The sequence below is a fragment of the Cupressus sempervirens genome, chromosome 1 (assembly GCF_028749045.1).
Source record: "Cupressus sempervirens isolate cs-2001-9-10 chromosome 1, ASM2874904v1, whole genome shotgun sequence".
NCBI lineage: Eukaryota > Viridiplantae > Streptophyta > Pinopsida > Cupressales > Cupressaceae > Cupressus > Cupressus sempervirens.
In genome coordinates this window covers 393,397,660-393,541,838 of record NC_143118.1, presented here as the reverse complement: position 1 = coordinate 393,541,838, position 144,179 = coordinate 393,397,660, and positions in this window count along the sequence as shown.

Genomic DNA, 144,179 nt, shown 5'->3' with positions numbered 1-144,179 from the left:
ATAATCATGGATAGAAAACACACTTGAGAAGAAAAGGAATAGGATAGAGGAAGGATCACCTTCAAAGGAACAAATTTCCCCAACTATGAAGAAGTCATCTTCTATCAAGAAGGCTAAAAAAGCTCCTACCCTACTAGTCTTGGGTAGAGACACTAACACATGCAACCTTCTTATGGAGATTTCCTAGGCACAAATTAATGGGAACCTGGTGGACCTCACCCCAATAGATTTCAACATCCAACAATTTTCTATGGGGCCTCTGAGACATGACACTAGGGTTGGAATATGGAAGTCCAACAATAAAGAGGTGGAGGAGGAGCTAGATGAGTTGAAGATATCTAAGGCCTACCTCAAAGCCTCAAATAAAGAATTATTAGAGTGCCTTAGGAAATCACTCACCCCTCTCACTAGTCTTGTTGGAGAATCTTCTAATTGAAAATATTTTGACCCATCTATAGAAGAGAATAAGGATCTACTTGCCAATCTTTAGGAGCAAAGGCATTTTTGGCAAATCAGGAGGACTTGGGTTGAAGACATGAAGTTCAAAGGACTTCCTATCATTGAGAAGCTTGGAAATCTATGTAAGGAGGTAGTAAGGTTGGAAGAACTCATATTTACCAACCTCAAATAGTTGAAGGCGGATGCAAGAAAATATAAGGATGTTATGTTACTTTTTCAAGAGATAGTGGCCTTGGAGACTATGACTACTATCAGTATAGGGATTTCAAAAACAAGGGATGAGCCTTTGATGCATTGGATGTAGTCCCTCAAATTAAAGAGAGAATTTGTAAAAGTAGTAAAGAATTTGAAGAAGGTGTATGAGGCTACTAAAAAGGAGAAAGAAACCATTTTCAAATACTTCACAACCCTCCACATAGAGTCTCATTCTGGTGGAGGTGGAGAAGTCATAAACATTGAACACATGAAGACTTTTTATCATAAGTTCATAGAAGAAGTGGTGAACCCCTCTATTTTCATGATCTCCAAATTACATAAGCTCACTTACATGGATGGCATGTTGGAGAAGGCTTCAAAAAAGATGTAGTTGTGAGTCAACTCCATGGAGAAGATATCTAAAGACCAAAACTACTAGATGATATGCGCCTACAACATACAAAATCTAAATTTAGAAGATCTTGTTTCCATTCTAGCCATGCTAAGAGCTCACAAGGAAAATTTGGAAAGTGCCAAAAAGAAAATTGAATACGGCCAAGACATTTCCACTTCTTGAATTCTCTCTCCTTTCTGAAATGTAATGCAACAAGTATCACTTTCTCTTTTGTGTCTTCTCATCTTCTCGAATGTTTAGTTTCTATAATGGGCAAGAAATGGGGCCTATATGTAACATTTTGATAGTTAATAGAAAGGATTTGACACATTTTGGTGTCCAATTCTTCCCCTATAGCTGAGACAACTTAGTGAGTCTCAAGAATTTTTACCATTGTTTGTTATTCAAATAGTTAGTAATATTTAATTTATGCATATGGTGAATGAATATGAATTGAATTTAATGATTTAGAATTTGAACTAAATTTGAGAGTCAATTTTAAATAGAATTCAAAGTTTTGTTGTGTTTTGGTTTAAATCCCTTTCACTACTTGTTTGCATCCATAGAAAATAATCAATGACATTAGTCAAAATATTGATGTGGAATACTCATAGTTGCATGAGTAGTTAGAAGAATATCTTACAAGGAACTATATCTAGCAAGAGAAGTTTTTGTTAGATACTTTTTGGTACACACTTATATTATTTAGTGAGAATAGTACTGAAGCTATTTGGATAGTGGATCCATCTATCTTCCTTTCAATTCCTAATAGGGATTCATATTCTCCTAATAGGGACTCATATGTACTAATTGTATTTCATTGGCTCCTAAAAAGGTCCATCCTTTCACAAAGAACTTTTATATTAGTACATCATCTTGTGAGTACCTTCCCCATCGGGCTTTTCCCTCTAATCAAGGGTTTTCCTAGTTAATATATCTGGTGTTACTATGTATGGTTATCTTTTTATCATTGTTGCATCCACTATTTACATGTTTTATAATTAAATAATATATTGAGATTTTTTTTAATTACATAGATGATTCACCACCCCCACCCCCCTCTTAATTATCTTAGCAGACTTTGTTTTCTAACAATCAATATAGGTCCTCGAAGGAAAAGCTTAATAACTTAAGAAGAGCTATGGTGTACTTTAGGAAAGAATGTCCAAATTTTAATGGAGTTAACTATGATAGTTGGAAAGAAAATATGATGACACATCCACTATGCATGGGTCTAGGTTATTTATTGATTACTCCAAGAAAAAAAGATGTAATTGAAGAAGACAAACTTGAAGTTTGTAATGAAATAGAGAAACACGCATTTATGTACAACATTCTTGCTAGACAAGCACTATTTTTAGCTCTTCCTAAAACTAAATTTTATCTGGTAAAACCTTTAAGAATTTCTCATGAAGTTTAGAAAAAAAGGTACATTTCAAGGTGATAAATATGCTCAGAAGGTTAGATTATAGAATTGGATATGCTTAATTCAAGACACTAAAATGATGGAATATGAATCTACAAAAAGTTATTTTGGTATAATAATAGAGATTTTTATAGCAATCAATACTTGTGGTGGAAAGAAATCAAAAGATGAAGTTATATGGAAAATATTGAATACTTTAACACCTACATACAGATAGATAGCACAAATGATTGAACAAATTATTCCCTACACACATAATTTGACAAGAGAGACTCTTCTTGATAGATCATAGTTAGCTAAGATGTGGATGAGATAGAGTGGATAATTGTGTAGAGTTGAAACTAATTTCAGTACACTAAGTGTCAAACCTATGTTGACAAGGAGTACTAGTACAAGTAAAGATTATGCTAGTATAAGCTGAACAAAAGTAGATAAAGACAAAAAGATTGAGTAAGTACTTTCCCTACTTATGAAGAGAGAATCTAAAGGTACAAAAATATTTAAGTTTTGGACTTGTAATGAATATGGTCATTATTCTTCTAAATATCCTAAGAGAGTATGGAAATCTAGAAAACCCTATAAATCAAGAATTTCTATATAAAAAAAAAATTCTTATGAGGAAGAATTTGGGTCTAAATTAGAAGAATTCTTGAGTGAAAGTGAAGATGAAACCAGATTTTTTTCTATCAAAAAAAAAACATGTAAAAGAAGATACAGAAGAAAAAGCCTTAGTATCACAAGTTGAAAAGAAGAAATCAAATTGGAAAATAGATAGTGGTTGGTCCCATCACATGATTGGAGATATGAATAAGTTTTCTAAATTCAATAGGTCTAATGGAGGAGTAGTTAGATTTGGCAATAATGAAACCTATCATATAAAGGAAAATGATCTATTATACTTGATCAAAAGACTAACACTAATGATGTTTATTTTATGTATAGTTTGAAACATAATATTTTGAGTGTTGGGAAACTAGTCGACAAGGGATATCATTCATAATTCACAAAGAAGACTTGCATTATCAAAGACAAAAATGACACACTAATTGGTACTAGTACAAGGACAAGTGTTAATGTAATTTAGTTGAATCATACTGAGATACCATGTTTAGTTGCGATGGTGGATGATAGTTGGTTATGGCATAAGAGATTTTGTTATATCAACTTTGTTAATATTGTGATTTGCAATTAGAGATTTTCCTAAGATAGTGAAACATATGAACATGGTATGTAAGGAGTGTGTAATGACAAAATAGAAGAAAATTTCATTTCGAAGAAAGAAATTTAGCACTTCAACAAAGTCGGAGATTGTGCACACAGATTTGAGTGGTCCTACAAAGACAAGATAATTCTATGATGAAAGATATTTTATGATTCTTGGTGATGATTTCAGTAGAATGGTGTGCATAGCATTTCTTAGAGAAAAATATGAAGCTTTTAAAAAATTAAAGATATTTAAGAGTAGAGTTAAGAATGAATCTAATTTGATGGTTGTTTGATATCTAATAGAGGAGGAAAATTTACTTCAAATGAGTTTAACAATTTTGGTGAAGATAATGGATAAAGATACAAATTTCAACCCCTAAGATATTAGAACAAAATGGGATAGTAGAAAGAAGAAACACAATAACAACAAAGGCAACAAGAGCAATGATGCTTGAAAATAATGTATATATGATATTTTGGAAAGTACTATGAATATAGTAGAAATTAGAAAAGGCACTATAAGACACCTTATGAATCTTGATTTGGACATACACCTTTTGTGAATTATTTTGGAATCTTTGGAAGAAAAAGTTACAGTAAAAAAGATGATGATGTTGGAAATTTTAATTCAAGAAGTGATGAAGGTGTGTCTAAAGCATATTCATTGAAACAAAGGCATATAGATGTTTTAATTAAAGAACTAAGAGTATTTTTGAGAGCACTAATGTGAGAGTTGATAAAAATATTAGAATTCATGAAAGGATACTTGATTATAATTAGATGATGAACAGATTAATCCAAGGCTTAACACTAATTTGCAAACTGAAATTTAGAGAGAAGTCTAGAAAGAATAACCTATATTTGAACCTAGAATAAAAATTAGAGTTGAAGCAATGGCACCTAACCAAATTTTGATAAAGAATCACCTTGCTAAACAAATCATTGGAAGCAAAGAGAGAAGAGTGATGACAAGAAATAAGGTACAAGAAGAACTATGTTAGTTTCTTAAGTTGAACCTAAGAATGTCGATGAATCTTGTAAGGATGATTATTAGATTGAAGCAATGAAAGAAGAACTAGAGAAGATTGAGAAGAAAAAAATATGGGAATTGGTTCCTAGACCTGAAGCTAAGAATGTTATTGGAACTAAATGGGTATTCAGAAATAAGATGATTGAACAAGGTGAAGTTGTCAGAAACAAAGCAAGATTGGTATGTAAAGCTTACTTGCAACAAGAAGCAATAGACTTGGAAGAAAATTTTGCACCTGTTGCTAAATTAGAAGTAGTGAGAATGTTTTTGGCATATGCAACTAATAAGAATTTTATAGTTTATCAAATGGAAGTCAAACTAGTTTTTCTAATTGGAGAACTTGAAGAAGAGGTATATATTGAGCACCCTAATGGTTTTCCTTTGATAGATGAATATGATATGGTTTGCAAATTAAATAAGACATTGTATGGACTTAAAAAAGCATCTAGAGCCTAGTATGCCAAATTGAACAAACATTTGACCAAATTTGGGATTTGCGAAAGATAATGTTGATAGTAATTTGTACCTAAGAAAAGATGATAAAGGATTACTAATTTTTGTAGTATTTTTGGATGACATTATTTTTGGAGGAAATGATGAAGTGAGTAAGGTATTTTTAGAAGAAATGAAGAAAGAATTTTAAATCAGTATGATTGGTGAAATGAAGTACTTCTTGGGATTATAGATTGTACATAACAAAGATGATATTTTCATATCATAAGCTAAGTATCTAAAAGAATTATCAAAGAGATTTGGTTTGAAAAGTTGTAAACCTATGGTAATTAGATGTAAATTATCTAGCAAAGATGAATCCCCTACTATTGAACAAAAAAATACATACCTATGATTGGTGGATTAGAATATTTGACACATAATAGACCTGATATAGCTAATGTAGTTGGAATTGTGGCAAGATTCTAGGAATATCCTAAGGAGACACATTATGCAGTAGTAAAAAGAATCATCAAATGTTTGAAGGGTGCACCTAATTATGGATTATGGTATGAAAAATCAAATGATTTTACTTTATGTGCATACAGTGATATAGGAATGAAGTGTAAATGATAGAAAGAGTTCTAGTGGTGGAGCATTTTTGTTAGGAGGAAGATTGGTTTATTGGTTAAGAAAGAAAGATGACTATATTTCATAGAGTATGGTAGAAGCATAGTAATTAGCAGCATAAAATAATTGTAATCAGATTATTTGGATGAAAAAAATGTTGAAAGACATTGGGATTGAGATTACAAAACTTCTTATCATACATTGCGATAACACAAGAAAAGTGGGTATATTAAAGAATCCAGTATTAAATGCAAAGATAAAGCATCTATCTATTAAGCATCACTTTTTGAGAGAGAAATTTGATTAGAAAGAGATCATATCAAAGTATGTTAGCTCAAAGGAACACATATTAGACATATTTATAAAACCTTTGGTGAAAGACATATTTGAGTACTTAAGAGGTATGCTTGGGGTCATGTCCCAGCTTACTTTTGAGTAGTTGATGCAGAAATTGCATTAGTCTAGTGATAGAAGAGTGGTATTTTTTTATCTAGATTTAATTCTTGATGCTTCCTCTGTGGTTGAGTATCTTGGTAACTGGTATTTAATAGTATCTTTGAACTTTTGAGCTTATTGCAAATAATGCCTAGAGAATTGACATAGTAATACCTTTTTTATTGATGTCAACGCGGGAGATAATACATGAAAAAATCCTTTAATATGAATTTTTAGAGACACCTTATGGGAAATATTAGAACTTGAACTTATGGGGGAGAGTAGCACATAAAAACCATTCCAGGAGAGATATGCTTAAGGGAGAGATTCATGTTGATTGATGAAGATGATTTGAAAAGATATTGATGTATGTGAGAGATTAAAATCTTACTTGTGCATGTTGGTTACCAATCAAGTGACATTCATGGATAGCATGAATGGGAGAGAAGATGCAATAGAGACACATTTGGTATTAATGTAACTTAAATATTTATCATCTATGTTGCCATCAATGCCAAAGGGGGAGATTGTTAGCATGAATGTTGATGGTGTTCCTATGGGGGAGTATTCTAGCAGCGTTGGAGATAGAATTTAGTGGTTATATGTTGCATTCATGACATAATTTTTCATTAGTATCAACATATTGGATATTCTATGAATATTAGTAGAGCAGTAGATAGAGCTTGGCTTTACGTAGTTCAAGGATTGAAGATAATCTTATGTGCATGTGAGATCATGTCCTATAGTATGTTTAGATGCTGCAATTAAGAATGTGTATAGAAATATGTAGAATGGATAGAGTTATGAATGATTTGATGAAGGAAGCTTTTTTGAAAAGTGGGTACTGATGTTTGGATTTCATCTCCTAATAGAGATGGGATCTGGTTAAGAAAGCTTAGATAGAGGTTGAAGACATGTTGAATATCATTTGGTTAATCATGGATAATCATATAATCATCAAATGGAAATTTATGATTATTGTGAGCCGACAAATTGCTTGTAATTGTGAAAAGATGTAATATTGTAATGTAACATGTAATGTAATATCTTAAGTTGGTCCTATATTATTATTATTGTAATTTGGGAAAGCCTCAAGGATGACTCAAAAAAAAAAAAAATCAGACTTGGTATAAAGGAAATGTCATTTCCTTTTGGATAAGTATCTAGTGTGAATAATGTGATATGTATTGTATTCTGTGAGCTTACATGTAAAAATCTTTTGGATCAGAGAAGAGATTGGTGTAGTTGAGGGATAGTGAGCTTACAAGGAACTATATTTGCAAAGAGAATTTGTTTTTGGATTTTTTTTGTATACACTTGTATTATCTAGTGAGGATAGTACTAAAGATATTTAGACAATGGGTACATTTTTCAATTGCTAACAAGGTTGACATAGCTCCTAACAGGGTTGGAATTTCTTAACAGGGATTCAAAGTCTCCTAATATGTACTAACCATATTTCATTGGCTCCTAATAGGGTCCATCCTTTCATAAGAGATTTTTATATTACTACATCATTTTTTGGGCAGCATCCCCACTAGGGTTTTCCCTTTGATCAAGGGTTAAATCCCTAGTTAATGTCTTTGGTGTTATTTTGTATGATTATCTTTCTATGGTTGTTGCATCTATTGTTTACATGTTTCAGAATTAAAGAATATATTGAGATTTGTTCCCCCCCCAAAGTTATCTTGGTGGACTTTACTTTCTAATAGGTCCTAGTTTTTATCATCAAGTCATATTAGGGACATTCAGAGATCATACAATCATCACTAGTGTTAATTATGAGAATATGAATATGATCTATATCAAATAGGAGCGTGGAAACCCAACATATGCATTAAAGATATAAAAATTGAGAGGATAGTGCAGTTAGATTCCCTAGGTTTAACGTAGCAAGATAATGCTTGCATCGAGAAATAAAATGTAAAGATGGCCCTAAGTAAGGTCTCGCAAGAGAACACATAATGAACAAACAAGGATGTGCCTTTGAAGGCCTTAAGTGTCGAGGGGGTCAAAGAAATATGCTCAAGACACATAAGATCCACAAAGAGGGGAACACTCAAGAAGAAATCAGCATAGCCAACATACAAAGAAAATAAGTCAAGAAATTCTCAATCATTTTCAATTGAAGTATTTGTGTGAAAGTCAAGTTGTTGCCTTCCCAACGCTCATGTCTACAAGTGAGAAATATTACACCATCCTAGACTATAGAAAAAGTGTTGACTTAAGGTAAGATATCCAATAATTTTTGAGAAGCACTCGATGTCAAGCAAAAGCATTGAAAAAAATTATTAGAGAGATGTAATAGAAACACCAATACAACCAAGAGACCTAGTAAGTTATAAAATTTGTGCTTCTTGGATGTAAAAAATGATCAATTCAAAACTAGGGAAAGGCAAAGAGATATAAGATGGATTTAGTTCAAAGCACAAAGTTGCATGCTGATAGACATAAAAACAAGAATCAAGGAGCATCTTTTTCTAGGTTTTCACCACTTGGCATGATTTTTTTTCGAGACTTTTTATGATTTTTGGTATTTTTGAAATATTTGATTTTTTTAGTGATAGATTGAAGTTCCCATTGCTAGTTTTTCACTGAGATGGTCATTTTTCAGGACATTTTGTAGTTTTTAGGATTCTTTGAGGATCATAAAGTTTTTAGGATTCTTTGAGGATCATAAAGTTTTTAGCCTCAACTACTATTGTAATTGATCATGCTAAGAATGTATGTAAAAGAGTCATATTGGTTGTTATATTGTCATTGATGTCAAAGTCTTAATTGGCTAGACATTATCCCAACTCAAGAAAGTACCATATCATATGATTCATGAAGAGGATTTGACTGATGAAGAGGATTTGAAGAAAGTGTGATGAAGATAGAGTTGATATGTAAGGTATTCAATGGGTACTTGAATGAGCTAGACAATGATTATGTAATATTGGTTTATTTTTTTTACAAGCATGTATTGTTGCAATATGTTGAAGATCACAATCTTAACCGAGTCACAAGGTTAATGAAGGGAGATTGTATTCATTGAGTGCCTACAATATTGCCCAAGTGATTGCAAAGAAGATGAAGAACACAATGTTCCCCAAGCAAGTTAGTGCTAACCGAGTTATATCTTGCTTGAGTAAATGTAATTTTGACTGAGTGATAGTTAGATGAACAAGTTTGAGAAATTAGAATCTAAGGTCAACTTTTGATGGAAATTTGGTAAGTTCAAGAAGGTCTATGGGAAAGTCAATTTTTTTTGCCAAATCAATGAAGGAGAAAAATCAAGAAGGATCTGATGAAGGAAACTGAACAAAGATAAGGATTGACACAAAGTTCTATGTAAAGTTATATTTTTTATGTGTCTAAATTCATTATATGAAGGAATTCAGTTACAAACCAAAGATGGATGATTTTGATTAAGAAAAAAAATATTGAAGGATCTGGAAGAGAAATCTATTTGAGGAGAAAATGAAAGCTTTAGGTTGCTAGTTCAAAGTGGGTGATGATCTTAGATTGATGATGTTTGAGAGTTGATGAAGGTGAAAGATATATGATTGAATGTATCTATTAAATGTGAAGTTGTTGAAGGATAAAAGAGAAAAGTGATTCAAGATAAATAGAGAAGAGAAAGGAGTTTGTGGTAGTCAAAGTTAGCCAAGAGATAAAAGACGAAGATAGAGAAAGAACATAGATATGATCAAGCAAAGGTAGTTGATATTTTTATAGATAATTTTATATTGTTTATAGTTTAACCATTGTAGTAGAAAATCTTAGAAGTATCAAGTGGACTTAACAAGTATGTGAAATCTTATATGGTAACATTGATTAGTGGTATTTGTAATTCCTTTAAATCAAGCCACTCTTTTTGGTCCTAGACATGTAGTGATAAGGTATAGATGATTTTTTGGTGAAATACTCTAACAAGATCACTTTAAAAAGTGTATATAACCTTTGAAAAGGTAGTATCCTAACAAATATCACTTAAAAAGAGAGAAATTTTTGGGTTGTTGGTCCTAAGTGGTTTTTCCTATAATAGGGTTTCCACATTACATATTGTTGTCAAAATTGTGTGAATGTTATTTGTGTTGAAAGTTGATTTACATGTTTTTATAGTTTAGAACAACTCGGTAATAACTAAGTTATCACTAGGTAATAACTATAAATTTACTGACATTTGGAAATGCAAGGAACAGTTTGATAACTGTTTGAGAAGAATTTAAGTTATGAGTTAAGTTTTATATTGGATATGTCTATCAAGTGATTGGATGTATTGAAAATTTTGTTGTTAATTTTTATGTTGCTTTAATGGTGATGAATTGTTGAAGGGACTATGAGATAACTAGACATAATTGATTCATCCCCCCCCCCCCCCCCCTTTCCATTTGTCTAACAATTTGGTACCTAATCGTTCATGGCTTGAAGGAATAAGTTTAAAGGTACTTCAGAAAAAGATCAAGATGCATAAGAGAGAGCCACCAAAGCTGAACAAGGAGAATTTTTCTTCATGGAAAGACATAATGAAGCTACACTTTTTAGGTATTGGAGATAGTGTTACACATTGGTTAGAAAATTAATATGTTACACATGTCAGTCCTTTGACTATGGATCAAATGAATAAAAAGATGAATCATAATAGTATGATGATTTATATTACATCTTCCCTCACTAATGTTGAATTTGATGATGTTAAAAATTGTATCACTGCAAAGAAAATGTGGGATAAACTAGAGCTATTCTATGGAGGATATGACAACACTAGAAGAGATCAAGTTGATACCTTGAGAGGTAATATGATGAAATTAGAATGAAAGAAAGTGAAAATTTTAAATAATATGTGAACCAAATGAAAGATGGTGTGAGTGTAATAAGAGCTATTAGAGGATAAATCTTGGAGTCTGAAATTGTAAGTAAAATCTTGAGAACTCTTTTACTTGTTTATGCTATCAAATTTTATTGTATTCAAGAACTAAGAGCTATGCCTAGTAATGATCTGACACTTGATGGTCTAGTTGGTTAGTTAACTGCATTTGTGTTGAGCAATTATGATTATAGTATGGTTACAATTGGAAATTCTTTCAAGTCTTCACTAACCATTAGCAATCCAAAGAAAGAGAAGAAATCCAAAGAAGAAAGTGAATATGAAATTGAAGATGATCTAGATAAGATTAAAGCATTGCTTACAAGTAAGTTATCAAGAGGTAAAGGTAAATACAAAGGTAAACTACTCTTGATCTATTTCAAATGTAATGAGGGTTGTCACTTTGCTACTAAATGTCCTAACCAAGGAAAGTCTAATAAAAATGATAGAAATTATAAGAAATATTACAAGTATAGGAAGAAAAAAGATTACAAAGAAAAAGACAAGAAGTCATGCTACATTTATGAGAAAAGAACATACCAAGACAAGTTTTAATGATGACAGGGAAGTTCTTGAAATGGTCTATGTTGCAATCAAGGAAGAGCAAAAAGGTGAAAGGTTTGAGAACAAAAAGTATTTTGTTTCACATCTTACAAAGAATTATTATTGGATTATTGGTAGTGGTTTTTCATATCATATGACCAATGATCTAAGTGATCTAAAGTTTGAAAATTTTGAAGAAATTGATGATGGTGAAACTGATAAGTAGGAGATGATTTCTATAGCTAGTCAAATTGTGATGTGAATATAAGGATTTAATTATGTGATTTTGAGTCAAACTCAATGACCCATGTTTCATGAGTAGTGATTCAACATGAATCCATCTCTCATGAGAATAAATGGAACACTTAGCACTCATTGGATATAGGTGATGCTCACAGGAGTGAAGCACCGAGACTTCCCGGGAGGTCACCCATCCTAGTACTACTCCAGCCTGAGCGCGCTTAACTACAGATTTTCCTCCACAGTTAAACCCAAAGCTTGCAACCCCATTTGCAAAACCTTCACCAAGTGTTGTGCCTTATGAACCATTCATTAGAAAGCCCCTTAAGCTCATCAATTGATGGTGAAACTATTAAGTTTTCTAGTGATGTTCCATACTCAGTGAAAGATAAAGTATCACTAATGTTAAATGATAAGATTAGATGTGATCATGCATATTGGGTTGAAGGACTCAAATATAATCTATTAAGTGTTTTAGAGTTGAATGACTCCGGTCACAAGATTGAATTTGACAAAAGAAAGATCAAAATATTTGATGATGAAGGTAATCTAATTGGAATAAGAGTGAAAACCAAAGGTAGTTCTTCTACCTTGATCCTTTGATTGTTACATGATTATTTTATAGAATTGAGGATATGTGGCTATGGTATAAAAGGTTGTGTCATGTAAACTTTGAAAATATGATGAAAATTAGTAGAAATGAAAGAGTAAGAGGCTTACTAAATCTGCAAAAACCTTACAATTCTATGTACAATGAATGTCACCTTGGTAAGATGACAAAGTCTAGCTTTTCTAGAAATTCACACAATTCCAATGATATTCTAGAATTAGTTCATTATTATTTATGTGGTCCAATTGGAGTTGATGTTTATTATGGTGATAGATACTTTATATTGTTTGTGGATGATTATTCAAGGATGATGACTCTAATGTTCATGAAAGTAAAAGCACATGCTTTTGATATGTTTAAATGGTACATAGCAAGAGTTGAAAAGGAATTAGAAAAACTATGAAATGTTTAAGATCTAATCGAGGTGGTGAATTTATTTCTATTGAATTCACTAAATTTACTATTGCAAATGGTATCAAAAGACAATTATCTACATTAAGGACTCCACAATAGAATGGTATTGCTAAAAGGAGAAATAGATCTATCATGGATTGTATAAGGACACTGATGATTAAGAAGGAAATATCTCATGTATTCTAGAGAGAAGAAGTCAATATTGTTGTTTACACACTCAGCCAAGTTTAATTGAAGAAAGGAACAAACAAGACACCTAATGAGCTATGGTATGGTCATACAATAAACGTAAGTTATTTTGGAATATTTGGAAGTAGATGTTATATTCACAAGGATGCTAGGAATGGTAAACTTGATGTTAAAGGAGATAAAGGTATATTCCTAGGATATTCATCTAAGAGAAAGGTCTACAAATGTTTGAACAAGACTACTAACAAGATGATTGAAAGTAAAAATGTGAGATTTGATGACTTTGAAGAGAAGAATGCTTTGGAGAGAAAGAAGGAACCTAAATATTACAACACATTTGTCTATGTCTATGATGATGCATCAGATTCTCTACTTGACTTACAACACAGGCCTACCAAGCATCATATAGTAGCACCTGAGTCATAGACAATTATACCCCAACATTAGATAGCTAGACCCACTAGTGCATTTAACCCTAAATTTAAACCAAAAATTTTGATCAACTCTTTTAAATGGGTTGGTTGGTCAATTTATAAAGAAAACTTTTGTTTTTTTTTTATAACATGCCCGTGTTGGTCGCAATTGTGACCAATTATTTTGGTCTCAATTGCGATGCACATGGCAGCATAAGACAAAAAAAAAGGGGGGCAAAAATCACATTTCATTTGAGCAAGTTGGTGTCGAGGGTTCCAAAGCATTCCATCATTTTGCATGAGGTCACATGTCTTCAAGGGGGGTTCCTGAAGAGAGGACTCATGTCAGGCACATATGTTGATATAGCCTTCACCAAGGATGACTACCTTCACTAAAAATTGAGATGACATTGTGTAGGGCCAAACTGGGCTAGTGAAAATTAATCTCCATGTTAACATTCACGCTGAAGAGTTGGACAATATAAATGTAGGTGTTTGGCCAAAATCAAAAAGCTTCAATGATGTTGGTTTGCCACTAGGACCAAGTTGCTTTAAAGGAACATGTCAAACAAGACCTAACTTTGATGCCAACCATTTTAATATGTAAAATTTTAGTCTGTATCAATTGGGTTTTCAGCCAACTGCTGATAATTTTCTTGGATATTACAAAATAGTGGAGATTTTATACAGTATGCGGTGCTATTTGTTGTATGTTTTAGAGATACCGTATAGTCTTTCTCTAGTAGGAGTTTGCCCTACAATGTGAATATGATTGGGGTCTAGCAACCCATGTAGCTAACTTCATCCTTCACTTTTCCTTCTCAAGCCGATAAAATTGGAAGAGGATTTTATGGCAGATTGAGGGCATCAAATTATGATGGTTTGAAATCTTTACTTTTTGTGGGTTCTTCATCTACCCTACCTGCTCTTTCATATACAGTATAGTTTTGGTGAAAGAGAATTCAAAAGTAGCTAGAGGTCTAAAATCAGTGCTTGGCTATAAGAAATTGAATGATAGAATTTTAAAAATTACTTCAATAAGTCTAGGAATATTAAATGTGTATCCACTACTCAAGTCTCTATCTTGGCATTTGACTCATCCTCTATTTCTTTCAACTTTGGAATTTTCTTATCCAATTCAACCAAGGTATCATCTTGAACTGACATTTTTTTTCTAATTGTAGCTAGATCATCCTTGGCATTGCTCTTAGACATAATCTTTTCAATGAGTGTCAAAATATTATATATCCTTTTGGCATCATTTTCTTCCCTATAATTCATTTATTTTATTTTCCAACTCATCATACTTTACACTATTTGTTCCTAATCTTCTATTCACTAACCTATATTTTGTGTTCATTTTATTGGTGTTCCACTACTATATTTTTCATTTTAAATGTTTTCCTTGTGTTGCAGAAGCACTTGAGAGATAAAGGAACATTATGGGATCACCTAATGTTCCAATAGAAAATATAGTTTAATATGACCTATAAGGTCATTCTATAATGTAATTATAGTGATCAATGCCATATGAATGTAATTTGAGTCAAAATATGTCTAACAAAAGCTAATAGAGGGTTGATGGGGTAAACTAAGAAATAGTCAGCAAAATGTGTTCCTTATATTGTGAAATAATCATTTGGATATAATTTGCCAGTATTCATATGTAAGGGAAATTTAATTTGTTATCAACTTGACATCATAAACATAATGTAATAGACTAAAAAAATAAGCAGTTTATGGTCAGTTCAGGGGTAGTTACAATTGGTTGTTGATTTTAGGAGTTATTATAAGTTTATAAAATTTTCAATGATCGATGACATGAGGAGAATGAATGTAAACCTATTTTGAACAAATAAAGTATTGAATTTCTTGCATAGTTCCTATATATTGACATTTTTGACAATCTAATTATTTTTTCATAGTTTTGTATTGTGTTCCTAAAGATCCATTAGTATAGATGGTGGAGTATTGAATATCCATTTCTTTGGCATTTGTAAGGATTAAGACCCTGTGATATTTGCAGAGATCAAATCATTTTCCTAGGAATTGTCAAAACCTTAATATAGGTTAAGTAAGAACATTATGAAATGTATTTTAACATTATCTTACATGCAATAAGACCTAACATTTGGGAAATAATATGGGGAAAGGTATATAATATCTATCCACGAGGATGCGGGATGTCATGCACAAAGAAACATGTGCAAAAGGTGCAAGAAGGGTCTAAGAAAATCATCTTACTACTAAGAGGAAGGAGACAAGAGTGCGTAGATGTGGATTTGTCCATTAAAGACAATAGGGAAGCATTGTGAGGGGTACGAAAAGAAGAATGTAGAGTCTAGAAGATGTTCAAATATATGTGTATATTCAAATAATGTTTGGTTCAAAGACTATTTGGAGGATTAATCAACTACTTGTTTTGATAATAAAGAACATTCAAAATTGTTCTTGGGTGAGATATTTGTGACAAGGTAGGTTAATAAATATTGAGGTTAGTGTGGAAAATTTCTTGAAGTTGCAAGGGTTGAGTTCCCAAGGGAAAGGGGAAGAATACTATCTATGAGGATTAAAGGGCATAAGATCGCAATTATTCAATATATCAACACTTGATGCATTATCTAAAGAATTTTCTTTTGTTTGATCTTGTTTAGGATGATGATAAATATTTCTTTAAAGTGTAAATCTATTCTTTGTTTAGTTAAGCCTATGCTAGATTACTCATATGTAACTCTACTTGTCTAGTTCTTTTGACTAAGATTTCAAAATCCAATACATGGCAATTGGCCATGGAAAAAATGGGAGCTTCAGAAGCTTAAGCCTATGCCAAGTCAATTAGATGCAACATCACGTGTTCTAGTTTCTTGACTAAGATTTCAAAATTCAATAGTGCAAACAAATTGACCATGGCCAAAGTGGGAGCTTTAGATGATTTATCCAAGTATCCATCCTTAGGTCCTCAGGATGTAGTACAAGAGGCTGTGATAACGTTTAGGGTTTAGGGTACTATGATTAAAGAAATAAGTGCTATTGTCAAGTTTAGAAGGCATAATCACCTGTACAAAATTAATATGGTCAATGATCAATTGGAAGGCATAATCTCCATTTTCTCATTGGAATCTAGATACATGTTAACTATAGAACTTAGAAGGCATTAAGCTAGTATCTAAATTTCAAATTCATATAGGCATCAAATTTAATGAACTTTGACTACAAACCATCTTTGGGAAGGATCTCCACTAAATTTATCTTAGATAATTAGTACTGTAGTGTAATGTCCCAAGGTGATGTATTAGCTTATTTTGCTAAATTTTTAGAAATAGAATACAAATGATAACACATTTTTTTTGTTTTGATCATTGAGATCCCAACATGAGAAAGTTGAGAATATACAGTAGCTGGGATGTGAATAGTAAATAATTTATTTCACTTTCCCAGTTTGAACAAGTTAAGAGTGCATGGTAGTTGGGGTGTAAACAAGAAGCAATTTATTTTGCTTATTGGTGTTAAGTTGCATAGTAAATAGGCTAATCCAGAGAGTCAGAGACAATTGGTGGTGCACTAAAAATGTTGAAGTTATGATAATGCAAGAAACAAACTGGAGTTGTCTCTCTCTCATTTTTTAGAAAAATTTTATCCACACATGCTTAGAAGAGAAATAGTTCATTAATTAGTGTGTAGTTTATAGGTAATCAACATAGATATATTGGTGGGAAAAGGCAAAAAATGAGATAAATAAGAATGTTAAATAATTATTGGAGATCATAATGATGTAGTAAACAAAATGCAATGACCTTTCACAATTTATACACTTAGTGTATTTATATATCTTTATGTACAAATATAGACTCAGAACCTGATGCTCTCATGGAACTAGGCTATGGAAAGTAGGGGTCTCCCCTACAATAACAAAGAGCAAGCTATCACACACACACACACACACACACAAAGTTAGTTAGTTACTTAGTTTCCAACATCACGATGGATATATCTAGTTTCTTTCATCAAACAATGGATGTTTAATATAGCCATCAACAATATACAAGTATGAATTAGTATAATAAAAGTGATGAATAAATATTGGAGAATATTATGATGCATAAAACAATTGTAGTCACCTCTCATCAAACAATTTTACTTGTCTAAGTGTGCAGGCATGCACACTACACACACATGATGACACAATTTTGTGAGAAATGACTGTAGTTTGTTTTATGCATCATCGTGATCTTTAATGTTCAATCAAATTTGTATTGTATTCACAAATGTCTTAATGCTTATTTATTGTTGATAACTACATTCTTATAACCAACCATTGTTTGGTAAACTACTACATTTTCAAAAACATATTTAGGCAATAGGCATAGACTATCTTGATAGAAGACTTTTCACATTACAACGTTCTCATGTATTGATGAAACTTTCTTTCCTTAGGCACATGTTGTAGGTTACATTGGTTATTATTTTTATGTATTATACATATTTATGCATAATTTTTGGTAGTTTATATTATATATTTCATAATAAGTTATTAATTGTTGATAGTCTACACATCTTATAAACCACTCATTGTTTCAGCCATTTCTCTTGTTGAAGCATTCTAAGGAAATAATGACAGACTTTCTTGAGGCAAGACTTTACATATTATAAAATTTTATTTCAATCTTTTAAATTTGAGCCTAAGGATTGATGACTTTTCTCTTCTTAGGTACATCAGGCAAGTTTTATTGACTATTCTATTTGTATGCACTTTTAAGGTGGTTTTGTTATACATTTTTTTAATGTATAATCATTGATAGTCTAAACATGTATGTGTAGACTATTGTATGTATAGACTATCAAATTTGGAAGCACCATGCAAAATAGATCACATAAATTTTCTAAAAATGTGCATATAAAGATGTATGAGACAATCAATTATTGATCAAATAGAAGTAAGATGTCAAGAAAATTGTTATTTTAAGGACAACATTTTTAGGTAAACTTCAACAACATAATAGGCATCTATAAAAGAAAAGTGAGGTTTTCAAGTCATTGATAAGAGAGATTCATGAAATTGACTGCAATATCAAGAAGTATTGGTGGCATCATTCTTAGAGTGACAACTAACACTAAAATAGAAAAGTGTATTTGAACCCTAATTGAATCTGAAGACAAAAAAATTCAAAAAAAAATATAAGAAGCCTAGGGCTACAGTAGGGTTTGGTATCATCTCTTGAAGTTTTTACTGCTGATTGTCGAAGGGTTTTATATTGTTGAATATTATTTCTATATTGTATCAATCAAATATAGAACTTTAAATCATTCTAAAAGTAATATGCTCATCACTGTTTCTGATGTTCATCAATTTTGTGTATGTGATGATCCACTTTTTTATCCAAATGATGCCTTGATATAATGGCCAGACTGAAGTTTTTTATCATTGTTTCTAATATTTAATCTTATTTCTTATGTGGTTTTCTTATTAAGATCATCCTCTCTAATTGAGGCTATATGCACATGCAATCTTTATTTCTTACCAATGGTGGATTACTTCCACCCTCATTGGTTGTTGTAAGGTTCTTGGAGTCCTTAGTATGCTACTAAAATAATGTTTGATAACTAAGTCCAAATATTCATGTTACTTTGGGTTTCAATTTAAATGTTTCAAAAAATTCCAAGAATTAATGAAAGTTTCTAAAGCCAATTTGTTTATGGTCATTTAAACTCATTCTATTTTATGTTAATATTAGGATTAAATCAAATTTATAGAAGCAAAAAGTACCATCTAACTTTGTGTTTCTTTGTTTTTTTTGAAGTGTAACTTGCATTTCTTGGAAGTGTTCCACAACATAGATCTCCTTCAACAAAATTATCTGGGCTGGGCAATTGGTAACTTCTTTTCTTTCTATGGAAGATTGTAATTGAAAAAATTTAAGACCTTTATAAATACTATAATGAAGATTTTAATGATATGATTTCTCAATGGATAAGTGGATTATTGAAACAAAAAGACCAAAATATTGTGTGTTTTCATTTGGGTGGCTTTGAAGATTAAATGTTATTTTAAAAATAATAACCTTATTTCTTGACAAGAGTATGTATATAACCATTAAAAATAACTAGAACTATATCTTGGATTAGAACTAAAATTAACATTCACATCTTCTTCTATTTCAAAATTTTGAACTATAATATATGATTTTGATATCCTTCACAATCAATGAATACCATAAATTTTTCTTCAACTCAATCTGGACTATTACTATACTTTCGTTCTACTTCTTTTTACATAAACTTATCATGGAAATTATTATCAAATATTGATGGTATTATTTTTATATAAATTGGATAAGTGGCACTAGTGGAAGTTAAATAATCAACAACTCTTTTCTTTTCAAAATAGAGTCCAAGCTTCATTGCATCAAAGTCTACTTAAATAATAGGAGCTGAGAAACTGAAGATAGTACCTATGCCTTTTGAAGTCAAGTTGCACTATAAAATTTGACATATAATACCAAATTGAGCATATTGATATTTTGACAAGTCACTATAATTCTTTGTATTAAAATGTGTCATAGAGCTAGTAAGCATTCTATTTCTTTTAGAAAGAGAAATTCTCTTACCATATGCAACAAGACATCACCTTTGAATTGATTTCTCTAATGAATGGTCTTTAGAACCTTCTTGTTAAATTCAACCAAATCTAAGTTAAGTTTTTTGGGTATTCTACTATCTTCATTACTTTTCAAGAGAAAATATTAGTTTTGTTCAAGGTTAAGTGAGCTTTATTTGTCTCCAAGTTTGTAAAATTATCATCCATGTGAAGTATGTGAAAAGTACTTTGTTTGTGATGGATGCTTCCCTATAATGTTTGGATTTTTTAGTTCTCTAAGCCATATCAAAGTGGTTGTTTGATGTTACAAGTGATTTTAGATGCCATATATTACTTAAAGCTCTAACTATTCCATACACTCCTTTGGTTCTAACTATTCCAACATAGTGACCTTCAAAATGACTTAAAAACCATGAGCTTACAAAGAAACTACACTCTATTTGTATCCTTATCACTCCAAATCATCAACAGAGTCATGATCAATCTCATCTATGAAGCGTATTAAAAGTTAAGGATTTGGAGTGACTCTGTCATTTCATTTTCTTCCATATCTTGTTCAAACCATATAATGCAATCTCATCTATGAAGCATATTTAAAGCTAAGGATTTGGAGTGACTCGTATACAATTCATTTTTTGTCATTCATTATATGGTTTGAACAAGTGTGGAAAAAAATCAGATTTTTATTATGAATTTTTTGTTCACCAATCTATGTTAAACTAATTAGCAAAGATTTGGTCCTCTAAGTTATGGAAGGTCAACTAAGTATTTGTTTCTTTTCATTTTTTATATTTCTTTATCTCTTTATCAATCTATCTCTCTATCTATACCTCTTTCTATCTGTCTCACTTTAGTATTCATTTCTATATGTGTCTTCCTCTTACTACTCCTTCTGCAAATTGCAAACAAATCATCCTTCTTCCACCAACAAGTCATTCCATTCAAGAAAGACCATGTCTGACGATATCAACACACACAAAAATAGGGAGACAATTGCTAGACTGTGGTCTAACTTAAAAAGAAAAGGTGATGGAAAATTTTATTTTCCTTGCAAAAATTTTAAGGGCTTAAAAACTCAAAGATGTCTAATCACAATAGCTGAGCAACATTATAGGCAACATGGTCACATTGAAGGGGGAAATGAATATTATCCATTGGTATGTATTTTAATAGTTTATGAATTACATAAGACATGTTTTGATGATGACATCATGGTCATGGTTAATATGAGGTCATCATTTTCATATAGGTCAACATCCTTGAGTTTCATGTTATGGACCATGATAATTCAAAGAATGCAAATTTCCAAATGAGGGAACATGGAGATGTGAATATTGAAGTAGAAGGTAATGATACCATGGAAGAAGACCGTGATGATGAAGATCACGATGATCAAGATGATGATGATGATGATGATGTTGATGCAGAGCTTGATGTACCTATAATTGAGAAGGCACACAAGTCCCTATATGAAGGCTCCAAAACAACTCTTCTTGCCATTATATTGTTTTTGGTGAACTTGAAGGTTATGAATGGTTTATCCAACATAGCAATGACACATATGTTAAAGTATGCCATCTTCTTTTTACTCGTAGTTCCCTTACAATTAATATTGGGTTCATGTGCAATTAATATTCTTTAAATTAACAAATTATATTTTTGGTCATAGGTTGATAGGTGAGTGTTTGTTACCACCATCAAACATTCTACCTTGCTCGTATCGAGAATTATCTGCCATCATGAAAGATATTGGAATGGAGTATCAAACAATACATGCATGTCTGAATGATCATATTATATATCATTAACAACATGAATTTGCAACACAATGCCCTATTTGTCATATTAGTAGATATCAATTAGATCAATTAACAAAAAAGGTGTCTCGCAAGGTTCTTTAGCATATTCCCATTATTCCACGTCTACAACGATTATTTAGGTGTAATAGCTTGGCATAATTTACAGATTACCATACACACAATAGAAGTCAAGATGACATTATGTGAATGCCTGCAGATGGCTTAGCATTTAAGGAAATAGAGGAAAAATGGCCACACTTTAAAGAAGAACCTCATAATCTCAAGCTTTCATTGGTAGTATACAGTTTCAATCCTTTTGGAGAGATGAGATCTACTTACTCGATGTGGCCTATTTTTGTTATCAACACTAACATACCTCCTTGGTTGTCCATAAAGAGAGAGCACATAATGTTGACATTGATTGTTCTAGGTATTTTTTGATTTAGTGGTCATCTAAATTAATTTATTATTACTAATCCATCAAAATGGTCATAATAATTATGTAATGTTTTTGTTCATTCAACTAGGTAAGTACCAAGTTAAAGATATCAATGTATATATTGAACCCCTTATCGACGAGTTGATGGTGTTATAGAATGAGGTTACTATGTATGACATCTGTAGATCAATAGGACAAAGACAATTTCAATTTCATGCAATTCTTGTATGACAATACACGATGCCCCTAGGCTAACACATTTTTGCGGTATGTTCTCTTCTTAACACCTCTTTTTTGATATGTCAAAGTTAACACATTTAATCCAATTATACACGATCTTGTAGGTCTTCAAACAAAGGGAAAATTTGCATGTCTAGTTTGTGGTCCAAAGATGAAATTTTGTCATTTAAAAAGTTTAAGAAAGCAAGTGTTCGATGAGAATAGACAGTTTTTGCACAGAAATCATAAGTACCAAATTACTTTAAAACATTTTTTCAATGGGAAAGAAGAGACTACGTCAAAGCCATAGAGAATGACACCTCGCCTATGGAAGTTGGCATAAAATAAAATAAATCATCAAGGTAATGTCATTCCATCTGATGGTTTTTGTTTCAAATTTATATTTTGATATTGTGTTTTGTTTACTGATGATGTGATTGATGCTTGTGAAGGTCATCAAGGCATCAATGACCAACTTCCAAAAGGACTAAAAATTTATCCTACACAATTTACTAAGTTTTCGTACTATGAGAAACTCTCAATTGTGCATTTGTTTGATCCTATGCATATTGGAAAGAATGTAACAGAGACATTATGGAAAATCTTGGATGGAAGGCATGACAAAGACCAAATTGTCAAAACTTGTAGAGACATTGAAGAATCCAACCATGCAATGAAAAATGGCATTTGATCAAATAAAAATGAAGACGAGATTGATACAAGTGCCCTTAGTTGGTTATTGTCAGAGCAGCAAAGCAATGCTATAAAAGAAGTCATTAAAAAATATGATTTTGCATAGGATTTGTTGCGAACATAAACAATCTCATATCAAAGAAAAATGAATTTGGACTAGGGTTGAAAACACATGATTGGCATACATTTATTAATGTAATTCATGTTATTTTTTATTCACTATATATTTATGTACTACATGTAGTTTTAATTGCATTCTTTTATAAAATATTGACAAGATCATTTTACAAATATTGCAATATGTTCTACCTCTATTTCTCCCACACCACTTCGCCAACAATGTCAAACAGGTTATATATGATCTTGGAAAATAAATGAGGTGGTTGTCATCTAAAGAAATCAATAAAGAAGATATAAAATATTAAAAGAGAAAAATTCCTCTTCTAATGTATGAAATGCAAAAGTTTCTACCTCCAAGTTTTTTCAATGCACAAGAACACTACCTCATACATCAAGTTGAGGAGATTGAATTGTGTGAACCTGTACCAACCAGGTCAATGTGGATGGTTGAGAGGCACTTGATATTTTTGAAAGGCTTGGTTTGATAGAGAGCACATCTTGAGGGTTTTGTGATGGAGGGATATATAGTATACCAGACCATGGTGTACATTAGTGAATATCTTCCTAATTTTTCAGCAAAGATCCATGTAGATCTTATTTGGGATCCCAACTCAATTAACGAATTCGAAGGGGAGTACTTGATGGGAAAATGTATATCAAGGAAAGTGAGAGGTAAATTTAAGATGTTATTATAGTTAATTAATTCTTATAAATCTTCAATATAAGTTATTTATAATTAGTGTATTTTTTTTTAAATAGGTGGTCAAGAGTGGGATGCAATACATTTATATATTGTGAACAATCTTGATTGGATGATGGAATGGATTGAACAATGTCAACAAAATGGTTGCTCATTAATATGGGAAGGTGTTGCTTCATTGGTTACAAAAGCTCATCGTAATGGAGATTCCAATGTTATGTTGATGGTAATTGATCTAGTAAAGGGTTTAAGATGTGAAGAGGTACGTAGAAATTTATTAATGATCATAACTCAATGTATGTTTCATATCAACTCATGATGAAAATAATTTACACACACTTCAAAAATTGCAGGTCAAGCACCACAAAGCTATGTGCTATCATGACCACAAATTTTGCATAAAAAAGTTGGATGACACAAAGAAAACTTGTGATTTTGGGATAACTACAGTTTTCAAGGTCATAAATATATCATCTAGAAATGACATACATCCTCAACAATCTCAAAATCAATACTATGGCATCTTGGATGATATAATTGAGTGTGAATTTAACACCTTAAAAGTAGTTCTATTCGTCATCAAATGGTATAGGTTACGACTAAATCAAAATGATCCAGATAGAACGATTATTCAACATGATAATGGATTTACAATGATTAATACAAGGTCATTTCAGCTAGTTGGAGATGGGCCCTATGTTCTTCCAAGCCATTGTGAGAAATTTTTTTACTCAGAGGTTCTACATAAATAGGGTTGGTCATTTGTTTTTAGACATGATCCAAGAGGAAGGCCGATAAAGTATAATGTTATGGAAGAAGAAGATATTGAAGATGATGAAGAAGCAGATGATGGTGATAATGATGATGGTGATGATGATGATGGTGATGGTGATGATGATGATGATGATGATGGTGATGATGATGATGATGATGATGGTGATGGTGATGATGGAGATGATGATGGTCATGATGGCGATGATGATGGCGATGATGATGGCAATGATGGCAATGATGATGGTGATGATGATGATGACGATGATGATGATGAAGAAGAAGAAGATAATCAATGACTACAAATGGCGTCACCCCTTTTGTTGACGATCTTCCATTCCATATATAAGGTAAATTTGTTCATGTTTAAGATGTTGCATATTTTTCATGTTGTCATCTAAGTTATTTGTAGCATACACATATCATGTAATTTTTAGCTAACTTAATATAAATGATTAACATATGCAGGAAATTTGATTACATATTTATGGTGTTCATTTCTAATGATTACAACATATGTTATTTATAATTACCAATGTTTATGTTGTGTCTGATTATCACCTTTTTTTTGCAAACAGTCAATTGACTACAGGTACATCGTCACCCCTTCTATTGATGATCTTGCATTCCATATATAAGGGAAATTTGTTCATGTTTATGATGTTTCCTATTGTTCATGTTGTCTTCTAAGTTATTTGTATCAAACATGTATCATGTAATTTTTAGCTAACTTAAGGTAAATGATTAACATATGCAAGAAATTTGATTACATATTTATTGTGTTCATTTCTAATGATTACAACATATATTATTTATAATTACCAATGTTTATATTGTGTTTGATTATCACCTTTTTTGCAAATAGTCAATTGACTATAGGTACATTGTCACCCCTTCTGTTGACGATCTTGCATTCCATATATAAGGTAAATTTGTTCATGTTTACATGTATCATGTAATTTTTAGCTAACTTAAGATAAATGATTAACATATGTATAGGGAATTTGACCCCTTTGGCATGGATCATGCACAGTGACATGGATCAACAGATATAAGTCAATAAATAGACATAATTTTCTTATATTCTTCTTGTTTATCATTGAGCACGTATGTTATAAATAGAAATATTATATAATCATATAATGTATATATAGACACAGAAGGTCCGTATAGAAATATAATTGTATAATCACTTTCAACTTACGACATTTTATATTTGTAACTTTCACTTTCCATTTGATGGATTGCAAGACCCACCAAAAAGGTACTTGTTAGATCTATCTACATCGAATGAAGGAAATGAGGAAATGGTAGATGAAAGCTCTACATGTAGGATGGCTAAAATAGGGAGATCAACTAGAGGTCAAAAGATTAGAAAAAAAATTGATAAATGCATGCAATTTTTCCTTGCTAATGGGGGTCATGTTCTTATGATGATGAGACCAAAGGCAACATCAAGGTGCCCTTTTGGTACAGACACATTGAGAAAGAATGGGCACCCAATGAGCTACCTCCAATTAACATAGATTTTTGTGTTAATGAGAGGATATATCGCATTGATCCATCGTCATTACATGGTTGGGGCCTATTTTCCATGGATGGGATAAAGGTATGTTACAAAAAAGTTGTCAAATTGTTCAAGTATGTCAGTCCATGTTACAATTACAATGATTGGATGTGGATTGTTTGATATAAAAAAAGTATGCATAGGTATGCACTATCAGCTAATTATATACAATAGAAAGAAAATGATCAAAGTAAAAGATTTTCTATGTACATTGATGGGAGACCAAAAGCAAAAAGTAATATTGTAGGTTTTATAAATAGTACGCGACCTTCCTCAACTAGTAAGCAACCCAATTGCATATTTGAGTTGTGTGAGGGGAATGAAGTTTTTGTTTGTGCAATAAAATCAATAAGTGCAGGGGAAGAACTACTAATAGATTACCATTTAAATCGCATAGATACAAACAAAGTTACTATCATGAGGGTTGTAAGTACTATATACCATTTTGTTAATAAGTTTTTTTTTTGTTGTCTAGTGCTTTCAGTTAGCTGAAATTTTTATGTTTAATCTTTGTGACAAGATGATATGGATTTGACAGATGATAGAGGCCACTAGGATGCTACTCTCACTCCTTCTTTAGCGAGGGTAAACATTATTGAAATTTTACAAATTAGATAGTTGAAAAATGTTATACTATTACATTATTTTTTTAATTATTTTTTGAGTTTTTATGATAGTTTTACTAATATTCCTCTCACAATTTGATGTTCAGGATAAGGGTAAAGCACCAACAATAAGTACTGAGCCACTAGCTATGCCTTCTGATGAGGATATTGCTGAAACTCCCAATGTAACAATAATGTTGTAGAAAAAAATTTAAAAAATTAAGTTAGAAATAATGAAAATTTTGGATGAGGCAAATATGAAATTCGAGGAGATGATGAAGAAGCTATTAGATTTGAGAGTGCAAGTGTGAGGCCTTGCCTTGACCCTTCATAGCCTTAGTTGTTACATTACTATTATTTTGATACTCATGACTCGAGATGTTGAGACATTATCTGATGGTTTGAACATATTATATTATTTCATGCCATGTGATGTTACTTCTAGATATTTGATGTTCATCATTTAATGTTTTATGTATATGTATGTTGATGAATTAAGTAGAATGTAGGATTAACACATTTATTTTGGAATCTTTATGATTAAGGATATAAGTAGGATGAAAGAAACCCTGATTGATGTATGTTTCAATTTATGTGAATTTTTGATTCATATATACATATGTACATGTGATTTTACAGGGCTACTAATGTGTGCAATGAGTGTGCAGGATATTTAGCTGAGAAACCTGACGGAGGAACAGAATTGATCCCTATGTGCTAATTGTGGAAACCTTGTTGTTCGTAATCAAATTTATTGTGAGATGTATGTATGTATCTTTCTGTGATCAGTAACTATGTTCTTTTAGTGTCACTTGACACTGATGAATTGTTTATGTTCTTTAGCATGCTAATTAGGGTTAGCTGTGTAACCTTCGGACCTAAGTCGGATTAAGTTAGTGTCTTTTTGCTAAGTTGGTTCTTAATCGAGTTTAGTCACCCTTAATCCAAATTAGTGCTTAATCTACATTTTTAGAGTTTTTAGATGATCCTAATTATTTCCTAGCTTTTGTTTGGTTCAAAACCTATTCCTAAGGCTTTAAAACATGAAATATTTATACCCAAAGGGTATAGGTATGGGTTGGGGGTCTTTCCCAACCCCTAAGCCCCTTTTATTGACTTTTGAGATCACTCAAAAAGTCTCTTTTTTCCTTTGTGCGAAAATTGACTATGGCTACCATGAGTTGCATCACCTCAACTCCACTTAAAGGTTAACCATAGTATGGGTTGAGTTAGGAACATCTAGATTAGTAGGTGGGTGGGAGAAATTATTGCTCTTTTTAGTGGTTGAGTTGAGGCTTATTTAGAGGCCCTTCATGGAGTAGTTTAGGTTGTTACCCAATCTCTACTTTTAGAGAGGAGTCTTGGAAGAGTGAAGGAAGGAAGGGAAAAGCTCTACTCAAATTGTTCATTTTCCATTACCTCTTTGTGAAGGTAGGAATTTTCATCTCCCTTGTTCAGATTTTCATGCTTGTTTCATGCTTATGCTATGGTGTTGTTATTTGGATGCGTGTATGTATGTTGGGTATGTGGGGAAGGATTGCAACCATGTTCTTGAATGTTTTCCTTTCATGTTTATGTTGAATTTTGAAGTTTTCTTGTATGGGTGTTTTGGTACTACTCACCCTTGGATAGGGCAGAAGTGACCAATTTTGGGAAAGGTCTTTTTAGTTGGACTCCAACCACTGTAGAGTCTCTTCTTAGGATGAGAAGAAGGAGAGAGGGTAGGGTGTTATGGGCCCCTACCTGTCAGCACAAACCTCGTATGAGTTTGGTATATTAAGATGGAAGAACGAAAGTTCTTGGTTTATAGCCTCGATTGGGCATCTATTTTAGGGTTGTGCCTGACTTCTCCTATTGGAAGAATCCACCTTTCCCTAGTTTTGATTCATTGTGAATCCTATTGTGAAAACCTTGTATGAATATGAATGTTTGATTTGTTTCTTGGTCATGCTTGTTGTCACCTAATCAGATTCTATTCTCTCCACAGTTCTTAGAAATGTGTTGCAGAAATTGATATGGAACCCTTGATGCGGGTCATGAAGGAAATTCAATTACATTGTTGTAAATTTTGGGATTGGAATCCTATGTATTTTGTATTTCAAAACCTTGCTGTAATGGCAGCGATGCCAGGTTTTCTTCCTAGTTCTTTCTCGGCTGAGCCTTTGAATCAGGTTTGCCAATAAAAATGGTGATTAAGTATTATTGCTTATCATGTGATTTAATCATAATTTTTAGTTAGATGAATGCAAATAAAAAATAGGATGAAATGATGATGGTTTAATTAGGCAAATTTCAAGTTTTCTTATATGTTGGAAACAAAAAATTTATTATGAATGAAAGATTAGTTTTTGTGATTATTGGAATTAAATCAATTCTTGCATTGTGGTTTAAATGATTATCTAAATCTCTTGGCTTATCTATTTGCAAGTAGATCTATTCAATGTACTTTAAAAAAAAAAATTCCCCCTTGGTTATTAAATCAACTAAAAATTTTATACTTAGAAAAATATAAGACATAAAAAAAAAAAGTGTGCCAAGAGAGCAAAAACTCTCTAGTTTTTGTATGGGGAGTAATTTAAATTCTCCCCTTGAGACAGAGAATCTAAGAGATTCTTTTATTATCCTCTTTGCTTTATTGAATATTGTATTTAAAATTAAAAATAGTAATTAAATAAACAAAGAAAATATAAACTAAATATCCTAATGTGTTTTCTTACCTATAAAACTTTATGGGTTTAATGTATACCCATCTCCCCACTAGTGGACGTCAGATCTGAAAATGCATTTTAGAAAGGATTTGATTTAAAAAGTTTTTGTTTAAAGTAAAGTCAATATGGATTATGAGGGTAACGTCACCATGTCCCCTCACTCTGACCTTGTCCAGTGGTTAGATCTTCTTGGTTTGCGCTGGCCTTGACTTGCTTGTGTTTGGGGATGTATTAAAGTTTTTTTTGTTTAAAACTTCCTTCCCACCCTCCATTTTTGGGTCGCCTCTTTCCCTTTCTGGTCTGCACTTGCATGGGGCAGAGCGCTATCCCAAGGACAGCGCTTGGGAAGAACTCCTTGGGAAGTGTTTCCCATGGAGTAGGGGGGGTGTAGGGTGGGAAAGTTAGTAGGAAGGTTAGTGTAGACAGGTTAGTATAGGTTAGATGTTAGGTTTAGTTAATATGTTAGTTTAGTTTATGAAATTTATTTTGTTTTGTTTATTGTTAATAATATTAGTTTATAAGTTGTTTTTTATTAGGAAAACAGGTTTTGAGAGGACCTAAAACCCCATACAGATGGATTTTGGTGAGGATTCAGAACCCACAAGACGGGACGCTTCCTAAGCTAGGGATAGATTCCCAAATCCAGAAGAAAAGAATAGTAGCCAAGAGAAGAAGAACATCCATAGAACAGACTGCAAATAGAGGTAATAAAGGAGCCAAAAACCTCAAACTATTACCAGATCAGCATAGAGAAACAACCACTAACAACCTGCTCACCTAGGCAGCATCCAAGGCCAACAAATAAGCTAACCACTGAAACTACTGCACAAATATAGGAAGATAAAGCTAGAGCAGCATGTAGGGCCAGGAGGAAAGAAACCCCCCTTTCACACTGATACAACTTGCTAGACAATGGATGAGAAAGTTAGAGATCACTGGCATACACACAACTCTCCAGATATGGACAAGCCCAAAAGGGTTTTGAAAGGCTCCCCCAACCTTTAATGAAGAGGATGGAGAGAGGAACACTCCCCTCACCACCTGTTCACAGCTAGCCTGACAAAAAATAATATGATCAATGATCATAGGATTTAAAGAAATTCTACAGCAGTGGCCACCCAAACCTCCAAATCTCCAGCCCACCTCTTCCAACCAGCTTCTTGCCACCTCTATAGGCTGAGCCTCCACCTCTAAAAGAACTTCCACCTCAAAAGGAAGTATGAAAGAGGAGTGCAGATTGAGGGAACAAAATCCAAAGGTCGGGAAGAACCACCACAGAAGCCAGGGGACATCCCCGCAAAGGCCTCCCCCTGAAGGGATTTGAGAATGAACATCTCCTTCCAGCAGAACAAACCACAACAAAAGCTAAATAACAAGAAATGGAGCAGCTACATCATAACACTTTGGGCATAACACTTTGAGTTTATAAGTTGTTATTAGTAGGTTAGATGTTAGTAGTTATTGAGGTTAGTTTAGTGTAGTTGAGTCATAGTTTTTAATTAAAGTTTTAAGTTAGTTATAAATTTTGTTAATTGTTTAAAGTTAATTAGCTTAAATTTAATTAAGTATAGATTTATGTTAATTTATGTAATGTTAGTTTAAATTAATAAAGTTTTCTTTTAGTTAGTAGGTATTTTGATTCAGTTAGTTTAGTTTTAAATTAATTAGTTGTTTAATTGATTTAGAAAGTTTCAATTTAATGATTAGTTAAAATTTAGTTAGTTGTTAGTTAATTAATCTTAAAATTAGTAAGATTTAGATAGTTAATTATTATGTTAAGATAGTTGAAATGTTTAAAGTTAATAATTTTTAGATATATATATTTAGTTTTAAATTTAGTTAATCATTTTTTTCTTAAAGTGACTTTTCAACATCGGTTAGATTGTCAATTGATAATTGTCTAGAGATTTATAGTTGATCTTGATTAGATATTTCCAAATTAATTTTAAACCCGAATTCATGTACATTGTTATTTAAGTAATTTTCGCATATCATTATAAGTTAATGCAATATCATAACTTTTGTCGATGTCAACTTAATAATGAGAGTATTAATTTAACATTATAGAGAACCTTTTTCTTAAACTGTGATCACAACCTTATCAACTTAGAGCATTTTAATTATACTTTTAAAAAAAATTGTGTGTTTTTGCCCACGTAGTTTGGGCATGACAGCAAGCTCATTCTTATGAAGTAACTAGTAATGAACTTTAGTTATAACAAAAGTTCAATAAAGATTTATATTTTATAATTTTTTATGTTGTGAAGTAAAATATGCAATATGTGCAAAAATCCTTTATTGATGCAATTTTTTGAAAGAGTTGTAAGAAACTTTAACTACTAAATTCTTGTTATACAAGATTTTTTGGCAACTGATCCAACACCTAGTCAAGGACAACATGGTGAGGCCAGTAGTAGCGAAGCTCCAACTACCACTAGTAAAATAATATTTTAGTTGACAAGTTAGAAGGAATTTTTTATTTCGAACATTCAAAACTTCTTAACTTAACTCTTACTTTTATTATTTCAGAATGTCTTTGCTAACAATGTATTGTTCAGGTCATCTAGTGCAAGAGACTCCTATGAGGTTGATGGATGCCTATACGAGATTGTTGTAATGCCCTGCCAAGGGATCCAAAGAATTTCACTAAGTTTGCTAAACAATTTTTTTTTTTAAACATGAAAGATAAACCATTCACAACATACGCGGAAGCAATAGTAACATCCAACTAAAAGTAAACATAACATAACATAACAGATTACATTCTTTAAAGATCCCTTAACGTTGAATTACTTCTAATCATAACTTATTCATCTAACATTACATCCTTAACAATGAAATAACAAGGATACATCCAATGTTCTTAAACCATATACAACTGTACATTTTAGATTGCTCAATCATCCACTATACATGTCACAAGGTATGAAAAGCTTAAAAGAATAAACATCCATGTAAATAAATTACATCATCATCCAATATTAATCCATGATGCAATAACATAATGAAACCATAACCATACATGATACATCATCATCATAAAGATATAAACATCCATCATAAAAGATAACCATATATCACAAACATAACTAAGTGCACGGTTCCTCCCAATCGTAAATAGCATCATTAGACCATCATGGATCCTAGCCATCCCTCCGTGCGTAACATTCCAAAGCACCGAAGAGATCATCGGTATTATCATAGTAGGAATGTCATTCCTAAAACATCCTACTAACATGCAAAGTAAAGCATAAGATAACATCATCTAACATATGCAAATCATCAATATAAGTAACATACCAGTAAATACATCCATCATAAGGTATATCATCTATCATAATGATCCAAGAACATAATGAAGATAAATACCAACCAAGAATACTCCAGCCACGGTGTCTTAATGGATCTCAAATGATAAGAGTGATAAAACACTACCATCCGACCGCGTGGAACCTAAATGGTCCACTCCCACCATGTTGAGGAGATAGTCTCAAGTCCCAAACAGGATATCATATCCACAAAGCATAAATCTCTATAAGTCTAGGAATCCTAAAAGTATGCTAACTAAAAGGTTCCAACACACACAAAACTGACATCTAATTCCCAGAGGCACACAATGACATGTAGGAAACCTACTCTGCAAGCGGGAAAGTTTCATTGCATTTATCTCATACAAGTTACCCTGGCAGTTAGCTAAACTCCACGGGTCCATACAGATCTCATGCGGCCACTAGTATCCTCTCATACTGACAAGGCATACTATGGAATGCAAGGTCACAACCATGCGTCTCACTACTCCCATCCTAGCCTGTACAAGCGCTCAAGGCATGGGCGAGAACCAAAACTCTTATCTTTTTAGGTTCATTTAATCCCCATTTAGTGTGTAAATGTTATCACTTATTAACCAAACTTACAATGAGTTACCCTGGTAGCCACTTAGGGCCCCGACCCCCATTGCAAGCCACTTCCCGACACTACAAGTAGATTACCTACCCTAATGCTCATGGAATCATAAATCACCACAGTCCTGTACAAGCGACTATAAAGAAAATCCAAAAGATAATCCATTAAAAGAATCATCAAATATCCATGATAAAATCATCAAATATCCATAATAAGAATCATCAAAATCTCCATGATAAAATCATCAAATATGCATAAAAGCATCAAATCTCCATGAGCAATATCCATAGAAAATCATGACTACAATAGCTCTCTATCGGCAACTAAAGTATCACTGATAATCAAAGTATCCATTGGTTCTCAATAAACAAAATATATCTCAAAATAAATCACCATATCCATTGGTTCAACAAGCAACCAAGAATATCTCAAAATCATACTGATCGAAGACTCCAAAATGGTTGAGTCAAAACATGTCACAACATGACATCATCAAGAATAAATCCGCATCATAGTCCCATCATGGTGACTAGAAAATAATCCAAGGATAATTGATTGATGACTCAAAAATGATTAGCTCAAGTATCTCATACACATACATCTCAGCTTCACACATGAAGACTGATGAACAAATACAAACATTTCATAGAGCATATGATCACATAACCATGGTTGGGCTTATAAAGATCAAGACCAAATAAGATCAACATGCCAACACATCTCATAACCCCCGAGCCTCTGGTAACAACCTAGGACTGGTCAACACTAGTCAACCCAAAAACCCAAAACAAAAAGCATAAAGAATACACGATGCAAACACATGTTTTGGTTTACTAATATTACATAGTTGAATAATGTGTAGAGATTTCCAGTTTCCATTTTCAAGTATACTTCAAGTGTATAAAGTTATCATCATTTGACCTACAAGTCAACCCATTTGTTCCCTGATAGCATTATCCTTCCATTATTAAGAATCACATTCTAAGAATAACTTAAGGATAAATATTCACTAACTAATCATTATTGACCTTAATTAAATTGTTCTCTATTTTAACCATGATCCATATTCTAATTAATTAACTCTCCTTTAATGTTACTACAACTTTCGAGATAATCAAATGATCATTATTCATTTATAAAAGAACCAATTATCAATCTTTGAATTATAACTTTATTAAAATGATCAATTAAATCACTAGGTTCACCATCCATGACCTATTAACATTCTAATAGTTCTCAATTATATATTAATAAGTCTTCACCATTAAAATATCTAAAGTCGTTATTCAAGTCATAAGAATAAGACCTATCAACTTCGATATAGATAACCTACAATCTCGTTAAAAGAAATTATATCAATTAAATCTCCATTACATAACTTAATTATTAATTAAATCTAATTAACTCTAATTATTTGATTTAATTAATAATTACATAACCATAGCAACGTTCCAATTAATATCAGTTGACTAATAACTAACTAGAATTCTGTAAGTTAAAAGTCCACTATAATTCAATCCTCAAATGATCCTATTAATAATTCAATAATAATGTCTTAATAATATTTAAATACAAGATATATTGAGAATCTTAATAATAATTCCATGTGACCACATTTGTCATCTCACAAAGAATACCTACATTCCCTAGACAATTCGCATTATCATATATCAAATAAAACTCTATCGCGCAACTTAATTATTAATATCATAGTTATAATATTAACTCAATGGATATCAATTGATTACAAATCAATTATACTTCAAATCCAAAAACTATTATCTTTACAAAACTTTAATCTTTAAATAATCTCTTCTAGATTAATTCTAATTGAATTAGCCATTTATATTATTATTTATTAATAGTTTGTAGACCCAACAAACATTAATAAATAATAAACTCATCACAACTATTAACATTCAAAATAATAGTAACTTGTTATTCACGATTAACGAATTATATTAAAGGTGACTAATATCTCCATATTCTACATTGTAAATAATAATAACATCTTAATGAAAACCTAAATATAGATTGGGTTATTTAAGTTGATAATCCCGCCTTGACCTAAATCAATCCTCTAAAACAAACTAGAGGCAAGCTACCTATTAAATCTTATTAACCCAAGCATGTTCATCAAATTACAAAACTTACAATTTCCACCTAATCCATATTCAGCTTCAATTAAACTTTTCTAAAAGTTCAAGTAGGATACCCAATTCTTCCTTAATTTATTAATTAATAATTAATTAATTATTAATTAATAACAATATACATATTTGTATCCTTAATTAACCCCATTAATCATAAGGCTCCATTAATTCCTTTTAAATATAATAGAACTTATTGTTAACGCACATTATATCATAATGGTTCTTATTTATCAACACTTTATTAAATAAAACTTATTAATATACATGATAACATTGGCTAAAGTTAAGATGATAAACTTAATATCATAAGTTTAACAACTATACTAAAAACGTATGCTATGTAATACATAAATTTGATATGATACCACCGCCACCTACGATTAAGTTTGTTACGGGCGTTGTTATTATAGGCGTCTACCCATATAGGGGTCGTGCGATCTGTAAACACAGACGTACGATAGTTTTAAAGAACTACCCCCACCGTAGGTTCTTTGCGAATGACGATTGCATGAAGCAAAGCAAGTACGCTGTCGACGATAGGATAAGAGGGAATATGGGGGGTGGGGGTATATCCCGCCCCTCATATATATATAAAATGTTTTCCAAAAACATTAATCAAAGTTTTCCCACTGCGATTTTAATATTGATAATACCATAAAAAGCTAATACATTAATATATTTATATATATAGGTGTATATATATATATATATATATATATATATATATATATATATATATATATATATATATATATATATATATATATATATATATATATATATATATATATATATATGTATGTATGTATACAAAGATTATAAATAAGCATCGTAGTATTTTATTATAAACATTCACATATATATTTATATATATGCAAATTAGTATTTTCAAAGAGAACATACATTTACTTTTACACAAGAAGGGTCTTTTTCAAATTAAGGATTTTTCCTTTAAAATAATGGTCTTATAATAACCGTTCCTCAGATTTACCTATTAATTTGTTTATTAGGTTTGATCATAAAAATTAATCTTAGAATTTCCTTCATCCAATCTTTGAATCCAATACAATTCGAACCCAAACCCGAGTTAGATCTAATTTCTTCCTTAATTGGGTTTAGGGTTTTCTAATGTTTTCTATTCAACCAATAACATATCTAGATTTCAATTCCAAAATTCATTCATGGAATATAATCAGACATGTATAACATACATGATGAAGACAGGAAGAGAAATGGTGCAAAGAGAATATGCAAATATCACAAGTGCACCTGGACACTGATGCTAATCCGCCATGCCTCAGAAGTCCATAGAAAATCCTTTCCTTCTCCATCATTCGCAATCCTTCCAAGATCCAAGCCAATCAAATCCTCCAAGTGACTAGAAGAGCTAGAAGGAGCATAGAAGCATGTAGAAAATATATGAGTATGAAGAAGAATATGAGCTTGTAGCTTGTAGCTTCCATTAAGCCTGTAGCTTCCATAAGGCTTTTCCTTTAAGCTTTCATTTTTGCTTCCTCAAACACACTTGGAGAGCCTCAATTTAAAGGCCTCTAAGATGCATCTAGAGTGTCTCTAGAAACAACTAGAAGATAAGTATGACAACCAAGCATGAGCCTTCTCCAACCTTCTAGATAAGTCTTAAGGTTGTAGACACCATGTGCTCAAATAAAATGCTAACTTCTAAGTGTAGACAACTAGTGCATTCTTAGAGTGCAAACTCCAGTGTTGTCTACATGACAACTTTCGAGAATTTGCCAACTCCTATGAGAGCAAATAATAAAATAATACACATTAATTAATATAATAATTAATTTACTCTTCCCAATTTAATTTATTTATTTATTAAATCTCATGCACTTACTTTAATAATTTCACTTTTCAATCTTAATATATTTATATTTTAAGCACATGAAATTTAGAATCTTTTATTAATTTAAATATATTTTCCACTTTTAAATTTCATTTTCCAAAACTTAATTGCTAAAATATTTATTAGCTTTAATAATAATATTATTTAGTCATTTATTAAAAATGAACTCCAAATATATTATTATTAAAATAAATATTGTCAAATTCCAAATTTAAACTTTTAACTTTTTATTTTCAAATTTAATTATTTTATTTAATTAATTTATCAATTAATTAAATAAAATAAATATTAAAATACCATATTAATTTTTCATTAAATTAAACCATTAATTAAATCTTTTAATTAGGCTTAATTAATAGAAAATACATCAAAGACTCACAAGGTAAAAATATGAAAACCCATCATAACAAAAATACATACAAAATCAAACCAAGGGTTAATATCACGAATTATGTCATCTGACATATTCGGAGGGTACTCAACTCAGATACTTGTCCTAATATCTCAATTAGAACAAATGGCTTAAAAGGGTTGGGATTTGGACTTGAGAATTTATCTCCCCTCTCTTATCATTAAGATAATGTGATAGGGTACGCTTATCCTGACAATTCAGGGAAGTCGATACCCAGTACCTGCAACCTGCATAAAAACCATGCATGTACAAGCACAATATATACTAAACTAAACAAGCAATGGCAGGAAGTGGTGCATCGTGTAGATTCCGAGTAGCAGGTGACTACGACTCCCTTCCTTAACCACATCAGACATGCCATACAAAAGCAAACACGCAAAGAAAACACGCACACCATACACATGAAAGTATGGGATAAGTATCCATAATAAAACACATATGATAATAAATCATTTTACTAATCATCATTAATAACTAAAAACACTGAAAATAATCATCATACATACATGAAATGTAGAGTCTAAGTAATCTCATCACATAATAAATTGAATCCATAGCACAATATCTGATAATCCCAAAACAATGCTGCTAACCATCAACATAAAACTAGCCCTAAAAGAGTTCAACAATGTTAGCAAAATGCGAACTAGGGGCAAGCACTACAATTGCCAACTGCAATGTTGGCAACAAGGGGACAACCAGCTGGTAAATCCTTGTTTTTCTATATTTGGTTTTGTGTTAATTATGAGTTGATAATTTGTACTTTAATCTTGGGTGCTTCACATAGTGTATTCTTTTTTTTTGTGATAGGAGAAGCACCATCTGGTATGATGCCAGATGTGGATCATAGTGCATGTATTGGTGATAATTCACCATCATTTCCTAGAGCTACCTGTGTTTCTAGTACGAGAGCTACGCAGACATCAGTTTTGATTGACGATGATGAATCAATGCCTCTGAAATGTCCTAAGATTCCAGGTACTTTAAATAAAAAAAAATTTATTGTAATAAGGATTTTCTTGCATGATGTAAACATGATAGGAAGTGGTGAATGCAAGGGCTTTAGATGTGGAGTGATGCCTCATGACCTTCTTTAGTATGTCATATTATGCAAGTTATTTAATTATTCTAGAATTCCTTTTTATTAGAGGTTTGGTAGGATCATCTGAATTATCAATGACCTTTTTTCTATACCAATAATTCTCTAATTTAGTAATTCAATTTGAGCTATGAAGTATTTGATTCAGTACTCGTGCTGGTTTTAATTTGGATTGCTCAAATGGTAATATTGTAGATACATTAATGGGAGACCAAAAGCAACATGTACATTTATATCACTTGTAATTTAGAGTTCATGATTTCCTCTATTGATATTTCACAAGTATATTATGCTAGGGCACAACCCTGCATAAGTCTGGTTTGCATTTTAATGTTTTTGAACTAAATCTATGAGTTCCAAATTTGACTTAAATATTTCAACTAGCACTGTATGATCTAAATAGTGTAAGTGTGTGTACCATTGAGATGTACCATTCATTACATTGCAATATCATGCTTTCAGTAGAAGATACTAACCAATTTTTCTGTAGAGAACCAAAATTGGGAGTCTTCTTTCATATTCAATGTTTAGTTTTCAATTATTTCCAACATCATTGCTATTGCCTGTTAGAGTTTTATAGTGCTCACTTTCAGCTTCACTGTCTATTTTAGCAATATTGGTTTTCCATAATATCCCAGGTATGATCAGTGACAACATCAATTAAGAATGACAAAAAATGAAGGTCATGGCAAGTTATATGTATTATGAACTATATTTTTTTCAAGGTATATTGATTAATGCAGTCACAATACATTTTTTAGTTTTAGAACATCAACAATAGAACCCTGGTAGAGTTTGACTGGTTTTAGACATTTTTAAATTTTTTCCAAACTTCTTTTTTGGTCAATTTTGGTCAAGTTGACCCTCCAACCCTGAAATAGATCACTAAAATGATGAAATGTATCTCATTTTATGTATTTTTTATTCACTATGAAAAGTATTCTTCACATGATTCATTTTAATGGTTCTTACTATTAATTACCCCATGACATTTTTTGCAAGAAATGATACATTTTATAGGAGGCTTTATGACCTCATGTTGCGAAGATTCAGGCCCACCATACGTACAAGGTGGAACATCATAACTAAACTAATTTTATCCCACTATTTTTTGTTATATCATTAATTGGTGCAACATTTTTCCTTTCATTCGGGTATTTTCTTATACTAGCTATATCTAACAATTTAGTGTTTTTTCTTAAAAGGTGGAACTTCCAAGATTTAAAAAATAAAAGATGAGCTCATCAAAGATATAGAGCATGAGTTTGGTAATAATATTTGTTATCATAAGAAATTGTTACAAAAAGCTTCCAAACATCTTAAGATTGTTAGGGACTCATATAGAAAGTGTCTCATCCTAAACCTGAAGTATGAGCGTCCTCCCTTTGTTTCAGTGAGGGACATGAATGAGTTCATTTTGGATGGAAAGGAGAAAGGGGAACATCAAAAAGAAAGTACACCAATAAATCTGAAAAGGTATGCAATAGTATTAACTACTAGTACATTAATGTAATAATCCACTAATTAGTACTACAGGGTAAACTTTAAGAAAGCCGCCTCCAAAAAAAGATATAAAATATTGGCGAATCTTTCATTATTTTGAAAAAACAAAATTATTTATATTAGCGAAACTCTTAATTTTTTATTCTAAATATGATTAATTTTGGCAATTATTTTTGAGTCATAAATTTTTTTGTATAAAATATTGACGAATCTCAATAATAATAGGAAGTTCATTAATCACCATGGAATATTACAAATCAAAATTGAACATTTTTTTACCTTGTGGAATGTTATGAGAATAGTTACATATACTTTAAATCAATAGTGAATAATAAATATTGGTGATATATCCCTAAATTAACTAATAATTATGATAATTATTGGCTAGTTCAATTTAATTTCTCCAATAATATATTATATTTAGGTAAATCAAATCTATTCATGTAACGAATATTATGGCGAATATTTGAGTTTAAATTTTTCAATAAAATAAATTATTGAGCGATTTTAAATATTCTAGAACTGAATTTTATAAAACTATGGCAATTTAGGTTGTATCAAACCTTAAATTATTAGCCAAATTACTAGCCAAAAAAATTTTAAATTAGCCAATTTACGAATATTAGCCACTAAATTATACCCTATAGTACCGATCTTTATATCTATATCATCTAACATATTTCAAACTTTGCATAGGTTGCAGGACACATTAAAGGCAACAAAGGCTAGGCTAGAAAAGGTTGGGCAGCACAGACTTGGCTCTAGGGGTATTCAAAAATCAAAGCATGCATTGTAAGTAGCGGTAAATTAATTATAGAGAAAAATTATTTATAAAATGCAAATAATTTTGTTAATTAATAAAAAAAATGCAGGGCAGTGATTTTAAGCTGGAGGCCATGGAAGAACACAAAAAAATTGCCTTCAAGCAAAGCTATGCAACTATGGCTAAACGCCTATAGCAAGCTTCCATTGCCCCAATCGAACAATATCCTGCATCATGTGCATAGGTAAATATGCCAAAAAATATATTAGAAATTGAATACTTGAGCAACAATCTATTTTATAATAATGTGCATGACATTGCAATGCATCCTATTAATCATGACACAGATCATAAGCAGCATCATGAAGCCCCTAATGTGCATCGTACTATCAATGCAGGTGCTCATTTGATATTTAAAACTAATTATGTAATTATTAATACAATATAACATCTTTAATTGAACTTTCTATAACCTTTTGTGTTGAGGATATAGAATCATGTTGTGTTAAATAAGTGTCAGAGGATGTTTAGACTGATCAGCAGGTAGATCATATCGCACATTCATGTAAAGAAAATCTATGTTTTGTTCTTTTACTTAAATAAAAACTTGTAATTCACTAATATAAAATGGTGTGAATTTAACTCATGAAGTACTTGTTATTGCAGTAGACCCCCCTCTGGTGCAGCGGCCTCATGATGTTCCTAAACGGATGAGGAGGAGACATGTATTAGAACCAATAAAGGAGGGGGATGACAAGGAGATTGATATTCCTCTTAGAAATTACATGAAAAAAAATAGCAAGAAATCCAAAAATAAATGATTATTCATGAAAGACTTACTCTTAAATATTGTTAATGAATATTGTGTTAATGAATTATTCATGAATGACTTACTCTTGAATGTTGCATGTTAATGAATTTTGTGTTAGTGAATCATTCATGAATGTTGTGTGTTAATGAATTTTATGTGTTAATGAATGTTATCATGTGATTATAATGACTGAATGTTATATTTCAAAAATGGATGAATGAATGAATGTTATTAAATTTTAATGGGGAATTTAGATTGATGTTGGGGGGGGGGGGAGGGGTGGCTGGGGGGGTTGGCAGGGCCAAATGAGCTTCCACCTTCACGTGGTTGGCCCTATTTAGTAGAGAATATTTAACTATTCTCAAAACCAAGTGAAGCTCAAACTTTAAAGATAAGCTTATAGTTAATAGTGACAACCAATTAGCAAGTCAAAATGAAGTTCTTTGTTACAGGTACCCTTTTAGTTTTTAAAGCATGATGTCATGTTTTAATATTGTGTAGTTTTTTTCTTAAGTTAAAGTATTCTTTTACTATAACAACATAATTTATGACCATTTTAGTAACTATTCTAACATCACTTTATGACAAATCCTATTTTGGCAAAGATGGAGATAAGTGGTGTTGTCTATTCCTTGGGAGATTGGATTGCACGGGTCTATATCTCAAACTCATTTGCATGTGGTAGAAATGCATACTTACAACCATTTCATTCTACAGTTAAAAACATTGATGATAATATTGCTTGTTTTAATTTACATTTTTGTCTATAGTCATTATAAACATTGCAACCTTAGTCAACTTTTATAGGTTATGAAGAACATAGTTGAAAACTACAATAATTTTGTGGTTAAGTATTTGTGTTTTCCCTACTCATAGTCCAATTTATTTATAGTTTGGAAGGGTACAATTAGTGCACAATTTACAATTTTATACTCATTCATATATTTATTTCATAATCAATTCTGTCATTGAGTTTTCTTGAACTGATTTGTAATAATATCGTTAATCTAGGGGCCTCTAATTTTGACTTTAATGGAAGAAAGAAGTTCAATACAAGAACACATCAGAAAGTCAAATCTATGAGTGTTGAAGATTCCTCCAATGTATTTAACTATATTACCTACTATACTCTTTACATTTAACTATATATTTTGTTCTCTAATAACCACTCATCTCGTTATATGGCAAGCTGAGAAAGAGAATAGAGAGAACAAATCATTTGGTTTGATGTGCATAGATAATAATATTACAATGAAAAATATGTTGTTCTTGGAAATTAAGAGAAGACATTCATCTCTTTCTGCTTAAGATACAGGTTGGTCTTTAAATATTCTTTTATATAGTTTGATGATATTTTTATAATGATCATGTAAATGTAAGAGACATTTGTTTGTCAGTGCAGTGCTCGATGCTTATCCTATCAATTTGATTCTTGGCCTCTTAATGGTAAATCATTTGGAGAGCTTGGGTATAGCAAGACATTTCAAACATGAGATAAAAGAGGTTCTAGATGATGTCTATAGGTAATTGGGAAAAAAAATTCTGACTAATTGTAGTACATTTTATGAATTGATTTGCATATTGTTTGAAATAAATGTTCTTCCTAGGCAAATTTTGGATAGAGAATGAAATGGGTGAAGGAATCCCATCAACATTAGACATAATAACCATTTCTAATAGTTAAGTCTTAATTTCACATAATTCTTGTTTCTAATATATTTTATTCTATTTTTTAAGTTGTTAAGAATTTTCTTTTATTTGTATAGAATTAGGTTTTTTTGGTAAAGTCAATTAGATTACTTCTTATTTATTTTCTTAGTTTATATATATAATATGAATTATGTTCAATTTAGAAGAAATATCTTTTATAAAATTCAACAACAACTTTAAAGAGTTATACATTGTGTTATGAATTGATATTTAAGATTGAGTGTTTTGACTATGAAGGAGAAAGAGAAAGGTGAACATTACGTACAGATTCATACTCAGTGTCTAGACACAACCTAAAACCTTATTATCTTCAATAGTGTTTTAGGATACTATTCTTAGATAAATACTCAATGTCTAGATTCTTAGATAAGAATAGTGTGAACATTATGTGTAGATTCATACTCAGTATCTAGATTCATAATATTCCTAACATTCTAAAACCTTGTTATCTTACTCATGAATTCTCTAGGAAGGTGGTGTAGTGCAGGGTCCTTGTGGAATGCCTCATGATGACCTTGAGTGCACCAAGCTATATCACTAAGCTTGGATACATGTACTAGTCCATCCATGAGAGCTCCAAAATCAACAAAAGTGTCAAATGATTGTATTCTTCTCACTATCCCTATAAAAGTTGCACCATGAACTAAATCTTCATTTGGCACTCTTGGATTCCCATTCCTACTAATATTTCTAGTGTGTACTGACTATCCTAAACTAGAAGGATCTTCAACAAAAAGTGATTTAGTTTCTGATAATGAGCCAGACACATGATTTATCGCCTTCTGATGGTTATCTAAATCTCCACTTTTTCAAGGAGCATCAATATTTGGCTCCTCAAGTGTCACTTCATTCCCTACTGATGGTGAAATTATGTGTAATAGTGAACCATGTCTTAAAGTGGAATATATCTCTTTCTAATAAAAAGTGAAATTATTTGAAAATGACCTAAAATATAGTGATTTATTTGCTATCGCAGAATCTATAGAATTTTGGGAAGATAATATTCTTTTTGAATACTTCCTAGTCCTTGTGTTTACAACCCTTCCTGGCATGTACTAGATAGACCCAATGGGACAAATAATTATAGATACCATGATTATGTGACTCCTTAAAGTAACTAAGGTCTAGCTTGGAACCTATAAAGACTTCACCCCTAAGACCATGCCTGTGTAAATGATTGGTAAAATAGTAAATATATACAAACCTTGGGAATGGTAAAAAGGTAAAATAGTAAATAGCTTGGAACCTCTAGACACTTCACCCCTGAGACCATGCCTGTGTAAATGATTGGTAAAATAGTAAAAATATAGACATCATACATGTTGGGATTTGGACATTTGAATATATTTATATATTTTTTGCATAGAAAGGGTCCTTTATTATAGGAAAGTAGATTATTTTATAGATATAATAATTGTTATAAAAGATGGCTTAAAAGTTCATATCAAGCTCTTTAAATCTTACAGTTAGTATATATTATTTCAATTAATGACTTGAAATAATTTGCTTAGGGATGAGGATTCTGATGATAAATTTCAAATTTTTGTGCTTTAGGAGATGCATATTGGTCATGACACTGAATTTAGGATCATTAAATTAATATTATCATCTTAATTAAATCTAAAATCGACATAGATTCCAAATCTAGTGTAATGCCCATATCTCAAGAATTTCTTTGGAATTCATATCCCTACACTTTGCCAAAGATCTAGAGCAATTACTAAAGATGAAAACAAAACCATAAAATTTTACCATAGTTAATTTCACTTGCAGCTAAATGTACCATAGTCTTAAAAAATTCATGGTAGCTAGTGGCCCTAATGATAATGTACCATCCTTCATGCTTCTACCTAGTTAAAATGGCTTTCTATAATTTTGTGAACTTTTGGGTAAATTTGAGTGTAGATGTGAGAATTACTCCAGCGTGTTGGAAATAGGCATTTTGAACAAAAAGATCAGACATGTATATGGCTGACATGAAGGCATAGGCCTTGGTTTTATTAACTCCACTTTTTGTACGAGCCATCATCCAAGAGGCAATCTGTGATTATGTAATGTTTTAGATTTTGATTGTTGCAGCAGAAATGATCTTCAAAGTGCAAGAACGGATTTTGTTTGGATGGTAATAATATTCAGTATCTTGGGCTGATATTTGGGACTCTAAATTCCTTTCTCTAGTGATTGTTTATCAAAGAAAGGTATTTGATTTTTGTTACATGTGGATATTTGGCCTTTTTCTTCTCGCAGAAAGTTTTTCTGGGCATTTTTTTGGGCGTTCATTTTGCATGAGGTCAATGGTAGTAATCCATAGTGTAATTCCTCTCTTGAAAAGAAAATATTTTTAAAGATCCACTCCAAGGTTTAGTATTTGTCTTGCAACATACCAAAATCTGCTAAGTAGAAGATAAATGTGAGTGTTCACAAGGAGGCCTTTGCTAGTTCTAAAAACTCTTTTATCTTGGAATCAAAGTAAAATGTGTTCGCTGTCTCAAAATATCACACCAAAAGAACAATATTTTTCTATTTTCTATTTTTCAATGAATACAACTTTAACAATGTAGCTAGTATGAGGTCCTATTCTAACAAGGGGTTAGTAAAGCAAATAACAAAACTGAAAGCAAAATAATGTGGAAATTGAAATAACATGAAATTGAAATTCCTAAACGAACATAAGCTACAAAACACAACATGCTGCGAGTTAAACCTTCGAAGAAATCAGTAGGAAACCAATGAAAATAGGAGCAGTGCTTCCTAGAATCCATTGATGCAATCGTCGATGAGAATCTTTAACAAATCAAATGATGTTTCACTCTTCATCAAATTGCAAGGCCACTAAAAGTGCACTCATGCAAGACAAAAAGCTATGTAGACACAATCGGGTGATCTCTTCTCAAGCTCGTTATGTCAACAAAATTCATATATCTATAGAAAACACTAGAACTAAAAGATTGCACATCCAGAAACAACACAATAAACCTTTGGCTCAATCAAAATCTTATGAATAAAATCCACAAAACAATGACACATTCAGGCGAGAATAACTACACTATGAATGCTAGCACCAAAAGCATAACTTTATTGCATAATAATGGTGGCCCTTGTTACATTTTACAATGGGGTATTTATAAGAAATCGTCTCCTCAATTTGTGTTGAGAGTGAGAGATATCTTGATGCAATAAAATGCTTTTAAAACATTAAAACAAACTAAATATATACAAACTAACAATCTAACTGATGCTTCAAGGGACTAAATCCATATTTTATTCATTAATTAGATGCATGAGCCCTTTACATGTCAAACAAAGAAAACATGAGAGAGAAAGTCGGAGGAAGCCATCAGTCGAAGTCGAAGTGCACGGAGGCGTCAAAAATGGAAACCGGCCCTTCACTAGGTGTGTGTTGGAGTTAACTTGCCATCAGAATGAACTCTTAATGCATGGAAAGTGCTATTTTTGGAACTAGCAGTCAACTGTCAGTGCACCTCTATATTGCGAAGTTGCAGAGCTCAAAAATGCAAAGCTGCAGACCTGTGTAGCTACAAAGCTACGGAGCTATGGACTTGTGCACCTGTGCACCTAGGAAGCTCAATTCACCAAAAAATCAAAGTTCTCAATTTTGAAAATGGTTTTTGGGTTTTGCTCAAATGTGGTTTTAGATCACTTTTTGTGTACACACTTTGATAATTTATACCCTCTTTATAGCCAATCACTTTCATAAACTTGAACTCCTTCTACTTCTTCGATCTAAAATCCCAAGGCACCTATGTTAAATCTTGTCATTAATAACTACATAAGATGAGGAACCTGTTCTACTTCATGTTTCCAACCTTTGTCTTCTCTCCAACTACCCTATCCATCTAGTTGAGAAACCAAGCAATCCAGATGATCAAATGTTTGAAACTTTTTCATATTTTTTCACAAGTTTTTCTAGGCGTTTCTAAATGGCTTTTTTGGAGGTCTTCTGCTCCAAATTTCAAGTTGAAACCTTCATTGGTCCATAAAATTGGGAAACTGCAGCCTCTATTTTAGGAATTGAAATTAGATCTTCAGTTCTTCTTTCCAACAGTGTAATCGGTTCTGCATTCCGAGCTCTATATCAAAAGTTATGACCTCGACAAGTTGAGGATGCCTTTTTTACCTTAGTGACAACACCCAAAAATCCAAAAATTCTTCTAAGTAACAATTTTCCAGAGTTAGAATTTATTTTTTCAACTTTAGAATTTTCCAGAGTTAGATTTTTTTCCAACTTCAGAATTTTCTAGAGTTAGATTTTTTTTTTTCCAATTTCTAAATTTTCCAAAGTTAGTTTTTTTTCAACTTCAGAATTTTCCAAAGTTAGATTTTTTTCCAACTTTAGAATTTTCGAGAGTTAGATCTTTTTCTTTTCAACTTCAAAATTTTCTAGAGCTAGATTTTTTTTCAACTTTAGAATTTTCCAAAGTTAGATTTTTTTCCAACTTTAGAATTTTCCAGAGTTAGATTTTTTTGCCAACTTCAGAATTTTCCAAAGTTAGTTTTTTTTCAACTTCAGAATTTTCCAGAGTTAGATTTTTTTTCAACTTTAGAATTTTCCAAAGTTAGATTTTTTTTCAACTTTAGAATTTTCCAAAGTTAGATTTTTTTCCAACTTTATAATTTTCTAGAGTTAGTTTTTTTTTTCAACTTTAAAATTTTCCAGAGTTAGATTTTTTTCCCAACTTCAGAATTTTCTAGAGTTAGATTTTTTTTCCAACTTCAGAATTTTCTAGAGTGTTTTTTTTTTTTTTTTTTTTTGTGTTTTCTCAATTTAATTTTATTTTTGTGTTTTCTCAATTTTTTATTTTTTTTAATAAAGTATTCATCTTCAATAATAGATGTAATCCTAGCTATCTAGAATCAATAAGCATAATTAGTGTGACAAGGAAATTTAAGGAACTTATTGGAAGCTCAAACCTGGGAACAAATTTATTTGTGTCCCAGATGGAAAAAATTTTCAATGGTAGGATTCTAGGTTAAAGAAAATGTGATATAAATGAAACACCAAGAGCCAAAGCATACAAGACAGAAAGTTTGATCCAAAAAATTATTTTTAATTTTTTAGCCATTTAACTCCAATTTTTTGCTTGACATCCATTTCTTAAAGTTCTAATGTTTTTTCTTCAGAAAAAATTTGCCTCGAAAATGATCAACCAAGAGACCTAAAAGTCAAATAACTTAAAATCATAATTGAAAAATTGGATGCAGGTGAGAGAATTTTCATTCAAAAATTCTAAGACATTGTCAAGATGACATTTTTCATTCATTTTATCATTTGTGTGCTAAATACCTTAACTTTAGGAGGCTGTGGAGCAAGAGTTATTTTGCTAGATTAGGCAGGTCAAATTCTCTGTAGGAGTATGATTTTCTGCAAAAAAAGACAAAAATAGAAGGATCAGAGTAATGGACATAATGATACTGTCTTGTTTCCAAGTTCCAACAATTATCTAAAGACCATGGGGTGGTTGCAGTGGAAAAACCACCTTTGTTCACTTCAAATGATCTTTAGATGTAAGATCATCACATGGACACTCAATTCTAGTAAATCCCAGCAATGTTTTTTTGCTAAGAATAGCTATTGTTAAGATATATGTTTGGTAAATTTTTCATGGTGATTTTGATCTGCTCATTTTTTGAGGGATGGGGAAGGATGTAACTTATATTAATTACCCTAGAGATAAATGATTCATCTTTTAAATGAGGTGAGCATAATGATTACAAGGATCAACCTCAGAAAGGGAAGAAATTATCCAGTCTAGCCCCTCCATGAATAAAGAAAGCCAAATCTTGTCTAAAATGGTGCAACCCTATTTATATGGAGTAGGAAGGTAACTTTTTGAGAATAGTTTTATAACTTGTTACAATGGAAGTAATAATGTTAGCCAAATTGTAAGCTATTTAATTTTTTGCTATTTATTTTGTGTACTTCTATTTCTAGAACCCTAAAAGCTGCTTGATCTCTTAGAAGATTGTAAATAACTTAGGTAACTAAAGGGATTTATCTTCTTCCAGCTTTATTAGTGTCTTGGGAAAAGAAATGTAGGCTTTACTTCAACCAGACTACTAATATTTTAAGGATACATTTAATCATCCTTGATTCCTTTGAATGAGATGGTAGTCAGTTTACGATCCTTCATTTTGTAGACAATTGGCATGTGTCTAATGTTGTGTTGCAAGTTTCAATCATCTATTCCATTTTCACCTCATTTAGAGGTAAGAAGAAGATAAATTGTGGAAGGTGAACTGATTATTGAGCTTCATGCACCTGGACATGTTATCATGTTCATATATATTTCATTCTTAATGTTACAATCCACTTAGATTTGTTGCAAAAAATAAAAAAAAATGTAATGTAATGTAGAGTACAAGAATATATGTCTATGTTTTGACATCAAGGTGGAGCTGAATGAACATTGAAAAAATAAATAGAATAGTGGGGATAAGGGCTCAAAAAGGAGGCAATAAGATAGACTTTTGGCTAATCTAGTGAGCTTGTCTCAGTACCACTATGTTGTCTCTAAGTTGAAATTACTAAAAAGTGATTAGGTGGAATGTCCTTTTCTAGTATGATAAATTCCAAATCTTTCTTGTCAATGTTCTTTGCTCTCAAACCTCTTTTTTGTATGTAGTGAAGCCCTACAAAGGAAATTCCCTACTATTCTTCAATCTATACCTAGATGCTACAACCAATGATACCAGTTTGCATGGTAGTTGCCCTGTTATATGTCGATGAAAACCAACTTTTTCCTCAATATATATTTGTTTAATAGTCATGGAATTTAGCTTTATACCCAAAGATTGCATTAGTTTGAAAGATTCTAAAGCCTTTTTATAAATGTCTAAACTAAATATTAATGTTATGTAGTTCTTATATAGGTATGTGTATATGTGTGGATTTAAGACAACAAGCTTTGTATTTTTAAAAAATTACCATGTTAAAAATAAAGGAGAAAGAGATTTGATTTTACAAATTTTAATGTACATTTTTAATTAATACTCCAAATTTAACATGTATATTTTACAAATATAACATATTCAACTACTTCTCAAGCATTTGGGCTACAATTCTATTCTCACTTCTCCAACTTATAGTTTCAGTTTATATGCAAGTACTTTTTGATTTAACAAATTGTATAAACTATCAATGTTGGAGCTCTATTTCTCATGATAGATTTTGAGTTTTGATCTCTTCATGTATAAATATTTCAGGCTTTGAAGAATTTTTTGAATAGAGATGCCATATTAATGTTAGATACAAAAATAAATAGAAACCCTATTGCAAACTTGGTGATAGAGAAAGTGCTATTAAGGAGTGTGTTAAAAGGCTTGGCAGTGATTTGGTTTTGATCAGTCAAGTACGCTTCATGTGTCCAGACTTTGTCTACTCAGAATTTAGCTCTTTTTAATGGCCTATTATTATTATAAGCTTTATAAGTTTATATAGTTCATTTCTCTGTTAAAAATTGCTATTACATTTTGGTTTTCTTTGTGTTGTACATAATCAAAATTAAACCCATTTATTTCTTATTACAAGACCGCATTAGCCTTATGCTCAAAAAAAGAAGAGGAAGTCTCATGTTATAAGATTAGAACCACAAGAGCCATCGAAGAATGTCAAAGATAGTAACCATGTGCCTATTAGCAATAGGCACATTGTGACTATCTTCGGCTAATAGGCACATCATGACTATCTTCGGCATTCTTCAATCAAGAATTCTCTTTTAGTTGAGCTCACAAGGGAGATTAGCTAGCAAAGATGCTCTATTAGCACCTTCAAAATCAGCAAGAAAGTGGGGTGTGGGACCTCCTCCAGATAATGGTACCGTTGGATCAAATCCAACATTAAGCAATCAAGGTTTAGAACCAGTGCCAAGGTAGTTCATCATATTAGAACATGGAAAATGGTGCCTTGTACTACCTTTTTATGTGTATCGCTTACCTATCTGCAACTCCACAATTGATATTGACAATTTCTTGCCCTCACTGTGCAACTGAACTACTTCATTTTTATTGATGCAGCTGAACTATGAGTGCCTTTTGTGTTATTGACAAATCGTAAGCTTTCAACTTTTGTGAAGCCATTACAGATGCAAATGAACTACAACTGGTGAGGTGTCAATTTTAAGGCAATTTCTATTTCTATAATGTACAGTTCAATTGCTAAAAATATTTCATCTAGAGGTGTCACTTGATAGATTGTTAACTTTTCATGTCATTTTCTACTTTGGTTGGGTAGTTGTCCTTGCATTTGTAAATCTTGCTGCAGTATTTAGCCTAATGACAATTTGGTATTACATCATCTAGGGTGATAACATAATTGACTTAAAACTTTTCTTTAAAGAAAACATCAAGGGATAATATTTGAATTGTGGATATTTGTAAATTATGTTGGTTTTGGACATAGTTATAGTTATAGCTATAGTTATATATGCACTCTTATGATGATGTGATTGGGATTGTAAGTTTTTTTGTCACGTTTATATGTTTGAAGTGAAATTATTGGCTTTCATTCCTGATAAATAATTATTTCCTAATTTTATTTTTCCCTGTTGTCTTCACAAGCAATGGTGTCTCAAGAACCAAAATTTAGACGGGCTGTACCAATTATTGCAAAGGCTTTGCTCTCTTAGGAGCCTTTTAAACTGTACAAAATTTGAGTTGTAAAGACTAATTGCTCAGTGGAGACTCAGGATATCATGCACATTTCTTCCTCCTTCCCATTGTTTTGTATGAAATAAATCATGTGATGAACAAAAAAATGGTGTGGAGGTAGAAATGTGCACGATACCTTGACTCTCATGCACTGAGCAATTATGCTTTAGAATCAAATTTTGTGCAGTTTAGAAGGCTCCTATGAGAGCAAAGGTTTTACAATAATTGGCACAGCTCGTCTAAATTTCTACCTAGCATTGGTCAAAATTTTGATGCACATGTCTTCCCTTTGACATCAAATGTATCACATCGACGTAGAAAATTAAGGGGTGCTCGTCACAATTTTGATGTAAAATTGGCCATTTGGCCATTGTAGGTGAAGAGATTTATGTCAAAATTTTGACCAATGATGCCTGTAAATGGGAAAATAATAGTTCAGGTTGGACTAAGGAAATTGACAAAAATTGCATTGGTAACTCCATCTTTATGAAGTTGAAATTTTGACGCAAAATTTTTGTGTCAAAAAATTGACTAAAAAATATCAACAATAAGTTTAGTCGCCAATTTGACCAACTCTGGTCGTAGTTTTGACCTTTTTGCATCAATATTTAGGCCTAAATTTACTAGTGACATAGGTATTGAATAATGATTATTTATTCCTAGAAAGGTACACTAAAGAAAAAAACAATACAACTTGAGCAGGAAGTTGAACTCCGACTGAGCGAAGGAAATGTTGAGAATTAGAGAACTATGCATACTCAAAAGGAGTACACTTCTCTAAGTCCTTCTATCCAAGGTATCTCATGGATTGAGAGTCTCAAATGGTAACTTAGAGCTTCATAGTCATGACATGCAAGAGGTGTAAAAGAAATGGTGTGGCTCTCAAATGAGCTTAGATATGTAGCCTCTTGCAAGGTGCACCATAAAATGAGAGATTCAAAAACAAGAGAAATGATGCTAGTGTCCAAGAACCTATGTAATTCTATTCAAGTATGAACTAAGCTGAATGGAATGAAAAATGAAAACTAGCTAATTAGAATGAGAGTGTTAGAATCCTCCTATTAAGCTAGATGAGCTAAATCTAAAGAAAAAAAAAAAAACTACACTAATGCAAGTATGATATTAAACTAGTATAGAATGAAAATAAAAGAATGAGGCCACAAGATCTCCAAAATTTCCAAAGAGTACTAAGGATTCATGCAGCATAATGTTAGTATAAGTATGAGTGTTATGAGATGAGGAGAGAGTTCTCCCTTTTAAATAAAAATTGATGATGCAAATCATAGTGAAAGAGAGGTCTAATAAAGGATGGAGAATGAATGTTGAGTGATCCAAGTGCACAAGCATTTCCACCAATCATAATCAAGAGTTGAAATTTGTGCCCCATGTGAGACAAAAAAAACTTTTTCTTTTATTTTTAAAGTGAGAATAATGCTTTATGTGTGCACAACATAGGATAAGTGGGGAATGGGGTCTTTTATTGAATTAAAGGGTGAAATTTTCCTTTTAATTAAATAATTACTTAGGATGTAGTGTCCAAACTATAGGATAAAATAGAATAATCTATTTTTTAAAGATCTGATCAAGAATGAGTGATGGATGAATTATGTAAAAATGCTAGAAAGGGGGATAATAGTCTAGATGACCATTTTTGGGTGATTATTTAAACTGAACATGTATTAGCCGAATATTTGAGAAAGAACAATTAACCTAAACAAATAATTGGAGATAGAAGTGCATGAGTACAAATAAGAAGCAAAATAATAGAAGGAACATGTTTACTTACTGATTTTGAGCCTAGATTGGTTAAAATTGCCTTGAATGGTGATTGTTGGATTAATGCTATGAATGAGGAGATTGATCAAATTGAGAAGAACACATGGACACTTGTATCAAGACTTGAAAATACAAATGTTATTGGAACTAAGTGAATTTTCAGAAATATATTGAATAAGAATGGAGAAGTGGTAAGAAACAAGGCTAGATTGGTTTGCAAAGGTTATGCCCAAGAAGAAGGAATTGATTAGGAGAGACTTTTGCACCTATTGTGAGATTGGAAGGAGTAAGAACTCTATTTTCTTATGCTAAATACAAAAAATTCAAGATTATATCAAATGCATGTTAAATCTATAATTTTGAATGAAATACTTGAAGAGGAAGTCTGCATTGAACAACCTAGAGGATTTGTTGAATCTCGAAAGAATTACATGGTTTGCAAGTTGAACAAAGCACTATATGGACTGAAGCAAGCCCCAAGAGCATGGATATGTGTTGGTTCTCAAAATTTTTGGTTGAATTCCTATGAGCTTTGCCTACTCAATGCTTGGAATCTCAACACAATCTTGGTCAATGAAGAAGATTGAATTGGAATTGTTCAATCTCCACACTTTATGATTTGTAAATCCTAGGTGGTTGTACCTATACTTATGCTTCTTGAGTAAAAATTAAATATTAATGATGTGGAATTTAAGGTGATACTCTTGAGTTGACAAGTATCTTCTCAAGGAGAAATCAAATTTGAATGCTTTGAATGTATATAAGTAATGGAGTGTAGTACGCTATTTATGCAAATGGGTGAGATAAAGAATTTCACCTTCCACCAAATTATACTTTTCTTTAAAAGAAACAAAAGACTGGTCATTTTCCATCAGGAGAATATAGTCAATTATAATATTTATGCTAAATATCAAACTTCTTGGAGATAGGTGCGCTACCATCGATTGTTGGACATAGAAATTGAAGTCATAAAATCCTAGTTAATTGTATTTGACTTCAAAGGATGAAGACCAATTACAACAAACATACACATGCATATGAGTTTTGATTATCAAGGATTTTCCCCAATTTCAATATATCAACAACAATATGAATCCAAGAAGATAATTCATAGACAACAATATTTATGATCAATTCCTAAACTTTGGAAGAGAAATAGAGTTATTTATTAATTCTAAAAATGAGTACAATTGGGTTATGGCTAGTTGTAATATCTACCCTATGCTAAATATATACATATTTATCAGTATGTTTTTTCTTTAAATCTCTTATTGTATATCATATATCTATTCTAAGGTCTTAGTAACCTTTATTATAGGAAATGAAAGGGTGCAAAAAAGCTTTAGACCTCTACAAAAAGAAACTAACTAAATTACTAATTGCAACCATTCACCAAAATTTATACTAACAAAACTTAGAAATTTCCAAGATAATTATAATTCTTGCATCATGTCAATAATCTCATCAAAAAATTTGTTGCTCTAAAGATCCTAGAACTCTTCAAGAATGGCATGAACTTTGACATTGTCTTCCTCAAGCTCCAATTCATGTGTATCACTAGAAAATCTTTCATAACTAGTTTGCAATTCCTAGGTGGCTACGTACATGTTGTTGAGAATGACCAACTAGTCTTCCTAAGTTAGAGCTAAATATAGTTGCATGAAAAGCTTTGGGGCATACTTTGCATTGCAAACTTGAATTGGCAATCCCATGTATATGTATATTTAAAACCTTCACATAAGAAACACAAAAATTACACTACAAGAATGTTGATGGTGAATGATCTCACAATGTCCTTTTAACAATGGTCAGAAGATGTATTAACTCCAACCATCCTTTCACATGTGCTAACACAAAGTTATTGTGACATCTAAATCAATACAAATTTAAGAATAGAAAATGTACTTAGCTATTTCAAATGTGTTTCCTATCCTAAGGCTGAAGAAACAATTTTTTGTTTTTTTCATTTTAACATTGATTTTTGCAATTATAGATTTGAAGAATTCTTCCTCCTATGAAGTTGTGAAATCAAGACAATACTAGTTCTTTACTCAAGAAATTGCAAGATTGGGTTGTCAATAAATTATGAGCTACAAAATCACAAAATCAAGAAAGCAAGATTGTTTCATGTGTGAACTCACAAAATCGAAAGGTTGAAATTTCATACTCTACAAAATTGCAAAATTGAACATAGAAGATTCCTTCATCTCCAAAATCATGAAATTGGAGCTCTCCTTTTACCACCTATCCGATATTCTAAATTTCCAATCTTCTCTACCTTGCAAATTCTTCTCATCTCAAATGGTGAAAAGTTTCTATATCACAACCCTGCCCCAATCAAGATTCTAAATACGAGGAATGGCTCATGTCTGAATAAAATGTTTCTAGAGTACCATCAATATGAAAGGTTACTCTCTTATCTAATTAAGATATGATTTGCTAGAACGAGTGAAAAATGTAATTTTTATTTGAAGAATGAATCACAACACAATTTATTAATTGCTGAAATATTTTTGATGACATAATATTTAGAAGAAATGATACTTAAGTAATTTTCTGATCAAATGAGTACTAAATTTGAAATGTCAATGTTTGGAAAGATGAAGTTTTTCATTGGCTTACAATTCTATCATACACCTAAAGGCTTCTATATTACTCAATCCAAGTATGTGACGGAAATATTGAAAACATTTGGGATGGATGAGTCTAAACCAGTTGGTACACCAATGGTGTTTGGAGTGAAATTGCCAAAAGAAGACATTATTAGTGAGGTTGATCAAACACAATATAGATCTATGATTAGGAAGCTACAATATGTTGTACACAGTAGACTAGGTATTGCCCTAGTTGTTGGAATTGTTGAAAGGTTTTCATCTAATCCAAGGGAGATACATTTGAATGTTGTGAAAAGGATATTCAACTATCTCAAAGGAACTAAAAATTATGGCCTATCATATAAACAATAAGATGACTTTGATCTTATAGTCTATATAGATGTTAATTGGGCTAGAAATGTTGATAATAGAAAGAGCACAAGTGGAGGAGCATTTTTTTAGGAGAAAAGTTGATTAAATGGATAAGCAAGAAATAAAGTTGTATTTCACAATCCACTATTGAAGGTTAATATGTTGTTGCAATCAATTGTTCAAATATTGTATGGATCAAACAACTGTTGGAAGGAATGCAAGAAGTAACTAAGCATGTCACTATTTACTATGATAAAACAAGTGCTATAAATATATCAAAAAACCCAGTGATGCATGCAAAGAAAAAGCACATATCTATCAAGTATCATTACTTAAGGGAGAAATTTCAAGAAAAGCTAGTGAGGCTTGAGTGTGTAAAGTTTAAAGAGAAAATTGTTGATATATTCACCAAGTCATTTCTAAGGATGCTTTTAGTATCTAAGAGGTTCCTATCCAAAATTCGCTAGGTGAAGCTACATACTACATCAATTCATGAATTAATTGAAATATCTTATGGAGTTAATGCAGAAGTCCTCACACTTTAGGAGTATTTATGAAGTTGTGAAGTTAACTATGATGAATCTGATATAATATGTATATGAAAGGTATTGAGGTGATTACAAGGTTTTATAAGTTTTATATTTGAAATATATAATAACCTTTGGAATTTTTGTCAAAGAGGGAGAATAACTTAGAAAAGAAGAGATAACTGAGAAGTTGTAAAAAGGGGGAGAAAATATCCAAAGGGAAGAATATATCAAATGTTGCATATACCCAAAAAGGAGAGACAAAACAAAGGAGAGAATATGCTAAATAGAGAAAAAAAAATCAAATAAAGAAGATAGAAGACTAAACCTAAACAAGTGATCATAATCAAAGGAGAGAAATGTTGGTAAAGTTGAAGTTTTGTTGATGCCAAAGATACAAACTGAGTGCCAGTTTGAAGAACCATAATTGCAAAGTTGTGTTGCTGGTAATGCATACATTTGATTATCTTATGTAATGTTTTGTAATGTAGAATCTTATGTTAGGTGTTGTCATGAATGCCAAATGGGGAATTTGTTAGCCCCAACTGATATTGTAATTGATGATGTTGTGAATGTATGTAAATGAGTCATGCCATTTGTTATATTTTAATTTATGTCAAAGTCTTAACTGGCTAGACATTATGCTAACTCATGAAAATACCATATCATTTGATTGATGAAGATGATTTGAATAAAGTATGGTGAAGATAAAGTTGATATCTAAGGTATTCAATGAGTACTTGAATGAGCTAGACAATTGTCATGAAATATTAATTTGATTTTTTTATAGTCATGTATTATTGTAACATGTTGAAGGTCACAAGGTTAATGAGGGGAGACTGTATTCACCGAATGACTATAGTATTGCTTGAGTGATTTAAAAGAAGATGAAGAATACAATGTTGCTTGAGAAAATTAGTGTTAACCAAGTTATATATTACCCAAGTAAATGTAATATTTTCCAAGTGACAGCTAGATGAACAAGTTTGAGAAATTAGAATCTAAGGCCAACTTTTGATGGAAACTTGGAGAGTTTAAGAAGGTCTATTGAGAGAGTCAAATTTTTTTGCAAGATCAACGAAGGAGAAAAATCAATAAGGATCTGACAAAGGAAATTGAAGAAGGATAAGGATCAACACAAAGTTCTATCTAAAGTTATATTTTATATGCGTCTAAATTCATCGTATGGAGGAATTCAGTTGTAAATCTAAGATTCATGATTCTGATTAAGTGACAAAAGATGGAAGGATCTAGAAGCTCGATGAGAAATCTATTTAAGGAGGAGAAAATGATGGTTTTTGGCTTTTGGTTCAAAGTGGCTGATGATCTCATTGTGATGTTGTTCGAGAATTGATGAAGCTGAAAGTGATATTATTGAATGTTGTGATGGAATGCAAAGGTTTTGAAGGAGAAAAGAGCCAAGTAGAGAAGAGAAGAGAAAGGAGTTTTTGGTAGTTAGAGTCATCTAAGTGAGTAAACAAAAAAGATATAGCAAGAACATATATTTGATCAAGAAAAGGTAGTTGCTATTTTTATAGATCATTTTATACTATTTACAATTTAATCAGTGTAGCATAAAATATTTGAAGCATTGAGTGGACCTAACAAGTCTATGAGAACCTATATGGTAACATCAATTAGTGGTGTTTGTAAGTCCTTTAAATCAAGCCACTCTTTTTGGTCCTAGATAGGGAGTGATAAGGTCTAGATGATCTTTTGGTGAAATCCTCTAGCAAGGTCACTTTAACAAGTTTATGTAACCTTTAACAAGGTAGTCTCCTAATAGAGATCACTTAAGAAGAGAAAAAAATTTGGGTTGTCGATCCCATGTAGTTTTTCCCTTAACAAGCTTTCCACATTATATATTGATGTCAAAATTGTGTTAATGTTATTTTTGTTTCAAAATTATTTAGATGTTTTTATAGTTTACTGCAACTTGGTAATAACCAATTTATCACTTAAGTAATAACTATAAATTTTCTGACAATCAATAATGCAAGGAACAATTTGATAATAGTTTGAGAAGTTGAGTTATGAGTTAAGTTTTATGTTGGATATGTCTACCAAGTGATTGGATGTATTGAAGTTGTTGTGGTTAATGTTTATGTTTCTTTGATGGTGATGAAATATTGAAGGGATTGTGAGATAACTGGAGATAACAGATTCAACACCCCCCCCCCCCCCCCCCCCTCTCCCCCCACAATTAGTTGTCTAACAAAAGCATGTACAAAGCTCTAAGCACTGAGAGCATCAAGAATAGAACTTCTTGAGATGTAGGGCATTGATAGGCTCTAGGAATCATTCTCCCTTAGGTGTAGTAAGATGATAAGCACCAAACCCAGAAGAAGTAGTGATAATGTAAGGACCCAACTACTTGGGTTCAAATTTTCCTTTTTGTGCTTTGTTTTGTTGATTCTTTGGATTCTCTCTAAGGACTAAGTCACCAACCTGGAATTCCCTAGGATGAAATTTCTTGTTGTAGCTTTGAGACATCCTTTTTGATAGGCCCTCATGTGATCAAAGGCATCTTTTTTATGTTTAGCTAGGAGCTCTAGCTCTTGTATTTTCATAGTTCTATAGTCTTCATCAGTGATCAAACCTTTCAAAGAGACCTATAGAGAAGGTATCTCAACCTCAAGTGCAAAAGCAACCTCATATCCATATACTAATGCAAAAGGTGTAGCTCTGGTAGGTGTGCAAGCGCTAGTCCTATTAGCTCATAACGCAAGATTTATTCGTAAGTGCTAGTCCCTTCCTAATTTGTGAACTATCCTATGCAAGAATTTCAAGAGTTTTTTGTTAGGCACTTCAGCTTGGGCATTCCCTTGAGGATAGTAAATTGAGGACTAGTATTTTTTAATCTTAAAATTCTATAGAATAATGATCTATAAAAGTAGTACAATACTTGATAGGATTGTATGATATTTCTCACTAGTGTAGTATGATAGTTTGATAGTGGAGATAGTTTGTGAATTGTTTTCACTAAAAAGACCTAGTTTGATTGATTTTTCTAACCAAGTCATGTGAGGTGATTTTTGTAGCAATTGTTTGAAGAGAAGTGTTTGCATCACTTCAATATAAAATATGATGGAAAAATTATAATATCGTAATAAACTATAGTATAATAATAAATAATAATCAATATAATAAAATATTATAATAGTATATAATAATATATAATACTATTAAAAGTTAATTATCTAGATATTAGAATGATATGACATTTTAAAAATATAATACTAGCATTTACACCTAAATGAGGTTGAATGGTTAAGTTCAATAGTAAAATATAGTTAAGTAATATACAAGAAGATACATTACACATAAACTTCATTTATTAATGATAACTATTTATAGTTTAAATAAATTGATTTCTATCTTTTGAAGATGATTTTTCATTTTGTTTGATTCAATTTATGCACTGTGCTCTGAAGAATGTCCATAACTTATACTGTCATTATATTTTAGCAAATGTTGGGGGTAATATAGTTTTGTAGTGTGCTCAAAATGAACTAATGCAAGCCATCAAACACACAAACACATTAAATGGTTGCAAAATATCTTCATGTAGTATAAAATGCAATATATGAATTTAGATTGATGACATTAATTCTAGTATTACTATATTATGGATTGTTTCCTCATTAATTTTGCTAGAGTAATTTGATATTTTCTAATTATCTCTAGTTTACTTAAGCTAAGATTTGGGCATATAATAATTATTTCTTTATTCTTTTATTATTATGCAACCTAGTGTTAGGAATAAGATGTCTCAACCTTGGATAATTCCTATTCTTATTATTTATTTTGTAAATGTATTTTTTGCATATAATGTAATTAAGTGTGAGCGTACATGTCTAGTTGGCATGTTGATGTGTCACTCCACTTGTATGTGTCAACATCTTGAATTGTGTGTAAGGAGATCATGGCTGAAACAGTTATGACAAATTCCTATGATGCGTAAGAGCTATCTCTGGAAGATTTGATGATGCATGAAGATGTGAAGACATGTGGCAATTGATAATTAACTATTGTAAGCTCAAGTATAAAACTCTAGTCTCCTACTTTTTTGGAGAATGGTAAAAGCCTAATATGGTTGTTCTTTGGAAGTTTCCCTAAAAAGGAAAGCACATGATATAAGTGTTTTTAGGGTTGTAGATAAAGGTGAGAGAAAGTACATTGTTGGATGGAATGTTGCTACTAAATTGGTCTTTTGTGTCCTGAAATAACTTGCACTACACGTGTGTTGTAACCTTCTATGTTGAAGATAATACATTGTGTAGGTTTTGGAGGGGTGGGGTTATTTTACCGAAAGGTTTTTCCCCACCGAAATATCAATGTGTTTATGTGTTTTCTTTCTCTATTTTTTTTTCGTATTCATGGTTGATAGCAATATTATTGTTTACATAATATCAAATCTAAAATTGTAAGGATTTAATAGGAAATTGCACAATATTTTCCTTAAGGGATTAGTGTAGGAAGCTATTTTCACACCTAAGTTTCCTTACAAGTGGTATCAAAGATCAATCAACTTTTGATCCTAGTTGTTGGGTAGGGTTTTTTTGAGCTAATCTCAAGTTGAGTGGGATTTTTTGTAGAGCATTCTAAATCTTATTTGTAGATTGAGATGGCTAGTTCATCATATAGAAAAATGGAGGTGGAGAAATTTAATGGTTGTAATTTCAAGTTGTAGAAACTCAAGATGGAAGACTTGCTTGAAGATTGTGATCTATGAGAGGTGGCTTCACTTGATGTGAGACCCGCAAAAATATCTTGACCAAATTGGGATCTCAAGGATCAGAAAGCTAAGAGTCTCATTAGACTTTGTCTAGCTGATTTAGTTCTCCTAATTGTTCTTGATGAGAAGACTACAAATAGTTAGTGGACATGGCTTGGGTCTATGTATCAGGCCAAACAAGTTGTTCCTGAGGAATAAGTTGTATTATCTAAGAATGGAGGAAGGAGGATCTATTATAAATCATCTAAATGCTTTTAATTTACTGATTGCATAGTTGGCATCATCTAGTGTAAAGATAAAGGAGGATTGGTGTATGATCCTATTATGTTCCTTGCCAGATTCATGGCACCATCTTGTGATGGCTCTTGGAAGTACTTTAGTCACTTTAAAAATGGATGATTTGGTGTCTTCATTGTTATCTAAGGAGATGTGAAGAAATTCTTTAGATTTGGCTAAGGAAGCTCTTGCTATTCACAAGAGATCCAATGACAGAGGGAAGCGAAATGACAACAAGTCTAGAAAGGGTAGATCTATATCCTATGGAAAATTAAAGACTCCTAGAAAGTCCAAAGCAAAATGATGGAACTGTGATAAGTTTGAGCACTTATATAAAGACTATAAAGAGCCAAAGAAGAGTAAAAAGGCCTCAAATTCAAGTTCAAAAAATCCTCAAGAAGATGGCAATGTTTTCATTATAGCCTTGGCAATGCATGCATCTGATGATGTGTGGTTGATAGACTTGAGTGGTTCTTTCCACATGACCTCTCATCAAAGCTAGTTCTCAAAGTATGAATTTTTTAATGGTGGAAAGGTGTACTTGGGTGATGATTCTCACCTAATGATAGTTGGACAAGGATGAGTCACTACTAGATTCCCTAATGGACAAGTAAAGGGGATCAATGGAGCAATGCACATCCCTAGTTTGGCATGAAACCTATTATTTGTAAGTATGTTGAATGATGTAGGTGTGCAAGTTGTTTTTTCTAAAGATGGATGCAAGATGATGAGAGGAGCTATGGTGCTTGCTAAGGGTACTAGGAGAGGTACTCTATTTCAACTTGATGCATGCATTTCTCAGTGCAATAGTTCTTTTGTTTTAAAGAAGAGAGCTTCTATCACTTCATCCCCACCATCTAAATGAGTAGTAAAGAAGACTATGGTTATTGGTTTCAATGGAAATGCAGCATGTGTACCTAAGGGTGCAAACACTTTGGAAGGAAAACTTCCTACAGAAATGACAAAGTTGTCACATATGAGATTTGGCCACATTGGTGAGAAGGATCTCAAAACCCTAAAAAATAAGAACCTCATTGAGTAGTTAAATAAGTGTAATCTTTAGTTTGACTTCTACAAACATTGTGTCTACAGTAAGCAAAATCATATTCATTTTTACTCTAGTTCTCACAAATCTTCTGATGTTTTGGATCTTATTCATTCTGATGTATTTGGTCATGTAAAAGTTCCTTCAATCTCCAAGTCTATATTTTTTTGTATCTTTCATAGATTATTATAGTAGAAGGACATCAATTTATTTCCTAAAAATTAAGACACAAGTCTTTAGTTGGTTCAAGGAATCTAAAGCCCTTGAGGAGAATCAGACTAGTAAGAAGATTATGTGAGAATTGACAATGGTGGTCATTTTTGCATAGTAGAGTTCAAGTAGTTTTCTAAAGAATGAGGTATCAAGAGGCATAAGAAAACTCCTTATACCCCCCAAAAAAATGAAGTTGCAAAAAGAATGAATAGGACACTAATGGAGAAGGCTAGGAGTATGCTTAGTGGAGTTGGTCTTGAATAGACATTTTGGGCTAAAGCTATGGCCACTGCTTGCTATCTGGTTAACACATATCCTACATTAGCTCTTTTTGGTAAGACACTCATGGAGGTGTGGTCTAATAAGAAGCCTTCAATTAGACATTTTCTTGTTTTTAGTTATGAAGCTTATGCACATGTTCCAAAGGAGAAAATATATAAGTTGGAAAACAAAGTTGTCAAATGTATTTTCATCAGATACAGTGTTGGTGTGAAAGGATACAAGCTTTGGGACCGTGTGACTAGTAAGTTGTTGCATAGAAGAAATGTTATTTTTAGAGAGCTAACATATTCTTCCATTATGCTACAACTAGATGAAAAAGAAAAGAAAGAAGATATTGTTCAGTTGCCTCCTACCCCAAAGAAGATTGAACAAAAAGACCATGTTGGGTCTAATGATGAGGAGAGCTCTAGTAGCTCTAATAGTTTAGAAGAAGAGGAAGAACAACCTCAACCTCAACTCCTGAGGAGATCCATGAGAGAAAGAAAGTATCCATAAAGGTTTGGTTATTCTATATTAGATTCTAGGTGTGCCTTTGCTTTTATTACTAACATTGACTAGCCTAGATCTATGAAAGAGGTTTTAGATATGAAAGATGCAGGTTTCTAGATTGAGGCCATGGATGATGAGATGTCTTCATTGGATAAAAAAAAAACTTGGGACCTTGAACCTTTTCCTAAAGGACAGAAACCTATTGGTAGCAAATGGGTGTTCAAGAAGAAATTATGTGCAAATGGCAATGTTGAAAGGTACAAAGCTAGATTGATTACGAAGGGGTACTCACAAATAGAGGGAATAAATTATGGTGAAATATTCTTTCCTATTGAAAAGTTGACATCCATTAGATTTATGTTATCTCTTGTTGTATCATATGATTTAGATATAGAATAGATGGATGTGAAGATAGCTTTCCTTCATGGTGATTTGGAGGAAGAGATTTATATGTCATAGCCTGAGTAGTACATTGTTAAAGGTAAAGAATGTTTGGTTTGCAGATTAAAGAAGTCTTTGTATGGTTTGAAAAAATCTCCTAGGATGTGGTACCTTAAGTTTGATGCCTTTGTGTTGTCATTTGGATTTGTAAGATCAAAATTAGATCATTATGTTTATTTCAAAGTTGAAAATTATTGCCTTCTTACTATTGCATTATATGTTGATGATATGTTTTTGTTTGGGAAGGGTAAGCGTATGATTTCTAATTTTAAATCTTAGTTGTCAGCACAGTTTGAGATTAAAGATCTTGGGGCAGCAAGGTACATCTTGGGTATGAAAATTAGTAGAGATAAGTCTAATAGAAAACTTTGGTTGAGTCAAAGTAAGTATGTGAAGTTTGTGTTGGATAGGTTCAGCATGGCAGATTGTAGACCATTGTATGTTCATGTTTCTATGGGAACAAAGTTATCTGTAGATGAATGTCCCAAATCCCCGAGTGAGGTGGAGGATATGAGTAGAGTACCTTATGCCAGTTCAATTGGCAGTCTTATGTATGCTATGGTCTATACTAGACTAGACATTGCCCAAGCAATGGGAGTTCTAAGCTAATTTATGGCTAATCCTAGATAGGTACATTAGGATGCAGTTAAGAAAGTATTTAGATATTTCAAGGGTACATCAGATTACTCCATTTGTTAGCATGGTAACTCTTCTAGAGCTCCATATTCATTTTGTATTCATGGGTTTGTGAATTTAGATTGGGCAGGTGATATTTATAGTAGGAGATCCATTAGTGCTTATGTGTTCACTATGTTTGGTGGTGCCATCAGTTGGATGAGTAAGTGACAACCTGTGGTTTCTTTATCCACTACAAAAGCTAAGTACATGGCTGCTACTCATGCTTGCAAGGAAGCCATTTGGCTTAGGAGATTGTGTTCTAATATTGTTGTTCATGCAAGACAGATTATTATTTGGTGTAACAGTCAGAGTGCTATTTGTCTTGCAAAGAATCCAACTTTCCATGCTAGAACGAAGCACATTGGTGTGCAATTTCGCTTTGTGAGAGATATGGTGGAAGATGGAAAGGTAAATTTGGAGAAGGTAGATACTATAAAGAATGTTGTAGATGCATTGATGAAACTAGTGGGCACAGAGAAGTTCAAATGGTGTTCAGAATCTATGGGCCTTTTGGCCTATAGTAGTTAGTTCATGTTATGTTCCTGTTGCTCTTACAAGGTGTTCAACAAGTGGGAGAATGTTAGGAATAAGGTGTCTCAACCTTGGCAAATACCTACTCTTTTTTTTTTTTGTAGATTTATTTTTTGTAAATAATGTAATTAAGTGTGAGTGTACATGTCTAGTTGGCATGTTAATGTGTCACTCCACTTGTATATGTTGGCATCTTGAATTATATGTAAGGATATCATGGCTAAAATGGTTATGACAGATTCCTATGATGCATAAGAGCTATCTCTAGAAGATTTGATGATGGGTGAAGACATGAATACATGTGGCAATTGATCATTGAGTATTGTACACTTGAGTCTCCAACTCATGCGTGGGGTTTCAAAAAAAAATTGGGTTCCTAATTTTTTGGAGAATGGTAAAACTGTAATACAATTTTTCTTTGGAAGTTTCCCTAAAAGGGAAAGTGCATGATATGAGTCTTTTTAGGGTTGTAGATAAAGGTGAGAGAAAGTGCATTGTTGGATGGAATGTTGCTACTGAATTGGTCTTCTATGTCTTGAAATAACTTGCACTGCAAGTGTGTTGTAACCTTTTGTGTTGAAGATAATACATTGTACAGGTTTTGGAGGGGTGGGGTTGTTTTACCGAAAGGTTTTTCCCCACCAACATATCTTTGTTTTATGTGTTTTCTTTCTCTATCTATTTTTTGCATTCATGGTTGACTACAATATGATTTTTTGGGTAAAAGTATAGATCTGTGTCACCGTTTGTGATACCAAAACCTGTTTTGGTCAAATCTCATTTCTCTATCAAAATTCAATTTTTTTTAAAAACTAAAAATACCTTTTTATAGATCTCAGATTCAATATCATCATTATATAAATTTTTGATTGTTTTGATTAGTTATAATATGTTATAATCTCAAAGTATTATAAGTCAATATTTCAACATTTCGAAAGATGCTCCCTCAAAATAGGGGAAAAAAATAGTAAATCATATCAAAAAAAATTTAAAATTATATTTATCTCTAGAGGAGAGAATCCTTTTCACGAATATATAATTTTTTTTCAAGAAGGTATAGATTTGATAGGAAAGTTTTGACGGGAGGAAAAAACTGTTGGATTCTGATAAGGTCAAACTTGAGTACTTATAACAAAGAAAATATACATCAAAGATAATTATTTCTTTTTTTGTGCACTAGCTATACATGTCATCTATAAGATATTTTCAAATCAGAACAAAAAAAGATGATTTACATATACTTTTTTTACGGGAACTACACCCAATATTTTTTACAGTTAAAAAAGGGACTTCAAAATAAAATAAAATGAATAAATTCTTACTCAAAAAAATTATAAAAATTATAGGCATAAAATTCATCCAAATCTACACATTTCATTAGTTTACATCATCTTCATATTTTAAACACAAATACTATTTTTTTTGTCACTAATGTTGAACTGTCACATTCTGATATCACATTTCTTTATAAAAGGTGACACAGGTTTGTGCTTTTACCCGTTTACACATATCAAATTTAAAATTGCAAGGATTTAATAGGAATTTGCATAATATTTTCCTTAAGGGATTAATGTAGGAAGCTATTTTTGCACCTGAGTTTCCTTACACCTACGTTAGTTACATGTTAGGGTTTTGATCTCCTTTATAAGGATGATATCTCTTTGTAACTAAACATTAATTTACTTTTGATAATAGAAATTTCTCTTTTTGCTCATCAAGAATGTCTCATCTATGAATCTAGAAATTCTAGCCTCCATATATTTTCCTTCTCTCTTTCTATGATAGGTGTTTGCATAAAGGTGATTCTTGGGAGATGTGGGGTTCATCATTCATCAATTTCAAAATAGTACTAGAGCTCTTGATCTTCATGTCCCTATTATGTTTCTAAGAGATTTGGCATCAATATTCAGATCTGTGTTTTCAAAGTGTTTTGTATTGGATCTAAGGTGGACCTATTAGTTGGAGCACTTTGAGCCCAAATGGACATCACCATTGAGCTCAGAGCTCTCAAAAACCCACATTTCCATATAAAATAAATCTAGTTTGGATGTTGAAATATTAGGAAAAAAGAAATTGCACCTAAGTCATTTTAACCTAGGCTCAAAAATCGAGGCAACAATTTTTTTTTAAAAAACTTTGTCTCATTGGTAGAAATTTTTTTTGATGATCTGATGTGGATAGTAGGCACACCCCTCCAAATTTGGGTTGGTACCAAATTTTAGTGAGATACACTTTTTTGACTACCAGAACGTACTCCATCACTTGTCATTCCATGCACTGACTCTAGCCTATGTTCGCATGAGCATCATTTTCAATGCCCTCAAGCTTTTTCATTAGTGGATGTATAGTTTAAGGATTTGAAGGAATAAGACTTGGCTCTTGCCCCACTCATTGAGGACATCATATTTTGCATGTGCCTTTTATTGGAAATTCACATACTTGGACCTTACTATTTAGTAGCATGCATTAGTTGTGGATTTTCCACCCATATTGCATTTTTGGGCTTAGGTTTCAGTTCTTGTCAGTGCTCTGCCTCCCAACTGACATTGATTTACTGTGATTGGTGGAGTCTTTTGGGGTTTGCTTTCTTCATACATTGAACTCCCATGCAGTGCCTTTCAATGTTAGGTAATGCAATTTTTTTATAGACTGTGAACTTTTCATGGATTTTACATCTTGAAGTCTATGCCTGCCACTCCATCATTGTTCATTATTTCCATCCCACCTTGAGTTATATGCTTCTTGAACTTTCACATGCTCCATCAATGTATTTTGTACCCTTTTCAAAATCTCTATTTGATTTGATATTATTTTTTAGCATTACTTGTGGTGGAGACTTTGGCATTTTTGGTTGGTGCTTCTTCTAAGTTCACAAGTATCATGTGGTCCCTCCACTTGGGCATTTCAGTCATGGTCCCTCCTCCAAATTTAGCCTTGACATGAAAATTCAAGGGGTATATTTTATTTATTAAGTGCATGATAATGTGGGCCCACTTGTACCTATTGTGTGCCATGTCATCTCCCACATTATTGCCAATTCTTGTGTTGTCTTGCAGTTTCCAAGGAATTTTTGGTGGCTTATATCTTTCATTGGTGAGAGTTTTTGCATGTGCCTTTTGGTGGACTTGGCAATTTTTTCCAAGTCTATTGATAATTTTTTAGGGAATGATAGACTTCTTTCCAAACTCATGCATTTCTATACACATGCAAAATTTTGGCCACCAGGTTTTTCTTCCAGCATTAACCCTTTATTTTTTGGCTTGTTTCTAGTGATCAAATATTTTTTCTAGTAGGGGTCCTTTTTCAAGATTTTTTTTCCTCCACGACCATTTGACCTTCAAATTTATGCTCGTCACTTTCTAATGTCAACATTGCATCAACATTAATGTTTTCCCTTCATGCCTTGTTTGGACCTACCTTTAGTTTTTGGCTCATATCTCAAACATACAAACAATATTTTTCGTAAACAAGATATTATCAGAAAGTTGGTATCGAGCTCGTCATTGTGGTACATGTATTTTTTATTTTGGATGCTTTTTTTATGGCTTTTTCTACTATGAAAGCTAGGCATTATTTTTTACACTCCTAAAGACATATCTTGAGCATCTGATCTCCTATTTGGGAATTCTTTATACCATTAGAAAGGTCTTTTTGAGATCTTTCTATCTTGAGCATCTGATCTCCTATTTGGGAATTCTTTATACCATTAGAAATTTCTTTCTAAGATCTTTCTAATGATGTTGGTTATTTTTCCAAATTCTTCTCTAGGTACATTTTATTTAGTCTTTTGCATTTTTGTATTCTGGTGGATATCTTGGTTGTTTTAGATTCAAGGATTAATTTTGTTGCTTTAGATTATTCATAATGGGTTGTACTATATTTTTCATTAGCCTAATGTCTATTCTAGTCTATTTCAACATCATTTGTATGTATTCTTGAAAACACACTAAGATAAAGTGTCATATTGCATCTGTATTTTTGTTTCAGTAGTTTTGCCTTATTTTTCCTTCTGATTTGAGTATTCTCATCTGAGGACACTCATGAAAATTATTGTATTCTTGGGATTTGCCATATATTTTTTCTTATTATACATGTACTACTCTGATTAAAGTGTCATGCGGGGTTGATGTTTTGCCTTTGTTTGCCATCTTCCTTTATCTAGTGAGTTTCCCTTCTGTGACATTAGCCACATGACATGTTTAAGATTGAGCACCTCAATACACACATATGTACTCTTTTGTGCACCTTGATTGTGGTTCCTTGACATGCAATTCTTTTGGCCCACTTTTCTAGTTGCCTATCACCTCACCCTTTCCTGCATTAGGGGGGTTCTTTTGTTATTTCTTATGTTTAAGTGGTTCGATGTAGTGAGCTATGTATTCACTATTTGTTCCTATGTACTAGGTGGATGCAATGACTGGGTACCTATGTATTTTGATGAGATGGATCATTTACTATATAGACACTCTTCTTTTCATTCCTACTTTGTTGTAGTCTTCCATGTTCGATTGATCAGCTCTTTAGGCTCTAGTGTTTCATGTTATCTGTATCTTTGAGTTCAGTTGTTTTCATTTGTGTGCTTCCTAATTTGATGTAGATTATAATCTTCTCAACCTGGTTAAGTTTTATTTCAGCAGAGGTTCTTCAAATCAGTAGTTACTTTTGACAAAGCTTTACAACTTCTACATGCTTTAGTGGTATTCTTCATGATCATCTTTTCTTCCTATCTTCTAGGATATTTTATAGTTTGGAGGCTTCTTTAGTCCTTCACTAGTTCTTTTCAGCATTATTTCCATCTCTTTTTAGAGTAGGGTTTTTCCCATGTGGTTTTCTCTATTTGTCATCTTTTCAAAGATTTGGTTGTGATTGGGTACCACATCAAGCCTTGTTTGTCAAGACCCAAATCTACTTCTACTAGTAATTTCTAGGTTTTTAGCTACTTCTAAGTTCATCTTAAAGGGGGTATAAGAGTAATTAGATATTTTATAATTCTCTAGTTTACTTAAGCTAAACTTTGGACATATAATAATTAATTCTTTTATTAATTATTATTAGGTAACCTAGGTTAGTTACCTATTAGGTTTTTGATTTCCTTTATAAGAACAATCTCTCTTTGTAATTAAACATTGATTCACTTTTAATAATAGCAATTTATCTTTTTGCTCATCAAGAATGTCTCATCTATGGATCTAGCAATTCCAACCTCCATAGCTTTTTCTTCTCTCTTTCTGTGATAGGTGTTTGCATACAAGTGATTCTTGGGAGCTGTGGGGTTGATCTTTCATCAACTTCAACAATTTTTTCCCCAATAACAAAGATTACATTACTATTTTTTTATAAAAGAAAATAGTAAAAAAATAATGTGTTTTTGTATTGTGTAGTATTCAACATATATCATTATTAATTATGAGCATATATCCATAACCAAATGAGCTAGCAAATAATTTTATTACTAAGATGGAAAATATTTTTTTAGTTTTAAATTCCTTAACCTGATAGGTAAATGACATAAGTATTATCTATTGTAAAATCTTATTTTTTATTTATTTAAAATAATGTTTTCCAAATGAATTAATGTAAAATATCTAACTTTTGAGCTACTTCTACAACCAAATATGTTATGTCTTTACAAATTCAATTGTATGTGTTAATTTTTTACATGTGAATTCACTAAATATTATCTTTTTTATTTTCTAATCATAGTAACAATATTTTAATTTAGATAAGAATAGTTAAAACCATATAATATAGAAATCATATTGAAAATAGTTAATTTTTATTAAATTATCTTAGAGATTTTATTTTATTATTTTTAGTTTGATTATATATTTTTTTCTATTTTTATCAACGTTTCAAATAACACACTTAACAATGAAATATTTTTTAAAATTTGAAAATCTAACATCTTTATAAGTTATAATATCATGTATTCAACTTCACCCTTTTCCCAAAAAATTCACACTTCTCAAATAATATCTTATACATCTTTTGTCTCTACTACCCTTGAATCCATCTCTTCTACAATCCTTTCCCAACTCAACTCCATCTCAATAAACTCAAATTCTTGAATGCCTCTCCTTGAAACGACCAGACCCATTTGATCTCTACAAAGATGCTATAGGAAGTTGGCGTACAACTTATTTTCTCATTGGAAGCCATGAATGTGGTTGTTAGTCCTTTCAAGGGAGTTGTGCTTGTGTGTGCTCTAGCCTAGAGCATTGTTTGATGATTTTTTTTCAAAATCTAATCTTGCAAAACTTGATAGGCCATGGCAGAAGAAAAATAAGGGCATTGCCAGTTCTAAGTGTGGCAATAAAGTCTATGTATGGCATGGAGGAGGTAGAAAAAATAGTGGAAATAAAGTTGAAGGAGAATTTGAGAGAGAATTGGAACCACTACCTTGAATGTGTTAGATCTCTACAAGTTGTTGTGCTCACCATGGAACCACTCCCCTATGAATCAAGGACTTATCTTGAGTGAATCTTCGCTCTTATCTTGAGTGGATTGTCACTCTGATGGATTTTTTACACCCTAGAGAGCTCAATGATGTCTACTCACAAGCAGATTATAAAGGTTGAGTCAAGTTTCTAGAATCTCTACACTATAGAAGAATAAAAAAATTGTGGGGAAATGCTAGACCTACAACACACTACCACATTTCTTCCTAAAACAAAAGTCATGACAGACATAAACTACACTATCATGAGAACTTAATTTTTTTTTTTTTTTTTTTTTAAATTATCACTTCAGGCAAGGATTTGATGACTAGATTTTTTTGCAAGCAAGAAATGACACTTTCAAGTTAAATTTTGTTGCATAATAGCCTATAAAATAATTATATAATATTAGTATAGGCACTTAGGCTAATTATAGTTCTTTTTTTTTTAGGAAGTATCCTCATGACCTAGCCTAGTGAGTAGTAGATTGTATCTTAGGTACACGTGTAAGGTACAATGAAACCAATCTCCCTATGAGTGAGATACATCACCCATAAGTTGTCTCACCTCTTTAAATTGAGAGGAGACTCAAACCCAAGACCATAGAAAACTATCCACAACCTTAAACCAAATCTTCTACCTAGGTAGGCTAAGCCTAATCATAGTTATAATCTAGGTCCTTTCCATAATTCTAATCTTAAGTTCATTAATACTAATCCTATCTAAAACCCTAATAATAACCTTAATCATAATTAATATTATAATTCTAAGCCAAACCCTAACCTAATGATGACCCTAAACTATAATAACACTAATCTTAGAATAATAATCCTAACCCTAGCCCTTTCAATAACCCAAAATCTAATTCTAATCCTAGAATGAACCCCAAACCTAATCCTAACCTAAGCCCTAATATTAAACCCTCACACTAACACTACCACCACTTAGAACACTAACACTAACCTTAAACCTTGATCCCAATCAAAATCTTAACTCTTACCCTCATCATAACCCTAATCAAAACCCTAGCTCTTATCTCAATTGTAATTCTAAATCCTAACCCTAACTCTAACTATAAAACAACCATGATACAATGTATAACCATAATCCTAATCCTTAGAAGTCCTAACCTTATTGATAACACTAAACATGATACAAACCCTAATCCTAACCATAATTCTAGTTGTAATCCTAACCCTAATCCTAATTTTATTCTTGTTTGTTGTTGGTCTTCAATTTATTTTTCACTATATTTTTATTAATTTTTTTAATTTTGAGTAAAAATGAAAGATGCAATATTGAGTCTTTCGGAGAGTGAACTTTTAGAGTGAACTTTCTTCCCATTTTCTCTTGCAATCTACTATCATAGTTTTTTTGGTATCTTGTTTATGGTTTCAGGGTTGATCCTACCAGCAAGGTCGCAACGTCCAATGGAAATGTTGATGGCGGTGGATAGTTGGAGGTCCCTACACATGTCACATTAGCAGGTGGTATATCCTTAACCATTTCCCCATTTAATTTGAATCATTTCTCAGGTATGTCTTTCAATCCTTCTGTTCCATCTTTCAATTACCCAGTCACAAGCAACCAGGTCATTAATAATGGTGACTCCTATTCAGATCCTATCATTTCTCTCAAACCTAAGTCATTTTCAAAGGTAGTTGTGAGCACAACTAGTAAGGTTGATGCTCAAGCTAGGTTTTTAGTCAATCTGGGGAATGATGAGGGTCCCCTCTAAGGTAAGATCCCTTTGGCTTCCTTGGCTCCATTTTCCTTGACTCCAAATTCTAAAATGTTAGTCGAGACTGTTAAGAAAAAAAATAGGCTTAAAGATACTACTATATTCTTTGCTTCTATTGAAATTGATAAGTGCCCGCCTCGCAAATTTTTGGATGACTGGTTTCAAAAAATTTGGAATGTCAAATTAGGGTTTAATATTTCATTTTGTAGATAGATTCAAAAGGGTTTATTTGTTGTATTCTTTTCTAATCATGAGGCCCAACAAGAGGTCTTAAAAAGGCAATATTGGACAGTGGGTTCGACCTCCATTTGTGCTCTAGCATGGACCCTTGAAGCCATGCATGAGGAAGTCTTAGCTCTATCGGCTCCCAAGTGGATTTTGATTTAAAATGTCCCCCCATTTCTTTGGCATTTCCTTCCTCATTTAATGGAAAACTTTGGCAAAACTATTGGGATGGATGAAACTATCAAATTGGTCCCTCACATGGATGCTAGGGTTCTTATTTCGATTCTCCCAGGCAAGGAAATACCTAATGAAATTAATATTAAAGTGATAAATGAAAATTTTGTTTGCCCCATTGAAATCTTAGGAGGATTGAATGTCTATTTTTTGTGTAGGAAGGAAGGTCATCATAGGAAGGATTGCCCTATCATTAACAAAACCTATTATAAACCTTCCAGTAGCCCTAACCCTTCCCCCAGGTCCAATCCTCTGGTTAATCCTATTGTTGTTCAATCATCTATTGGTTTATCTGCTAAAAAAAAATTTAACAACATGATTAACTCCCAGATTGATCCTAATACCATCATACAAAGTAACTCGCCTCCTAAGGCAATGTTGAGGCTTGAAAGTGATGAAGGTTTTACTTTGGTTAGTAACAAGAAGAAAAGGAAAAAGAATATTTCAGGTCACCCTAAGCCCATTAACCACAAAGATTTGCCTCCATCTTCTCAGCCCATTATTCCTCCTCCGAATGTTGACTTGAGCCAATGTCCTGCTCCAAATTCTGGATCTATCAAATCCAATCTGATCACCCCTAAATTACCACCAAAAGTCTTTAAGGAAATTGATGATGGTTATTTTTTGAAATTATTCTAGCTACTGAGTCAAATCTAAATGAAGTTAATATGGATATGGAGTCTTTTGAATGTGATGTCTCCTCTAGGATAGATTCTATGTCTATGAGAAGATGTGGAAGGCCACTAGGGTCAAAATAAAATCTGCTAGCAAGTTAGATAGGGGTATGTCTAGTAGTCCCTTAATGGTTAATGAAAGTGCATGCCAAACTCTTTCTCAATGAATTTCCTTTCTTGGAATGTTAGGGGACTTGAGTCTCCTGATAGAAAGTATGTCATTAAGCAGGTTTTAAATTCGTTTGGTAATATTGACTTATTCATGTTACAAGAGATAAAAGCTATTGGTTTCACTCTTGAAACCAACCTTAATTTCATATGGGAGGATTCTATTAAGTTCCACTCTAATCATATTAGGGTTGAAGGGGAATTGTTGTTCTTATCAATCCTAAATGGGGTTCTCTCATTTCTAATAATGGTGTTTCTCCCTATAACAAGGCATTTTGGTTTATTGTTAATATCAATAATAAACATTTTGGTTTTTGTTCCATTTATGCTCCCAATGATGTTAAAGCCAAAATCTCTCTTTGGAACTAGCTATCTACTCTCTTGATATACCCTAGTTTTTTGGAGAGATTCTATGTCTATGAGAAGACGTGGAAGGCCACCAGGGTCAAAAAACAAATTTCCTAGCAAGTTAGATGGGGGTATGTCTAGTAGTCCCTTAATGGTTAATGAAAGTGCATGCCAAACTCTTTCTGAATGAATTTCCTTTCTTGGAATGTTAGGGGACTCGAGTCTCCTAATAGAAAGTATGTCATTAAGTAGGTTTTAAATTTGTTTGGTAATATTGACTTATTCATGTTGCAAGAGATAAAAACTATTGGTTTCACTCTTGAAACCAACCTTAATTTCATATGGGAGGATTCAATTAAGTTCCACTCTAATCATATTAGGGGTGAAGGGGGAATTGTTGTTCTTATCAATCCTAAATGGGGTTCTCTCATTTCTAATAATGGTGTTTCTCCCTGTAATAGGGAAGTTTGGTTTATTGTTAATATCAATAATAAACAGTTTGGTTTTTGTTCCATTTATGCTCCCAATGATGTTAAAGCCAAAATCTCTCTTTGGAACTGGCTGTCTACTCTCCTTGATATACCCTAGTTTTTTGGAGAGGATTTTAATATGTTTGAATTGCAAATTGACAAATCTGGTGGTAATCCTTTTAGCTAGAAAGATCAAGAGTATGTGCATTGGTCTAACTTTACTAAGGTTAAAAATCTATTTGATCCTCTTGCTAACTCGAAGGATACTCATCCTAGAATTTGGCACACTTGGTGCAATTTCTAGCAAGGTCATTCTAGGATCTACTCCAGATTAGACCACTTTTATGGTAATAAGGACTTCTTTTCTTTTCTCCTTGATAATAATAGTATCATCATCAAGGTTACTACTACCACTTTGTCTGATCATCATCCTATCTTCACTAGGATTAGTATTAATTCTAAGCCTACTCGTCAGAAGTCTGCCTGTACCAAATTCTTGTTAAACACTAAGCTTCTTCAAGATGATAATTTTCTTTGTGCCATTTATATCATTAGAACATCATTTTTTATAATCTTAAAGGTTGTTCTATGATTGATAAATGGAAGGCTAGTCTTCTAGCCTAGAAAAGGTTTATTCAGACCATTGCTCAAAAGTATGCCAAAGACTTTAGATTTAATGAAAAGCTTCTATGTTCTAATCTTCAGGAAGTTGAATTTAAGGTTGAGACCGACCCTTCTATTGACCCTGCTAATTCGAACCTCCTAAATTAGGTGATTTCTTCAAAAGATGCCCTAAGTAAACACCAACAATCCAAAATCCAAGGAGTTAAAATCCATTCCAGGGCTAAGTCGCTCCAACATGGGGAACATGGTTCCAAGTTTTTCTTTAGTCTTCTTAAACAAAAGAAAGTTAAAGAATCTATAGATAGGCTTTTCATTAATAATCAGGAAGTCACGAATCCTGAAAGCATCTCTTCGGCCTTTGCTGATTATTATAGGTAGTGTCTCTCCTCTGAAGACACCAGGGAGGCTGATGAGTTTAGAGCTAACTATAGGCCCCTTTTTCCCACGAAGCTGGATGTTGATGATGTTATGCTTCTTTCCACCCTGATATCTATTGATGAGATTGAAGGAGCCATTAAAGCCTCAACGATGATAAAGCCCCTAGGCCTGATGGGCTCCCTATCAAATTCTATAAGGCCAATCTTAGTTGGATTAGTATAGACATGCTTGATCTTTATAATGAGACTATATCTTCTGGCTCCCTGGGTCCAAAAATTAATAGGGGTTTTATTAAACTCCTTCCAAAGGAAGGGGATAAGACTATGATCATAATTGGAGACTAATCACTCTCCTTAATGTCTCTTGTAAAATTTTTGCTAAAGTGCTCGCTCTTAGACTGGTTCATATTCTCCCTAAGTTTGTTAGTATTACTCAAACTGGTCATATTAAGGGAAGATACATTCTAGAGAATCTTATTACTACTTGGGAAGCCATGGATTATGCTAAAAATTCCCACTAGAATGTTGTTTTGCTCCTCCTTGATTTTGAAAAAGCCTATGACAAGTTGGAGTGTCAATTCATCATTATGATGTTACAATCATTTGGTTTTCCTCCTTGTTTTTGTAATGTTGTTCAAACTTTTCTTAAGGATGCTTGTGCTCAAATTGAGATCAATGGATCTCTCTCTGATCCTTTCCCTCTTGGTCGATCCGTCAAGCAAGGCTGCCCTTTGGCCTCTGCTCTCTTTGTTATTGCTATTGAAGCCTTATTTTATATTCTTAGAGATACTTCTATTTCTCTGAATATTAGAGGTTTGTACCTTCCTAATAATGAAGAGCTCTTAAATAGCCACTTTGTGGATGATACTACTATTTTTCTTGAGTTCACTGAATACAATTTTAAAAAATTTCAAGTCAAGTTGGATTTATTTTGTGCTATCTTGAGTGCTAAAATCTCTCAGGCTAAGTCTATCTGTTTGGGTTGGGAAGATAAGCCTCTTGATTGGTTTTCTCAATTAAGTTTTCAATGAGGAGGCCCAAAAAAAAGTTGTCAAGTATCTTTGAATCCCTTACTCTATTGATCCTTCTCTTAAGGACATGTGGACCTGGGTTAAGGCTAATATTGAGAATAAACTTAATAAATGGCATAATAAAGCTTTATCTCTTGCTGGGAGAATTCAAGTTTGTCAAAAGATTTTATCTTCCTATAGTATTTATTACTCTTCTACGTGGATGTTTAATAACTATCAGATCCTTGAAATTCAAAAAGCCATCAAGCCTTTTCTCTGGTTTGATGGCAAAGGCAAAATAAAATCCCATGTTGTCAATTGGGATTGGTGTCATACTGATAAATTCATGGGTGGGCTAGGGATTAAGGACCTCAAATTGCAAGGCATCGCTCTGTCTGCCAAATGGATCTTTTAAACTTTGGAAGGTGATAGTCCCTGGAAAGTGCTTGTTAGACATAACATTCAGAGAGGTTGTCCCAAGGAGGCTAAGTCTTGGAAGAACTTCCCCTTTTGCGACCTTATTACTGGTAAATTTTCAGTCATTGTCCAAGGTTCTATCATTTTTAAGTCTATCTAGCATGCTTGGGATCATGTCTGAAAGTTTATCGCTAATAAGGATTTTTATAATGATAATCAGATTCATGGTGAGAGGTCCATTTGGTGGAATTTGAGTGTGAATAATAAACCCCTAGCCCTCTACCAGGGATGTTTAGCCAAGTCTTGGGCTAAAGCTAGTATTACTTACTTTGCTGATTTATTTGAGCACGATGTTCTTATTCCTTCATATGATCTCAAGAATAAATTTAATCTTCCTCAATCCTAGAAGAAGACTTATAATCTTATCTTGCAAGCTTCTAAAGACTTTCCTTTCACTTGTCATGTGGACTCTTATAGGCATCTTAAATGTGAATGGCCTGATGGTACTATTTTGGATAAGCTTAAAGCTAAAAAATTTACAAGGTTATTGATCATAATGAGGATATTATTGTTCATTTGAATAAGATCTAGTACTATTTCGTTGATTGTAAAGCTTGATTTAAGTTGCTGGACTATATTTGGAAAAGTTCTGTTGAACCAAAAATTCAATGTTTTAAATGGCTGGCTTTAATTGATAGACTTCCTATTAGAAGAGATAATCAGCAATCTAATGTTTGTAAAATTTGCAGGTTACCTGAAACTAGTAGACATATTTTATTTGATTGCCTTTTTGCTAAAGAGATTTGGACTTTATTTGGTATTTACTATCCCATTAGTGTGAGCATTATCAATATTATCACTAGTCACATTAATGGGTTTAGTAAGGATGCTAATTATTTTTGGAATATGCTATCCTCTAACATTCTATGGAAAATTTGGAAATGCAGGAACGAGGAAAAGTACAAAGGTAAGCCAAGGGTTCTTACTGAGTTTTTTTGAAAACTCACTTTTTCCAAAAAAATAATTGTAGGTGCAAACCACCATGATAATTGAGAAGGACAAATTCAGAAGATTCCTTAAAGATGGGCAGGCGACCTTCTTTGTTCACGAACTTATGTATGGGTTTCAATGGTGAAGGACTATGGACAATTTGCGGTTATTTGAGCACACATTTTAGAAGCTGAACCAATGCCAGGAAGGAGGAAATCTTTATGTTGTCCCAGATTCAAGAATGGAAGAGTATTGTATGGATGGAAGGCCCACTCAGGTGGACCGCTTGGCTAGATTTATATTATGATATATTGCACTAGCCTTGTGCTTTTTGGTTTTTAGGTGTATCTATTACTTTCTTGCTGCTCCTTTGTTGTTGTAGTTATGGTTTGAGGCTACACCTCTTATGTGAATCTCGAAAAACTATGTAATTTTTTTTATCTCTCTATATCTAATAGAAAAAAGAAAAAAAATTAATTTCTAAAACATTGTTAACAAAAATTAAAACTTAATAATATATAGTTATTTATATTTTGTACATTATGATTTATTTTAGGTATAATTAGTTCACATATAATTTTAGTTAATTTTTTATATTTATATTTTTTTGATAAATAAATAAATAATTAATTTAGATATTAATATACTCAATAACATTACAACTTAATATATCAATTTTATCGTAGTGTTATCTAGCTTAATTAAATATCATATAGTATTTCAATATTATTTATTATATATATTTGTTAAATTGAATATATTTGATTTTAAATAACGATATAATAAGAAATATATAATTATAATTTAACATTTATATTTAAATTAAAAATAAGTAAATCAAACTTAAAATAAAATAAATATATTTTCTTATGATATTTATATAATATGTAACAATATATTATAGTTAATGTAACAATATTATATTCAACTAAATATTTAATAGATATAAGTATCAATTTCAAACAGATTTAATTAACATGTATATAATTAACTAATTAAAATAATAAGGTTATTTATTCAATCAAATTGGATAGAAATTAATATGAATAATTAAGAAAAAAAAAGTGCAAACCACACAACACATTTGATTTTAAATAAGAATATAAGAAGAATAAAATATAATCACAATTTAACATTTAAATTTAAATTGAAAATAGACTAAATTTAAAATTGAACAAAAAATAAGAGCTCTATAGAGCTAGAGTCCCGCCTAATGTCAAAAGTAAGTAATATAATTTATCATGAAATGAGTTTTTACTCATTACGTTCCATGGCTAAAATGATAAAGTGATACATTAAAAATTGTAAAATGAAAAAATTATTAAATTATTGTTAAAATAATTATTAAAAATTTATAATTATAAAAATATAAATATTCTTGATATTTCACATAACTATACATTCATTTAGTTATAATTGCATAAATCTATAAAATATTTATAAATTTATAAATATAAATATAAAAAATGTATAGAGATAAATATGTATCAATATTTTTAAACTTTGATCATTAAAAAATAATTAATTAAAAATAAAATTTTAAAGAAATATTAAAATTTTACTCAATTATTTATTGTTTGCATATTTCTTATTATTATTTTTTCAAATCAAATTGTGCAACATTTTAGATTATTAAAAAACTTTAGACATCTACAAAGATTTTTTTTAATTTTACTTATTTCTTATTGGTCGTACAATACATTTTTTGAGTCTTTGAATGCAAAATTAAAAAACCACTAGAAAAAATATGAATAGCCAATGACAAAAGAAATATATTTGAAAAAAAAAAAATCAAAATAAAAATAGAACCAAACATTACAATCGTGGTTTAATATTGTGGAGTGCAAGAAAACAAATAGTAAGAATTTGAGGTGAACACACACACACACACACACAATGCAATAGTTTCATATAGTATATTATTTTCAATTAAATATTTGATAGATATAAATATTTATCTTAGATATATGTAACTAGCTTTCGTACTTGCAATAATAAGCCAATAGGTGCTCGATAATAAATTTATGTTTTTAAATATAATCTTATGTGAACAAATTAGATTATTAATAATTTTTAATTTAAATAACGTAATATTTACTAAAATCTTTTAAATAGATTAATAAATATTTTTTATTTAAATTCAATTTATCAAATATGAAGAAAAAAACATTTTTAAAAACTCCATCTAAAAATCTATTATGAAAAATTTATATGAGAAATAAAAAAAAAAATATAGAAAAAAATGTCATCTCTAACAAATATTATATTGACTAAATAAATTATAGAAACTAAAAAGCAATGTTTAAATAAAAAACTAAACTAGCTTAAAAAATAAAATCAAATGATTTAAAAACTAAAACCTAAATCAATTTTGAAAATCAAAAGTTAGGCAAGAGCCTAAACACATCGATAAATTGCGAGGGAGGTCTTAGGTTCAAATTTACTCAAGATTAACACTTAAAAAATATTTAATCTAACAATAATAATAATAATAAAATGATAAATAACCTAGGCTTCGTCAAATTAACTTTAAAAAAAAAAAAAAAAAATCAAAAGTTAAATAAATAGAGATCACAACATGAGCTAATGTGGAGATCACAAGTAATTATTTTTTAAATAAATAGGAAAAGAAAAATAATAGTTAAAAGTTGAGATTTAAACTATAATCTTATGTAAATAAATTAGATTATTAATAATTTTTAATTTAAATAACATAGTATTTACTGAATTCTTTTAAATAGATTAATAAATATTATTTATTTTAATTCATTTTATCAAATATGAAAAAAAATCATTTTAAAAACTCCATCAAAAAGTCTATGATGAAAAATTAATAAGAGAAATTTTAAAAATATATGAAAAAATTGCAATGTTTCTGACAAATATTCTATTGACTAAATAAATCATATAAACTAAAAAAATATTTAAAGAAAAAAATAAACTAATATAAAAAATAACTTCAAATAATTTAAAAACTAAATTCTAAATCAATTTTAAAAATCAAAATTTAATAAATAAAGATCACAACATGAACTTGAAATGTCCCTTTTCTGATTTTATATGATATTTCAAGCCTCTAATCAGATCTTTAAGTTCAAACAACCAATATTTCAAAGATCCACCAATTTCTCAATAAAACCCAAATCAGGTATGCCGAAAATAGTGCCAAAAACTTCACAGCTTCACATATTATTAATAAATCTGAAAGTGGACATTTTTTTATAGAAATTTCAGTAGCATAATAGCCCAAAAACCCACAAATCTGTACTGTTCAGCACAAAGGCAAACTCTGCATGAGCAAGCACATGGAATGGCTTTAAACTCCCATCCTTAGCCTTCCTGGAAACCTGCAAACTCCTGTTCTTGGGTCTCCTTCTCCACAAGTTTGACAGCCTCTGAAGAGCAACAAAGAAATGAGCAAAAATCAAGTTCTAGAATGAGCCCAAAATGCCTCCAAACCCCTTAAAAGAGGGCATAACCCTAACTCACGTCTAAGAGGGGTTAATAAAACATATTTTAATAATAATTTTCATTTATTAGTCCATTAGCTTCCAAAGATTATCCCCTTCTTCCAAAACTTCACCTTTTTGGGCCTACCTGCCTTAGCAAAGATTATTATTTTTAATTATTTGAAAAGGGGACATGACAGAACTAATGTGGATATCACAATTAATTTTTTTTTTAATAAATAGAAAAATAAAAATAATAGTTAAAAGTGCAGATAACAACTAATAAATATCAAAACAAGAGTTAAAAGTGGAGTGATAAAAATTGGTTAGAAGGATTTATAATTTTCCAGTCAAGCTAACAATTTTTTTGGCCAACTACAACTTTTCTATCACAAAATCAATTTCAATAGCCTATCAACTAAATTAATATGTATACAACTGATGCAGAAGCAATGTCATCCAAGATTAGCATCCTAGAAGATAATCTCAGTGAATAGTTTTATCTTAATTTTAGTTTTATAAAATTTTAGATAATTAGAAATTTGGCAATGTTAGTAAATTGTTCCATATTTTATGGATTAGGAGGTTCTATAGTTTCATATAAATATTGTAAGTTTACAAGCTTGGAAAAAAAATTAAGGGTGTGAGGAAAAGAAATAAATTGTGTGTTTTTAGTGAAGTTCCAGAATGTCATTCACTTTCCTTGTTGTATTTTATTTTCATTGAATTTGAGTTTCTGCTATGTATCATTTGTGGTATCAGAGCCAAGAGAATTTGATGGAGTGTTGATATTGAAAGCATTGGAGTCATAACTGTTGTAATTACTGTAGTACTTTGAGGATAAATCCACTAGCACAATCAAACCAATAGACAATTAAAAGTCAATTCCCTACTACAAGGAGGGGGTGAGACAATGAAGATAGATCGCAAACACTGATTTTGAGGAAGAAATTTGCAGCCTTGTGAGTAACTGCAAAAGCTATACAAAGCCAAGTAGACTTGAGCCAGTCCAACATTGTATTGGTACGATATTTGACCTGATATTGAGACTGTTCATTTTATTGGTTATTGAACTATCACAACTACTGAATTATGTTTGCTACAAATGTAAATTAAGTCAACTTTTCAGAGCTATTGAATTGTATGGTAGAATATGGAAATCCTCTAAAAATTGAAAATGTTTTTATTTTATTTTTATTTTTTAAGATTATTTTGAATACTTTGGGGAGGTATTAATTGAAGTCAAATAAGGTGCAAGGGTAAAATGTTATGGAAAACTAAGAGGAAGGAGAATCCAAATCCATAAATCAGTTTGAAGAGTTCATTCTATGGATTCATTTTGTGGAAATATAATGATAATATTGTTTGTATATTTGAAATCCTTATTTTCCAATGATCCATCATATTAAGGAAGAGAGAATTTTGATCTTTTTCAATGAGAAGAAGACTATTCTTTAGCCCTCTGCCATTATTGGTACCTGAGAGTGAAGAAGTCCCAGCCAATGTGAGACAAGATTTTCTTTACCAAGATATGGCACTCAGAGTTTGAGAACAAGAAAGAGGAAGAGGTCTAGGAAGGCAAGCTAGCAATGCAAAAAATTTAGAAGGGATGAGATGCATGGAGGTAAATTAGAAGCTATGGAACTTGTACAAAGAAGAGTAGCTAACATAGGAGATGTTAGTGATGAAGAGGTGCAACCTCAAAGAGAAGAGGAAAAAGAAGAGGAAAGAGATGAAACAAGAATCGTTAGAGCAATTCTAGGAGTTGGTTCCAAGCTAAGGCTGGAAGTGCCTATGTATGAAGGTAGCCTAGATGCCAAGGAGCTAATTGATTGGATCAGTGCAATGAACAAGTATTTTGAATATGAAAATGTTGCTAATGACAAGAAAGTAAAGTTTGAAGTGACTCGATTGAAGGGTCATGCATCCCTATGGTGGGATGGAGTACAAGATGAAAGGATTCAGCAATGAAAGACCAAGATCAATAGTTGGGATAGAATGTTAGCAAAACTAAAAGGTAAATTCTTTCCCAAAGACTATCAGCTTAGTATTTTAAAAAAATTACAAAATCTTAAACAAAAGGACATGTCAATTAAAGATTACACAGAAGAATTTTATACCTATTGACCATTAGAGCTGATCACATTGAAGATGATGTTGAAAAAGTGGCTAGATATTTCAATGGGTTGAAGTATAATATTCAAGATGAAATTAACCTTTTCTTTCCTCGAGCTATGGAGGAAGTATACCAATATGCTCTAAAAGCTAAAGAGAAATTATCTAGGGAACAAACACAAGCTCAAGAGGGAAAAGTCAAAGTTTTAGAGGAAGAGGATCACAAGAAGGCATGGAACAATAGCAAGCACAAAAAAAAAAACTAGTAACTTGCATCCACAAGAACAAGCATATCAAGGTAATGACTCTTTTAGAGGAAGGCCTTATTCAAGAGGTAGAGGTAGAGGATTTCTTGAAATGTTTTAAATGTAACAAATATGGCCATAGATCTTATGAGTGTCTAGAAAATCCTACTACAAGTCAAAGAAGTGTACACATTGTTGAAGGTGAAGAGGAGGAAGATGTACATGAACCTGTCACTTATAATGATGAACCTAAATTTGGTGAATCACTCTTAGTGAAAGGGGTGTTACTCAAACCCAACAAAGAGATGATAGAAAAAACCCAAAGAAAGCATTTGTTTTGAACAACATGCAAGACTAGGCGAAAGTGTTGCAAAATCATAATAGATAGCGGAAGCATAGACAATCTGGTTTCAACGAAGATGGTAGAGAAACTAGGATTGAAATAGGTAACACATCCTACTCCATACAAAGTATCATGGTTGAAAAAATGACATAAACTCTTGGTTAATGAGCAATGTAAAGTGGATTTACAAATAGGAACTTACAAAGATTAGATAGTCTGTGATGTTATTCCCATGGATGTATGTCATGTTTTACTTGGAAGACCATCGCAATATGATAGAAAGGCTATGCATAATGGGTGAAACAATACCTAAAATTTTGAGAAAGATGGGAAGAAGCACATTCATACAACCCTAAAGGAGGAACATGTTGTTGCTGAAACAAGTTCTAGGGTGATGCCAATGGGTGGCAAATAGTTTCTACACCACATTAAGAAGGAAGAGGTAAAATTTCCTTTGATAGGAAAGCTTAAAAGTGAAGATACTAGCACAAAGATAATTAATTTTCTTGAGGAAATTCAAGATATGTTGAAAGAGTATAAAGACATAGTAGTGGATGATATTCCTAATTTTTTACCCCCATTAAGGAGTATTATCCATCACATAGATTTGATTTTGGGAGAAAACCTTCCAAATAAAGTCGCCTATAGGATGACACCAAGAGACAATGAAGAAATTAAGAAACAAGTGCAAGAATTGTTTGAGAAAGGTTTGATAAGGGAAAGTTTAAGTCCTTGTGCAATTCCAACCATTTTGAGCCCTAAGAAGGATGGGAGTTGGTGAATGTGCATAGATTCCAAAGTAATCAACAAAATCACCATCACGTATAGGTTTGCTTTACCAAGGATTGAAGATTTATTGGATTTTTTAAGTGGGACTAGATATTTCTCTAAAATAGACTTGAAAAGTGGCTGCCATCAAATTAGAATAAGGGAAGGTGATGAGTGGAAGATGGCCTTCAAGAAAAACCATGGTCTCTATGAATGGGTAGTTATGCATTTGGATTTTCTAATGCTCCAAGCATTTTCATGCATCTTATGAATGAGGTGCTTAAGGATTTTATGAGTAAGTTTTTCATAGTTTACTTAGATGACATCCTGGTATATAGTCTCTCAAAGGAAGAACATTTGAAACATTTAAGGATGGTATTAAATAAATTACATGAGGAAAAGCTACTAATCAATCTCAAAAGGTGTACTTTCTTGAAGACAAAATTGTTTTACTTGGGATTTGTCATCTCACAAGAAGGACTAAAGATGGACAAGGACAAGACAAAGGCAATCATTGAATTGCCTACTCCTAAGAATATCTTTGAGGTAAGAATTTTTCATGGGTTGGCCAATTTCTATAGAAAAATTATAAGAAATTTTCATGGGATTTGTGCTCCAATAGTGGATACCATTAAGGCAGGTAAAAATACATTCTATTGGACAAAGGCTGCTAATAAGAGTTTTCATATGCTTAAAAAGAAAATTACCAAGGAACCTATCTTGTCTTTGCCTAATTTTACTAAGCCTTTTCAAGTTGAGTGTAATGCCAGTGAGACCACTATAGGTGTTGTCCTCAATCAATATGGAAAGCCTATTACTTACTTCAATGAAAAGCTTAATGATGCGAAGAAGAGATATTCAACATACAATTAGGAGTTCTACTCCATCATACAAGAATTGAAGAAATGGAGGCTCTACCTCATGCCTAAAGAATTTATTTTGTTCACTGATAACCATGCTCTACAATTTATTAGTAGTCAACATAAATTAAGCTAGAGACATGTCAAGTGGGTAGAATTTTTGCAAAGTTTTACTTTTTTCATCAAGCACAAGAGTGGTCAATCTAACAAAGTGACAGATGCTTTGAGTAGAAGGAGTTTGATTTTGCAGGAATCTCAAGTAAGTATATTGGGATTTGATGATTTGAAAGAGATGTACAAAGAAGATAGGGATTTCAAAGAGGAATATGAAGCTTGTTTAAATCCCTTAAATAGAAATAGGAGTCCTTGGATGGAGTATATGATACAAGAAGGACCATTATTCAATGGCAGCCAACTTTGCATTCAAAAATCTCTATGAGAGAAAACTTGTTGAAGGAGAAACAGAGTGGTAGTTTGGCAGGGCATTTTGGACAAAATATGAGATTGGCTCAATTAAGTTCACATTATTATTGGCTATATATGGGAAATGATGTCAAGAATTTTGTGGAGAGGTGAAAAATATGTCAACATGCCAAGGGAAGTAGCCAAAATGCAGGTTTGTATCAACCATTGCCAATTCCAAATAGACCATGGGATTTCATCAGTACAGACTTTGTACTTGGTCTGCCAAGAACACATAAAGGACATGATTCAATATTCTTAGTAGTTGATAAGTTTTCTAAATGGCTCATTTTATTCCATATACAAAAACAAGTGATGCTACTAATATTTCAAAATTATTCTTCTAAGAGATGGTTAGGCTACATGGACTTCCTCAGAGTATTGTCTCTGATCGAGACACTAAATTTGTAAGAAACTTTTGGAGGACTCTATGGAAGAAATTGGGCACCACTTTGAGTTTCAACTCAACTTACCATCCCCAAACTTATGGTCAAATAGAAGTGGTCAATAGAAGCATTGGAAACATCTTGCAAAGCTTAATGAGTATGCATCCAAAACAATGAGACTTGGTGCTTGTACAAGCAGAGTTTGCATATAACTATTCTCCTAATAGAAGTACAGGTATGAGCCCTTTCCAAATCATGTATGCTATACATCCTAGAGGAGTATATGAGTTAAGGAATTTGGGTCCAATGGAGATGAGAAGTGTTGATGGGGAAGATTTTTCCAGTGCAATCCAAGATTTGCACGAACAATTAAAAAGTAAACTTAAAGAGAGTACGTTTAAGTACAAAAAGAGAGCTAATTTGAAAAGGAATGAAGTTAATTTTTGTTGGAATATTCAAATAGGAAGAATACTTATGAGAGGGGGGGGGTGAATCAGAAGTATCACACTTTAACCAATAAAACTTTTAGGTGAAAGTAAATTGCATGCATGTAAATACATCAAGTAAACATGAAACTAAGACATGCATCAACAACACATAACACTAGAATTTGGTAACCCAGAAACCCTCTAGGAATAAGAAGGTAAAAATGGGGTGGGGATGATACCCACAAAAATTACTGCAGCAATATTGTTCAACCACTTATGATGGTCTGCCATGTTAAAGGCTTTACACTGTGTCAATAGTGACCTGGTTAGAGGATTTACAAACACTTTACATAAAGTGTCACCCTGTTAAAGGATTTAATCACCTATTTAAAGGATCTATGAAATAGTTGTTAAGCTAACCTATCACCATAGGATTTTCATTCTAATACAATTGCTAGAAAGTATTAGGTACAATGAACTTGATAGACTACAATCCTTGATTGCTGAATGCAAGCACTTGTTCTGCTTTCTCTGATCTTGATCCTTTATGATCTGATAACCCTTGTTCTAAAAGTAGATTTCCTTATACACCCTTGTATATCCGCTTGTATATTTTACAATGAAATTTTGTCTTCCTTATAAAGACATTTGAGGATTTAGGGTTAGGTATGGATCTTTGATCCATATTCAATCTCTATTTTTCGCTCATTGTTTGCACTTCTTCCATTGGTTGCATGCCTTCATCATTTTTCTTATTGGTTGCATGTAGATTGCATAGGAAAGATAAAAGATTTGATCTTATCATTTAATCCTTCAAGATTTACCTTATGTTGGCTACAAAAATTGTTTGCATCATAGTTTGTGCAATTACAAACTCTTATGCTGATATTCTGAGTTACTCAGCTCCTGAAGCATTATTGATACTCGGCACATGCTGTTTCCTGGATAACTTAGCACCTAGACAAAATTGGCTTACTCGACACTTGTTTTATTTCTGTATTACTCAGCATCATCTATGACTCCATACTTGAATATCACTTGGCACTTTATTCTGCTCGGCACTTAAAGCCATTCGACACTTGAACTTTACTCGGCACCTAATCTTCACTCGGCATCTAAAAACTACTCGGCACATGAAGATCACTCAGCACTTGAAGTCTTTCCTAACTCGGCTCATGTTGTGGCTCGACATTCATGGTGTACTTGGCTCCAATATAGAAAGTAGGTAAGTGTATTGGCACTCAAGTGTCAAAAACCATTATGAAGTTAACAATCTCCCCCTTTGACATGAGTGACAAAAACACTTAACTGACCTTATGAGTACATTTACTAATCTGTTTAGTATATACAAAGTTTAAAGAAAACTTGATCAAAATTTGTAACTTACAATATATACCTCAAAAAAATTTGTAACTCCCCTTGAGTTGATTGTGCCATTATCTGTATATCATGGTCCTACTTTTATCTTTTCTCCCCCATTAATTCATCTTCATAATATCTGTATCTCCCCCTATTATATATCTTTTTCTTCTCCCCCTTTTTGACACTTATGTCAAAGAATGTTTAAGGGTTAAGACCATATTTAGCCAAAAATGTATTGTTTACCTCCATAATCATCCTGAGAGCTGCATCCCAATTGTTTAAAGCAATTTCTAGTGACTTATGATGGATGGCAGTCTCTGCAGCAAGATGAATAAGTCCATCTGATGTAGAAAGATTAGGGTCTTTCTTGAGAACAGTTTCAGCATAGACTTTCTCTTTATGGAGTATTTCTAAATGTGGGGTAATGGAGAACTGGAGCTATATCAATTTTGCCTTGATATTGGCCTCTTCTGCTGTTAACATAGCTATTTCCTTTTGAGTGTGAAGCGTCTGGGTAAAATGCTTCTCACTTTGAGCTAGATCTTTAGGTAGCTGCATGCTAGAAACATTTAAATTTCTTTCCAAGCTCATTATCTTTTGGCTAGTCTCCTGTGTGAAGTATGAAAAGTCACACAACTTTTTGTACAATGAGAATATATTCTCAAGTACCTTTTTCACTTTGTCAATTAGCTTTGCCAATTCAACTTGGGAAAGTGCAATTTGACTTGATATTTACTCATTTACTTTTCCTTGGAATTTTCTTTTAGACCATTCCATAAGTTTTGCATTTGTCTCTTGGTCTGCATTTGTCACCTGGTCAACAATATCTGTCAATTGCTCCATGATATGCTTTCACTCATCTAGTGATTACAAACTGAAGGCATCCATAAAGATGTCCTTAATCTCATGTAGTGTTTGCTTTTGTGTATACTCCTTCCTGAGTATCTCTTGTCTTTTTCTCCTATTCGGTGCTTCCTACACCTCATTTATTTGATCAATGGTTATAGTTTTTGAGTCATAGCCTGGTATGACTATCTCCTCATCTAATTCAGGGTCTCCATAGTGAAGTACCCTTGCAACTTTTGTAGTACTAGATGTTGCTACAGATATTTGCAATGGCTGGTGTGAAGGAGTTCCTGAGGTAGGAAAATTTATCAATGTTTGTATTGCCTCCTGCTCTTTAGGGGTTTCCACTGTTTCCTCCTCCTGCTGTCTTCTATCTTGATCAATTATGGTAATCTTAGGAAGTTCACCTTGTGTTTTTGTTGTAGGATCAGATGTAATAGTCTTTCCTGTTTGTTTTTTTTGTCATATTTGTTTTGTTCCTTTTTCTACAGCTGCACTCAACTTTTGTATTGTAGTATCAACTATGCCTATTGAGATAACTGTTGGCATTTGAAGTTGACTACTAGTAGCTGTAGAGATGATGGAAGGTGGTTATTATGGATTCACCTTATCTCTAACTGTGTTTTCTACTAGTTTTTGCAATTCATCCATACTGACCAATACTGGATTTGCACATAATATTGCTTGTTGTGTAGATTGGTCAAGGATTCTTTTGAGATCTTTTGAAGTTAATGGATTGATATTCTAACCAAAAGTATCAGGAACATCAATAATAGTTACAGTTTCTACAAGTGTGATGGATACTTGAGGAGAGCTAGAGGGTGGCAATTGTGTGTCTTGCACACTCTGATCTGGTTGCAGCTCTTGCTCAGCTGTTGCCGTTATATCTTGTTTTTGTGTCTCTTCCTCCTCTCCATCTTTCTTTTCTTCTTCCTTCTTCTCTTCTTCTATCTTCTTTTCTTCTTCTCCCTTCTTTTCTTCTTCTACTTTCTTTTCTTCTTCTCCCTTCTCTACTACTATCTTCTCTTCTCTCCTTTTTCTCCTCTCTTCTAGTGGAGTAGCAGCTTCTTCCTTGTATTCTTCTTCAAGAAAATCTTCAATCTTCTTGTACAAGTTTTTCCATGATTTCATTGTTCTTTGAACAATTTCTTCCATCTTGTTTTGGAGTATGAAGAATGCCCTGTATTTAGGTGTAAACCTATTATTATGCCTTTTGACTGCTTTCTTTGCTTGTTCCTTAGTCAAATCTGGCAATATGCTTGCTAGGGTTGATTCCCTCATCTCCTTCTCCATTTTCAAACAAAAATGACATCTGTCTTCTACAATTTTAGACATTTCTTTTGGCAATTGTCCATCTAGTTCAAGTGGAGTGTACTTGAACTGTGCCATCATTCCATAGACTGTTTCTTCTATCCTATTCTGTTCTTCTTTGGTAAACTTATTGAAATCAACTTTATTTAAGTTTCTTAAATCACCATTTCCAATCTTTTTACATAAAATATCAACTGAAGAATGGCTTACCTTTTCAGATTGATCTTCTTCATCAGTATCAGGTTGAGCCACATATCTTCTTCTTTTCATCGGCTCTTCCTGTGTTTCCTTGATTTGTTTCTTCTTTGTAAATTCCTCTTTAGCCTTTTGAGTGGAGGCCCTTGTTGCAGGTCGTGTTGTAGGCTTTTGAGGTGATGGCATGGCAGATTTCTTTGGTTTTTGCTGAGCTGGAGGCTATTCTGTTGCCTTTCTTTTCTTTGACTTAGCTTCAATTGGTGCTTCCTTGGCTTCTCTGTCTTCTGCACCTTCCTCCTTGTCTGCACCCAATCCTTGAGTTAATTCCATTAGGCCTTGTTCTTGCTCATCTTCATCATCATTGTCATCTTCTTCTTCTTCTACTTCAGCCTCAATTTTTTCACCAAATTTCTTCTTAATTTTCTTTAACAATTTCTCTTTCTTCTTTAATGTGGAAGCAGTCGTTAATTCCATGTTTATTTTTGACCTTACTACATCATAAGTGCCAAAATGTGGAGCATTTTTATCTGTTTCTTCTGCCAATAATGCAGTTATTGTTGCAGATGGCTCATCAACATTGATTTCATATGCAAATGGCCTTAGCCATCTCACTCTTGGAATTGCTACTTGGATGTATGTGAAGTCAATATCAACCAAGAAACATATATCATTAACATGTTCTTCTACTAAAGTAAATGATATTCTCACCCTTTGTTTCATGGATTTTTTGAAATCTTCGAAATAGCTTGTCATCAGGGTATCAAATTTTTCTCCCATTTGTTCTATATATTCATTGATTTGGGCAATGATTGTTCTATCATTCCTCCATGTCACTTTGCCAAAAGAGGGAAACTCATTTTGAACATAGAAGAATATACAAACTAGAATTGCTCCAAATTTGCATTGGCTGCCCTTTGTCCTTCTTATGGCAGCTAGATTTTCATTAATCTGTTGTAGTTACATTTCTGCAAGATCATAAGTATGATCCTTTTACACCAATTTGTAGCCTACATCTACTGCAATACATGGTACACTGTTGAGTCTACTGGATTGGTAGAACTTATGGGCGATGACTCTAATAGAAAATTCAGCTAGAGGATCCTGTATGGTGTGAATTGTCATTCCTCTCTTATTCCACTAAGCACTAGTGTTCTTTTCAATAACCTCCTTCAATTCACTTCTCAAGGTTTTGAACCAATCTAGGGTTGGGTACCCTGTTACTCTATGTATGATTTCTTTGGTTAATTTGATGGGAATATCTTCTAACCACAGACTACCACCATGGATTTTGCTCAGCACAAGTCTAACCCATTCTGTCTTGAATACGGTAGGAAAGCTCAAAACTCGGGTCAAACCCTTTCTTTCAACAATTTTGAATTCATCTCTTAAGACTCCATCTATGCACAATTTCTCATAGGCTTGCCTTATTTCCATATCTCTTATGGCACCTATCTTACAATTGTAGCATTTCCTAACGTCTTGAACCATTACAACTTTTGGGGGTATTTGGGAGAGAGCTCCAGTTGGGTCATTTTTGTATGCAACTTCAGGTATGGGATGAAAATCAGGTTGCTTGACCTCATTGGACACTAACTGAACTTCAAATGACTCTTTGTCCTCAATTTTCTTGGAACTTCACGCCATTTATGTAAACTAGGGTTTCCTTTTTACAAAATATAAAATTGCATAGCTCAACACAAATGAAAAATACCTCAAGATCATTGAAAACACGTTGGGAGAGGTTGCAATCTGCTTGAAATGTTGGATTCTTTGCTATGAAGTTGCTCTTCTCTTTTTCTCTTCTTTGCTTCTTGATCACGATGAGTAAAATTGATTAAAATCATGATAGTATACCCTATTTTCATTGCATTAAATGCTCAACTGCCAACTCGGCTTCTGGAAAAAAATTTGACCTAACTCGGCATCAATTATCAACTCGGTTGTTGTTAGGAGCTCGGCATGTATTGGAGTTTAACTCAGCATCCAAAGATAGCTTGGCAACATCATTTAGATTTTGTCTTGACATCTTGTCTCATGCAGATTTATACTTTGCATAGCTTCTTTGTCTTGGGACTGATGTGTGATATAGCTTTGTATATTAGTCTTGTATACTTCTCATGCTTAGTTTGATGAAGTGTGATCACTTGACCCAATGGGTGAAGTGATCCCTTCACTTGATGTGTTGCACTCATCTTTCTTTTTCCAAATTTTATTCATTTGCCCTCTTATATTTTTGACATCAATCTTTTCTTTGCCCTTATTTTCTTCAGTCTTGGGCGCCTTTGACCTTGTAGGATAGTTTCTGCTGGTATGACTAGTTTTCAGACCACTAAAACATGTGGTTTGGTTCAACCATCTCTTGTAGTTCCCTTTGAAATGTGTTCTTATGCAGTTCTGGGGCATATGTCCATATTCTTGACAATAATGACAGCTATACCTGGTGTTGTAATCCCAATGATAATGACTTCGATTCCTTTTTTATTTTGCTGGTTGATTTGATGTCCACATAGGTTTTGATCTGCATTCAGATGCCCTATGTCCATACTTTTTGCAATTATAACAATGTCCATCAAATCTCTGAGTCCTTGTGACATTGGATCTGCAATCTTGTGTCATATGTCCTTGCATGTTGCACTTGTGACAGAAGTTCTTACTCTTGGGTGTGTTTGATTGATTGAATCTTCTACTCCTGCAAACATTAGTTGTATGCCCCTTCTTATTACAATAATGACAAGTGGATTTTGAATCCTTACCTTTGTCACTTCTTTGTTCAGCACTCTTTGATGATTCTTCAACTTTAGTGCTGTTGTATCCAAGCCCTGATGTATCATGGGCAGATCTTGGGAATTTCATCAATTGTTCAAAATACTTGATGGCTTCACTTGACTTGTTGAGATTCTTAGCTACCTCTTTTTCTCTGTTCAATTCATTCTATATTTGTTCATTCTACATCTTCAAAGTAGAGATCTCAATATCTTCCACATTGAGTTCATAATGAAGGTTCATCGTTTGGGCAAGTGTATCCATCTGCATGTTTGAGATCCTTGTCAATTCAGTAAATTTTTCTTCAAGTCTGTTTGCAAGATTTCTTTTGTCATTTTCCATCATGACTTTATCCTCAACTACTCTTTTCTTTTGTTCAGTAATTTCACATATCATTATGGCCTGTGATTCATGTTCCATCTTAAGAGATCTTATCTCCTCTGCTTGAACTTTTTTTTTCTCCATCAGTTCTGCTATTGCTACATCAAATTCTTTAGTGTCTCCATTGGCAAACACTTGTGTGGTATCAACCTCCTTGTAGTGTATATCATTTTCAGCTATGGCTATCTCCTTTCTTCTCTTTAAAGATTTTCTTAATTCCACTCTTGCTTCTTCTACTTTTTGTAGAGCGAGATGCACATCAATCACCTGGTTTTCAATGATCTATCCAAGTTTGAAAAATTCCATCTTTAGATCTTTTTCTCCAAGCTGTCAAACTTTTCCTTGTGAGAACTTGGATGCTTTGATACCAATTGTTGGAATATTAAAATAGGAAGAATACTTATGAGAGGGGGGGGGTGAATCAGAAGTATCACACTTTAACCAATAAAACTTTTAGGTGGAAGTAAATTGCATGCATGTAAATACATCAAGTAAACATGAAACTAAGACATGCATCAACAACACATAACACTGAAATTTGGTAACCCAAAAACCCTCCAAGAATAAGAAGGTAAAATTGGGGTGGGGATGATACCCACAAAAATTATTGTAGCAATATTGTTCAACCACTTATGATGGTCTGCCCTGTTAAAGGCTTTACACTGTGTCAATAGTGACCTGGGTAGAGGATTTACAAACACTTTACATGAAGTGTCACCCTGTTAAAGGATTTAATCACCTATTTAAAGGATCTACAAAATAGTTGTTAAGCTAATCTATCACCATATAATTTTCATTCTAATACAATTGCTAGAAAGTATTAGGTACAATGAACCTGATAGATTACAATCCTTGATCGCTGAATGCAGGCACTTGTTCTGCTTTCTCTGATCTTGATCCTTTGTGATCTGATAACCCTTGTTCTGAAAGTAGATTTCCTTATACACCCTTGTATATCCGCTCGTATATTTTACAATGAAATTTTTTCTTCCTCATAAAGACATTTGAGGATTTAGGGTTAGGTATGGATCTTTGATCCATATTCAATCTCTATTTTCTGCTCATTGTTTGCACTTCTTCCATTGGTTGCATGCCTTCATCATTTTTCTTATTGGCTGCATGTAGATTTCATAGGAAAGATAAAAGATTTGATCTTATCATTTAATCCTTCAAGATTTACCTTATGTCGGCTACAAAAACTGTTTGCATCACAGTTTGTGCAATTACAAACTCTTATGCTGATATTCTGAGTTACGCGGCTCCTGAAGTATTACTGATGCTTGACACATGCAATTTCCTAGATAACTCAGCACCTAAACAAAACTGGCTTACTTGGTACTTGTTTTATTTCTATATTACTCAACATCATTTATGACTCGACACTTGAATATCACTCAGCACTTTATTCTACTTGGCACTTAAAGTCATTCGGCACTTGAACTTTACTCGGCACCTAATCTTCACTTGGCATCTGAAAACTACTCGGCACATGAAGATCACTCAGCACCTGAAGTCTTTCCTAACTCGGCTCATGTTGTGGCTCGACATTCATGGTGTACTTGGCTCCAATATAGAAAGTAGGTAAGTGTATTGGCACTCAAGTGTCAAAAACCATTATGAAGTTAACAAATTTTAATGTGAGAGATTTGGTTCTAGCTCATCTTAGAAAAGAAAGGTTTCCAAGAGGAGAATACAACAAGTTGACAGCAAAAAAAATTGGCCCTTGTCGAGTTTTATGAAAGTTCTCTAGCAATGCTTATGAGATAGAACTCCCAAGGGATGTTGGTATTTCCCCTATCTTCAATGTTGTAGATTTGTACCCTTACAAGGGAGATGAGAAACAAGTCCAAGTTCTTGAACTAGGCAAAGAATAGGTCCTCCAACGGAAGTAGCAGTTACCTAAAGCAACTCCAAAGCAGCCTGAATTAATCTTGGACACAAAAGTCATCATGAAAACTAGAGGTAAAGAACATCTACAATACTTGGTCAAATGGAAGGGGCATCCACCAGCAGATTCCACATGGTTGACAACTTCTAACCTATTCAAGTATGGATTCAGTATTGAGGACATCATGGATAGGAGCCCATGAACAAGTCTTTTGTTCCTTAGGAGTCTGATGCAGAAGCAACTGTCGTCTAAGATTAGCATCCTAGAAGATAATCTCACTAAACAGTTTTATCTTAATTTTAGTTTGATGAAATTGTAGATAACTATGAATTTGGAAATGTTAGTAAATTGTTCCATATTTTGTGGATTAGGAGGTCTATAGTTTCGTATAAATATTACAAGCTTGGAAAACAGATTGAGGGTGTCAAAAAAAGAAATAAATTGTGTGTTTTTGGTGAAGTTCCAGAATGTCATTCACTTTCCTTGCTATATATTATTTTCATTGAGTTTGAGTTTCTGTTGTGCATCAATAACTAGCAGTTTCAAGATTTTGTGCTTGCAATGGATAGATTAGTACTAATATTTTTTAAAAATATAATTTAGTGTGCATAAGTTAAATTAAAATAAACTAGCAGCCACATGCTTTTTTTTTACATGCAATGAGTGCACCGATAAGATATGAGAATTAAGAGAAAAATTTAGAATGAACATTAATTAATGTAAATATAAGTTTTTTTTAAATGAAAATACAAAAATTAAAAAGTTGATTAAAAATAAATATAAAATTTACAATATTTAGGAAATTTGAATATTTCTTAAGAAATGTGTTCAATAATTTCAAGATTTTACAATTAAATTCAATTTATCAAATTTGAAAAAAAAAACATTTTAAAAAAAACCCATCAAAAAATCTATTACAAAAAATTAATGAGAGAAACTTTTAAAAATAATATGAAAAAATAACAAAATCTCTAACAAATATTCTATTGACTAAATAAATTATAGAAATTGAAAAAATAATATTTAAACAAAAACTAAACTAATATAAAAAATAATTTAAAGCCTAAAACCTAAGTCAATTTAAAAAACCAAAAGTTAAATAAATAGAGATCACAACATAAGCTAATGTGGAAATCACAAGTAATTATTTTTTAAATAAATAAGAAAATAAAAACAATAGTTAAAAGTGGATATTTAAAATATATCTTATGTGAACAAATTAGATTATTAATAATTTTTAATTTAAATAATTTAAATAACATAATATTTACTAAAATCTTTTAAATAGATTAATAAATATTATTTATTTAAATTAAATTTATCAAATATGAAAAAACAATCATTTAAAAAATCTATCAAAAAATCTATTATGAATAATTAATAAGAGAAATATAAAAAAATAATATGTCTAACAAATATTCTATTCACTATAGAAACTAAAAATTAATATTTAAATAAAAATTAAACTAATATAACCTAGCAGTCGCATGCTTTTGTACATGCAACGAGTGCATCGATAGGAGATGAGATTTAAGAGAAAAATGTAGAATGAACATTAAATAATGTAAATATATATAAATTTTTTTAAATGAAAATACAAAAATAAAAAAGTTGAAGATTGAAACATAGATATAAAATTTACAATATTTAGGAAATTTGAATATTGCTTAAGAAACGTGTTCAATAATTTTAAAATTTTACAACTAGCTTAGATATCTTTATACATCTATCTAAAATGCTCTGAGAGATATCAAGCTCGAGGTGCCTATATGTTTTTGATAATATCTTTATTGAAATAGGCGCCTCGAGCTTTGATATCTCTTGATGTGTTTTAGATAGATGTATAAAGATATCTAAGCTGGTAGCATCTACAACACAACATGTAAAACTAAAATCTATGGAATTTTTAATCTAAAATATTCTTTTTAAAGCATGATGCTTATCATATCCATTATGTTTTATAGATATTGAAATATAGTATATACAATGCATACAATAAATCTCTTTCCAAATATTTGAGTCATTCCTCCTTTGCTTTCCTTTTCACAAGTTGCTTCCCTGTCTTCATCTTTTCATAATGATCATAAGAAAATGGTGGTGAAATTCGAAGTTCATCCAAAGACTTAACTCATGATATAGCAACAAATGTTAGTCCTATCCTTTTTCTTGGTCCAATGTCAATTGTTGCCTTGGAAAGTGTTAATCCCTATGATTTATGGATAGTTAATTCCCAAACCAAACATAAGGGCAATTGACGTGTGCACCTTCTTTGTATTGGATAAATGGGAATTAATTTTGGAGCTTCGTCTTCAAATGGCATTCCAGAGCAATTGTCAAATTCAACCATAACATATGTTGGTGAATCTGGTGGGGCATTTCGAGGTTTGTATATGATATTTCAAATGTATCCCAAAGCTCCATTGACAAGTCCTACTTCAATCCATAAATTAAATGTTAACATGACCCTTACATCCTTAGCAAGTAATAATTAAATATCTAGTTCATCATTTTGACCTCCTCATAGATTAGTACTTCCTTCTTTTGATGCAATGTTGCAAGCAACTGGTTTTTTTAGCGAATGTAATTTCTTTTTATTATGGTTATGAACATTATCACTTTTTGCAAATAGATGGATATTATTATCAAATTCCTCCTTAACATTTTGGGGCAATGAAACATCTATCCTTGTCATTAATAATTTCCAACCATCTATAGTTGAAGTTGCATCTCATATATTAGTGAGTAATTGGCGAAACCTTTGTTGGTCTTCACTTTCACCTTCTTATCTGAACACTGTATCCAAAGTAACAATAGTCTTGAACTCTTTCCATAATAAATTTGCATGAACATTACTATCATAAGGTGGTTTGTCACTAATAGGAGGTAGTTGTCCCAAATCTCCAACTAAAATAATCGATCTTCCTCCAAAATTCATGTTTGAAATTTCTGGAAAAGCTTGATGTAATCTTGAATCTATATTTTGTAATTGTTAGAATTCTTTAGAATAACTGAGAGGGAGGGGGGGGGTGAATCAATTATTCAAGGTCCAAATGCCCTAATAATACATTTTCTCTACTTTTAATGAATCCATACACTTTTCATCCATCCAAAAGTAAATCAACCATATTAGCAAGTTACAGTAAATCAACATGCAGAGATAAAACATGAAAGATCAACACATGACACAATGATTTACGTGGAAACCCAATTTGGAAAAAACCACCAGTAACATGCTACTTGATTTTCACTCTTCTAAAGTGATGCCCTATTAAAAGCCTACCCTGTCAAAGACTTACAACACACTGTTAAATGTGACCTTGTTAGAGGATTTCACCAAACTATTAGGAATGGCCCTGGTTAAAGGACTTTTGAACATTCACTTGGAATGTCACCATGTTAAAGGATTTACCTTATTGCTATTAAACCAACCTAAGTCCATAGGATTTAAACTATTTGTTACAATTGCTAGAGAGTAACAATAATGGCTTTTTGATCTGATACAACTTACAACATACTTTGCAGATTTCAAATCACACTTCAGTTCTATCCTTTTGCTTGGCTTTAATCACTTCAACTCTAACTGCTTGTCTTCTTCTCAAGCTTCGTCTCCTTGAGTCTTCCTACTCATCATACCAATGCATCCATATCTGGGGTTTTCTTATTGAAATAGAGTAACTATGCTCTCTTTCCTCTTTAGCACCTCCTTCAGCATTTTATGCTTTCATGTTTGACCGCCTCTCTCTCCTTTTTTTTTTCATGAACTTATGTCTCGCTCAATTCTCCCTCTCCAATTTTAGGGTTTCAAATGGATTAGGTAGGATACAATGTATCTATCCCATATCTTGTTCTTATTAAAAACTTCGTCAGTTGTATCTTTTAAAAATGTTTTACATGGTGTTATGTGCCACCAACTCATCATTCTTATCTTCCATTTAATTTACAAACTTCTAGATAACAACCTTGTTGGCTTAGATCTGGCAAATCTTTAATTTTTAAAATAATGCAACAACTCAGCATTATTGATTTACTGGTGCTCGGCACCTCTGTGTTACTCGACACTATTGGTTTTCTGATGCTCGGCATCTGTTTCCTGGATAGCTCGGCACCTAAATAAAATTGTATCACTTGGCACCTGAAGTTCACTCGGCACTTGATAAATTCTGTATCACTCGGCATTTGAAGTTTACTTGGCACTTGATAGATTCTGTATCACTCGGCATCTGAAGTTTACTTGGCACTCGATAGATTCTGTATCACTCGGCATTTGAAGTTTACTTGGCACCTACTAGCTTGCTCGGCTCCCTCTCTCTAATGAACTTTAGTTAGGCTTTACAGATGTCTTAGCTAAAGACCTTACATCTTTGATATGTTTCAGTGTGTCCATTCTCTGTGTCTTATGGTATGTCATCAACACACTTTTTCATCAATGGCTTAGCTGATCCTTGTACTTCATTACAACATCATAACTTCAACCTTTCTCTTGGTGTACTAGTTACATCCTATTGATTGCCTCCTTGTCAATCAACTAACTGATAGTATTTGGATCACTAAAGCAATTGTCATTCCTGCAAGTAGCAAGTTTGACATCAATGACAAAACAATGATTGAGAACATTCTTTACTAGTTCCATATGATTATTCTAACAACTTTCCTCATGATCTTTTCAATCATTTCCAACAATAACAAATTTTGACCAATAAAACTCATTTCATCAATTAATATGTACCTAATATGTTGAATTTCTTCTTTTAATGTTGTGAACCTTGTGCCTTGTAAGTTAGAAAAATCAGTAAGAGGAATTCTTAGAGTTGAATGAATTGTTGATGCGCCAATGTTAAAAGTTGTAATTCCAGTTGGTGCTAATAATAATAGGGGAGAACATTGTGGTGTTGATGCATCATAAAGAGCTTGAAAAATGGCTTGAATTAGATATGATTTCCCTGTTCCAATTGTTCCTTATATTATCATACATAATGGCATGACATGTTCACCTTGATTATAATGTGTCATAATAATATCAAGTGCTTTCTTTTGCTTAGCACCTAAAGTTTCATTTGATATACTCATCATCATATTTTTAGGTATAAGTAAATCATTTTGTTTCATAGCATTGATAAAATGTATTGCATTATTTGCGTATTCTTGTCCTCGATATTCTACACTCCATAGATTTTATCTCTTCTTCCCAACATATCTATTTCTATTAGATCCATCATTTGTCCATGATGTAGTCTTGATATTATCTCCCACTCTTGCTCAATTATATTTTGATTATTTGGTAATTCATTTTCATCTTCAGAATCATCATGAGTTTCAACGTTATTTTCATATTTGTTTTCAATAGTTCGCCTATCCACATGCCATAGATTATAATTAAGGGACTCCCAATTGGATACAATTGTAGTATAACCTACTCCAATATCTTTTTGTATATTATGAAATAGTTTATACAATAATAACTCTAACCAACAAAAATCAACCCATTTTTGTGAGTTTCGTGAAGGAATATTTTTAAATCTTGGAAACACTCTCACAATAGCTACCATTTTCCTTGCTTGCCATTTATTATCTCATTTTCTTCTAGAGTTATAAGTCCAAGATCTAGCTATATCTATTAGTGTGACACTTTCCATTGCATATGGTCTATCCATATATCCTTCAATGAAAAGTTTTAGGTGAGCTTCATCATCATTTTCTTCATTCTTTATCACTGGCTTGAACATGTCTCTTGAAACATTTAATATAACAAATACTCTGGTACTTTATATTAATGGCAACTCTAATAACATATGACATGTTTCTTGTGCACCAATGTCTCTTTCAATCAGGATTTTAGTTAGTAGTCTCTTATATGCCTTTGATGTTTCTTCATCTAGATTTTCAATATTTGCAAGTCTTACCAACATTTGATGATATGTCTCAAAACTCTATTCTGCTTTTGTTGCATACTTCACAATATAATTCATTACAACATGTCTTGAAAGAAAAGGTTTCCAATCTACATTTGCTCTCCATAACTAAAGTATGGTACAATTATGTGTGTTTACTCGACCATCATTTCTTGCCGGTTCATATATTTTATCTCCTGTTGTTGGATCTTCAAATAATCTTGATCCATCTAGATGTAATGGCCATGGTACATTGTACCTAAAAAATAAAGAAAACTATTAGCTTATACACTAATTTTTCATTTCTTAGTAAAAAACATATGAATCTTGTTGGTGCTCAAAATTGTAGCCCCGATTTTGAGTACCATTGAAGAAATTAAGGCCTATAAGCACTCTTAAATGCATGTGTACCTGGCTATCCTTTAAAGGCCTGTGAGGTGTTTAATGTTTCTAACACCTTCCTTTCAGCATATCCACTCATTTCATGAAGTTAAATTGCCATCTGAGCCATTTTGTGAAGTCCCATTTTGAGCATTTGTCAAATTTGCATTTTCACCGAAGTGTCAAACAGCGATAGGAGCCTATGTTCGCAATTGAATATCTCACACCCAGTAATATTTCATGACTCACCTCTTTAGGAGTGTTTAGTGTCTATACCAAAGAGCCTATGATTTAGATTTTGAGTTGTTTCGAGTCCGTTTGACTAGGTTTTGAATTCCTCAAAGTTGGTCATTTAATGTTGTCATGCTGATGCACTTAGTTCTGAATTCTAGAAGGCCTTGTTTGATGAGTTATAACTTTTGACTGGTTGACCCGAATGAGAAAATTCCTACTGTGTTGCATTTTATTGGTCAGAGACTTACCATGTTTCAATTTTGAGCTTATGACAAATCTGTTTGTTCAGTTTTCAAATGTGATTCCAAATGCAATTTATAAAGTTTTACTAGTGTTAGCATTTGCAAATTTGTCGGAACCCTTGTTCATGATGTTATAACTCCTAATTCATGATAGGTGAGATCAAATGGATTGTACCACTATGTTGTACTCTGAAAATACTTTAAGTGTGCCAATTTTGAAATCATGAAAAATCTGTCTGCACATTTTCCCAAGTCAATTCCATTTGCAAAAAGCGCTTTTCTGTCAGTGCTTTTAATCTACAAATTCTGAGTAACCCACTTTGACTGCTTGCCAAATGCATCCAGTTATTCTTCATGAGCCCAAATTACAGATTTATATTCACCTCATGATAGTGAACCAATGCCCCAGTTTTCATTTCACCAAGTATCAGTTTACCTAGTTTTTGAACCTTATTTTGCATGCAGTTTATTGTTTTCTGAAATGTTTACTTGCAAGCAATTTTGAAAGGGCAACTTTGACGGTCAATATCTTTTGACCCTGAATTCATCATGAGACGAGATTCAACAGGGTGTAAGTATGTGGAATAAAGAATCAAAGCGCTTGATTTCGAAGCCCGGTTAGGTGTTTGAGTCAATTTTTAAGGCCAGTCAAGGGACCTCCTAGCACCAAATTCACAATTTGTAGAAAGATGTAAAATGAGCTTCAAATTCATTTTCAATGCTCGAATTTTTTTTCAAATTAGTACTAAAGGGTGAATGAGTCAGTTTTGCAATTCAATCATTTGGAAATGAAAAACAATTTAGCCGGACCCACTTAGGGGCCCGACTAATCCCATCAGATTAATAAGATTGTGTTTATTGTGTTTACACCATCTCTTTTTTTTTTTTTACAAGCTTGGCAAAATTAGGAACATGTTATTAGATAATCAAATAGAAGGACATGGTTTGGTACGGTTTAAGGCAGGTAAAAGAGCAGTAGAGAGTATAAAGACCTTGAGTGAATGTAACACTATACACGAATCCCAAAACATGAATATTAATTGAGGGAAAGCTTTTGAGTATAATGGGTTGGTTACCATATTATCTACTTTAATTCAAGAAGATGGGGCGTATGCTCCAAAAGATAGCTTAAGTAGTCCAAGACTCTTCCCTTTAGAAGAGACATGCATGATATATAGTTTTTCAAATGCACGAAATCGAATGCCTAACGAAGGAAACGTGGGAAGTTTTAAAAGGACTAAAAGCTAGAAATGTGGTAGTGGTAGATGCTTGGTTTCACAACAATTAAGGTTAATGCTAGTGACAACCGTGGCAAAGCTGATTCTAAGATAAATAGAGGACATAGGGGGCATGTTGAAACAAGGAAAGCCGCCTTTACAAAGGATGCATTTCTAATGATAATTGCCCACGGAGCCAATTCATTAGAAATCTGGGATGACGTTAATTCCAAAGGAAGTCCCATGCGAATGGAGACCACAGCTGCCAAGTAAAAAATTCCCCCACGCAAAAGACAAAGGCAGCTGATTCAAAAAAGGAAGGAGTAAGTAAACGTAGAGGAAGCAAGCACCAAGCCACAAGTCAAAATGAAGAAACATGCCAACAACTGCAGGGGAGCACATATGTGTAGAGGAGTTTAAAGAATATACGCTGGCAATAAGGAAAAGCCGTGAGCAGGGTCCAAAGCCGCCAGTGCACAGGAAGCAATCCGCAGGGCATAAAGAAGGCAGCCCACGTGAAGACCCAGCTCCAAAAAATTATAAGAAACCGCTTCAAATCAAAGCAGGGGACGACTTCAATCTAGAATGAGAGCAAGTCTAGGCAGCTGTAGCAAGGAAGTTGAAAGCAGTAGACAAGGAAAACAAGGAAGGTCCATGTTTGACCGAGCACCCATGCGAATAAAGAGAAAACGTTCCCACAGTAGCTCTGCCATAAAAAGCATCCACCACGGCTCCATAGTAAGAAGGTAATAGAGCTACGTGGAAATATCCATTTGTTGTAGCTGGTGCAAACATTACATTCATGCTCATTCAAATACTTAATCTTCGATCGGGTTCCTTATGGTGAGGGTGAATTGCCAAAAAAGAGACAGAGAAAAGTGGGCTTATGCGGAGATTGTTTGTTATCTGATTGCACTAAGCGCAAATTAACACTGGAATCAAACATGTCATGGGTGGAGGTTCTTGTTGCAGAGAAAAACATAGTCAAATTGCAACGGTTTTTCATAATCACTAGTAGAGCTTGGACCGTGAAGAATGTGGAGACATGGCGTTGGTAGAGACCCTACGCAAAGAAGAAGAAAACATAGTCAAAATGAATTTATCCCACATTTTCCGCGTGGAGGTTATTTTCTGTTTTTAAATACTACAGCACTCATCTTTGACTTCGTCTTAAGACATGGCATATTTTGGAAGCAACCACCTGCGTGGTGGGGCCTGCTCGTGCTCAGTTGGAATCCGTTGAACACAAATTTTTAACAAATATGTTGTCACGATGACATGGAATTCCGATGACAAGATGGTGCCACGTGGAGAATTTCGTGGCTGTCGCTATGTCGCTTAGCGAAGTTGCTCACGCAATAAGTATAGCGACATAGCAACTGTCCAGGTGGCACAATGATGTGGTGATGAGCAGGTACAGATGGCCAGTAAGATGACGACAAGTGGTGCTTATCGAGTGGTTGAAGGGGTATAAAGAGTTATTTTTTAAAATATATATATAAGAATACCCTCCATTCATTCAAACAAAAACAAGAATTTTGTTTTAAAAATATTGAATGTTCTATAGTTTACACTATAGAAGTATTTTAAATTTTTCAAATGCATTCTTGTTAATGTGCAAAGCCATGGAGTGGCACCCTGAATTTCAAATGGCCATTACAGGGGTGTTTTTTGTTCAAAATAGGTGCTCCAATATACTACTGGAACCAGAAAGAGACGAATTTTTTGAATCTAAGGTTGGTTTTTCTACAAGTGTTCCTTGGTACATGCTACAAGGGGTTTTGTCTTTAGGAGTGATTTGTGTGTTCCGAGGGGTGTTTTGATTATCAAATTGCAGAATTTAGTGACAAAACATTTAAAACATGTTCAAAAGGTCTTATATGCAGAATGTTTTCATTATGTGATGTTTTGGCTTCAAATTGATCAAAATTAACATATCCAGAATCAGTTATGAGAATTTTGTCTTTTGCTGAGGTTTTTGCTCCTAGAAAAGCAAAACAAAATGGGATATGATTAACAGTTGAGGAGAGAAGGTAGAGAGATTATTTTTAGCTTCTTGAGGGAGACTTCTGAACGAACACATGTCAATTTCAAATTCAATTCAGAAGTTTCCCTCTTCATATATATTCTTTTTTTTCCTCTGTAAAAAGGTTGTTGGTTGGTTTTCAATTTTCAGTTCTAGGAGCTCTGCTCAGGCTGTGAAAGCCACACACCTAGCATTCTCTCTTGTATTGAACAACAATTTATGTTTTATGTAGATAGTTCTTGTTTGTTAGGTGATTTGTGAAGTATTTCTATACATCTTTCATGTATTCGTTTTCAAGGAGAATGAATAAATACAGCAAAGGGTTTTAAATTCAGTCTAAATCTTGTCTCATGGTCATGGATTTGTAATCTTTTCTAGTTTGTGAACAAAGAGCATGAATTAGGTTGCATTCTGTTTAAGACTGTATGTGATTGAAATGTCTTGCTTGTGGAACAAAGAGCCATGTAATTGCTTGGTGTTTATCATAGGGTTTGCAGATTTCATGATGGGATAGCCTAAGTATGAGATTCATATTGATGCAGATGTCTATTCACAAGGTGAAAGATAGATTAGGGATCTTGATGTAAGAATTATGTCAAAAATTTGTAGAAGATGTATGGTTATAATTCATGTAATTTTCCAATAGATAAGGCACTGATCAGAGATAGGATCATTAGGTTTTGTTGCTCATACCTGGGTCTTGTTGTTATCAACATATTAAATCAATTTTCCCTTATATGTTGAAAGTTATTCAAAGCTTAACCCTCACTTAGCTTACCAGTTTTCATGGGTCATGTTATTAGTTGTTTCATGCTTGTGATTTCTCAGTTAAGAATAGAAGATTTAGAGGTTTCATTTATTATTCTGGATCATGATTATGTTTATTGTACTGGTCACATAATCAGATCTTAAGAGGTTCACCCACCTAGGTTTTGCAGAGCTTGAAGTGAAGGAGTGTAGCCTTATAGTTGGCCTAGGTTCTTGGTAAATTGTGTCCATTCTTGGAGATAGCTGCCCATAAACGCATTCTTGCCTTGCATACTTGGTTGTTCAAACTCTGTTAAATCAAAAGCCAACAAAATGGCGACTCTGTTGGGGACTGTATTGAATCTGAATAATAGACAAACCTTGAGAATTTAAAAGGAGATTCAATACAGCAGGAGAAGTGCATGGACAAAATTGCAGCAGTAAGTTTCTGATGTGTTTTCCAATTCTCTTACTCTGATATCATACACCCCAGTGATGCTTTGTTCAAGACAGTAGTATCTTTCAAGGTTGAATGTAAATTGGGTTGCTATTAAGTTTCATTTTCAATCAGTTCAGCCAATTGTGGTTTTCAAAATACTGCTATAAATTTAGAGTCAAAATTGTTTTAAAATGGTTTCTCTCTTCAAAGTATTTAAAGATTTGCAAAGTTCTACAAGTTGACAATTCAGTTTAGATCTTTCGTGTTATGAATCATATGTTTTAAATATTTCTCACAATTGTGAGTGGCAACTCTCTAAAAGATCTTTGTGCCATTGCAAATTGGTTCTATATAAATGTTTTTAAAGAATTTTCAGCTTGGTAATGCAAATTTGAAAGTCATGTTGAGCTTTAGACAAGAAGAGAGAGTCTATAAGTTCCTGGCTAATAAGTTTCAAAGTGTTGTTTGATCTACTATCATAAGAGTTTTTGAATGAATTACAGTAGTGATTTCATTTAGTTCTCCTCAAGGAGATGGCGGCTCTATAAGGATTCGATCAGTGGTGTAAGGAATTGAAATCAGCACCTATGCCAATCAACAGATCAATATTTTCATGCAGCAACACTAAAAGTATTTTATATTTTCATGTGATTCCTTTTCCATGAAAGTGAGTTCTACATATGTGTTCTCCATCAAGTGGTATTTCTAGCACTAGAAGTAGGAGAATAGTGTGATAAATTTCATACACTCCATTGGATCGAGTTTCATCTTGTTGTATTTAAGTTTGTGAAGTGTACTTGAAAAGAGTTATTTGGTAGAAGGTTGTATAGATCCGCTGCAAATTTGAATCTAAGATTTATTATGGGTGAATGACTTTCAAATCTTTGAAGAATCTCAAGTTTTATTTCATCTAGCATGTAGTATGTCAATGAAATTCCTAGATCTATTTCTACCAAGAGATATATGCCATTAAATTTTGATGGTATTCATGGTTTCCCTAATGTCATTCCTAATGATGTTCAAAATAAATTGCCTAAGTTTAATGGGAACCATCTTGTTTCAGCTAGTCATCATGTTGAGTTATTCACTGATTTGATGGGTGACTATGAGATTTCTCATGAGGACGTGCACATGAAGTTATTTGTCCAAACTTTGGAAGGTGATGCTAGAGACTAGTTTGCTTTTCTACTAGCATGTTCTATTTCATCATGGGGTGAGTTGCATTCTGCCTTCATGGAGCAATTTGGAGAAAGAGTAAGCATATCTGATTCTTATGATAAATTCTTGAAGATTCATGGCAAGTGTGATGAACTTGTTCCTCAATTTAACATCAGATTTACAAAAGTTTTGAATGAAATCCCTGAGAGTTATAGACCCAACAATCAAATGTGTTTAGCTATTTACTTTGATGCATTTGACAAGAAAATGAAGTATCTACTAAGGGATAAAGAACCAAAGACATCATATCAGGCTTTTATTACTGCTAGGGATATTGAAAATAATTTTAAATATGGATTGACTAGAAGTCATTTTACTAAAAATGTGTGCCAGTATAATGTATCTGAAAGAAAGGATGAATATGGTATTGATGCTTTAATTTCAAATCAACCTATCAATATCCTTAGTGTATGTTTTAATCAAGTGAAAAATTCAGATCAGACTGTGTGTATAAGGAAGGTTAGTTCGGTTACAAATGGAGACACAAATGATCATGATGTTACAGCAGTAAGATGTATTTTAGACTTTGATAGAAATGAGCAACGTGATGATATTGTAGATCAAGGATTAGCTACAGTAGTGAGTTCTTGTAATGTTGATTATATAAATGATGTTGTTGCTAATGAAGTTGATGCACCTAGATCGTAGTCTTGTGCAAGTGAGAAGGCTGAGAGTTATGTCTTTGATCATGAGTTTGATGTTGTTGATCCGACATACCATGGAGAGATAACACAAGATGAAGAGTGTGAATCATATTTATCTTAGTCACAGTCAAAAGAACAAAGTGCATATGTCTATAATGTTTCAGCATTACATGGTAAGATGGATTCACCTTATCAGTCAGATACACAAGAAATGATTTCTCTTATTCATAGATTACATCATGTTGGGAATGGTATAAAATCTGAAATTGAAAGATGTTCATCTCAATATGAGTACAAACAAGCTGAAAGTCATGTTTCAAGTGATGACAATGAAGTTGTTGATCCGATGTATTATGAAGAAGCCTCGTGTGAAGATAATAATGAGAGTTTTTTCTTGGGCCAAGAAGAGGATAGTGGTGGTATATGTTTGTCTTCACACGAGTCTAGTGTTGATTGGGAAGAAGAAAGCAATGATGGAAATGAACATTCATCCAAAGGTGAAGGTATGAATTCTTTTTCTGAATTTGAAAAAGAAAATGCATCTCAGTTTTTGTATTATACAAATCAGTTAGTCAGTGAAAATTTTGAGACTGATTTGTCCTCAAGGTATGAAGATAAAGAAATGTTGAATCTAGTTAATGTTAATGAATTTGAATATCAAGACTTCAAGGAAGGGTTGTCAAGTGTTCTTACACTAGGCAGTAAATATCCAACATGTAGTGAGGGGTTTAGGAATGATTCATGGTCTATTCGTAATGGTTATCCTAAACAAGATAATAAAGAGAGTGTAATTATGGACACTATATGTTTGGTAGAAGAAATAGCAATTGAATCTTCATATAGTTCTGAATTTTCTTCATACATTGAAAGTCTCCATGAGGATGAAATGGGTAGTAAATTTAAAGTGTATGCTAATGCCATATATGATGAAAATCCTGATGATAAACAACCCATCTTTTGTCCAAATGTTCAAAGAGGATCCTTGCATGGAGTTATTAATCCATTGTTTGAAGAAGACATGAAAGTTTCAGATTTAGCTGGGCTAGATGCAAATGGTGATACACTGTCATACTGTTGTAAAAAATTAGAATATTCCTCTTTCATATGTGATATTGAATTGCCTAATGATGTTGCATTTTTTGAGCTTGAAGATGTGATGTTTGATGGAGTTGTCTTTGTAGAGAAACCAACACTTTATAGTAAGTTTTATGATGATTCATATGAGGTAAAAGCTTATCAGCATTTCAATTGTGAAGATACATTGGAAGGTGATGGAGTGATTTCAAATTTTGATGATAATGTTATGTATGAATATAAATCTGATTGCTCATTTGAAATCCAGCCGGCAACACTTGAGGAGATGCAAAGTCAAGATGAGTTGAAAATTCATGATATATATAACTCTTTCTATGAAGTTGAATATGAGCACTTTGTGTTTCTGGTAGACAACATGCATGAATCAGTTAGTAGGGATGAGTTTTAGTTTGATGTTGGCATTCATGAGCATGCTGATGTTCTCTTTCATAGTGAGAAAGAGGTTGAAGTTATGTCCAGTTATTACATGCACTATGAAAGTAATGGTGATGATTTTGTTTTGCCAATTGAAGTAATTCACGATGCTAATCTGATTGGTGAAACTGATATGAATGTTTTTTCTACCTTACCTCATGCATGTTCAGATGAAAATCAATTTTTCGACAGAGGTAAAGGTTTTTGTTGAAGTTCGGTGGCTCAGGGTCATTGTTTGTACATAGTGGTGGTAGTTCTTTTTCTATTTTCAATAAAGTTGTGCAAGAGGAATTTTTTGTTGTCAGGTGTGTGGTCTGCTTCTCCCAGAGATCTAAATCCTTGCCATGCCCACAAGGGACATGCATCCCCTAACAAAGCCACTGTTGGGACTCAAAATTGAAGCCTCGATTTTGAGTACCATTGAAAAATTGAGCCCTACAAATGCTTTTTGATGCCTACATACTCGGTTGCACTTGAAAAGCTTATGAGGTGCTTCTAGCACCTTCCATTCAGTATGCCTATGTTTTCCATGAAGTTAAACTATCATTCCAAGATATTTTAATAAAGTCCCATTTTGAGCATTTGTCAATTTTGCATTTTTACCCTGGTGTAAAACAGTGACAGGAGCTTGTGTTTGCAATTGAATATCTCATACCCAGTGATGTTTCATGACTCGCCACTTTGGGAGTATTTAGTGTCCATACTAGAGAACCTATGTTTCAAATTTTGAGTTGTTTTGAGTCTGTTTGACTAGGTTTTGAATCCCTCAAAGTTGGTCTTTCAATGTTGTCCTACTGATGTGAATTGCTCAAAATTCTGGAAGGCCCTGTTTGACGAGTTATAATTTTCACCCAGTTAATTAAAATGCTAAAATTTCTTTTGCGTTGCATTGTAGAGGTCAGAGACTTTCTATGTTTTAAGTTTGAGCTTATGATGAATATGTTTGATTAGTTTTCAAAAGTGATTCCAAATGCAATTTCTAGCTTTTTACTGGTGTCAACATTTGTAGATTTGTCGGAACCCTTGTTCATGATATTATATCTTCAAATCTGTGATAGGTGAGATCAAGTAGATTGTACCATTATGTGATATTTTGAAAATACTTTAAGTGTGTCAATTTTCAAGTTTTGACGAATCTGTCTACACACTTTCCCGGGTCAATTCCATTTGCAAAAAATGCTTTTCTGCCATTGTTTCAATCTACAAATTTTGAGTAGCTTACTTTGACCACTCGCCATTTGCATCCTGTTATTTTTCATGAGCCCAAATCATAGATCCATACTCTCCTCATGACAGTGGACCAACATCCCAGTTTTTGTCCTCCCAAGTGTCAATTTGCCTAGTTTTCAAAGCCAAATCAGAACGTGATTTATGTTTTCTGACTTGTTTTCTTGCAGGTCGTTCTAAAAGGGTAATTTTGTCAGTCAATATCTTTTGACTAAGAATTTTGCATAAGACAAGATTCAACAAGGTAAGAGGATGTGGAACAAAGAATCAGTGTGCTAGTTTTCATAGCTTGGTTAGATGTTTGTGTCAGTATTTAAGGCTAGTCAAAGGACCCTCTGGCATTTAATTGGCAGTTTGTAGATAAGTGATAAAATGAGTTTTAATTGATGGTTCAGTAATCAAATTGGATTCCAGTCAATCTGAGAAGGTCGAGGGATCAATTTGCATGTCAGTTGTTCGAAAACAAAAATTTTGTTTATTCAGACCCACTTTGGGGCCTAACTAAATGATAATAGACTGATAAGGTGTACTAAATAGAAGGATTATGATGATTGCAATCATTAAAAATTTTAATATTAATGCACGTCATTCATGAACTATGTGAAGAATAAGATATATATGGAATCAGGACTGGCATGCTAGGTGATGATGAAGGTGACTTTGTGGGTATTGTTGCTGGTGAGGTCTAATGGGGGAATGTTTTTGGGTGCTTCCGTCAGTCACAACTATGTTTTGACAACATCTAAGGATCTAAGGAAGGAAAATCTCTCTAATACAGAATGTGCACATAACTTGCAACTTGTTTGTACTGGAGGTCATCACTTTTGTCATTTTGCCTTAGACTAAGCTTGAAGAAGTATGAAAGCCAAGTATTGAAGTTTATAAAAGAAATGTGACTTGGTAATAGGAATGGCTTCTCTAGAGTCTCCTTGGTGATTTTTAAGAAAAATTTAACTATTACAATTTGTTAGAGGACTCTATGTTTGGCAAATTGATTCCATAGTAGGGAGAGGAGAACCTATCATAACTTTTGCTAGTACATTTTAGTTGAAGTCATTGCAGCTCTTGGAGTAATAGATTTTGAATTAAAATGTTTGACTTTATTCTTTCAAGCATGTAGGGAGGCATTGATCATCTAGCACTTGAGGTGGGATGTGTAGCAGGGAGAGCAGCCTCATTACTTGTTTTCCATCTTGTTGGTGCTCCTCAATAAGGTTGCAATAGGTGTACATTTTCCCCTTTGCTCTTCAATCAGACCCAAGAAATAGAATCATCCTCTTTGTGAAGAAAATTGATATGTTACTTCCCCCTCATGTCAACTTTTCTTAGCATCAAGGATGGATGGAATCTCAAAGTTTTAATGACAATTGCATGATTTTAAAAAAAGAAATACAAAAGTGCAGTTAAGCGTTGTGGCTGGAAGTTGATATAAATTTTGGTACTAAGTAAATGGAGCCCATGTGATAATGAAGGCCATCATTTAACGTGCACTTCTTTATTCTATGTGTTTAGTCCATTGTTTCTTAAAGAAGTTATTGTTGGCTTACTAAAAAATATGGGACAAGGAAGTCAGTTGCATCATGGAATGAAGGCACATAAAATGAGGAGGGGTCTCAGCTTAAAAAGAAGTAGAGCTTCATGCTTTCTTATAGAGTGTGATATGGCAAGGAGAAAATTGCAACAAATAGAAAAAGAAGCCAAGGAGATTGAGAAGTTTTTGTAGGAAAAGGAGATTGGATTTCAAAAAGAGGAAGGAGACATTTTATAGAAAATGCAAAAACAAGGGAGCATCCACACAGGTCAGGGGAAGCAACATAAAATAGTCAACGCCACAGGAATGAGCAAAGAAATGCAGACATTTGAAGAACACCTGAAGGAAGATCATGCATAAGGGCTAACATTCACACAGTGAAGGAAGCCGCCACATATAACAAAAAGAGCTCCAACATTTTTGAATAGCAGGTGAATGCATGGAGTAGCCCATGTAGGCAGAAGAGCCCCATGTTTTGAAACAGGGGATGTCTGCATGAGAGGCAAGAAAAGACAAAACAAGCAAGAAGCCATGCATGATAAAAGGGGATTCACACACGTGAAAAGAACAAATGCAGGGGAGTTAGGCATGAGGAAAGGGGTGGCATATGAAAAGAACAAATGCAGGAGGAAGACACATCAAGTGCAGAATGGCTTAGCACAAAGAAAACAGAGGAGGCGGCTACAATAAAAAATGTAGGACACAAGCATATGAAAAGTGAAGGAACCCACGCCTGGGAGGAGAATCCGTAGATTAAAAAAGAAAACACAAGGATTATAGTGAGAGGGTTGATCTTAGAGAGACATGCGTGCAAGGTTTTAGTTTCTCAACACTCGTAGGAACAGCGAATGGCGGAGGAATCATCCAAGCTAAATTCCACATTCACGAAATAGGATACTTTTATTATGTTTAAATACAAAGGCTCACACATAATGAAATGTCTTAAAGACACATGTTATGGATAGCATGTGGCTTGCATTGTGGACCCCGGTGCTAAGGTTGAGGTGACGGCTAACATATTTTGAAAGAATGCGCAAAACAAGAGGATGGTGTCAGCATTGTTGGTGTGTTAGAAAAGCCCACAAAAAAGTTAAAATCCAGCAAGTCGCTATGTCGCTTGCCAAAAAATCCAAGGTTTTCTGGTAGCCACATAGTGACCTACCGAAAAACCTCAAAATCTAGTGAAGTAAGATGTGGATCCCACTTCCAATGCAGTCAACAAACCAAAAATTGACAAGTGGCAGCCAATAGTGTGTACAGGATGACTCAACAGTGATGTGACAGTCTGACAGTGAATCACAGAAGGACAAGTGGCACTGTGGCGAGAAAATCTAGCAGACACACCAGATTGTGCCACATGGCAGATCTTACAAATGTCGCTATGTCACAAAGAGGAAGTTGCTTGACAGATAACATAGTGACATAATAGAAAGATGACACATGGAAGTGACATGGCAGAAAGGTGGACCAGTCTGACGGTGACATGTGGTGGAGGTTCCTAATGTGGCACGCTTTCTAAGGTGCTAATGTGGTGCCTAATTGACAAGGACGGATGACTATACATGAAATGAGCCAATCAAAAGATGACATGTGGCAATGGTGGTCAAACCAAGTTTGACTTGAATGGAACCTGTGAGGGAAATTTCAAAAGTTTAAAAAATTAATTTTTTAAGATTTTTCCTCTAAGGTACGTGCAGAGTCAGATTTTTAAATAAAGTCTAAACTTTCATATAGTTTGAACTATGGTAAAAGGATAAATTTTTGCACAATGTTGTGAAAGCCATGGAGTGGAAGCTTGATCTTCAAAGAGGCATAACAGGGGAAATTTTTATCCGAAATGGGTGCTCCAATATATCGTCAGAACTGGGACGATCTGAATTTTCCATTTCTGAAGTTAGTTTTTACACAGGTACTCACCAATTCACGCTACAAGCCAATTTTTGATTCTCGGGACATTCTCAGCAGAATGAGTAATTTTCACCATTGAGCATCAGAATTGGTTAGAGGGAAGATTTGAAGACTTGTAGGGGCCTAAATGTGGAAAAAAAGACTAGGAAAGGATTATATTGCATTCCAAAGGCCATTTTAACTGATTTTCACTTTTTCCTTGAGTTAAAATTTAGCATCAAAATCAATTACAATTCTCATCAAGTATCTCAGATATTTCTTGCTTGTAGAGGCGAAATGAAGGTGATTTGATATGCAGTTATAGATAGAAGGTAGAGAGAAGGTTTTTTAACTTCTTGGGAAAGAATTCTAAGTGGACACATGTCAATTGCATAATTGATCTGGGAATTGCTTCATTTCTATTTATTATTTCTTCTTCTCTTTTGTAAGGGTTGGAAAATATTGGAAAGTTTCTCTGGAATGAAGACATTTAGTAGAATTGGCCCTGAAATTGATGAAGTCTGAATGGAAGATCTGGGATGTGCTGGTTCCAAACCATGAAGCTTTTGCTTTGGTTGTGACACCCCCTTCCCATCCCATCAGTTTCTCATTCCCACCATTTTCTCTCTTGTATGACAGCATTTTTTCATTGTATAGTTTGGTTTATTAGGTTCTTTATGAGTTAATTTCATGCATTTTTATGTATTATTTCAAGGAAATCAATAAAAGGAACAGCAAATGTTGAGTTTTAGTTTAAATCTTGTCTCCTTTCTTAGTGAGTTGTGATGTTTTATGATCTTTGAACAAAGAGCCTAGATCATAATTGCAGTCCCTTAAGGCTGTATGTTTCTTCATTGTTGCTTGTAATTCAAGGAATTATGTAAATGCTTCAAGGAAATCAATAGGGTTGTAGGTTTATTAAGGAGGATATCAGGTAAGAATGAGATTTAGATCGAACATTGATATCCAATTTACAAGGTAAATGGATAGATCTAGATTCTTGGCATAAGATATGTGTTCTAGATATCCAAAATGCATGATGAAGATTCGTGAATTGCCCAATGGATGAGGTACTGATTTGTTACAAGATCATAAGTTTGTTTTTACCTGGTTTTCATCCACTTTCCCCACCACATAAAATCAAATCAAATTCAAATCATCTTTACATTTTATGTTGAAGAGCTAGAATAGTCTAACCCTCACTTAGCTTGTGCATTTCATAGAGTTGTAATTTTCTACTACACTTCTTTGTCACTGCATAAATCATTAAGAGAAATAAGGGTTAATTCTACTTTGAATAGATTCAAGAATATGTTTTTGCACTAGTACCATGATTGAATCTGAGGTCCACCCGCCTAAGTTTTGCAGAGCCTGAAGTGAAGAAGGGTCTAGCCTTATAGTTGGCCCGGTGTCTGAAATAGTATGTTGAAGATGGGAGTTAGCTACCCCTAGATGTACCATATTCTCATCGGGGTAATTTAAAACCTATAACATTTTAAAATACCAACAACTCTATATAATTATCTTACCTACAAACCATTTTCCCTCTTGTTTTATGAAGGCAAGTACCCTCTTTGCATATTGTATGGTGTTCAACACAATTGAGCAACTCTTCATAATCACGTTCGAAGTCTACTTGGTTTAGTTGTTGTGTATTTCAAAGGCATGGATGTTGTGTAAAATTTTGTAGGACCTATTATTGAAGATATAACATATTTTATTAAGTAAAATAAAAGAATAAGCATAATATATGTTGAATACCTATAGAAGAATTGTTATCATACCTATATGTTTTGTTGATGTGGATCTCCCCTTGGATTCCATGCATGTATAGTATAATCAAAATATTTTTTAACTATCTTGATTTGATCATGATTTCTCCAATTAAGGTTGTCTATGTTAGGTGCTCCCTCTAACCATATGAATCCATGCACATGTGGTGATCCTCTATGTTGCCATTCATATCTTGACCAAAAATATTTTACTTTCATTCCCTTTAGTAGTATTTCCTTTCAAAACATTGTATATCTTAGATGCATATAATATGCAACAATATGTGGGTAGTCAATAATATTTTGTCATCACCATTTTTGTGCTTCCTGTGGATTAGATGGTTCTATTCCTGGCATTAATGCATGTAAGTTGGGCCAATACATATCCACTACACTCAAAGTAAAGAAAATTATTGGCGTTCCAATTTGATGCAAGAGATCACTTAATTCAACTTGACATTTTGCCCAACAAGACCTTGTACCCCTTAGAGTTGTACCAAAATGCATCAAGTGATCTACTAGATGTGAGTGAGGGACATTTTCTATATGTTCTCGTAACTCATTAATTGTGATTGGCATATCTTGCAAGCTCTTTTTGACAAATACTACTGATGAATTTTGTGCACAATGTTGCATGATCATATTCATCATATAATACCTAAATTGTGGGTGTCATCCAAAGCGATGATCTCTATATCAAAGTAAATTCTTAACAAATTCATGAAGATGGACTCTTCTCAATCTTGGTTCAATCCAATCACATCGTCCATCTAAAAATAGTGTTGGAAAAGCCATATCAAGTAATCCTTTTGTGACATATTCATTCTCTAGAGATGTTCCAATTCTCGGCCAATCAATTAGTGATCTAGGATCTACATCTGGGTTATTTATCCATGCATGAATTAGTTTCATCTCTCTTCATTCATTTGGTGGTTTAGAGGCCATTGATGTAGTATGATTAATAATATTTCCTTGATCCATCTCCATTATTGGACCCACAAATACATATTCATTTGCATCTGAATCAAATTCCACATGAACTAAGTTTAGTTGATCAAAGATGTTATCATCTAAATTGGATGTAAGCTCACTAAGTGCATTTTCATCAATTTGAACTTCTCTATAGAACTTATCATGATTTATTTTAAATTGATGTGCTCTATAAACCCTCTCTTTATTGATTGTAAAATTATAACTTGTTCCACGTTGATTGTTCTTGCGAACAATGATAATAGGTAAATCTTTTGTTCGATGTGGTAAGATTTTGGCTATTTCTCTTACTTCTCGTGGGAAACTTATGGTATGCCCTTTATATTTTAATTGACCTCCAGTTGCATGTGTAACTTGAAGAATGGGGTTGATATGTGTGATCAACATTTCTTCTATTTGTGTTAGATTAGAAAGTTGTAATGGTTGTGGACCGGGATCCATGTTGTTTGATTCTAAAAATTGATGTTCATTCTTTTCTTATTGACATTGATGACAAATAGGGCCTTCAAGGACCCATGCAACCTTCATTCAAAGATAATTTTCTTGACAAATGTAGCACATACTCAGTATAGCAAGATTATATAGTCCATTTCAAAACATTATTTGTAATGTCCTCAAGTCAATCCCATTATTTTGAATAGTATTGATTGTCCCCCTATCCATTCTATTTTTTGTTCTTTTCAATTGTCTTTGTCTTCTTATTGGAGATGTCAACTCGAGATCCTCTACTCAATCAGTTGGTGTTTGTAGAACATGATCTATTGTCATAGAATTCATCCCATTAGAACTAAACCCACCATTTTCATGAGATTGAGCTTGTCCTTGATTTGAGTCATGTTTACATAGTTGTATTTGTTGTATTTCTCTTTCATTCAACTCGTCTAGGTTCATAGCTATTTTTGTTTATCTTTCTCACTATATTTTGATTATCCTGAGATGTTTTTGTATATGTGTTCTCATCTTATCTGCATGTTGTCTCATTTCTTCTTCAATCTCTTCCACTATCATAGTTGCCCTACGCTTGACATGTCTTTCTCTATCAATTTAGTTTCGATGATTTCTTTCTTCTTCTTTTTCTGCATTAGTCATTAGTTCACATCATTGTCTCATATAATTTTGTGCATATTCTCTGTGTTGTATTTTTTTCTCTTCATTTGTAGGACTTGTAGCTTCCTCTCTTTGAGCATTATTCCTTTGTTCACATCATTGTCTCATATAATTTTGAGCATATTTCTCTTCGATATTGTCTTCATTGCTCTTAATTCTCAAAATTTAATCTTGGATGAGGCATTCTAGAAAATGTGAATGTGATAACTTTAAAAGTAATAGGATTTAAATTAGTAATCTTTCACAAACAAATAAATATTTAATACAAAAGGAAAATCATAGCCTTAAAAAACTAATATTTGTGCAAAATTATTGAGAAGCTCAATATAGCAAGAGGATTTTAACAAGTATTGAGTCTCTTTGTTGCCATGGAATTGAAGTTTTTAGAACTTCAAATCTAGACAAATTGGTATAAAATCTATATTAAAAGAAAATAGTCCTCTGCAAGTTTCACTCTTATTTTGCCTTGTAATTTATATGGAAAAAGTTTAAAATGATGTTAGAAGCTGTGGTGAGATTAATTAATTGTGGTAAATATTTTAAGGATGTTGTTATTTTTCTAGTTGTGACAAGTCTATTATATGAGACTCATTATTATATTGAACAGAATCAAATATCTAACATAAGGCAATGTTAGCAACTGGTAATGAATACAAACATTGATTCATATTGGCGAATGGGCCTTTGACTAGGAGATAGTATTATTAGAGCGACATCTGTAAAAACATTCATGGAATGAGTTTCAGAATTGCTACTAAATCTTGTGTGCCAGGTCAGTTTATAAAGACTTAGCAAAGGTTATTGTCAGGTTGGACTTAAAGTTTTCCTACTATTAAATTTTTTCCACCCAATGATCTCGATTTAAAGGAGAGCTGGAATTACCTGCTGAGCTAGTTATAGTGGGTAGTTGTAATTTGTTGCTAGATGGGCAGATCGAGTATACAGAGAATTTGGAGGAGTATGAGAAACAGATGGAGTTGATTGTGTATGAGTGCAAGCAATAAGGTTTCTTTTCACTTTTTAAATATTGATATCATTATCATTAATTTTATGCAATGCAGCAATTCATTTCATACAATATTAGTCAGCTTTAAATTTTTAAAAAGTTAACATTAACACAATCACACAACTTCAGTTCCCCTATTCTGTCACTGTAGGTTACGCCTCTTGGCATAATTAAATTCAATTTATCAAATATGAAAAAAAAATCATTTAAAAAAAATCCCATCAAAAAATCTATTACAAAAAATTAATAAGAGAAATTTTTTAAAATAATATGAAAAAATAATGACATCTCTAACAAATATTCTATTGACTTATTTAAAATAATTTAAAAACTAAAACCTAAATCATTTTCAAAAATCAAAAGTTAAATAAATAAAGATCACAACATCAGCTAATGTGGAAATCACAAGTAATTATTTTTTAAATAAATAAGAAAAACAAAACAATATTTAAAATATAATCTTATGGGAACAAATTAGATTATTAATCATTTTTAATTTAAATAACATAGTATTCACTAAAATCTTTTAAATAGATTAATAAATGTTATTTCTTTGAATTAAATTTATCAAATATGAAAAAAAAAAATCAATTAAAAAATCCATCAAAAAATCTATTATAAAAATTAATAAGAGAAATACAAAAAAATAATATGTCTAACAAATATTCTATTGACTAAATAAATTATAGAAACTAAAAAGTAATATTTAAAGAAAAAATTAAACTAATATAAAATAATAAATTTAAATAATTTAAAAACTAAAATTTAAATCAATTTTAAAAATCAAAAGTTATGAATAGATCATAATATGAGCTAAGCTAATGTGGAGATCACAACTAATAAATAGAAAAAAGAAAAACAATAGTTAAAAGTGGAAATAACAACTAATAAATATAATAAATTGCCTTCAAAATGTCGCTCTCACAAGAATCATGCATGAAATGTGATTCCTATCGCCAATTTCATAGCTTCATTTTTCCTAAAAAATTCATAATCAAACTTCAACCGACGGTGGAGGAAGACGCAATTTCTCAACCCCTAGACGATGCGGTCTTGAACACTATGTTCATTGTGCACTCCTACAACATTCACCGAGTGATTCAAAACATAATTGGGGAGGATCTTATTTCTGTATCGGCAAGAAATGTGTTATTTCCTTCAAATTTGGCTTCCATATTCCTGTCTAATGCCATGGATCTCCTACAGTCAACATCAAGATTGGAAATCATTGCTATCAAGGTGGTCTGACTGGAATACTAGACTGAAAACAAGTTGAAAAGGGCAATACAGAGCTATGATCTATGGTCCGAAAATGCCCTAGTAGGTGAAATTTTCTCAAGAACCATGCTTATGAAGAATCATGAGGCTATGATGACATTTGAAGCGCTGTAGAAATCCTTTGAAAAGCATAATCCTCAGTTCCTGATTAAGAACCTACAATTCACAACACATGCTCTGGGTTATTAGTTGACAGAGGAGGTGAAGAAAGTAGGATTTGCTCTAATTGATATCTTGGGTATTCTAGTTTCTGAAGCATGAGCAAAATTTGTGAAGACACCTTTGGCTCCCCCAACTCAATCGATTAGTGAACCAGGAGGCTAGTCGACTTCGATTCTTAATGCTCCAGGTTTTGTACACCATGTCTCACAAGAAACTACTTGGCTACCCCACTTGGATGTCACCAAAGAAAATGTTTGGGGTGTGCCATCTTCCACTAGCATTTCCACTGGCATTTCAGATGGTGCTGTTGAGGGCCTGAGCTCGGGATGGGAGTTTGCTCCTTTAACATGTTCAAATCTTGGATGGGGCTTCTCTATAAATCCTAGTCTAGCATCCACTCCTGGTATGGACGCCTCAAATGAGAATATGGTAGAAAGATAGCATAGAAGTTTCTTTTTGTTTCCTTTTGGCCTATTTTCCATACTTTAGGCATGTCATATAAATTGTTGAAAATCCTAACTGAATTTGAGGTCATCATGCCTGCTATATGATGAAAATGTAAAATTCGACAAATTTCAAATTTTGGAGGATATGAGTTTTCTTCATCAATAATTAATTTTGTTCATCGATATAATAAGGTTGTATATATCGATGTTAGTTATTTGTATATATTACGACGATGTTGGGTTTTCTTTTTGGTTCTTTCCCAGTTGAGCTCTTGAACCAATTTTATTATATATATATATATATATATATATATATATATATATATATATATATATCTAGTGGCTTGTCCACTTTTGCCAAAAAAAAACTAATAAATATCAAAACAAGAGTTAAAAGTGGAGTGAGATAAAAATTGTTCAATAAATAATTAATGGTAAGGTTTTTCAATTTTTCTGGCCAAACTAACAACTTTCTTAGCCAAATAACAAATTTTTCATCAAAAAATTACTTTTAATAAACTAAATACATATTATTTTTTTAAAAAATGGCGAACTCCTATAGAATAGCAAAAAAATTAGAGCAGTCGATTTATCAAAGAAATAAAAATAAAAACCCTAGATCATTTCATTGGATTGGTAGCAATTCACAAGTGTACACTAAGGACCAGACCAGATCATAGTTTCCTCTGGCTATCCAAGATTTGACAAGATCTAATTATGCATTCAAGATGACAAACAGATTCTCCATCTTAAAGAAATTCGAAGAAAAAGAAAACCAAAATCATCAGAGTCAACATGGGGCATGCTTATAGAAAAATGCATTAGATGGACAGATAATCTATACACCTAAGTTCAAGTACTCCAAGGCCGAAATTCCTCCAAATTACTCTGGCTTATCAGGTAGTTTCAGATCCCATGCATTCTTTACCATTGACAGCCTGGAAAACCAGTTTAGGGTTTTCAATCTGACTAAGTATGCCCACCCTTATTTTTGCTAGATTTCCCCTAAACCAATAAGTTTAGATTTGCATTCATCTTTTGACCTACATCACTCTGATAGGTTAAGGATTAACCCTTCATCTACTATCGCTTCCACGAGTTCTTATATTCCCCCTCATTGTCGCCCTACAACTGAAATTGCTCTTTCTTCTTCAAAATCTAAGAGATATCATGGTCCTTAGTCTTCGTCAAAATCTGAAGATAATTCTATAATTATTTACAATGAGGAAGTTGAAGATACTTGGCTTGAATGTTAAAAGGTAGGAATCTTCGCGGTTTGGAATGGCCCTAAGAAAGATTTTCCCCTTCTCTCTAACTGGCTAGAAGAAAATTGTGATGAACAGGTAAGTATTTCTCACTTTTTAGACAAAATTCTCTATCTGCATTGTTTGAATGAATTTGTTAAAAAAGAATTTATTTTAGTGTTTGAGTTTTTTTTAAAGGCCATGTTGTTAAATTTGTAGAATGGACCCCTAATTTTAGAGAAGAAGGGTTAGATTTTATGATATCAACCTAGTTCAATATTCAATCTTTATCTTCAAAGCTTCTCCGAATAGAGATACTTAGGTCTTTAGGATCTACTTTGGGAGAGTTAATAGGTATTGATTCCACCTTCCAGTACTGCAATAATGTGAAAATGCTCATCAAAACCAAGTTTAATCAGTCAACACAGATGCAGAGGAAAGTGATAACAAACAAAGCTACATATGATCTAAAACTGCAAACCTTTGAAGGTCAAATATCAAAAATTATAAGGTTAGATGACAATAGAAAAATAAGATTCAAGACACTACATCTCACTTTAGATTTCAACAGTAAGTTCCCAGTGATGAGAATCAGGATAATGAGAATGAGTCAAAGGAATCTAGATCAGAACACCTCCACAATTTCTCATGAAAAGTTTGAGTTCCATACATAACCTTTTTGCACAGAAAGGACATCGAATGGAAGGTCAGGTGAATCTCTAGCAGATAAAGTTAAGCTTAAATCAATCATAGTTGTTGATCACAAGGAGAGCCTAGAATTGACAAAAGATGATAATTCTACTAGGAAATGGAGATCTAAAGGAAAGAAAAAAGCCTCAAAAAGCAATATGGGATAGAGTAAGATAGTAGAAGAGAAACAAAAATTCGCAACATCAGTAGGAACAACTAACATGTAAAGAAAAGGAAATGGAAAAATTTAATCCCATTGTTGCTAAGCATAAGGATCTAGATTCCTCTCTTAGTAGAGTTTCTATAGAGAATAAATTGAGTCCTACAAGCGAAGATGTCAAAGACAGAGTGAACTCAATATTACAGCAAGTAGAGGCTGCATGGGATAATAAAGAGGGCAATATAGAAGACATGGAGAATTCTCTGTTATTTGAACCAAATGCAAAAAAATGAAGAGGAATATAAAACCCAAAAGGAGAAGAGCAAAATGGAACATTGCCAGTTGCAGGTGCCAGATGACAAGGGAGTATCTGTGGTCTCTAATAGCTTATACAAATTTTGGCAAACTCTAGTAGTCTCAATAAACTCATCATTTACCCCAATCAGCAATCAAAATGGTAAGGAAATTAATACAAAGAAAGTAGATAAGCCTCTAATAGAGGAACTTCATGATTTCTTGAATAAGGATAGTATTTTGGACCCAGCAGTGGAGATTTTGAGCACATCAAAATCAGAAGAAGATAGCCTTAATCTTTTAACTAATGAATTAGTTCAAGTATTTAGCTTTTGAGAACATTTAAAAAAGCACTGAAGCTCAGAAGGAAGACTTAATATAGAGGATTCTTAAATTAGGAGGTAACAATTACACTTGCGAAGATCTAAAAAGAGATCTATTAAACATTGAGAATGAGGATAATAACATGAGTCAATCTCATATAAAAGAGCATGGAACAGTTTAAGAGTAGAAGGAAGGTATGAGTAATGATAGCAAAGTAGGCTCAAATATAGATTTGGAAAATCATCCTGGTCTAATAAATTAAATATTAAGAGAACTCAAAAAAGAGAAAAATGAATGGAACTCATGTAATAAGATTACTACTATTCAGAATGTGGAAATAAATTTAGACCAACTTGGGATTCAAATGAACCAAGAAAGTCTTAAATCACCTAAATGCGGCAAAGTGAAAGGAAAAAGAGGAAGAAGATCCTTAAAGGAACTTAGGGAAGCAGATGGGCATAGCAAAGAACAACAAAAGATAGATCAGTTATTTAACAATGGGAAGGGGAAGTGCCTTCCTGAGGAGTCATGAAGATTACAACATGGAATGTTAGGGGTCTTAATGCCCCTAGCAAAAAAAGGTTACTAAACAAAACCTTAAATATTTTGAATCTGATATCATTTTAATTCAGGAAACTAAACTAAATAAGATAGAAGGAACTAAATTAGATAAGATGTTAGGTCTCTAGAATTCTATCTTTCAAGAGTTATTAGGGGCTTCAGGAGGTTTAGGAATCTTTTGGAACCCCAGGAAGGTTTCCATAGATATTTTAAACATTAGTAATAACTAGATCGATGGTAGTGTCTAGAGTACAAAATTAGACCTTAATTTTATTCTCATTAATGTCTATGGTCCAATTAGTAATCTAGGTAAAAAAGCATTGTGGGAAGATATCCGCATATTTATGAATAATTTTAAGGGTACTATGTTTTCAGTAGGTGGAGACCTTAATACAATTTTAAATATAATTGAAAAGTAGGTGGAAGTCTACAAATCTCACAAGCATCCAAAGATTTCAAAGAATGGTGTGATAATCATAACATGATTGATATTTCAATCAGTAATGGGATTTTTACATGGAACAATAGGAGGAAGGATTCCACTTACATTGCTGAAAAACTAGATAGGTTCTTGATTAAAGGTGATTTGGATGTTAACAATTTGAATTTTCAATCTTCTATGTTGCTGATTGCTGGGTCTGATCATTATCTGGTTAGATTTGAATTTTTAGAGCCACATAAACCTGCCAGGAACCCATTTAAATGTGAAAAAATGTCATTTTTAGACCCCAATTTTATCAATAATATAAAAGAATGATGGGCACAAGACAACTTTGAAGGTTCAAAGATGTTCATTTTTCTCACTAAAATAAAGATGCTTAAGGAAAAAATTCTCAGATGGAATAAAGAACACTTCAATAATATCTTTAAAGAAAAACTAGATATAGAAAAGCAACTAAAGGACTTAAACTCAGAAGTAATTAAGAAAGGTATGAACAAAGATAGTTATATGTCAGAAAAGGAACTACTAGTGAAGCAAGAGGATATACTATCCAAAGAAGAAATTTTTTGGAGACAAAAATCAAGAGAGAGATGGTTATATGAAGGGGATTAGAATATGAAATTCTTTCACAATTCCACTTTATATAATAGATCAATGAGTAAAATATCCTGTAATAAAAATCACTTGGGCATTTTAACTGATAAACCAAGTGAAATTGCAAGTATCTTCGTAGAATACTTTCAAAATATTTTAAACAATTATGAAGGGTCCAATAGAGTAGTGCATGCTAATCTTCTCAAAGTAATCCCAAAAATTGTTACAACCGAAGATAATATGGATTTAAATAAACCCATTACTTTGGATGAGGTCAAATTGGTAGTCTTTAACATGAATCTTGATAAATCGCCTAGCCCAGATAGTTTCTAGGCCTTCTTTTTCTAGAAATGTTGGGATATTATCGGTATAGATCTTTGGAAAGCTATTGAAGCCTCAAGAAATGGTGGTGCTCTATTATTAGAAATCAATCATTCCTTTCTCACTTTGATACCCAAAAAATTGGAGCCTGAGACCCCAGGAGACTTTAGACAAATCACTCTTTGTAACATTGTTTACAAAGTTTTCTCTAAGGTCTTAGAAAATAGACTAAAGGGTATCCTTCCAAAGATAATATTGGAGGGACAAATAGGATGTGTCTCAGGTAGATCCATTCTTGATGGCATTATCACCATTCAAGAGATAATTCATTCTACTTGTAAGAACAAAAAGGCATGCATGTTTATGAAACTAGACATTCAAAAAGTATATGACATGGTTGATTAGCAGTTCCTTTTTAAGGTTCTTGAAGCTTTTAGGTTTTCTCATCAATGGATCAACCTCATTTTTAAATTCATATCCTCTCCCAAAATCTCAGTCCTTATTAACGGAACGCCTAAAGATTTTTTTGATATATCGAGAGGTATCAAACAAGGAGATCCATTATCTCCTTCACTTTATATTATCATGGCAGAGGCCTTTGGGAGAGTGGTGGCTGATGCTCATAAGAATCAAAAGATTTCATGCATTACTGTTACCAAAAATATGCCCAACATTATGCATCAACAATATGCATATGATACTATTCTGCCTGGCAAAACTACAGTTGTAGAGGCTCTTGGCCTAAAAGCCATCATTAAATCTTACATGGAAGCTTCAGGTCAGAAAGTGAATGAGTTTAAATCTAAGATTTGTTTTATAAATACAAAATTTGAAATAGAATATTAGATATGCAAGATCACGGGATACAAAAAAGGTTTATTCCCCTGTAAGGATTTGGGAATTTTCCTAAAGAAAGGCTTGAAATCTAGTAAGGTATGGTGCAATACTTTGGATAAAATGGATGCAAGGCTTGGTAGCTAGAAGGATAAATGGCTAACAAAGGCTAGAAAAAGTACCAAGATCATATTAGTTATCCGCCATTCTAACCTTACCTCTATCTTGTCTCCCTTTATCCAAGCAGCTTCTCCTCAAATTTGAAACTAAACTCAAGAATTTTCTTTGGAATGATTGTGAAGAATTGGCCCTCATCAAATGGGAGAATATTTGTAAACCTAAGGAAATGGGTAGGTTAGGGATTAAGAATTTATGATGGAAAAATGAAGCCTTAGGTGCCAAATTAATATGGCATCTCTATAAGGAAAGAAAGCATAAATGGGCTAAGATTCTATACAATAAATATCTCAATGTGGATGATCCTTTATCGATTTTTAGGATGAAGAACCTTCCTTAAGGTTTTGAGAGTTGAAATTTTATGATAAAGTGTCATCATTTGGTTTGCACGTATCTAACTTGGGATGTAGGTAAGGGCGATGAGGCTTTATTTTGTGAAGATTCTTGGGATAGGCACCCTCCATTACATCATAGTTGTTTCCCTAAGGATCTCAAAGAAAAATTAATTAATCTGTGGGGAAGCAAAGTCTGTGAATACAAAGCAGAGTTTATTTCAGATGGTAAATCTAGACGGATGTGGAAACCTTTGGATGGTATGGGGGTAGATTTAGATGTGATTAAAGCCTATGAAAAGATATTAGTAGATAGGAGGATTAAGAAATCAGAGAGGAAAGATGAACTGATTTGGGTAGCCTCAAATGATGGAAAGTACAACATGAAAGATGGTTATAAGGCTTTGATACATTCTCAAAAATGGGACAAAGTGGATATTCCACTCAAAATTTGTTGGGATTCTACATGCTTCCCAAAGGCAAGATTCTTTTTATGAATGGCTTTTCAAAAAAGAATCGACTACTAACAGGTTACGTAAACTTGGTTTTCAAGGTCCATCTAGATGTGTGTTATGTAAACAAAATTGTGACGACATTGATCATCTTTTATTTAGCTGTCCATTTTCCCAAAGATGTTGGGAATGGCTCAAATACATGTTAGGGTGGTCAATGCCTTTTCCAAAATCATTCATTGAACTCCTTAAAGGATGGCCTACAGATATGGTCAAGGGTATTTATAATAAACTCTAGAACATATGTCCTTCCATCCTAGCATGGGAAATTTGGAAGGAAAGGAACCAATGTATTTTCCATAACTTAGAATTGAAACCTAAAGAGTTAACATTAAAAATTGAAGCTCGCATAGTTGAAATAGCTAATTCGCATCTCAGAAATGCTCAAAAAGAAGAAGGCTCCTTTTCTATTTGGGATGGTCAAATGAAGAGGAATTGATCAAACTTGATTAACCCTCCTCTTCTTTATGTTAAGAATAGCAAATAGGCAAGAGAAAGATGTAAATAGTCACCCCCTCTAAAAGGATGGGCTAAACTCAACTTTGATGGTGCTACCAGAGGTAACCTAGGTATGACAGGTATTGGTTGTATCATTAATGATGATACTAGTCATTGGGTAGCCGAAAAATCCATGTCTATTCAACTGACTTCCAATAATCTAGAAGAATTAGAGGCTTTGGATCAAGGTCTGCAGTTGTGTCACAAGTTAAGTTTATCAAAAGTTATCATGGAAGGAGACTCTTAGATTATTTTTAATGCAATTAGAAAATGAGTGACCCCTAATTGGGTCCTTAACTCTAAGCTAGAAGAAGTTCTTATACTTCTAGATCAGTTTGCAGATAGTAGGATTTGTCACATTTTCTGGGAAGGTAATCAAAAGGTGGACTATTTAGCAAATCTGGGCGCTGATGGTGTCAATTCCTTGATTATCAAAGATGTATCTCCTATACCTAGTTTATAGTTTTAATTGGTTTATTTATATTTCCCTGGTATATTTGACCCTTAATATCTATCCTCATATATATATATACAATTCCTTGATTATCAAAGATGTATCTCATATACCTAGTTTATAGTTTTAATTGGTTTATTTAGATTTCCCTGGTATATTTGACCCTTAATATCTATCCTCATATATATATATATATATATATATATATATATATATATATATATATATATATCAGTTTGTATTTGATCTTTTAATATATATTTGATGGTTCCTTTTTCTTAGGTTCTTAATCTTTATTTTCTGTTCTATCTTTATCAGTTTTATTTCTATTCAGTTTTAATTCCACTTAATTTTCATCATTAAGTTGGGTGGGCCACTTATTTGCCTCTGTTTTCTCTTTTGTTATTGGCCTTTTTCTCTTTGGTGTCATCATCATTTAGTAGTTAAGTCTTGCCCAAGTGACATCATTAGTTGTCGTCATGATAGAGTGTGCTTCTAGGACCTTTGCCTGCCTTTGTCTTTTTCTTGTGTTTCACCTTCCATCACTTTCATTTGGTGCTTTCATACCCTAAAGATGGACTCTAACATTAGCGCTTATCATACCTCTAAAATTGCACCATGGCATTTCGTGGTAATGTCAAATTGGAGAGATGGAGCAGAATTCTTAAACCAGTGGATGACATGACCAAGATCGTTGTAAGCAGAGCCATTGGTGAAGGGGTTTTCAATTATAAGTTTACATGGAGGACGAATAGTGATATAATTGGCTCTTTCATTAGTTGTATGGCAAGAGTGAAGGTTGAGTCGTGGGCCATTATCAGACTCTACTGCAACATCTTTGAGCCAATTTGGAGGAAGGGTCTTGAGCAAGCAATTAATAGCCTAGATGACAAACTACATATTCCTCTTCCAAATATATGGATCTTCCTCTAGGGTCCCCCAAATTAGAGACAGCCTATCGTCATCCTTCTCTGGTAATCCGCAAAAATTTTGCCTTTTACCAAGAATGGCCCAAGATGGAGGCAAGTATTCAATTCCTCCTTCGATGGAGAGGAATTTTCATGGAAGAGAGCAGAGCATGGTTAACCAACTACCTCAACTTGTTTAATGCATACATTCAGTCAGGAGTGGTCTTCGACAATCTTGATGCCCTAAACTTTTGCACTCCAATTTCGAAGAAAACTAGTAGGGCTAAATTTAATTTTGAATTCCCACTGAATTTCTATGTGGAGAATTCTAATGATATCCCCAAAGTCATTATGGTGTTTTGGAAGTAAAGTGCTATCTCTAGTGTTCTTATGGGAAGTTTTGTCCTTTTTGGAAGATGGTTAGACGAAATTATGTATTACAGATTTGTTTTATAGACTTCTATTCTATGCTATGGTTATTGTAATTATCAATATGTTTTTGACATTTTATTGTATGGTAGTAGCAATCACGAACTCTAAATCCTTGATATGAGACTTTCTATAGATTTAGATGTGTGGAGGTATGGACTCATCCTAAATTTGTATATATCTTATTTTCAGTTATATAGCTAATAACAACAAGTTTGGTTTATTCTATTGTCCCTTTGAGTGTTCTGGATTTGGATGCCCTCATGGCTTATGGTTCCTAACCTATATTTAGAATAATATAATTATCTTGCTCTAATTTTATGGGCTGGTGTGCTCTAATTCTGGCAAGTTTTATAGCTTTCATGGATTGTTAGGTTTGGCTCTTAACTATTTGGCATTTTGGTTTTCTCCTGTCTCCTTTTGTTTGTGTCTCCTTTTTTGGGTGTTCTCTGTTTTTCAATTTCTTATGTTTTCCTTGTTTTGTTCTATAGTTCAAGGCTCTTTTTCTCTCTTAGGGGCCTTTTTTCTTCTCTTATTGTTTGTTTTTTCTCCTTCTTTGTTTTCTCGTGTTGGTGTTTTTGGTTTCTTTTGGCTCTGCTTTCCTTTTTCCCCTAGGCTACCTGTCTAGGTCCCATTGATTCTTTTTGTGCCCTTGGTTATTTTTTCTTTGTTCTTGATGCATGGTTGCCCCTATTTTGTTGCTATTCTCTTGGCTCTTCAACTCTATTGGGACTTCCTTTGTTTGTTCTTGGCATTTCCATATGCTAGTTTTAGTCTAAATCATATGGTTAGTGGCTTAGTAGTAATTTCTTGGCGGTTCTTCGTTTCATATTCTTTAAATACCATATCGTTAAGCTTCTGAGTATGAAATGCAGAGGCTATTCATTCTTTATCCGTCACAGTGGATGTGAACATTTTTCCTTTCATTTGGTTTCTTAAGGTAAACATAGAGCTCAATGCTAGAAATGTGGATTGGTTTGTATGATCTTTTTTAATTTCTCATCTGAATGAGATAATTAAAGAGTGCTATATTTGTACCATAAGCTAGTTCTCTGCATCTATGCTTTGTAACAAGGCAAGATGGGTCACTACTAAGATATTTTGATAATTCAATGATAGAGAGTAAGCATTTTGATTGGTAGCATTGCTTCTATCCATATTTAATATGATGTTATAATTGTTTTGAGTATCTGATATAGATATTGGTGAGGTCTATGATCTTATTATTCTAAGCTTTGTTTCTAATGTATACACTTAGACTTTGGTTTTGTTTGAAAGATAATATACATAGAACTTATAGATTTCCTCTATTTGGGTTAACTCAAATGCTAGTATGTAGTTTTGTGTGGTCCTATTTCTTGATGCCTTGAGTATCAAAAGTTGGACTAGGTGGTAGTAGTGTGCCCCCTATGTCTCATGGTATTCCTTCTGAATAGGATAGATTGTGATGATATTCAGACAAATGGATTTGTTTGATTATTTCCTTTGTATTAGTCGGTATTCAATAGTTGAGTTTTAGCTAATGTTAATACTATATTTAGTTTTGGTATCTACTCTAATTTCCCTCGAGGCGCTTTAGGATATTTTCTTATTCTGCCTTAATGTATTGTTTAGTGTAGGTTCATATGTTTTCTATATCTAGATAAGTTTAGGAGAGCATATTAGACATCTCTTGATATAGTTAAGAGCTACGTTAATTTAATGAGTTTAGTAATTACAATTTAGATCTAGATAGTTTCAATATTCAAAGAATTTTGTAGTTTTATCATTAACCAATTTGATTGGGAAGATAGTTAGACATGGATGTTTGTACTTGGCAGCTATGCAAGAATGTAAAGAAAGTGATGGAACTTCTTTAAGAGATCTTGTGATGTATCAAGGAGCTTTATTCTCAAATAATTTCGTTTAAATCTGATCTTTATAATGTAATATTTGAGATAAGGATAATCTAACTAGGGTATGCCCCTTTTATGTTGTAATAATAAAGGACCATGGTCCTGAGCTAGACTGGAGGTTTTCTTTCTCTGTTCTTTCCTACTAGTGCCCATTTAAATGGTGGAATGTTATAGTATTTATTTATATTATTAATAATCAATTATCATGGCCGTTGGCCATTTACTGATCAAAAAAAATATAAATATATATTATTTATTTATTTAATTTATCATATACTAATAAATTGTCATCTAAAAATTAACAAAAAAAATAGTTATAAAAACTAAAAACTAAACTAATTTAAATTTGTGGACTTAAATATGTAAATAAAATAATCATTTAAAAAAATCTATATCAAAAAAATTATTATGAAAAAATAATATAAGAAATATAAAAATATATTAAAAAATAGCAACTCCAACAAATATCCTATTAGCTAAACTAATATAAAAATAAATTAAAATAATTTTAAAACTAAAGATTCAACCAATTTTTAAAAAATCAAAAGTTGAATAAACTAAAAAAACATGAGTTAGAAGTGGAGAGAACAACTAATTAAGTTTCTAAATAAATATGAAAAGAGAGAGTTAAAATTAGAGATAAATTAAATCTTGAGCATCTCAATAAATTAAATTCTAAATCATTTTAAATTAAAATAAAATAATATTTATTTATTTTTTAAATAAAAAATCAAATAATAACTAATTAAGTTAAATAAATAAATTTAAAAATAATAGTTGACAGAGTAGAGTAGAGATAATAGCTAATTAAGCTAAATAAATAGAATTATTTAAATAATGTATAACATATCTTATTATCTTATAGTTATAAATTTAAAGTGAAAAAATAAGAAAATAATAATAGTTAACAATGTATATGATAGCTAATTAAATTAAATAAATAGAAAAAAGAAGAGTTAAAAGTGGAATGAAATGAAAATCAATTAAAAATTTATTAAGGTGGGCTAAAGAAATAATCATTTAAAAAAACCTCATCAAAAAATTTATTGCAAAAAATTAATAAGAGAAATACAAAAAAAAAAATGAAAAAATAATGTCTTTAACAAATATTCTATTGACTAAATAAATTATAGAAACTAAAAAATAATATTTAAAGAAAAACTAAACTAATATAAAAATAATTTAAAAACTAAAACCTAAATCAATTATAAAAATCAAAAGTTATATAAATAGAAATCACAACATGAGCTAATGTAGAGCTCACAAGTAATTATTCTTTAAATAAACAAAAAAACAATAATTAAAATTGAAGATTTAAAATATAATCTTATGTGAACAAATTAGATTATTAATAATTTTCAATTTAAATAACATAATATTTTCTAAAATCTTTTAGATAGATTAATAAATATTATTTATTTAAATTTAATTTATCAAATAAGAAAAAAATAATCATTTTAAAAAAATCGCATCAAAAAATATATTATGAAAAATTAATAAGAAATATACAAAAATATTAATATGAAAAAATAGTAATGTCTCTAACAAATATTCTATTCACTAAATAAATTATAGAAACTAAAAATAATAATATTTAAAGAAAAAAAATTAAACTAATATAAAAAATAATTTTAAAACTAAAATCTAAATCAATTTTAAAAATCAAAAGTTAAATAAATAGAAATCACAACATGAGCAAATGTGATGATCACAAGTGATTTTTTTTTAAATAAATAGAAAAAGAAAAATAATAGTTAAAAGTGGAGATAACAACTAATAAATATTAAAACAAGAGTTAAAAGTGAAGTGAGATAAAAGCAAGCCAATAAATAATTAACGGGAAAGATCTACAATTTTCTGGCCAAACTAACAACTTTTTCGGTGAACTGACAACTTTTCTGTCAAAATTTCAATTTTCATTCCCACAAATAGCCTATCCGCTAAACTATCGACTAAATTAAATAAATATAAATCACAACATGAGCTAATGTGGAGAATCTTAGGCCTGGAATTTGATGGTCGTATTGGTTGTTTTTGCACTTTTGAACTGTATATGACAGGTTAAAAAAATATATAAGACCGTATAGTTTGATGGGCTATTTTCTTAGAGAACTGTCAATATGATAAGTATTTTTTTCACAAACCGTCAATATTTGTTATAGGTAAGTTAGTATTATATTTAATATTATACATAAATGTAATTTTATAATATGTATAATATATATCTATGACAAATATATATTATTTTATATTATAGATGTTTCTATTTTTTTCCTCTTTAGTTATGTTTCTATTTTGGTGAATGCATATTTATATTAATTTAGAAACTTGTTGAAATAAGATATAGTAAAATTTAAAAACTTGTTTTAAAAACATAAATTTTAAAAATCTCTTAAAGTAAATAGAAACTTGGTTTTCTGAGATTTTGATATATAATAGTAATTAATTATTATAAGTTATTCAAGATTTTACATATATTACTAAATAATATTATTATTTCTAATTTAAAGAATATTTGGATTTAAAATGATCTGTTAAATTATTATAAAACAAAAAAAATTGACAATCAATTTTTATATGAAAATGTACAATGAAAGGCATGAAAAAAATTAGCCATCATAAAAAAATCATATGACAGGTAGGGGCGATCGTCAAAATCCAAGCCTAGTGGAGATCAGAAGTAAATTTTTTTAAAAATAAATAGAAAAAGAAAAACAATAGTTAAAAGTGGAGATAACAACTAATAAATATTAAAACAAGACTTAAAAGTGAAGTGAGATAAAAACTGGGCAGTAAATAATTAACGGAAAATATTTACACTTTTCCCACCAAACTAACAACTTTTCTATCAAAATTTCAATTTCCGGGAGCAAAGTTCCCACAAATAGTCTATTAGCTAAATTAACTAATTCAGATAATAGTGTTGTTTAAGTTAAAATAATTGAATAGAAGTCAATTTCATTAGTTAAGTGAAATAAATCCTTTAAAAAGTGCAAATTATAATATATATTTGATTTTAGATAAAAATATATTAAAATATTAATTACAATTATATATTTAAATTAAATTTAAAAATAAATAAATAAAATTCTAAATGAAATAAATGTATTTTCTTATTCTTATATTAGTAAATATTTCTATATTTTGATTAAGATGTGAAATATCTATTGGTAGAATAGTTTGAAAAGAATTACATAAAAATTAGCAAAAGCTACCTATTGCTATTTAATATGATGATGATTAATTATTCATTTAATAGTAAAAGCATATCATAATAATTTGAATTTTTTTAAAAAGAAACACACAAGTTCATAACCATTAACATTTAGTAAAAAAAAATTGATGGATAACATTTAGTAATTATTGTATAAACATTGAATTTCAAAAAAATTGAAAAACACTACATATTTTTCCCTAAAAATCTCTTTACTTCAAAAAGAATAAAAATAAATAAATTATTGTGTAATGAGTAAACATTTGTATTTTAAAAAATTATACATCTATGGATAATGGGAGAGAAAAAGAAAAATATTAGAAACAAATAACCTTGCAAGTTGCACTAAGCTAAGGAATTTGCACGACCAAAACTAGAACGAAGGGGGCGATATATGTACATGTTCATTCTTCCAAAGCTCTCACTTTCACACTACTTTGAGGATTTTGACTCGATATACACATACCAATTGTATTAGTGAAAGATTTTCAATCATTTTTAACACAAGCAAATGCATTGTGTTCATACCTTGCAATCAAACCATTCTATGAGAGAATATATTGTAAGATAATTAATCAAACAGTTTGCATCAGTTGTCAATGCTATCACACTATAATAATAATTGTGACCTATAAGATTAAATAAGATCTAACATTTTGATATAGTCTATATCACTTTGGAAATCATGTTTTGCATTAGTTGAATATGGGTGCACAATGAGAAGTATAAGAAATTGTTGGGCGGGAGAAATGAGTTTAAAACTTCAACTTAAATGAGGGGTTGGGCTAAATAAGAGTTATGGTGAAAGGAAGTTGTCGGCTATCCTTCTTACAAACTATACAGTTGATCAATTTTCAAAAAATCAAAAACATCATAGATTTTTCTGAAACATTTAAGCATTTGATCTTTATGATCTGTAGTCCAAAACGACAACAAAATTGAAAAAAATCACTAAGTTATAATGAATCTAGAAGTATGATAATACAAATCAATTTTGTTTACATTTAAATCACAAGAATCACAATGGAAGAGAAAAATGGTGAACTTACCCATAAATGCGAAAAAAGTAGACCTATCGATCGATCATAGAAATAAATTTGGTTCAAAAAACCCTAATTCACAGTCATGGAATGCCAACAATCCCAAGGTGAATGTGAAGTCCCAAACTAGAGCACAGTGTCTCCTTGCCCAAAAAGATTCGGCAAGGGTAGATTATGCGGTCAAAATTAAGAACAAATTCTCCATTCTAGAGAGATTTGAGGACAAGGAACATTAGGGATAGCAACCTAGTGTTCACGAATCCATTATCGTGCAACAGGAGGAAAGAAGAAGGCAGGTGGACAGTCTACCTCAATATAGCCACTCCAAGCTCGAATACCCTCACAGATCTACGAGTTCTTTGGGGTTTCAAAGATCACAACCAATAATTTTTACTGCTGCTAATCTGGACAACCAGATTAGGGTTTTTAATCTCACTAAGTATGCCCATTCAAACTTCAATGAATTATTCCATAAACAAATAGGGTTTTGCTCGAATGAGTTTGCAAATCATCTCCATTATCCTCTGGAATGTCCTAATAGGCTAGGGTTTCCATATCCTCCATCCTTTGACGCTTCTCCTAGATCATATATTCCCCCTCATTAAAGACCTGCGGCTATGAGTTCTCATGATCCACCAAAGCTCGGTAGGCCTTATGTTTTCCTAGCTCCACCAAGCCCCAACGACAATATCACTATTATTAGCAATCAGGAAAGTGAAGACAGATGGCATGAATGTCAAAAGGTCAGAGTGTTCGCCTTTTGGAATGGCCCTAAGAAAGAATTGTTTGGTCTTACTAATTGGCTACAAGATAATTGCGAGGAGTAGGTAAGTATTTCTCACTATTCAAATAGAATACTTTATTTGCATTGTAAGGATGAATATGTTAAAAAAGATTTTATTTTTGTATCTAAGTGTTTTTTCAAAAGATACACTGTTAAATTTTTAGAATGGTTCCCAAATTGTAGGAAGTGTTAGATATCATGTTACCAACATGGTTTATCATTCAATATCTGCCTCCGGAATTGCTTCACATAGAGATACTTAGGAAATTAGGTTCATCTATGGGAGATCTAATAGGTATAGACTCTTCTTTTCAGTGTTGCAACAATGTGAAAATGCTTATCAAAAGTAAGATTAATCAATCACTTTCTATGCAAAGAAAAGTAATTACAAACAGAGCAACATATAACCTAACTTTTCATAGCTTTGACGGTAAAATATCAGAAATAATAAGATTAGATGACAATAGGAAGATTAGATTTAAAATATTGCCACTTACTTTAGATTTCAACAATGAGTTTCTGATGTTGAGAATTAGGAAAAATAGAATACACCAAATGATTTCTGATAAGAAGACTCCTACACACTCTTATCAGAAGATTGAGATTCATTCAAAACCCACATACACAGAAAGGGAAAATAAAAAAGGGAAGGTGGAATTGGTATCAGCAAAAAGATTGAATCTTTTAGCTCAGTTGTAGAGGTTGATTATAGGAAGAATCTAGGGTTTGAACAAGCAAACAAGTTAATAGAAAAGCAGAGTTCCACTAAAAAGAAATAGAGTATCAAATAGCAGTAAAGGAAAGAGTAAGATTGTAGAAGAAGGTAAGGGCACAGAGAATAGCGTGGGCACAAAATTACATCACTCTAAAGAATAGCTGAAATCCAAAGATAAGGGAAAGAAAAAGTCAATCATCATTAATACAGAACTCTAGGAATTAAACACAAACAATAGAAAAGATACTATGGTTAAAAATTTAAGCCTTATATGTGCAAAAGCCAAAGATTTAGATATCACAGCAATGCAACAAACAAAGGAATTTCTCAGTATTGAAGAGGGCATCTTAGAGGATGTAGAGAACTCCCTTTTATTCGAAGTGAAAGCAGGAGGAGAAGGGGAACCAAAAAACCTAGTTGAGGATACTAAATTAGATCAACACCATTCATATGCTATAGAGGATAGAACAATAACTCCTGACAAAGAGGCACCCAATAGTTCATTCAAATTTTGGTAGACACCTACATCCTCAATTAGTTCAAACCTTAGATTTATCAAAAATATTCATCGAAGGCAATTCACAAATTGTTTTAAATGCAATAAGGAATAGAGCAACTCAAAATTGGATCTTTAATTCCAAGTTAGAAGAAGTTATTAATTTATTGGATCGGTTTGCGAAAATCAGAATATGCCATATCTTTTGGGAAAGTAATCAAAAGGAAAACTTTCTGGCAAATAAAGGAGTTGATGGTGAAAACCTCTTGGAATATAAAGATGCAATATGAATTGTAAGTTAGAAGTTTCAATTTTAGCTTTAAGTCGTTTTAGTTGTAAGGTGGTCTCGGTATAGCGGTTGAATTTTTCTCATGAGAATAAGAGTAGGTAACATATAGATAAAGTTAGGTGCCAGTGGGATTAGCAACTTAAAGTTTGTTCATCTTATAAACTTTCTAAGGGTTGCATAGCAATTACACTTAGGGGTGGTGGGTTATCTAAGACATGATCGCAGTTAATGGAATTATTGGGGTGATGTTAATTTTCTTTCGGAAACGACACCATGATTAGTCTTGCAAACAATTTGGGCTTTCGACATACACACTCATGATGTATGCTTGTTTCTTAGTTGTACTCTACCCACTTTATTGCTAGGTGACGTCAAGTTTCTTAGTTAGGATAGGAAGAATCGAGTTGTCTCTAGAAACTTTGCTGTTTAATTTTCCTTTTTTTGACACTACACTATCTCTGTCATTTAGCTTTACCTTAGAAATATGGACACATTCATTTGTGTTTTTCACTCAGCAGAAAACTGCACTATGGCCTTTCAAGGCAACATCAAGCCTAAGAGGTGGAATCAAATTCTCGGGCCAATTGACGGGATGACCTGCATTGTGGTGAGCAAAGCAATAGGTGAAGGGTTCTTCAATTACAAGCACACTTGGAGGATGAACAATGACATCATAGGTAGGATCAACAAATGGGACATGGTAAGATTGTGTTTGAATATCTTCAACCCCATTTGGTGCCAAGGAGTAGTTGAAGTTGTCATGATTCTAGACAATAATTTAAGAGTGCCCCTCCCTGAGATGTATATGAATCATCCCCCAGGGAGTCTAATGGTGGCAAATATTCCCAGGAGGCCAGCTTTAATAAATAGGGATTCAGTAGCTTTCAATACGGTTTAGCCTAAAATAGAATCTTGTTTCCATTTTCTTCTACAATGGTGAAGGATTACATTGGATAATGGACTTGACTAGCTTAGCAATTATCTTGGTCTCTTTAAGGCTTACATTCACCCAGGTGTGGGTTTCGGTAATCTAGACAAGTTGGAATTCTACACTCCTAACATTGAGAAGTCCAACAAAGAAAGGTGTCCTTTGAATTTCCTCCACATTTTCAGTTGGAAAATTCGAATGATATAGCGAAAGTCATCATGGTTTTTTGGAAAAAGTAAGGTGTGTTGAAACTTTTCAGGTTTAGCTTCTCAGTCTGTAATGTTCTAATATGTCGGCTAGGAGTTTTTGGGATCTGTATCCAACAAGATTGTAAGTTTATAACTCATTTCCAATATTGTTCTAGACTAGTTTATGCCAACATATATTATGGTTTTGGGTTTAGTTGTAAGTTTTTGTATGTTGCTATTGAATGTTGCCAAAGGCAAGATAAATTAGGTGCCTGTGGATATATAATGTCCCTGCATATTTGAATTTTTTTAATCAATATGAACATATATATGAATGAATAGCTAGTTTTATTTACAATTTATCTGTCTCGATAGTTAATGGTCATAATCCCCTATTTTATGTTTATCAAGATCTCCTTTTTGATATGATTTAATGGAGGTATGTATCTTGTTTTAATCATATGAAGTTATTTTGAAATTTAAAAAGTGGTATTTTGTCTCTCAGTTTGAGCAGATGGTTTTACTACATTCAAGTATTTATTATCATTTCAGTAGGTAGATTTATGGACCTAGAAGAATAGACTATCGTTTAGTTCTGAATTTAGATAGCTCGGTGTATTTATTTCTTTGTTCATTTTTAATTGATTATAGTCAAAGTTTGGTGAATAATCTGTGGAGACAGATATTTGGCGTACTTAGTATGTAGAGGTTTTTTCAGCTAGCCTTGATTTTGCCCCTCAATTTATTTATGATATAAATAAAGCTTGAGGTTTTAGTTGTTGTTTTGGTAGACTGAGATTATTTTATCTAGTTTGTTAAAGGGAGTTGGGGTTGAGTTTTAGTCTTTAGACAATATAGGAATTGAAATGCGGGTATAATATTTTAACATGGTTCGGTATACCAGGAAAGGTATAGACAGTTTCAATTATAGTCAATGTAACCTGTTTTGGAAAGCTTTGCCTACGAACATTTTGCTAACATTTTCATGGAGTTAGTTAATAGAATGGAAAGAGAGTTGTTTTAATGAGTAGGTAGGCGTTATTTAAAGTATATTGTAGATGTAGTATTTACAAATCAAAAGAATAGGTGTGTTTTGTTACTCTTTCTAGGAGATCTTATCTTATATGTTCAAGGAGACAATGAATTTGATATCTCTAACCAATCCAATTGTCAAGATAATAAGGCAGGGATGATTTTAATGTTCTATAATGATGGAGGCAAAGTGAAGTGGCTAGGACGGTTCTTTGGTAATAGGCCTCAGATTCATATAAGAGTCAATTGATCATGTGTATTCATTGGACTTTGGTCCACTTTATTGTATATTAAACAATTGTGATAATTTAACTGGGGTATGCCCCTTTTATGGTGTAATAATAAAGGACCTTGGTCCAGGCAAGACTGAAGGTTTTATTCTCTGTTCTTTCCTACCAGTGCCCATTTGAACAGGGGTACTGTGATGTAATTTTTATTTTTATTAATCAATATAATCAAGACTTTGACCATTTACCGATAAATAAATAAATAATGAATCTGGGAAAAAAATAACTTGACTTTATTTTGTTTTAGTACATTTTGTCTGTCCTATATTAAAGATGCACATGACAGATTGTGTGGGCCCACACCAGCCACACAGCTTGAGTGTGTTGGCACTAGCTAAATAGCCACGAAAATGCACCAGCTATCAGCCAGTGTCGTTTGCACCAGCAGTTATGTAGTTTGCATAAAACGTTCTATTTTGATCCATCTGACAGTCCGTAAATGAGTTTCCCTGACATCCTCTGACATCGTACCAAAATGTGTTGTGCTTCATTGAAAAGATGGGAATATCACGTACAAAAGAATTGACAAACT